Below are 135,695 nucleotides of genomic sequence, written 5' to 3' on the forward strand. Positions count from 1 at the left end.
TTTCTGCAGGCATAACACTTCTCTAATGTTATATCCATCAGGAATTTCCATCATCATGATGAAACAGCTCAAGAACCTTTGAGCCCTACACGAGTTTGATTAACTTAATTCCTGACAGATGTGCATGTAGTAAATCCCCATCTTACTACGGAGTATTACAAATCATTTATTCAGCAATTGTTCTCTCATTAGCAAACTTCTTCCTTCGTGGGATATAAACCCCCCGAGCAACAAAAGTATCTCCAACAGATGGTTGTTGGCAAATTTTCACTATTACTTTTGCTAGGTACCTTCAACTTGTAATAATTCATGGCAATGTCAGTCACTGTGTAATTTCTATATGAATGACTCACAGTACATAAGTACACAGATTAGTACGGAGTTTAATGCCCCTATGTTTTAAAACATGAATATTATGCAATTAAAGAATTGATTGAGCTTTACTAGCTCAGAGGGAAATGTAAGTTTAGCTTAAATGGAGTCTTAAACCTTGACACTTCTTGGCCTCAGGATTTTTCGGTAGTGCCCTGAATGTCCCATGATGGGAATTTCCTATTTTATTATGAGTTTTGGGGAGAGGAAAAAAAATGAAATGAGCAAGATGATCACCACCACCACCAAAAATACCCCATAACCCGCTAAAAAGTGCGTAAAATCCTCTTGGGATTTAAAAGTCCCTGTGGTCTCCATTAAATAGCCACTATGGGGAAGGCCATTCTGGCAGCCACGGAGCAGGCTGTGCTTCTGCAAACATTTTGGGAAGTGCTGGGTGGGCGGATATTCTCTCTCCCCCATGGGAAGATGTACTGGTTGCCTGTACCAGTCTCCAGCAGCACCTGCATGCAGGGCTGTGGGGTCAATCAGAGCTCTCCACTACCCGGCACCTCGCAGGAACAGAGCAGGCTCTGTCCCTCTGAGAGCTCCAACTGAGACAAAAGGCTTTGCTCTACATTGACCAGACAACAGATCATCCTAATAATGAAAATATACAATGAGGGTGGTGAGGCACTGGCACATGTTGCCAGGACAAGTTATGGATGACCCATCCGTGGCTGTGTTCATAGGCCAGGTTGGATGGGGCTTTGAGCAACCTGGATAGCGGAAGGTGTCCCTGCCCATGGCAGGGGGGTTGGAACTGGGTGTTCTTTATGGTCCCTTCCAACCCAAACCATTCTGTGATTCTGTGATATTTCTACTCAGGGCAAACTGTCTCATTCCACTCAGGTTAGCCTCAAGGAGCTGTGCCTGGTGGTCTCTGTGTGTGCATGAAAGGCAAATCTGGGTTTTGCCACAGCCTAGGGAGCCATGCCACACACCAGCCACAAGTGCAATAGGCTCCATGGGGGATTCATCCTGACATTTTAGGTACCATGGTCTGATGGTGCTGCCCTGGCCATGCGTGCGTGTGCAGGGTTGAACCCTCTGGATGGCACATGAGCCAGAGTGGGGCTGTTTTCATTGTTCAGTCGCATTTTGCATCCTTGTAGAAATTTTCAGAGTAAAACCCAAAGTCAGCTCAGATGTCAGGAGCGATTGCTGTGCAGGTACAGTCATTTATCTTCTCCAGCTCAGCCACTACTGAGAATAACCCCCACTGCAGCAAAATGCCTCTCACACACTGAAAAAACCTCAAACCCAGAAAGAACACACATTTTTACTAACCCAAAGAGAGAGAGAGAGAGAGAGAAAACCCAACAACAACAACAAAAAAAACCCACCAGACCTCACGGTGCTTTTATAATGTGAGCGAATCCCAAGAGGCGCTCACAACGCAGCCGGGTGCAGGCAGGGAGCGAGGCGACGCGGCTGCCGCCCCCCCAGCACCGGCCGGGAGGAAGAGGAGGAGGAATAGAGAAGGAGGAATAGAGGAGAAGGAGGGGAAGAAGGAGGAGGCACCTCCGCTCCCAGGTTAGAGCCCGGATTCCTCTTTGGGGCGTGTGCGTGTGAGCATCTCAGCCCCGCCGTCTGGGGACCGTCCCGTCCTGTCCCGCCGCTGTTGAGCGCCAGGGGAGTGGAGCCGGGCGGCGACCCCGTGGGGTGAGCGCAGGGCCAGGGGGCGCGGAAGGGAAGGCGGGGGATGGAGGTGCAGGGGGTCCCCGCTGCTGTCCCGGCCCGTTGCAGGGCACGGAGCCGTGTCCCGCAGCAGGGCAAACAGCGGGAGGGTGTGCGGGTCGCAGGGGTTCGGTGCTGGGTGTGTGTTCCCTCCTCCCCGCTTTGGATGGGATGGGATTTTTGGGGAAAGCCGGGATTTTTCCTCTCCTTGAATTCCTTCAGGTGTGCTCCTGTTCTGGTCCCAACCCGCGGGTTGCAAAGGTGCTGCTCTTTGCAAAGGGGAGCAGAGGTGCTCACCTCTGCACCCCCACCCCCACTGCTTTCTGGGCATTTTCTCAATGAAGCTCCTCATTTCGATGAATAAATGACCTCGCCGTCACCAGACAAGTTTGGGACCTTGTTTGTGTGACAGGGAATCTCCCCTCCTCCCTTTCTGGAATTGATTTGCAAGAAAAGCGCCCCAAAATAAGAGGAGCTGGTGACAAGAGCACAATGAGTCACAGCCGTTGTTGGGGCGCTCGCACCGAAATCACAAGAGGTGCATTTTTCCAAATGACTCGAGCTGTGTGGTACTGGGGGGAGGCAGGGAGCAGCGGACTGGCTTTCTGCTTTGCAATGAGGGCCGGCCCTATGAGTGCCACTCCTGTTATCAATAAGCTGCAAGTTTCATCTCTGTTCTTATTCCAAGGGAGAGGGCAAGAGCTCACGAAGCACTGTGGAAATGGCTTTTGTGGAGGCTGCGTTCCCGCCTGCCAACCTCACCTCCAGCAACCAGAGCAGCTGCAATGTGCACAACCACCACTTCTCTGCCAAAGTCACCTTCTCCCTCTTCTACACTGCCCTGCTGGTGTTCGGCGCCTGCGGGAACATCCTGGCCCTCTGCATCACCTTCCAGGGCAGGAAGAAGAAACTCAACTCCACCGACCTCTACCTAGTGAACCTGGCCCTCTCCGATGCTCTCTTCACCCTGGCACTGCCAGGCAGGATTGCCTACTATGTCCTGGAGTTTGACTGGCCATTTGGGGACTGGTTCTGCCGGGTCACAGCCTTTATTTTTTACATGAACACCTATGTGGGCATCTACTTCATGACCTGCGTAAGCGTGGACCGCTACATCGCCGTGGTGCGCACCAGGCACCCCGGCAGGATCCGCAAGATGAGCCGTGCCAGGGGTGTCTGCATCCTCATCTGGTCCTTGGTGTTCCTGCAGACAGCGCCGCTGCTCCTGCGGCCCATGACGCGGAGGATGGGGGACAAGTTGACGTGCATGGAGTACTTCAACTTTGAGGAGATTCCCAAGCTGCCCTACCTGCTCCTGGGGGCTTGCGTGATTGGATTTTTCCTGCCTGTGGGTATCATCTTGGTGTGCTATGTGAGGATCAACCTCAAACTCTGCCAGACAGCCAAGGAGAACCCTCTGACAGTGAAGAATGGGCACCACCGCAGGGCCTTCACCATCATCCTGGTGGTGCTGCTGGCTGTCCTTCTCTGCTTCAGTCCCTATCACCTCAACATTGTCCAGTTCATGGTCAAGAAGATCCTCTACCAGCCATCCTGCCGTGAACAGCAAGCCTTCAAGATGTCCCTGCAAGTCACTGTGGCGTTCATGAACCTCAACTGCTGCATCGACCCCATCATCTACTTCTTTGCCTTCCGGGGCTACAAGCGGAGGCTGCTCCGCATCTTCAGGAACAGCGGCTCAATGACCTCCTCCTCCACTGCCAAGACCCCCTCTGACAGCAACAGCCACAGCCAGCAACCTGGCTCCATCTCTGTCTAGCGGCACAACACCTCCCTTTCGCTCTGGCCTGCAGCTTATGAACCATCCCTGAGGGCAGGAGCTAGAGCTGGGCTGCAAGGACCAGCACCTCCAACAGGCTCCATCGCTCCCCTTCCTGAAGCCAGGGGCTCTCACAAAGCTAACCGAGCTGGGACACAGCCTTGCCTGGCTCCGCACGACTGGCTCTGTGCTCAGCACTGCGGGACCCACCATCCTGGAGAACAGAGTGGTCCATTTTAGTCCCATCTCCAGAGGAGGTAGCTTGTGCAATGGCAAACCCAGCTGGGGATTTCTCAGCACTGCACCATGCCACTCTCCCTCCCCTGTCTGCATTCCCTGTGAGGCTGGTGGCTGCTGGTGACCACCATGGCTGTCCTGCCTCCCTGCCCTGGAGCACTGGGGCAGCGTCCCCACAGGCCTTGGGGCAGCTGGCGCGGAGCACATGGACTCGGGGCATTTCAGGAAAAGGCTGGGATTTTATTTCCATGCAGAAAGTTGCCTGCAGCTCCTTACCCGCACTGACAAACAGCAGCTCCGCTCTCCTCTTGCTCAGCATCCCCACTCTTGTACCCAGGTGCTGCATGGGGTGAGCAGTAAAAGCAACCAGAAAAGCCCTTCCTCAGGGGAGGGTGTGAGGCTGTGAAGCTGCAGAGCTCCTGGGAGTGCTGCTGCCTGCATCTGCTGCTTGCGCGGCTGCTCCTTCTCCACTGCTGACAGCGCTGCAGTTGCCCTGGGACCCACTGACAGGAAGGGGATGCCGGTGCTGGGGCTGCAAATTCACTCTGGGGGCACTCGCTGCAGAAACCCTCCCACCCTTACTTGAAGGGAGCGGAGGAAAGGGAACAAGGAATAGCCTTACATGACCTTGACTGACCTTTGCTTGAACCTGTTGGCCTGACAATTCCGAGAGCCTTGCGAAGGGCAACTTACATGTTGCGTTCCTGTCCAGTTATGAGCCCGTGCGATGAGGAGGAAGTCATCAGGAGCAGGGACTTCCTAGGCTCTTTTCTGAAGTTGCGGGTCTATGATAAAATAAACACACGCAGGATTTCACAGTTCCTGGGAATTCTGCTCTTCTGGTTGAGGCTGGAAGGGACAGAAACATGCATCGAGACATGAAGAGGAACAAAGCCAGCAGCTTTATTTTGCTGAAAAGTAAACCTGAATGGACACTTTTGATTAATACAAATAACTCTCTCAGATAATAACCTTTCTTTATGCCTAGAAAGTTAGCAATAGTCATGTACAGCCCTTTCTCATTTTGAATGTGCACAAATGAGCTTTTGGATGATGGTGGTTTTACTTATGGTATGGGTAAGTGTAGCATCCTGAAGGCTGAATAAGAGGGATGCCTAAAATAATTCAGGTGGGAAAGGGACTCTGACAGGTCCTTTCAGAAAGCTGTCTGAGCCCTCCTCAGAGCAGGCCTGACCTCAGTGCTGGCCTGCAGAGAGCCTGTGTCCTGAAAAGCACAATGTATGAGGAAGAGTTAGTATGCAATAATCTGTCAATGGTCTGAACACCTTAAAGGAGCCTGGCTAGGCTGCTAGTTGCTGTACAGTTCTGCTGCCCTATTAATTTGTCAAAGAAGTGTTGGCTGCAAGGGACCTGTCTGCCTCACATCATCCAACAGCCTACTCCAAGCCAAACTGTGGCTGGCACGGTGTCAGGCTGGCCACGGCTTCATCTAGCCAAGGCTTGGAACCTCCATGCAAGGCGGCTCCCCCCCACCAAGGGGTGCTGCACTGCTCTCCGAATGGGAACATTTTCCCCACTGTCCAGTCTGAACCTCCCCATCCAGAGCTGGTGACTGTCACCTCAGATCACCTACTTGTGCTGGGCAGAGCTTGGCTCTGCCATCTTCACAGCTCAGAATTCCTGTGTGGCTGGTGGGGGCTGTCTGGAGAACAGTGGTACATAGCTATCGGTCTCAGAGAGCCTCCACATGAACACCAGAGCACGGGTCCACAGTGGTGGCCAACCCTCCTCACGACCACAGCACAGACATGTTTTGCCAGGCTGGAGCCTACAGCTGAGGCAAAGGCAAGTCTGTGAGGAAGCCTTCTCAGAAAAAGGTGGACTATAAACCTAGCCTTGTTTGCTCTTTATTGAGCTCTGGTTTTCTCCAAAGTATTTTAGTGGCAAAAGTATCCCCATGTTTCATCTTCTTGCTACCAGGAAGAACCTTTGGAAAAAGAAATAGGTGAATAGCTGCGTGTAGTGCTGCGTGTGACAGGTGGACCCAGCCTCCATCCTTTGGATTGATGCCAGCCAGGGGCCCTTTGCTGCTGAAAGTACCCACCCGGGGACAGCAGGCAGCTAGCTGGAGCCGAGGGGACACCCAAGTGGTGGAGAGGGAAGGGACTTGGGCAGAAGGGATCAGAAGGAGCCTGGGCAAAGGAGAACTGTCTACGGAAGGAATCCTGTGTCGCACCAGCTCCCCCAACTGGGGGTGCTGCCCAGCTACTTGAAAACGGAGCATTTCACTGAAGTGGAAGAGAAACCGTACAGAGCATTTTGTCTGGAGGCACAGTAACCCTTTCTGTACGCTTCATTCATCTGCCTGATCTGAGCTCCTTGCGCAATGTTGCTTCCTTTAACCAGCCGAGCAGCTACGGCCAGCACCTCGTGTGTTTCCTGCTCCTTGCTTTGTCCCACAGGTGAACCCTCTGAGAACCATTGATCCCCATTTCACTACCAGCTCCACTTGGCTGCCCCTCCTGCTCCCTCTCTGGAACCCCACGCTTGTGAAGCCCTCCCAGCTGCTGCCATGGGTCCGGGGGGACACACTACCATTGGCCTGAATGCAGCCTCCTTGGAGCTGCTGTGCAAAGAAGAGAGGGACAATGCTGGAAGAGGGAGCTGAAACCCTTCCTTGAGGTTAAAAATACGCGTGGAAACCTAAATAAAGATAGGCAGCTGGTGCTCCTTTTGCATGTCCACTGTGTTGCAGGAACATGGTGCATTTAGTAAGTAGGGTGGTTGTGAAATACATGGCAAGCACACGCCAGCACACTGAGATGCGGGATAGCTCTCTGTATAGAGCTGTAGCTGCACAGAATGGAGGTCTTTCTTGCTTCACCCTAGTCTGCAGACTATTGCCATGCTGTCTTCTGAGAAAACTGAATTTTTATCTAAGGGCAGTGAGTACACCTTCTGTGGTCACAAGACACTACCATACCTGTGTATATGGATTATACACATACACAGTGCAAACTGAGATTTTCTTTGCAAACTCATGCTGTGACCCCTGTAACTCAACCCTCCCCTGTGAGCCAAGCCCCTCTAACGCGGTGTATTACCCACGCGTATCAGTGTATTCCAAGTTTCTCCTGAACTTCTGCAAAAGGGCTCAGGCAATCGAATGGAGCAGAAAGGTGCCAGGACCTCTGCAGACAACCTGCCTGACAAGCTGCATCTTGATGGTAAATGAGCACCTCAAGCTCGACTAGCATTGCTTTTTCGCTTAGCAGCGGTTCCCAACTTCTAGGAGGGCACTGGGGAAAAACAGCTCCTGGTTGTAGTTACACATTACCTGTCAGTTACACATTAGCTCTCTGTGCTGTACAACACACCTCTTCAAGTCTGTGCTTTAAACTGTCCTCCACTGAAGCTATTGCACGTTGTGGCATCCACCTCTGTAAGCTAGTTAAAGAACATAATGTAAAAACGTACATATCTACTCAAAATAAAAGCTTCTGACCACCAAGTAACAAGCCCTGGTGATTGTTTGGGCCAGGCAATGTGGGCAACTTTTTCGTTTTAGAGGTGCATGTGTGCCTTTATCCTTCGCAAGCAAAGCAAACGCTGAGGACAAGCCTTGTGAAAGCACAAGCTCTTGATGTGCCTCCTTTACATGGCACACTGGTGTCCCTGGGAAGGTGGTGTGCTCTTATGGCCTGGGGATTTATAAATAACCTTCGGTGTGAAGAGCAGTGGGACCTGCGAGGAGCTGGGTCCTTTCTGGAGCAGGTGTCTCTGCCACTGGGACGGGGTGCCAGAAGAGGACTTTGGCAATAGAATGGAGTGCAGACCTGTCTTCTGCAGCCCACCCTCTGCTTTGCTCCTTTTCTTGAATTTCTCTGTTTTTTCTCAGTCCACCTCCCTCAAATCCCTTAAGTCCTCTCCTTTGCTAAACTTAAGTGACATCTATGATCCCTATTTATCTCTGATCAAAAGACCAAGTCCTGCTTTCAGTTTAGCCATGATCTGGGAATTTTTCACCTGTTTTTGAAGTATGTATATTCCTGCTTTCTCCAATGCTGCCATCCAGGTTTAGAGACAGTCCCCCACAAACATGTGTGAGCCCAGCTAACTTCTTGTTTCCTCTGAAACTCTCCTCTGGAAAAAATCAAATGACAAACAGCTGAACTACCAATTTGTTGAGATTCTCACCAGTGGCACCCATCCATCAGGCTGTACTGTTCCTCTGTTCCCATCATCTGCTTCTTGTCTTCTATTTGGACTGAAAACTATTGGTAGCACATACCCTCTCTGAGTTCAACTAGGTGTGGTCTTCCTAAAGTCAAAGCACCCCTTTATATATACACAGACGAGAAAGGTAACCCTACTAAAAATTAAACCAAACCCCGTATGTTTTAAGTCAGCATATATATATATATAATATGCATACATATAAATACATATAGTGTTTGTGTGTTTATGTGACTCTCGTAATGAAATAGTATCTATACTCATTTATATAAAATACTACTATGGCTACACTATTAAAGAATGATAATCTCATTTAGGTTTTTCTCAAGGAAGAACCCACACAAGACATTAATTGCACTTATGTATCAAAACCTCTATTAGTTCAAATGAATACTGTGCATTTATTTATCCAGAAAGAGATGCAGTTCCCCTACAACAGAGTTCTAGTTCTGAGTGTTTTCAAATCTGAGTGCCTTTGCAACTGCATATAGACTCCAAATACAGACTGTGTGAGATGGGTATCTTTTAACACAGACTTTTAATTTTCTTCAACAAACTCTTAGGTCCAGTTAATTTCATAAAAACAATACATGAATATTCTCACTTACTCTCTGCATATATATATATATGCATACACATATATGCATATACATATATACACACACACACACACACAAAAAGGAGAGCCTGTTGCTCTTTGCCCAGTACCTTGCAGTATGTTTTGCTTGCTTGCTTGTTCTGTTTCAGACAAAAACATCGAGACCTTTTTCTCCATCACATGTTCACAAAGGCAGCGACAAGCTCTAGACAGCACAGGCTGGTACCTGAACCAACCCCCTCAATCCCTGTGCTCACTAAGTAGAAGGCAACCTTTAACACTTGGCTTGAGAGACGAAAATGGTTTCGGTAGATACAGAGGCATCTAAGCAAAAAGTTAAGGCTTGAGAACCTGGTGGCTTATCAGGCAGATTCTATAACTACAAACCTCACTGTGGGTGTACTGTGAAATATCACACAACTGTCTAGGAAAGTCCCCAATAAATTTCTCCGATGTCTTAGAAGACAACAATCCCAGTCTAGCAGACAAATTTTAATAGTAGAAACTACTTTTATTTCAAAATACCAAATCCTGGCTTTACTAAAACCAGTGTGAATTTCCTAGAGACTGCAAATCCTCTCCATAAAAAGTATGCTGTATTCTCTGGATGCCTAAAAAATACCGTGTCACACACAAAATAGGAACTGTGCGATGAGATATTCAAAACGTATTGGACAAACACTGTGTGGGTTGTGAAGAACATGCTCTTTGTGTTCCCAGAAATGGTCCATGCAAGTTTCACCACTGTTTTCCTGCTCCAATGTGTGAACCTTTCTTCTATGACTCTTGCATGAAACAGGAACTGTGTTCAACAGCATCCGAGACCCCTCCTTTCACCACTTCTTTTTTTTTTTCTTAATTGGAAAGCACAACCCTGGAAGCATTTTGAGCACAAACTGCTGCCACAGATGTCAAGGGGAGTTTTCAACTGACATCACCAAGACCTGAATTTTACCACTTATGTTTGACCATGTTTTGTCAAATACCCAGCAAAACGGGGTTTTCCACACAACAGTGACATTTGAATACCCCTTGTACAGGTAACAGTAAGAAAGGATTTAGACTTGGAGAATATCCATGTAACGTGTCCCGGATGCCACTCAACACATTTCAAAATTCCAAGGAATAAATGCACTTTGTGCTTGTCCCTACAGCAGGGCAATGTCTGAAAGGGCACAGGTCACATTTAATTTACCCTGGGCTAGGTGGACCTTTATTTCCTACAAGGCAAAATTTGACTTCTACTAAAGTAATTCACTACTCTTTATTGCTACTTTGGATAAAATATTTGTGAAGGAAATAACCTTCAAAATTAAAACCTGTCCTTGTTTCGAAGCATTTAATTAGTCTGCATATACAAATTGTTGTAGGGCTTTTTTAACTTACATTTGGCCTTTGCTTTGTAAGAGCAGGTTTTCACAGTTCTCTGGATACAGAAATGTCCGCAGCATATACACATACAGAGCCACTCAGCTTCACACAAACAAAACCTTTCAACTGAAAAGCAGACCCTGCCCAAATAATGCAAGCATAGCAGCAAGCCAAACCCTGAAGGGAGTTGATCAAAACCCAGGAAAACACACAGTCATTGCAAAACCCCCTTATTTTACCCACTGGAAAATACTAAAAAATACATACAGCACACTGACCTTATTAAAAACTATGTCATGTGCCAAAAGCTGCACAAACTTTATGTCATTTCGGGATAAGTACTTGTATGCCTAAAGGGCTTTTTTCAGTTTTACCAGTCAATTAAAAGAGAAAAAGAAAGGCACCTCTCTCTCTTTCCCTAAGTCTTGTCCTGTAGTTTCCTGGTATATTTTCCAGGCCAAGTGAGACTGCAGATCTATACTTTAATACACATGTGTTCATTCTGATTTCTAAAACATCCTTCTCTCTTCTGTATTCTTTTACCTTCTCCCCTTTGTACATGCTGTCGCCTTCTGTTATGCTTCTGATGACCTGCATCTTATTCTAAATGTTTGTATTAAATATGCCTGTGTGTATATAAATAAACACATATACACACGATATACGAATACAAGTATATACAGAAACATATTAAATGCTTGAGATACATGTGTATACTGGTTTCATAGAGTCACAGTTTGGAATCTTGTATTACTTCAGCTTTTTTATAGAAATGTTCACCTCTCTCCACCCTGAAAGTCCTGAGGTGCTAATATTGAGCATTTCTCAGAGTCAAGCCAAGCAAGCTTGTTTATCACTCTAAAATTCTAAACCAATATTGTACTTTCTTGGCATATTTCTTGGCTGTTACCTTCTGTGTAAGCCTGAATCACCCTTAAGGTTAATATTCCAGTCTGTGATCAACATCAAGTTGCTTCAACAGTGAGGATTTGGCAAATGTAGGGTCATCCGCATCTTTGACAGTAGAAAACTAGAACTTTAAATAGAAAAGTTAGCATTTTATCATTTTCTTTTAAGACAGTGTGTGGCCAGCTCAAAAAATGAAACCAGCACATAGGGACACAGCATGCATCCATCGTTACCAAGTCCGTCTGAACTAGATATGGAAGACATTCAAATAATTTCAGTTCTGATCTTACTGTATCATTCAATTCATCTTTATTGCTTCCCATGAGTATCTTCTTCCTGACCTGTATCTGAATAGCAATTCACTCAGTCTGTAAAAGTTTAAATTTACAGCAGTCACTTACCAGACTTGCAACAAGCACATGAATTTTCTCTCATCCTACCTGTTTATTATGTGCTGAATGACAACTTTCATTTAAAAAGGAATTCAAGAAATAAAATATTACAGGCATTAATAAAACTTTCCAAAGAATGACATAATAGTCCCATAACCCTTTACTGAGTTGAAATTGTAATGACCTTCAAACCTCTTATTACTGTAGTCAAAAATCAAGTACTGTAAAATAACATGTAAGCCAGACAAATCAGACTGGTAAATGAAGAAAATATTATTTTCCTTGATAGGTAAATCTAGTTGTTGTGGTTGTTGGAGCTTCTTTTCCTAGTCATTAAGCCTGATAACATGTCTAACAAGGATTTACAAGAAAAAAACCACCTACTTTATTTCAAAAATAAATTTAGGTGATATCCAGTAATCATTAGAAACTAAAGTTACTTTGAAGAGCACAACCAGACTAGAAACCACCGAGTGACCTGAAGGCTTGGGAACAGTTCACGTCATTCATTAGCACTGCTTTGAATCATCAGTCACGCAGAGCCGGTTTCTCTTCTCTGACGCTCGTGCGGGGACGACCTTCGCGAGTCTGTCCAGCAGGTGGCTTTGATCCTCTTCCCGATGCGTACAAACCCTTCGAGGGAAGTTCCTTCACACGGAAAACCATCAGTGCTGCAGCAGAAAATTAGTGGCTACATTTAAGTCATTATTTGAAGCCCTCAGAGCTTCTAGAGCATCTCCCCTGGAAAATCCCATTTCCATAAGTCGCGCAACCTGGAAAAGAAGTAACATAAGACCACTTTAAAACCAGCTTTATTCACAACGCGTGTGCACTAGTCGTGTTAACAGTGTTAGAGATTGCTTTTCCATTGATAGGGCTGTTGAGCCTCTCCAGAGAATAAGCAAGCACGGCTATGCACTGTCACAAAGATGCATCTGGGACAGCATGCTTGAGAACACTGCCACAGAGATGACTGCTTTCTGATACTCCATTCAAAACCAACTGTTTGCCGGAAGTGCCACACTTGTATTTTCCTAGCTGGTCCAGTTTCGAAAGAAGAGTAAAACAGAAAGTATGGCACCACACATCACAACTACAATCTGACCTTGGGACTTGCTGCTCTTGGCAAGAACAGGACCTCAAGAATACAACAGTGTCTAAAATACAGAGCTTTATGGCAGATGCGGAAACCTGCCCAGATATCCTTAGCTCCACTTTCCTTCAAAATACCTACTTCTTCAGGGGCCACTAAAGAACTCAAAACTATTCATTCTAGGTGGTTTCTAAAATAAACCTTCTGAAAGCCCTAAAAGAGAGGCAAGAAGAACACTTAAATAGGTTCAGTTAAATTCTTGGAAGGATTCTACGTATTCTCAAAACAGCATAAGTCCATGACACTTGATGGAAGGATTACCTGGAAAAGGGCACATTAAGACAGAGATTTTGGTAATCAGTAACCACGTGTCCATCCTTCTTTATAGTATTGTGTACTTGACACCTCAGCTTTTTGCTCTGCGCTAACAGATATTCAAACTGCCACATGTAAAAAGCAATGTATGCAAAACCAAATTTAATTTATGGTTAAACTCCAATCTAAAGTAAACTTAAAAGCTACAGTTCTCAATTAAATATGACTGAAAGAATCTTCCCAGTGTGCAAGAGCAACGTGCGCTAGCATTCAAAATAATTTAAATGCCTTTTAAAATAAAGGCGCCATTAAAAGCAACCTCCCCTTCCTGTAGCACACTCCCAGAACTTTCAGCATTTTTAATCTTCCTTGCTTTGGTGGTTTACTGAGAAATATGCTACTGCCAAGTATGCCTGGAGGTGAGGGCCCTCCTTTTCTTAAACTAAATACACCATCACAAAACGTTTGAAAACTGCTGTCTTGCTTGTCAGAATATCAAATATCATACTGATCATTTTTCTGCCTTTCCCCCTTTTCCCCCCTTACAACCCAATGTCAGTTTCTCACTTTCTGGTAGAGAGAGAAATGAATTGTTACTTTCAACACCTCTGCAACCAGTTTAACTTCAAACTGGATTTCGTAACCTGTAACTAGTTTCTAAAGTCTCCTCTCTCTGATTTTTCATCTAAGATTGGGGTTTTTATGAGAAAAAGGGCAGGCAGTGGAAGAAAAGCTAACCACAGAAATGTATTTCAGAAGAAAGGTTTTTTTTACTGCAGTTGCCATGAATTCTAGCCTTAAGAAGCTCTGGATGGAGTTGTAATGGTCTAATTTACAGAAACATTCAGCCAGTATCAGGGAGAACAGATTGTAACAACAAAAAGCTCTTTTCATCTGAGTGTATTTTAACCACAGGAACTGAATCGACTCAAGGAAAAAGGTACTGCTAATGGTAATTTACGGTGCTAAAAACCTCACAATAAATGCAGAGATTTCTGTATGCACAAGCAATTGCAAATACTTGTAATTTTTAATCTGAGGAACAGAAGAAAACCTTGTATTTCTGCCACTGTAAGACACTTTGTGCAGTTATAAGGACAGTCCTGAGAAATCAAAGGTGCTTATATGCCGTATGAAGATAGGCTGAGAGAGTTGGGGCTGTTCAGCCTGGAGAAGAGAAGGCTGCGTGCAGACCTCATAGCAGCCTTCCAGTATCTGAAGGGGGCTATAGGGATGCTGGGGATGGACTCTTCATCAGGGACTGCAGTGACAGGACAAGGGGCAATGGGTTCAAACTTAAACAGGGGAAGTTTAGATTGGATATAAGGAAGAAAATCTTTACTGAGAGGGTGGTGAGGCACTGGAATGGGTTGCCCAGGGAGGTTGTGAGTGCTCCATCCTTGGCGGTGTTCAAGGCCAGGTTGGATGAGGCCTTGGGTGGCACGGTTTAGTGTGAGGTGTCCCTGCCCATGGCAGGGGGGTTGGAACTAGATGATCTTAAGGTCCTTTCCAACCCTAACTATTCTATGATTCTATGATTCTATATTACTTTTTTCTCTGCAGGGTAACTAGATAGCATTGCAAATGACAGCAATAAGGTGAGATTTACAACTTCAATGCATGAGAAAATGTAAGTGTATAGTGCTTTCACAAATCTGGGCATAAATGCTTTGGGTAAGAATCCAGCATAAGTCAGACTAATAGTTATTCCATTAGTTCCAGCCCAACAATAAAAGTTCCTATAATCAGATTTTGTCAATAAAACAAATAAACAAACCGAGGAAGGAAGGAGTTCTTTTGGTCCACCCCATACCTGGCACCGAGTAGGCTTTCAGCCCAGCCAAAACTAAGTTTCTGGGTTTTGTTTCAGGCATTCTTTAGTGTGTTCGTCTTTCCTTTTTTATTTCTGATATTTTTCTTTCCCCCATTTTGGATGTATGCCAATAGCTTTGCAGTCAAAACCAGTGCAGTTAAAGTTTTGAACATTCTGAACGTAATCTAACATTGAATCGAAACTAGAAATCAGATCATAGCAAAGATTTCTGTTTGGGACAAGCTCATTTTAAAGTAACTACAAATGACAGCACGGTGCTACCAAGTGTTGACTCATCTCCTTAAAAAAAAAGCGGTAAGGGGAAAGACAAATGCACCCTTGAAAACTACTCTTGCTCAAGGGTAGTACAGACCTTAGACTATAAAATGGCCAATGCAGCTAACTGCAGATAGGCTACAACCTGGAGAACTTGAGTGCATGCAATAAATCCTGAATACAGAAATAAAGCTAATCTTAAATTCTTTAATTTCCTAGTAAATCACCCTCTCTTTTGAGAATAAAACTATCTACAGAAGTCTAGAAGTCTAAATCTATACAGTAAGTCTAAATCTATACTTGACAGAAAAGACACAAACTTCTCTGTGGCATCAGTATGTAAAGTCAGTGAACCAAATTTCTGAGGGAAACATCCAAATTCTAGACCAAGTGTGCACTGCAGTCCACAGCTAGCATAAAATTCCTATTTCCAAAAAATGGAATTTCAATACGAATGAATTGGAAACCTAAGCTGGAGACCTGAGTGAAGGAAGTGTCTACAAGACAAATAATGACATCTATTTGCCATTCCTCCTTCTTTGAAACATTTCTTTTTAATTAGATTTGAACAGCCAACACTACTGAAACTGGCTTATCTTTAAATACAAAACCCAAGCAAGTTTTTTTTAAAAGCATAAACTCCCAAGCTGATCTGTAACTCTGATTTAAATAGTAATGGCAATTTCCTGCCTCTGTATTGTGACTGTTATCTGATACTCTGATTTGTGCTGCTTTAGAGAACATCTAAGGAACTGTCTCAACAGATAATAAAAAGTCAGTAGAGACAACCCCTAACCACGTTTTTAATGACATTTTATAATAGAAAAGCGTTTACCTGCTCTTCAGAAACCTCAGTAGGCGGAGGCGTGTCTTGTTCAGACGGGCGATGATCTTGATAATTTGCATTATGTCTATGTCGCAAAGGAGGAAACAGTCTATTCCAGTTAATCATCCCACCCTGAAACCAGACACTGGTGTCAGTCTTTGCAAAAAGAACTACAGGTATTTTAAAACAAAAAGATCATCCATCCCATATAATACAAAAGGTTTGAGTAAATATTTTAAACAACAAACACTGCTGCAGTCTCTTATGAAGTTATAATTGGGCCTGGTTACTGCTTTACTAGTTATTAGAAGTAATCACTGTAAATTAACAGGAGGAGGAAAGGCTGTTTCATACCAATTGTTAACAATTCGCTTTACTACGGCGCTAGCTTTCTGAGGCTAAAGGACCACCCTCTTTTCTGATAGGGATCTGCCTGGCAAGACATGCAACAGCAGGTCCTGCAAGTGCTCTGCAAGACTGTTGATGGAGTTAACCAGAGGAAAAGAGTGCAAGAAACAAGTGGTGGGAAAAAGCAAAAATGGATTCTCAGTGCATCAGCAAAACCACATCAGGAAACGCAGAACAATCCCAACCTTCAGGATATCTTGTGATTTCCATGCAAGTGATTACTCCTGTGACACCTACACTACTGTTTCAGACACACAGGCCACTTCACCTAACTTCTGTGTATTAAATACCATTGCAAAATCTGGCTGTATTCCAGTGCCAAAACATTTTGTAACTACACAGCAATAATACAAATACATAGGAGTAACGGACGTACCCTGTAAATCACAGAACTGAAACTTTCTTTTAACAACCAAGCTTCAAGTCTTGTAATAATAAGATGTTTAGAATATAAAGTACAAATACTAAAGTACAAGCTTTATAACTATCCCAAAATAATTAATCCTCATTTTATTAGCTTAAATAATTTTTTTTAATGGGACTTTGTACCACACCAAAACCACAGGGAAGAAAAGCAAACCCCAAATCTCTCTTTCCTGTACAATTAGTTAACACACCTTTTGCACTTTGGGTTGTCCCTTTTCCCCCTCCCCTGCTCCCCCTATTACTATGGAGAAGATCCCCCTCCCTTTCTGTATATATAGGACATGGACTTCCTTCCTCTAGTTGCTCTATTTTGGTTCTATAATGTTGTTTCTCAGAAGACCTTCCTGTTAAGAGAGTTTTTTCTTTTCTTCTCTCAGTGAGGGCTCTTCCTGCCTTTATGTACCCCTGGAGCATTACATGCTCTCTGTTCAATCACATCACCAGCAGCTAAACCTGTTCCTAGACCACATTTAAAAAAAAAAAAAAGGCAAAAAAAAGAGCAGCATTTATATAGTGTTCCTGCCCTCTCCTTTGTTTTCTTCCTTTCTCACTAGAGGAGACCCAACCAACCCAGGCACCACAGGGGGCACTGCAACAGCACGCTTAAAAGTATATGGGGAGTCACGAGATTTGAAACTCTAGCTTCTGAAGTGTTCCAGCCTCTCATATACCAGAGCACGTTTTTCCCTGTGAAGATGTGCAATAGCTAGGAGTCATCACTGGGTTTTAAGACATAGTTTCCACTGTTAGTAATTCTGAATTTCAAAAATGTTTATATCTCTACATGTCTATTTTGCATACTGTATAAAACATTTGCTTAAAAGTCATGAGGTTTTAACCAAAGGATTCTGTATAAGCCTTGCATTAACCAAACAGTGTAGTGTAGCAAAAAGGAGAATTGGTTTGTACTTTAAGCCCAGAGAAGGATCTTCTACTGACACCACTGCACTACTCTGTGGTCGTGGAAAATCACATGCCCTGTACTTCCCCATCTATAAGTTCCCCTAACTCAGAATTATGTTGAGTTTTAATTCATTAACTTTGGCTTTCTGAAAGTCTACAAAGTTTCATAGCTCAGCAATGCCGCTTTGCTTGGTTTTACTCTTTTGAAAAGACCTGAGAAGAAAATAATCCTTCCATGGGTCATTCGTATTAAACTGGTGAACCGAAAAATGCCAACAGGACTATGACATATTCTTTTGAAGCACATGAAGTCATACAGAATAATGTATATGGAATATAAAATCTACAATAAATGTATTAATTTAGCAGTATTCCAGTGTATCAGAAGATTGAAATAAATCTTTCCAGGTGTGCCCTCAGCTTCAATACGGAGCTGCCTATTCCAGTTTGATTTTGCATCCTGCCTGTCCTGTGCTGTTACCCAGCATTACAAAGAGACTTGTCTCTAAATTAACATACACATAATCTTTCAATTAAAAAAAATGCAAATTCCGTATAAAGGCAGCTATTTAGTTTTCAAGGTTTACAGCAGGTATCTTGATAAACTACAGCTGTGGACTGATGGACTCTGGAGAGTTCCATGTGAAGACTGTTCACCCCCTCCCAGAAATAACAGACTTGACAAATTAGATCAAAATAGCTGTGAAAAGCTCTTCTTCCATTGCCCTCAGAATATTTCAATTACCTTGGAGACTGAGACAAGCATAACCCATCAGTTCTTAACTATATTAACAAGGTAAGAATATCCAACATACAAAACAGTAAGTATTAAAGGCTGAAACTCTTAATGATATGTGAACATTGATGTTTAGGATTAATCCCAACATTATGGCCCACTTACCCGAGTATCACTTTACAAACTGGACCAAAACCAGGCACACCAGGGTTCTTTATCTCAACTGCAAGAAAATTGTTTACCCCCACAGTTATCTCTGATTACATGCTGGACATGCACGAAGTCAGGCTCAAAGGAGTAAAGATTCAGGGAACTGCAGCAGCAACTATGGGACTGTTGCCAATCCCACAGAGTAAAGGTAAGGAAAACTAGGAAGTGCAGCTAATGCCTCAGATCCACAGAAGATGGAGATCAAGGCTATGGAATTCCAGTGTGGACTGTGCAAACACTTCCAGACAACTTTAACTGTCACAGCACGAATACATGAAGATCTGTGACTTTTAAGTTGACCCAAACCAAAAAGCAAAAAAAAAATCTTAGTGTTGCAAATACCAGTTAAAAAATGTGCAGAGATTTCCAGATCAATACTCTGCCTTGCCTCACAGAAATTATTTTGCAGACCTCCCCTCCATAATTTTATGATGATTTCTGTACCACAGTGTTTTCTGACCATGCTAACACACTTACTCTGTGAGAAGTCAGTAAGATTTCACATGAAGATACCTATTCTGATTTATTTAATTGATGCCTCTAAACCATCTGAGAGTCCCTACTAAGGAATCAGCTACCAGTATTTATGCATTTCACAATATATTTGAATCCTGGCACTAGCACCCATCTCCTTACTCTCCACAGGAGCCTTTTCTCAGATAATGGAGCTCTCTGAAGTGGCATAAAACGAGCTAATAATTAAGTGGTAAGGACAATCAAGGGCCCAGTATGTAGGCTCCTTTCTTGAGCAGTACCTTCAGTAACAAGTGTCTGCCAGTCTAATCTATTTAATGGAATCCAGGCAGTTCTTCAGTGATTGTGGTTTGTCAGTTTCTTATGAAAAGAATTAAGTTTAATACTAAATGGTCTGGGAGCTGGGACTTAACGTGATTCAGAACTAGGTAAGAAGGATGCATCAAGCCTCTTATAGCCAGACCCAGTTTCCATATCTGACAGACTCTGGCTACCTTGCACCTAGATTATCTCAGGTGACATTCTTCGTTATCCTGAATCTTAGGTGCTGGGGGGCAGCAAGTGCAGGTGTTGCTCCAAGAGGAAAGGCAAGCTGAGAGCCAAGGATGATGGCAAGGCAAGCAGAGGCAGTGGCCTCACTGAAACGTGCTGTGTTCCCACAGGATCCAAATGAGAAGAGCAAAGCAGGTCCACCTGACGGTTACAATAGCCAGCCAAAAGTCTGGATCGCCAGGCAGCTGTAAGATCAAGCCTAGAACTTATGAGCAGGGAGGGAGATACACCGACTGGCACATATGTATCCACAAAGCTCATCAAAGATCAAGGGTGTTGATCTGAACTTAAAAGCTTAAAGCACAAGTCAAGAGGCTGAAGGTTGCATGCATTGGTCCCAGTGGACCGGTGGGATGCTATGAGGGACTTCTAGTCTCCATCGCCAGCTGTTTTCACGGCGTTAATCCAAAACTCTGTTTTTGGGAGTCCTGACTGCTGTGCTACTAGAGACAGATAAGCATTAAAAAATTCAGTCTACAGACTATCATTCTAAAAATACTTTGTACAAATTGGTGGCCAGGCCCTTATTTCTATCTGCAACATAGTCTTCCACATGTCATCAGGAAAAACACTTGACAAAGACTGATGCATACATTATTTGACTAGAAAGGTGACGGGGACACCTAAGAAAGGCCTATAAGCCCTTCCCCCTCCCTCACTTCTAGGTTGCAATTTCTGAACTAAAGAAAAATTCAGTTTCTTTTGGTTTAGCAGTGCAAAGAATGGGTGAACCAGTTGACTGTAAATTCTTTGTTACTGCCCCGTGGGAGACAAACATACCAGCAAAACCATTTTATTAGTCTTAGATAAATTGCTACTAGAAGTGGATTACAACACTGGTGACGTTGGAACTTCTGTTACAGGAAGACAACAAACCGGTTACAAGTTTAGGTGACCAAAGAATGAGATTTAAGAATAGTTTGGATTAAGGGAATGGGAAAATAGCAGCTCTTCATCACAGAAAAGGTTGTAAGGAAATGCCATATTGATGACCTATTCCTGAATAGCTGCCAGGGCTTTACGTACTGACGTTGGGCCTTGTGAGGTCACATCCTTGATGTCTTCCCTTTTTTTCAATAGTGTCTGGGACAATACATTTACAAGGAAAGGAGTATCCTCCTTTCCTACAGAGTAAGGAAGAGATATCCAGAGCTAGCAAATCTCTCTTGACTGTACAGCCTGCTAAAAGCCCAGTTATGCCATTTCTTTTCACTCTTTTTACTCTCCTTCCCCTCCAGGCAGCTCTAACCTGTTTCCCATATACATACCTGCCACGGCATATTTCGTATTATTCTTAGCCAAAGTTTGGTAATTAAAAATGTTGCATTATGTACAATTAACCAATACTCATTTAAGTAGCTGTCACATCTGCACATAGATTTTAATAGATTAATTTAAAAGGAAATGAAAGAAAATGCTTTGGAAAAGTCCTCTTGAAAGTGATGCATGTGGTTAAGATATTCTGATAATCTTATATCATGTATATGGTTAATGCCAACTTGTCATCTGTTTGCACAAACAGGAAGCACCTCCTGATATCTGTCCTGTTCACCCTTCTTAACATAACAACCGCAGAGAAAGAAAAATGAAAAAGGAAATTGCTTTGCATTTCATCTTTTAAAGTAACATTTTTATAGTTTGCTACTCTGCATAGGAGCCATCACTTGGCACAGACATATATAATGTCTTCTTTTATATCAATCTTCATTTTAAAAGATGACACATTTGCTTTCCAGACCTAATTTTTTCTACAAATGGTTGACTCCAAAATACATGTTAATGATATAAACAAATTAAAAACATAGCCATGAATGACATGATACTTGCTTCTCTGAACACTGCATAAGAAAGATCACTGGAAAAGGTGAAATTTCCAGTATGCTTATTCAAATGTTTAGCCTGCATCTTTCTGTGAGGATAAAACCCTTCTGTTAGTTTTTATTTTTGGTTTTGCTTTTGACTTTAATAACTTCATTTTCTTGAAAGGGGGTAGAAATCTAACAGTATTAGTGTTCTGACCATCGTCCTTAATGATGGAAAGAATTTTTCACCAAGGAAAGCACTCCAGCAATTTCTAATGATATTCCAATTTGCTTTGGAAATTTATCCTACAGACAAGTCTCCCTAGCCAAGAGGTTCTGCATCCAACTATTGGTTGCTGCATCCTGAATTTTGATGCCTGCATTGTCCCATAGGAGCTCATGTGTCACAAAGGTTCAGATATCCACATGTGGTCTTTTCTGAAGCCTGATCAGTATTTCCTTTGAATTCTAGGAGGAATACCTTCATCTGGCTTCTGAAGCTGCTTGAGAGACAATAGATGGATTTCAGCAAAGCACAATGCCTTCACGGTAACAGAAGCCAGAAATGTCAATGGGCAGGCACATCTGCTCCTTGGAGGCGAAGTGGGAATGGCTGTTTCTGCTACTGCATTCAAGGGAGGTGCAGCGAGATGTGAACACTTCCTTGTATACTCCTGCATGCCCAAGCTCTTGCCCTTGTCCACTCCTTGTCACACACAACAGGAAGGGGTGCCCATCTGACTCAGACACGTGACTGGCTGGCAGTAAGTGAAGAGCTGCATAGGTGCTCTCAAAAACTGGATACTGCAAGAGTCAACTACTTTTCATTTAACCTGTTACAGTAAGCGTAAACACCTATTCTGTACCAAACTGTCCATCACACTAACAGTGACTTTTGCATAATTCAGACAGAAAGTGATGGCTCACTATGCCAAAAAGAAAGAAAGATATTTCATATAAAGCAGAAGTTGGAAGATGGCATTTCCGAGCACTGATGTTATTCATTGGTCCAACATTAGGGAAGTGTTGAGCAGGACTCTCAGACTTTGTCTGCAATAATAAATGGGGATTTGAATCTTCTGTAGACAGCAGAGATGCGTCTTTAACCGCCTTTTCAAAGCACTTCCTTTTCTAAACTTCCCAGCTTCCCTTGCTTGTGTCAGCTGTTCTTCATCCAAACTGGACTCTTGCTGGTGCTGCGACATCACAGGCATGGTCACGGCTCCACCAGTTGAAAACATGCATCCATGACATCTTATTTGCAGTGGGGCTTGTCACTTCTTCACACAGAAATCTCAGGTATATATTGAAAAGTAGGTTCCCATTATTACAAATTAATCTTTATAACTGCCTTGTGAGAGGTAAAACTGTTGATCATAATCCCCAGCTGAGTTTTAAAGGAATGACATGACCTGAAGCTGTTCTTATATGTGGCATTCAACACCTTCTGAGTGAGACAACTGGGGTGGAGAAGTGTGCCAAATGCTGAAGGCAGGTCCACTAGCATAAACACAGAGTCTGTACGTGTGGAAATAACATTAGCACTGTTTCATTTTACACAAAACAGAGACAGTTCTAACCCTTACTACAGGGCTCTTTGGATGCTGACTGGTGACCGTGGACTGTTATTAAGGCATGAGGTTTAGACAGATGATCCTTCATTCACCTCTTGTGCACGGATCTTTTCAAAGAGTAATAAGGAATAAGTAGAGAAACAAAAAAGTGAGAAAGTAAGAAACAAAAGTTAGAAATCAGAGTTCCAAAATTGTTTTGACAAGCTAAGATAACAAACCAAATTCTCCAACATACCAGCAGAAACATATAGTTGAGTATATAAAGGGCTAGCCTGTGGTGAGGTAGAGGGAAAAAACAGATTAGCATTCCATTGGGATGTAAAGATTCAATTTCTGTCTTAGGTTATAAATAGGAGGGAATTCCATTTGGTGAGATCCCAAAGTCAACATACAAGGTGTCATACCTGCAATGCTAAATGGCAAAACTTCTGTATCTATTGTGCCTCTAAAGGTAGTGCACTAACAAACAATCAGTGAAACTTGGCTGCAGTTGTTATGCGCTAATAGCAGAGCTCCTGAATCCTAAGATGGACTACTTCCTATCTGACTTTCTTGTGTACTACATGTTATGGAAGATTACACTAGGATGAAATGGCCCATCAAGAGTCTCTCAGAGCAGACTGCAAGGACAACTGAGGCCCTGGAATCTAATAACTGATCACTCCCCAAACTGGATGCCTTATTTGCCCATGCTCAAAGCTAGAAATTAAGGAACAGGTACAGCTAAAAGGAAACTTGCATACTGCAAACAGAAATAGATCAGACAACAGAGAATTCATACTCTGGAAATGCTTGGGGAGATTTGTATGCCAGGGGCCTTTTTCTGAGGAACTGCCTCAAGTTAAATTGCCAGATGAAAAGAATATAGAACAAACATACTCTATTTCTCAAAAAATTACTTGCTCTGAAATAAAACAGTATTTTGCTTTAGGAAGTTGTCCAACCACCGTACCAACAACTGCTTCTCCAGGGAAATCGATTACAAATATTAAACCGAATTCAAAGGCTACAACTCAAAAGCTCAGTCAGACGGAAAGAGAATTTCATAATCCCAATCCAAGAAAAAGATGAGAGTTCAATGTGTGAGCAGGGTGCTTCCGAGGAGCAGGAGTTAAAGAGACAGCCCTGTGACTGCGATAAGTGGATGTTAATGAGACACATTCAGCTTATTCTAGTGGTCTACTAGTGTCTGTCAGCTTGTGGAATTGCCAGTTTCTGTGAAAAAGCCAGAAAAATAAAGTGGTTGCCTGTAGACGAAATTATCACAAACTGTTCATTACCTGGATCAGCACTCTGGAAATTCAACATTTTTAATTTCACACCTGGAATCCATGAAAAAAGTTATTCAGGAAAAGAAAACAAAAATATCCAAATAGCAGTAGGTTATTAACTGCTGCAAATACATTTTTGAAATGAAACAGTAAAAAAAACAGAGTTCACACATGCCAACATCAACACTATCTGCAGGCTTTATACTCATCAACCTCTAAGAGTAAAGCTCCTGTTTTTAATAAAAACAGCCTTGTTCTCCACACAAAGAAAACTTTATTAAACAATTACAGAGAATAATCCAGATTTGAAAATGCCAGAAGAGTGCCAAAAAGCAAAGGATGAATTAAAGACTCACTGAGGTCTGAAGGAGAAGATAATATTTTCTCTACAAAAATGGAAGTTGTCTATGATTTCAAAAAAGGCTTGAGGTGAGTCCACACAAGTACATCGGCAGGCAGAAGAAAGGAAGAATAAAGGAATCCTGAGTCTAGATTTAGCCACACTGATTATTACTGCAGCGTACATGTTTCATTCGTGGGCTGAAATAAACCCATAAATACTTACTAGTTAACAGAATTCTTTAAAAATATTATGCCAAATTTTGTGCACACACATCTGAGTCTGAGCTCAAAGAACTTTTTTATTCTACAGGTACCCTACGTGTAGCTGTCTTTGAAATCTATATAGCAAGGTTGCTAAAGGCAGTTTCTACTGAACAATGTCACAAAATACCGAAGTAGCCTTAGGTAACAGAGACTACTTGGAATGCAAACCTATTCAGAGAAGATGACTTCATGTAACTCTTCACTGAAAAATCTCACCCATTTATTCAGGTACAGTCTGGCAGATCACTTCCTGACAATGACACATACATCTGTGGAACAATACGATCAAGCTGCTTCCATCAAATGTTCTGGCTGTGAGAGCAAGAGTTTATCTGGACCCAGCAATGCATAGCGGTTGCAGAACGCCTTCACAGTTCAAAATCTCTGTTTGAAAGACTTGTTGTTTTACTTGAACTTATGAAGTTATTCAAGACTTTGTCAAAGTGGTACCTCAGGGCCAGTGGGAGAGCTAAAGAATATGCTCAGGTCTGGGTTTTTACACTTAAGAAAGCAGAAATGGACTGTCTGAGAGTATATTTTTTTCTACTCCTGTGAATGAGGATAACATTCCTGAGGAGGAATCCTTGAGCCAGGGAAGTCTTCATGTTAGTAATGTATTTTCTTCCAAGGTCAGGAGTTTAACACTTACGTATAACCAGAAGGTAAATCAGCAGTCTAGCCTCACATTCCTTAGTTGACAAAATGTGAAACTTGCACATTTCTCAGGATATGAGACTCCCCATAACAATAAAGACACTCAGTGTGCCTGCCCACAGACCATCTCTCCAGTGTCCCAGGAGAAAGGCATATAATGAATGAACAATTAGAGGAAGTCACATTGTTACAGAAGAAGTCTGGTCTTTGCAAGCTGTAGAATCCCATACAGAGATGCTGGGTGATACGAATCAAAGAAGAGTCTGGACTCACTGAAAAGTAATGGCAGCTGGAATAGAAGAACAAAAAGACAGGAGGGAACAAACGAAGTGGACGATAGGGCAGAAAAGAGGTAGTGAAATGAACGTTTTCATATATGGCTGTAGGCTTAGCACACAGTCTGGACCAACTTGGTGAAGCCCATTTCTAAGCCAAAAAACTTAAGAGAAACCAAGCAGCAGGCAATACAGTATCATTAACATGCTCAGCATGAATGAAGGAATAAATCCGCTGTGGATATAGAAAGCATTTTTTCAAGATGAAGGGACTGAGGTTCACACACCTGGGCACACGGATGAGTGCTCAAAGGAGAAGTGTTATTTTGTTGTCAACAGAAGGCATTGACCACCTTTTCTGCAACTTTCCACCACTTTCCCCATATCCATCTTTAGTGACAACAGTGTTGTCACTAAAGGCACGGATTCCTCCCTTACCTATTTACAAATTAGTTATCTGCTAGCCTTCCTCCTAGTTTCTCAATGGGAAGTGAAAGTTGACTCCCTGCTACCACACTGGTGCACAGATGGAGCAGTTGCTTCCCTTTTCCCATCAGGGCTTTCACTTGGGTTACAGAAAGATAAACTTCAGAAAAATGCTGGGAAATAGAAAAAGAACACAAATAGAAAAGTCAGAAGAGGAAGACAAAAATTTTCATTGCTATTACGATATTCAAAGGATAAAATAGTGTGCAAAGGCCTCAACTACATCTTGTCTGAATCAGAGAAAGGTGAGAGGCATCCATCCCTAAAATCCTATGAGCTTTGTGATGCATCAGCAAATGATTACTGGTGGTAAACATGACGGGAGAGAACTTCCCCTAAAGTGAAGAAAGATTTCGTACAGGAGCAAACACAAAGTATGGGAAACAATGGAGATGAGGAGGAAGAGATGATGAAAATGCGGGAGGAAAATGGCATAGTGAGGAATGATAATGTGAAAGTGATATGTAGGGAAAAAAGAGATCAGATAATGGGGGGGAGGGAATAGGATAAATCATTTAAATTAGGAAAGAGGATAGACAAGAGTGGGAAAGAAAAGAACTAAGAAACTGAATTTTTAAAAGCAGTAAAAAAATAAGCTGGTATTTTCTGACAGAATGAATACATATGGCACACTTTCTATTTATATATTATCTTCTGTTTCAAAAGGCACACAGAGGAGATGCTCAATAATCCTCCACCTATGGCAAGCTCATAATTTGTCAGGATTAACCGTGGAAGACAAAACAGAACAGAAAGTTTTGAATATGCACACTACCATCTGTTTAAGGGCTGTATCCACAACAACTAGAAACCAAGACAAAAATAAGTCACCGTGTAACCACACTCCCCTGAGAAACTAGCAACATGAGATATTTTTTTCAGTTTCTAACAACATACTTGAACACAGTAACACTGAACATTTGAGGGTTACAAGTAATGAAGTTGGTGGTTTATGTTCAAATTCTACCACATGCTCCTTGAAGAGAAGGTTGGGTGGAGACCTCATAGCAGCCTTCCAGTATCTGAAGGGGGCCTACAAGGATGCTGGGGATGGACTATTCATCAGGGACTGTAGTGACAGGGCAAAGGGTAACGGGTTAAAACTTAAACAGGGAAAGTTTAGATTGGATATAAGGAAGAAGTTGTGAATGCTCCATCCCTGGTGGTGTTCAAGGCCAGGTTGGACAGAGCTTTGGGTGACGTGGTTTAGTTTGAGGTGTCCCTGCCCATGGCAGGGGGGTTGGAACTAGATGATCTTAAGGTCCTTTCCAACCCTAACTATTCTATGATTCTATAAGTTATGGGTGTCTGGCAACCCAGCACTCATACACACAACTCTGTGCTTCAGGCCCCTTCAGACCAGATCAGAACATTTCAGCTACACAAAGACTGGGAAGGGTAAAGCTCAAAGAGTTGCCAGCAAAGATATTCTGGGGTAGTTTGGGGTTTTTTTGTCTTTTGGGTTTTTTTCTTGTAGGAAACATCCAAAGCGAATTGTGGTTTGGATAAAAAAGCTTAGCGAACAGCAAGGAAAAAAAAAAAAAAAAGAAAAGAAAAAAACCCCATAAAATCATTTATATCGCAGTATCTTGAAGGTACAGTAAAAACCTATGAGAAACATTTCCCTCTTGTTTCTTTCTGTGCTTCCCCCACCCCTCCCCTTTAACTTTTTTCCTTTTAATTTTTTAAAATGTTTACTCATTTTGTGTTGGCTTGTGTAACTTGTCAGGCTCACATTCTTCAGATTTTCTTGCACAGACTTGAAGAAAAAGCTTACTACATAAAGCATCTACTTAAGAAAGAGGCCTCCTTATGACCAGAAGAGAGTTTGCCACACTGTACTTACAAAAGAGCACCATTAAAACCATGTATCATTCTTGCGTTCTCCTTCCTTAATGCTACCAAATACAAACAGAAACTGCATTGTCTCTTTTCTCAGATGAACTTGAGTAAGAGGAACAGGCAGAGCACCTTCTCAAGGGACAGCTAAACAAAACTGTTGCACTATGGCATGCAGAGGGAAGTTAAAAGTTCACTTCATTCATCAAACAAAATGGAAAGCAGGAAAGAAAATGTTAATTTAGCTCACCTATACACATTAACCTACATACAGCATAGTGGGACTCCAGAAATCTACTCACCATTCTCTCAGAATAAAATTCAAAGCCATATTTGCTGGCTTTTATTATTTTCAGTTTCACAAAAAGAACTCCCTAACAAACTGATCTGCATTTTTATCAGCTTCACTCCCACAGGTAAAACTATAATCTAAATTCCATCTGTAAGGTGATCTGTTCAACTCCAGTCTTCAAATTATACCTTTCTAACACTGAAAAGTCTTAGAAATTTTTTATTTGCTGAAGTACAGCAACCCAAAAAAACAGGTTTTATTTTTTGTAAATATAATTCTGAGATGGAAATTGCCTGCTTTTCATTTTCACTGCTACATCTCAACACTTGTGAATTATGCTTTCTGTGATTTAGTTGATGGCCAGTAAATTATGTGAGCGAGTTGCTAAAAAAAAAGGCTGGTCAAAAGTCTTTGTGACACATCTTTTCTGAAGAGCCTCTCTGGAACATTCATACATTGATCCCATCGCCTTCTGAACACTGGCTTCAGAGATTAGCACTATCAGTTAACTACATGCTGCGCTCAAGTTAAAGACCAAACTCGAAAGTGTTTCAGCAACTTGTAAAGGGAAGCATCTTACTGATATTCAAATAATGTTCATTTATTTTGCTTAAACCCCTCCACCTCTAAGAATTCTATTTGAAGTCAAATATGAAAAAGTATTTTCCACTTTCATTGTTCCTAGCCTAAGAAAAGGAAGAGAAAAAAATGTTATCAACTCTTCTCTTATCATTTACTGTTCTGAACTTATTTACTGCTTTTTGCAATTAAAGGTGTATTATAAAGATTGTCCTCCATAACTAGAAATGGCTTCTTCCTCCTAACTGAAGAAACCTGACTGCAGTCCTTCCAGCAACTTGTAGTCCAACAGAAATGTTCAAGTATTGAGTAATTTCTAGTTCAATTCTTATGTTAAAACTTATTAACATTCTAATGGGAACAGAGAGAAGTAGATTATGATCTTTCTACCTGAGGAACAATTTCATCAGTTTAAAAAGTTAGGAAATCACGGAAAACGGAATTATGTTATCAGGGACCGGAAACAAAGATCCATACTCCAGTTGTTGGCTTTATGCCATCACACCTCTAATTCTGGCAACATTAACAGTTAACATAGCTATACCTACCTGCACTACAGTACTTCAAACACAAGAACCTGCGCATCAGGACAGAGCTGCGTTTCAGGCAGAGAAAACTCAGTGAAGACCTCAAATTGCTATGCTGTAATTAAATTATGAGCAATATATGTTCACATAAAGCTATGCAAGGCCTATGTTGTCTGCCAGGTTTGATAAAGTAGTAATACATACATTTAAGATACAGGAAAAAGTGAACTGAGACACCTTGTTTTACTGCAAAGTATGTGAATACCTGCATTTGCTGGTTTGACTAAAACAGAGAAAATAAAAGGCTCTGCTATTCTATTTAATAAGGAAATAAACCAAGGGCATTAAAAGTGGCAAAGTCAAAATAAACAGAAAGTTGGTGGACCTTTGTAGGAAAGTTAGAGAATTTAATGTCTGCACCTGCTTAAAAGATACAAGCCTTGATCAAAGTATGTCTGCAAACAAAGGAGTTCTGTAGACAATTTTCAACCTCTCTGACAAGGTTACTAACAGTACAAATATTCAGAAGAGTCAGGAGCATTTTGACTCCCTAACTTTCCTCAATGGCTCTTACTACAGACCACTGAAAGGCAATCACTTTACTTTTCAGCCTTTTTTCAGGTGAAAGAATGCCAGAAGTACCGATATCCTTACCGGATTGTCTAACATTATGCTTACATCTTGCGAAGCAGTTTTAACATACACATATAAAACACTAAAATGACTATGAGCAGTACAACAGTGTATGACAGACTGATGGAGGAGAATAAAGAGATACATTCTTTTTAAGAAAAAGGAACCACAAAAGACACATGAACCAAAAATGCATGTTTCCAATAACTTAGTGCAATCCTTACAGAATGTATATCAATACCTGCTGCTGCCTTTGCCTCCTCATTTGGGCAACTTGAGACATCATGATTTGACGATCCAGTAACTCCATTCTCTGCTGCCTCTGGATGTCAACTGTTGCTCCCATTCCCACACGAACTTCATTTGTTGGTTCCGCAGATGAGAAGATTGGTTCAAGAGTCCAAGAAAATATCTTTGCTACCCAGCTGGGCACACAAAGAATTCGATGAACTTTTAATATACTGCTATTGTAACAAATCCCAGAAACCTAAAATGAAAAATGAAATGTTAAAAAAACCCCAACAAAACAAAAACAACAACAACAAAAAAACCCATCACAAAACCAAAAACCTTAAATGCACCAAATTTACTTTGTATTTCGCTGCAGATAGCAGTTGGTCTTTCTGTTTCTAAAGCACTCATTATTGTGTTTACCCAGAGTTCTCACACAAGAATCAGAAAGAACAGGGGATTTCTTTACCTCCAACTTCCCCACAACTACAGACTATTACTTTTAAAAATCTGTGTACTGCACTGCCAGTGACTCAGAAAGCTGCTTCAGGTTTTTTGTTTGTTTCAGAACTTGAGCCCAAACCAAACAACCCTTTCTCAAAGAGGTCAAAATTCGAACAAAATTTTCATTTCTAGTAAAGGAACTTGTCAGGGTATGCTGCATGCTGACCTGAGAAGATTAAGGCTGCCCCTGAGGAGGCTGATGCATCGTAAACACTTCTTAAAAAAGCTGACCCCTTTTTGGCTGCTGCCCTCAGCACCCAAGTCTCCCATTCTAGTCAGAACAAAATCAAACCAGCAGATTTGAAGGTAAATCTAAGAGTATGCGCAGACTTCTTCCAAAAGGATCCCATCTACCTTCTAGGAGACAAAAAAATATTCAAACCCCAGTTCATTAAAAAATGACATCCAAAAAGCCAGTTTTTGTGATGCCCTTCTCCCACCTATAAAAAAAGTACCCATTTCCTGCGTTCACACTCACGCTTGCCTTGGGGCTTTATTTTATCTCAGATTGAGAAGAAGCAACAGAAAACCATGTGCCCCATAAATGATGTACAGTCCCCATTCAGCCATCATTTTAAATCCCATTACAAAGCCCTACCACTTGAGCCCAAAATGGTCCAGCAGGAAGGACAAAGCTCTTGCACAAACTCTCTGCATTCTCCTTTATGCCACGTTTCAGTATTTGTGACTATTTATTGTTCGTTATGCCACACGAATTATGCTATGACAACAGAGTGAAATGAACAGGAAGAGATATGAATCCCCCCCAAATCCGTAATCATACCTATGCAATGCAATTATGCTAGAACAAATGTAGAAACTCTACATGTGGGCTGCTGATTGGAATTTTTATCTCACTTTTGTATAAACATACCAAATGCATTGCTGCATATACAAAGAGAGCCAGTGTAGGAAAATTGTATTTTCTTTGGGAAGAGGACATTCTTTGGGAGGGGGATAGTTTTCAGATTATTTACAAGGTTATTGTTAATTATCCAGTGAGATAATTAGACTTCTAGGAAAAATACGTTCTGCTTTGGCAAACACTAATTTTCATTTTATTCTACTTTCATTTTATGACTGCTGTCAGTCATAAAGGTGTAAGACCAAACACAGGCTACCATTCTAAAATGGAGAGAACAGTTTTAAACTGCCCTTAACCCCCTCAATCTTTTCGTGCTATGAGGAAGGAGGTAAATAGGATAGGATAAGAGGAAGGCCACAAACTCTAGCATCATAGTGAAGGCTGCCTCTAACAGAAATTTTCTGTACTCAAAGAAAGGTCCTGACTGGACTCCAGAATGACAGGGCACTGGAACAGAAGCTGCTTTGTGACCTCAGAAATTCTTTCCTCAGCTCTAGTGAAACCGTTCCAGATGACTGTAAGCCCATGACAAAAACTTGTGCACATCAACTGGAAAATAAGAATTAAATTGCCAAAGAGTAAGAGGAAGAAAATTCCTATCACTTCTGCCATTTACCTACTTTTAGTATGTAGTACTTGAGGTATCTACCTAGCAAGAAGGTCCCTTGGAAGCTAACCAGTAGGTTCCAAGAGAGTTATGTAAATAGGTCCTTCACTCAAGAAAACCTAGCTTGTAGGGCTACCATACCGGGAATATAATTTTTTTGGAAGCAAGCATTACTGAACCAGGTTGCAAATATTACGTATAGATTTAATCTGATGCTTTCTTAGATGCAAAATGCACAAGCAGCACCAGAACTGACAAATTATCTTCCTCCCATCTTGTGTTGTTAAGCTGTGGAGCCAGATCTCCCCTTTGGTCCCACACTCCTGGTTGCATAGGTGTTAACCAGGCAGGGAAAACTGCCTGTTCCAAAACCAAAATACCTTGTCCAACATCACACCAGCATTCTCTCACTTCTTCCAAATGTCCCTCCCAGCTACTGATCTCTGCTCACTCTTATCAACTACCATACATTGTTGAGGTCTAATGATTTCAAGGCACCTTAAATCTTGAACGGATTCAAAAAGTCACAAGAACAAAACAAAGCAAGTGGTGATAGGAAAATCTACATCTCCCTGAATGTATGACAAATCTTGACACGTGTCTGAACACACTAACCACAAACAGAATCAGTCTCTTATCAACTCAAGATAGAAAATACAACAGATAGCAGCAGCATGTCTTTACTGTCAGTACTTTGGGACTTGTTTGCCTCAGAAGGGGAAGTGTACTGCATGCACTCACTAATAGCTGCATCAATAAAAGCATTCTTATATATTTTTAAGTGGAGACAGCTAGTCATAGCATCATAGAATCATGTAAGTTAGAAAAGACCCTTAAGATCATAAAGTCCGACCGTTAACGTAATGCTGCCAAGTCCACCACTAAACCATGTCCCGAAGCTCCGCATCTACACGTCTTTAAAATATCACCAGGGATGGTGACTCTGCCACTTCCCTGGGCAGCCTGTTCCAGTACTTGACAACCCTTTTGGGGAAGAAATTTTTCCTAATTTTCAATCTTAATCTCCCCTGGCACAACTTGAAGCCATTGCCTCTTGTCCTATTTGGACAATACGCCCACCTTGTTACAACCTCCTTTCAGGTGGCTGTAGAGAGCAAGTAATTCCAGAGTATTTGATCAGAAGAAAAGGCTTTATAAGGCTAAAAGTTCATGGACATTGCTAAAATGAAGAACAGCGCTTAGCATGGCATGTGAGTCACATGGCTCCCATCTGCCTTCCTAGCTTTACTGAGCTCACTGGAGTAGCATGCCTGGTTTATAGTCAATGTACCAGTTGCAGTGGGCTGTCTTCTCTCTCCTTCCTGCTCCTCAACAGCACACTTGTGTCTTGACCCCTCCTTGTCCTGCCTTAAACAGAAATTCACTGCATAACCTAAGCCTGTGCACTTCCGTCCTCACAAAGCAGGAAGCTGAAAAGTCTGACAATATAAAGGTCACAGTAAAATCTAAAATAAAAAGCACCTGGTGACAGAACAAGACAAAACTGTGGCATTAGCAGAAGTGCATCTTCTGTATCTTCTACTGCCAAGAAACTTACTTTGGACCAGTAATTGTTCAGAAAAATGGTGTGAGACAGCAATACTTCACAAGTATAAATGGATGGAAGGACAGCCTCACTGGTGAAGAGCACCAAGTATACATGGCAATCCACCTTCTTATCTCCACATAGAACCATACAATAGTTAGGGTTGGAAAGGACCTTAAGATCATCTAGTTTCAACTCCACACCACTTAGGATTTCAGTGCCACTCCTCTTCCTCTCTCTCCCTTGATTTCCTACTCCAATTATAAAACTATTAGATGGAAGTATATGAAACTTTAAATGCTGTGCTCAGTTATAAGAGATTTTCAAGAAGTTTCATTTAGAGAGGAAGAGATACCTATTTGCATATTTTCAATAACCGAGAATGAAGACACTTGTAGTTAAAATGTATCTCGTGACTCAGTCTGGTTTAGTGTCATACACTCATCTTAATGTCAAGTGTTTCCAAAGAACTTCCTCTTTGGTTGGTTCACATGCAGAACTTCACAGAATCACAGAATCCCGAGGGTTGGAAGGGACCTCAGAAGACCATCTAGTCCAACCCCCCTGCAAGAGCAGGGTAACCTAGAGTACGTCACACAGGAACTTGTCCAGCCGGGCCTTGAATATCTCCAACTTCATATATAATTTTAAAAAAACCCAAGCTTTGACAAAGTATAACATAACTTTTTTACACCTTTTTTTTTTTTTTTACAGACACGTAGTGAATTTCTAGTGTTTAAGAAAGTAAACAAACTTTGTTTATTCAATGAAGATAAAATGATCTCATGATATACCAATTTAGCACTGTACATCAATCAGATTAAAGGGGCTACTTCCCCATACAGATGAACCTCCAGAGTATTTTAGGCTCTGAAGAGTTACCACAGAAAGATGTTACAGTTGATTACATTGTTAAAATTGAGAATTATTGGCTGGCAACACAAAATATTATCATAATCTACAACCTCATCCACCATATTGTATGAGGCACAACGCTAAGCAGAGAAAATGGAGCACACTGGAAATAGGCACACGGCAGAAAAACTGTGCTTGCATTTTTTCAGTCTCTTAACTTACCTTACTAGTAGTAATCTTGGCTTACTACTGGTTCTTCACATGAAGTTTCTTATCCTCTTCCCTCCCCTGTATGAAGCCAAAAAATCCATCCCCTTCCCTCATATCCCTCTGAAGTTGTACATGTTTTAGAAAAAAGAAGCAGCTGTAGTTTCTCTTTTGCATTAGGTAAACCAAACATGGAAGCTCTCCAGTATTTTACATGACAAAGACAAATATGCTCCATTGCTGAAATATCTAAAATCACTGTACTTGATTAAAGCTGAAAAAGGAAATCAAATGGGGAAAACAGTAGACAGATTGGTGTAGACAACGATGTTGAAAATATTAATGGTTAGAACTTCTCTGCAAATACTCAATTTGTTTTGAGTAATTTAAGCGTATTAATCACATGTATTCAAGACTGCTATTTTTCAGAGAGCAACAAATTGAAAGCAAATAGCAGTATTCTTAAGGTGAAGTGATATTTTTATACCTATTTTATCTGCTTTATCCTTAGTATGTTTTGAATGCTATAAAACTAGAATCAAAACAAGGGGTTAAAGTTTGTGTCTAGATTCTGTATTTTACCTTGATTAGAGAAACACATTTCTCAAACCAAGACAGAACGTGTGAAAACCACCCACCAAATAAAACCATTACATATGTTATTTTCAACTTGTACTTATAACCTGCAATATAACACAACAGATTGTTATGCTTGAGTTTCCTTCGCGGAAACAGTCACTAAGAGTACAAAAAACCCTTTTGTATTAGTTAGCTTGACAGAAAGATAAGATGATAATAATGATAAACTAATTATCTTCTATTTCCTTCCAAGTTGACCAAACTCTTAAATTTCCCAGATACCTTGGATTTCTTTTTCCTTCAGGGTCCATCAATGCTATCTTCATTGGTCAGGTGCAATCCTTACCAGATCTCACACATTCTTTGTGTGCAAGCTGCCATTTCAGCACATATCTTCTTAACTTGTACTTGTGACCTAAGGATAGGTTCCCTCAGGTCTCTGCTAGAGTTCTGCAGGTGACTGTCATTACATTGTTAACCAAACCTCTTTACATAAAAGGTAATGATTGGATTTATCTGCCTCAACGTACACATCAGTAATTCAAAAGCCTACTTGCGAGCTGGTTGTTTAAAGTTGGTTTCAGAATTAACAGCAAGAAACAGGCACTGTTAAGATGCGACTCATCCTATGGCAGATTATCTCCAAAGTATAGACACAGCTGAATTACTCTCAAAGATTCCCTCTCTAAACATGGCAACAATGCAACCATGATGGTGTACATGTACAGGCTAGAAATACTTCATAGAAGCCATCTACCTATTACTGAACTGGTTGGCACAGTTGACAAGGTAGACCAAATTTTGGGCACAGAACCTTTCCTCAGATCTGAGGAAGAAACTGAAAATTTACGAGTAAAATACAAACGGGAAACTAAAATCTATAGTATCTTGGAAGCCATAGATTGAAATGAGAAAGTATCTTATATGACACATTATTACCCTCTCTCCTCCTTTCCCACTACTTTCTCCTTCTAGAATTGGAAATATCTGCATCTCCCTTGACCTGAAACAATTACAACTTCCTTCCACCTTAACATTCCCTCTATGCGATATGGATCAACCACTTTTCTCCTCAGATGCTTTAGCTGATGCAGGAGTAAATGTCATCTTAGTTGTAATGTGTTTACATGTAGCCATCTAGACATGAGCAAGGTGTTTAAGCATCCACCACAGATGGGGTTAAGTCAATACAGGCAGTAGAATGTAGAGACAATTAATCTCAAATTAAGTTACCTACAGTCACTCAGCTGAATATTGACCATTGCCTGCATAAAAATACATTAGTTTTGGGTAGGATACAGCCAAATTAACTAGGCTTAGCTAGTTTACATATGGATATCTGCACCTGCCCTAAGGTTAGGAGACAGGCAGACAATGCTTCTTTCTCATTCCCTAATCTCTGTTATTCTGTTGCTTTTCCATTTCTTATTTCAAGGTATGCACTTTACAGCCTATGTCCTGAGCTTCCTGCACTGCCAGCAGGACGAGGTAAGTGATCCTTCCACCTGTCTCAGCATTGGTGAGACTATACCCAGAGTACTGGATCCAGTTATGCACTCCCTAGCACAGGAAGGACATGGAGTTGCTGGAGCAAGTCCAACACAGGGCTATAAAGATGACTACACAGAGCAGCCCAGTGTATCTTGAGAACAACACCCATGAGGTGTTTAATAGGATTTCTTGATGGTGTCACAGATGTGGGGAAATGACACTGTAGCCCACTACACCACTGGTGCATATGCTCAGCCTTAGCTAATAGCAAGTGGCAGATCCAACTCCAACCAGGCACACTGAATTCAAACCCAAAGGTTCAAACACCAATTGCAGTCAAAGACAAGACACCAGCAAGAAAACTTTAAACAATCTATGTTCTCCCATTTGTTCACATTTTCCTAAAAATTCTCTCTTGCTACTGAAAATGATAAAAATGTGTTTTCCTTTGATTATCCAACGTTTTCACAAAACTAGACTTACATAAATAGGCAATGAGAAGGCTTCAATGTACCTATAAAACTATTTAAAGTTTAAAAAGAAATTGCTAGGGATACCCCATTTTGTGTCATTTTTTCAAGTCAGAAATGACTGTGAAGCAGTCTGTTACCAGGTATTTGGGTGAAAAGCTCAAGATGAAAGATAGCAGTGAGAGCTTTTTAAAATGCTATTATTGCATTAGATTTTAGTTTACACGACAACAATAGTCGTAACAGTAACACACCATTTCATTATTTCTTAACACTGTTTCATTTAAATCTCATACTTTTAAGTTTTGCCTTCACTATCACTTTTCATAATTCCAAATTGAAAAGAAGGAATTAAAAATAAGACTTCACTTACTGCAAATAATTGTCTTTATCTACCCTGAATTCCAATTTGAATATTGCTTGGCTATAAATCAACAGCATAAAAAGCAATTAATACATAACTTTCATATATTTTTTAAAATTATTTAAACTCAGTGGTATTAGACTAACTTTCTTCTGTGTCACCAACGCACTACCACAAGATATTTAACTAGATGTAAGTAGACTTATCTGAATCACCATATATAATTACAGAATGACAAAGAATTCAAAGAATATCATACTTTAACATCGACTAAAGATCTGCATATGACTAAACATGGATGACTGGAGGATGTCCAGACTAACTGGTGGATGAAGGATGCATGGAAGGACATGTTTGTGGATGTAATTACATTAGTCAAATGGAAATAGATTCTGTGACTTTCATGAAGTATCTGCATCTCTAATATGAAGTTTCCTAATTTTATGACATAAGCCCCATCCCCCCAATCATTAAACCAAATCTGGACTGTATGTAGCAAGTATTGTATATTCTTGGCAGAACACAATAAAGTAGCTTCATAAATTATGGGAGTGACAACATTACAGGTTACTGATTACATTAGATTTGTGAATTCCTTTACAGTCTGCTTCTTAAAGTCTCTCTTTTTTGTAAATGAGCATCATGTATTTAAACGGCACGTTCTACACAACATACCAGCAACTGAAATTACCAGGCCCATACCAACATACCAAATAATTGAGAGGTACTCTGGTTTTATGTAGAGAGTAAAGGAGTTGCCTTTAAGAGTGTACTCCTATGTTGATTCAAAATTAGAGACAATTTGAAAACAAGAAGCTCAAGGTGGTACAAGTCTGAGTTTGTCTACACCCTGCCTGGAATACACAGGGAAGTCTTAACAGCATTAGCAAAGATGAATAAGGGAATCAGCCTCAGTGCCACATTTTGTACCTAGAAAGTCAGATCCCAGATCCCACTTAGTCTAAGAGTGTTCATTACATGTTAAAATATGAATTGTGATTATTTAAATAAATCTAAACTCAGAACATGGTGAAGAGAAAGTGGAAACTGACAACAACTCAAACATCATGCTGGCATTACCAACTTTAATACTGACATAAGCAGAAGTGCAACAAAAGCTAAATTGCAGAACAGAATCATATACAGTCATATGAATGTCTAATTGATATTTAGAGCTAAAAATACACACAGTGAAATGTCTAACGGGCAATGAATGAGCTGACTTGGTGTTCATGCATTTACTCAGGCTTTTTGTACAAATACACGTGAATTACATTCCGAAAGATACAGTATGTTAGAAAATGTCAAGAGCAGTAAGAATTACAAAAATACATAGGCTGTTGGTATGATTTAGTTTGACAATCTATGTATTTCTGTAATTGTACATATACATATATATGGGGAAGAAATGTTTTACTGTAAGGGTGGTGAGACACTGGTACAGGTTGCCCAGAGAGATGCTGAATACTCCACCCCTGGAAACATTCAGGGTCAGGCTGGACTGGGCTGGACTGAGCAGCCTGGTGTAGCTGGGGAAGTCCTAGCTCATGGCACGTGAGGAGCTAGATGATCTTTAAAGGTCTTTTCCAACCCAAACTATCCTATGATCTGTATGTTATCAAGTACCTACACTTGTAGTGTTACAAGGTGCCTTTGTAGTGTTTCATATCCCTCTTCAGGTTATTTAATATACTGTGAAACTTCACTCCTTTACCAAGTTTTCTCAAAGGATGACAAACTATCATTTCTAACAGGAAAAGAGACTTCTCATTCACAAAAGTCTGACAGATATGCTGTGCAAAAAATGGCTGAAATTCGTAACACGAACTTCTTTCCACACTGTAGCAGTTACTACACAACTGTAAAGTGCAGCTCTCACTGCAGAAAAGGAAATGAGACTGAAAACACATCACTGTGTTTTTGACATGAATTAAGTCTCTGATGATGACTTAACTGATGCTGACTGAAGCAATATGAAAACTTCAAATGATAGAGAAAGCTCTATTTATTCCTATGGACTTATACCTATGTATAGCATACTATCAATCTGCAATTAAAAAAATAGGTCATTTATGAAGAAGAATCCTAAGAAAGTTGCATTATACAGCTGAATAGAACTGTACATTAAAAGGGTATTAAGATATGAATTGCATAATATATCATAAAAAATATTTGAGGCATTCTTTAGAAGTCTGTATCACAAAGTACACATACAGTTCATGCCACCAGGAAAGAGGGAGTTAAAATGCCTTTCCTTTTCTTCTTTCCTTTCCTCTCCTCTCTAATGAACACCTGTTCAAAAGGAAGGGCTATTAAAAGAGTCAGGAGAGTAACAGGAAGGGTACTGTGTTCAGAGGAAGTCACAGATCCTTAGGCAGGCACAGAGGCTTTGGCTGATCTCCACGAGAGAGAAATTTTGGCTTGTTAGCTGCACTGTTTTCACTGGTATTTATGGTACGACCAAACTGCTGAGCAGACTTCACTGTTTACTGCTCTGTCACTCCTGTTAGCTATACTGCAAACTCATAGAGTATTTTGGAACAGTCAGTGTAAATGGTAAGACAGCAAACTACTGAGTTATAGCAGCAATACATGACGCATTCACAGACATTTTCACTCTGAGCTCACTGCAGATTCAAATTAGTAGGTTCTAAATAGCAAGGGCACAATTTAAGTCCTTCTTCAGATTTCATCAACTTTTCTTTTGAAGCGGTGGCACTTTCACTGTTTGAAAGTAGACAGTCTTTTGGGCTAAGAAATCAGACCCTGAGCTCCTAATTTCTCAGTCTTTAGAATTTTAAAAGAAGCCGTCGTATCTAACAATCTGGAAGATTCAGTACAATCTGTTTTAGCACTAAGTGGCTTCCGTACTAAGAACAGCGTTGGGAAGGAAAAAGACAGACCACACTAACTTTATCTGACTGGTGTGAAGAAAGTGATTTCACACCCTGACTGCTGTTATCACAGTGAGAAACTGCTGTACTACAGATCTGCTAGGAGAACAGCAAAACATGAAAAATCCTCACAGCACGGTTGTTAAAAGCTGCTTTTGGGAATAAAAGCTTGAGACCTTTTGAAAATAAAAATAAATAAATAAATAAACAATAAGGTAAACATTTCTACCCTTTCCTAAATAGCCTCATTTATATTTGTGGGTCTCAAACTATAGCCATGGCAGCAAAACTAATTTTAGTGGGTCAGAGAGCAGTGGCACCCTGCAAATATCAACCAGCTCATTTTTTGTCTGTCAGTTTACCACCTGACAGACAGTGCTTTACACCTTTGGAAGCTAAAGACAAAAACCTTCTACTTACCATCACAAATAAAAAACATTACTCAGTAATTTCTATTCTTTATGAGTCTAAACATACTGCACTGATTATAAACATGGCAGAGTGTTTTAAGCAACTCATGATTTTTAAAATAGCAAAACTTACCAGTCCACTTAAGGCTAAAATCCAGATGTAGGAACCAGAGGTTAAGAGCTAGAAGACAAGAGCAGTGATTTAAAATTTTGATTTCACAAAGAACTACTCTGTTGCGATATTATATAGGCTATGTACTTATCATGACAATGGGAGAAGTCAAAGACATTTATCTTGGTGAAAATTCAGTTTAACACTAAAAAAGGATGTATTCCAGAAGTAGCAGAAGTGGAAAAAATCACAGGGATCCAACAATTGTTCTCCTTCTCCAGAACAATACATTTTATTTTCATATAGCATACTAAGTATAACAGGATGTCAGTTATAGGCTGCACAGAAAAACAAGTCTGAAAGATAGACTGATGCAAAGGAAATGACTCAGCAGCAACAGGAGAAGAGTTCCAAGCAGGGCAGACAGTGCAAGTGAAGCTCTCAGATGTGCAGTTATGGAGAAACTACGCATAAGCATTAAAATTAAAGAAATAAAGTTCTCACCCAGTGGCATATTTGTCAACACGAAATCACAGAAATAGGCTGGAGTGAATCCTGATGAGCCAACAGGGGAGCCCATTGTCTCTAGTAAAGTATGTGATTAATCACCCAGAGAAGGTTACTACTAACCAGAAAAATGGGCTGACAATTAGACTGATACTGGTTACTAAAATAGTTCTGCATGATGCAAATTGAATCATGAGAACACCTGCCCTCTAGACTTCTGACTACAGAAAGAGTGACTTGAGATAAGGGCACAGTTTACAAATGATTTTTCCCTTAGCCTCTGTGTGACGGCAGCAACCGTTGTACGTGCAGCAGAGAAACGTTACCTGTGGTGGAGGTGGTGTACGTATGAAAGCAAATGGCAAAGGAAATGATGGAGAAGAGCTCAGACAGTACCATGGCTTTCCCAAAGACTGGAATAATAGTGGTATTGATGTGTTTGAAAGAGATGAAAAAAGATTTATGAAAGATCAAGAAAAGAAGGTGCTGGCACAGAAGTTGAAGGAATCCAAAGGCTGAACAGCAAGAGGGATGAATGAAATGTACATATGAAGCACAACTCAATATTCTGAAACTGACCATTCATTCTAAAACACTCTCTACCAGACTTCACATAACTATGGTGCTTTCTGTTGCCAGTACTACAGCTATTTCTAAGTCCCTGGAATCTATAAAAATGAGTATACTTTCTCATAAGTTTGCACATCTCCTGTTTCATAATTCAGCATCTGATATGAGTGTCCATTCATTTCTAGGCTGCTGGAGTGGTGTTTTTTGAACAACTACTGCCTTTCTGTACCAATATAGTACCTATATTTTCCACTCATATTTAACATAATACTACATGATATCACTATGCTCTATGTTACACTATTATAAATTACCTGTCACAGGGTAATGACTGATAACACAAATAATATTAATTTATATAAAAGTGGAATTCAGCCAAAACCTGTATTATTTACTGATAGTTTTACTGTATTTTATAGCTTTGTTTGTTTCCTCAGACAAGAGGAAAATAAACAAAATTAAGAATATAAGCAAATTAGAAAGGTGAAAGACACATAAGCCTTAGCATCAGGTTCTGTTTTCATGTATTTTCATCTAGTTAATTTTATAAATTGTAGGACTGCCTATTATGTTTTCCTGCACAAGACAATGAAGACAGAAAGCAATGGAAGAACTGCTCACCACTTCAGTATGTAGAAATGCAACACATGTTCTTCAATACTTTAGTTGATGGGACAGTCACTAGCTAAACGTATGTGAAATTATACATGTGGAAGCATCAAAATTCAGACAGTAACATACAGAAATACAAACTACTACATTGGTAAGAACAATATGCAAGTACATACCGTACCTGTAAACCCAGTATGTAGACCAGTGTCTTGTTTGTGATGGAAAAGTAGCCTAATACTTGTGTTACCTGCACTCTTGGAATGGAGGAATAAAATGGTACAAACAGTGCAAATACAGGACCCAAGCTGCAAAAATAAAGATACAGATGGTTAATAAGAATGATACCAGCAACAGTAGTGTAGAGCAATCAACAGTAATTAATCCTAAGTGCATAATAATCAAAATGTAATACCACCCTGCAAAAAAAAGTTCTTCCTTAGGAACCAATGATTAGATAACTTGCAGCATTGAGAACAACAGATTTATTAGCAAATAAGAAGAACAGGTGACAAAAACTATCTGATTTCCAAATATTTACAACTGGAGGCAGCAGAGAAGGCAACAAATTTAGTCTAGTAGCAGACTGTTTCTATAAATTATAGCACACAAAAAGAACATCAGTGGTCTCCTGCATCAGATGAAACATCTTTAATTCAAATGTACAAATGGTAAGGATTATACCTTGCCCAAAAGGTTATGGAAATCACTTCAACTATGATATTAAGCTCCTATTATTTACCCAGGCTTAAGGTGTTAGAGGATTCCCAATAGATTGCAGTCTGTAAGATGGAAATTTCAACAGTTTGATTTAACTTTCCTTTGCCTGTGGCCCTACAAATAACTTTCTTGAGGTGCTCACCGTAATCACAGCACAAGATGCATATCAAGTTTTGAAACCATCACTGGAAGCAATTTCAGAGAATTTATGACTCAAGCACCTTTTAAAATTACCAGATACTTAGGTTGAAGTTGTGAACATAAACTAGTGCATTTCATCCATGTACTCAGATACAAAGCCTGTGTTCCTCAGGATAAAACACCCAGAAAATGAACCCATGTATTAAAGATGACAAGAAAGGCCACAGCAGAACCAATGGCAAAGGCATGGACGAGAGATTCTAGAAAAAAGATACTTCCTATGGTAGAGAAGGCAAAGGAAAAAAGGTCATTTTGGGTAGACACAACCTGCTCCACTGAGGGAGCTGCAGTGGTGGTGACCTCCAGGCAGCAAGCTGCAGGCTGAGGAGGCTATCAGCAAAGTGCATGTCTCCCCCAGCCAAATCCTTGCTGGTGGTTCCATGCTGTCTTGCGTCTGACAGGCGTGGGATGCCATACAGGGTGATTTTTTACTGCTCTCTAGCTTATCAAAACTTTCAAGAGTTGCAGTTTCCACAGGTCACAGTTTACATCAAAGGGATGTTATACTCAGTAGGTATTCTTCAAACTGCACAAATCAGACCCTAAATAATTTGATGTGTTCACTCAAAAATACACTTCCCTTCTGAAGGAACTACTGATAGGAGTAATACTGTGTGAAATGATGGTCTGAATATTAAGACTTACATTTCCTGAATAACTGCTAAATGCAACACCCACAGCTATGAAAAAACCCGCCCTTTCAAATATTATCTTTACGCATTTAATAAGCTATGGCTTAAGAGCATTTTGTTATCATTTTGCTACATATTTGAAGTTCAGCTTGCTGAAAAACTTCCTGTCTCAGATCTTAATGAAGTTTAATTATAGAAACATTTTTAGTACCATCTGTTTAACAACAGTCAGATGCACTTTAATGTATAGAAAATGCTAACTCAGGAACTACTAAAAAATATTCACTTTTGCACATAATCCTTCTACATAAACAATGTAATGTTTGTACGTCAAACATTATATATCTGCATAAACACACACAACGCTGTTAAAATTAAGTCAAATTATTTAAGTTGTGGGAGTCAATCGGCACAGCTATAAGCGTGCAACAGACAAAAATAATTCATCAGAAGTGCTTCCACTGTAGACAATATTCACTAAAGTAAACCAAGTTTTATAACTGAAGAGAGAAAAAAAGACAAAGAAAAAAGATATTTTCCCTTCTTAGAAAAGTAATTTTAAATTATTTCTTTCTATGCTTACCAAACAACCTGGAGGACTACCAAAATTGTAGCATGCTTTTCAGGTTTTATTCCTCCTGTGACAAATAGTGACTCAGACACAAAGCTTTCACATGCAAGACTGCACTCAATCATAAGACGGGAAAGTACAAAAAGGAATTTCCCATAATTACAAGTGCATTTTAAAAGGAGATTAGAGAATTTTGAAAGGTTCCTTATATGTTAATATTCACCACTAATGTCAACAGAGACCACAGAAAGAACCACCCCAGTCAGAAGAGTGATCTGTGCAATTCAAAATCCAGTGCCTGACACCACTCAGTGCCTGACAGTTTAGAGGAGCTAGAGGAAGCCTAGTGATGGACCTTTTCTCCTAAACTAGTAAATTTCTAGGCACATCAGATATGCCTCTAAAGTTACCGCTTTTTGGTTTTAGACAAGGTTCACATCTATTGTAAATAGGTATTACCCAAATACCCATTCAGGAATCTTTTTAAGAATGTCAAAACTAGTGCCCTTCAAAATGTTTTGTGAAACTCATTGGTACATGTGACTTCACTGTGTGAAAATTTATTCCAATTAATATGAAACTTTTGCCCACAACTTTCATTATATAATTCTGTACTTCTACTTTAAAATTTCAATTCATATTTTCTGTTGCCTTCAGAATTTTCTATGCATTACCCATGCCTTGTTTTCAAGTATCTATACGGAGATGCCGGTCTGTCAGAGAAGTTATCTATGTAACAATACTAGAATATGACTGACATAGTAAGGGACAACAAAAGGATGGCTAAGGAAAATGTGGACCCACTGCCTGGTGGAAAAAGGGACCTAGTGACAGAAGACATGAAAAAAACCAAAGTACTCGATGTGTTTTCCTACCTCAGTTTTCACTGGTTAGTTTTGCCCTCAGGCCTCCCAGGTCCCTGAGCTTCCTGTGGGACTGGAGCAACACCTACTGTAAAAGAAGACAGCTAGAAAGCTCTTGAGCCTACCTAGCCACAGAGGAGTAAACAGGACAGGATGGGATATATCTCAGGGCACTGAGGATGATGGCCAACATTGCTACTGAAGCATTGTGGTGGTCAGGGCAAGCTCCTGACGACTGGAAAAATGCAAATGTCACACCCATCTTCAAGGAGGGCAAGAAGAGGATTCTGGTAGTCACAAGTCTCATCTCTGTCCCTAGGAAAGTTATAGAACAAATCTCCTAGAAGTCACTGCCAGCCACATGATGGATAAGGTGATTGGTAACATCCTGTATGGATTTAGCTAGGGTGACTGGCACTGTGGGCAACAAATAGGAAGGCAGCGAATGCTGTAACTTGTGGACTTTAGGATGGCCTTTGACTCAGTCTCCCCTTGTATCCTTGGAAATAAAACTGGGGAGATATGGACTGGATAAACAGATCTGAAGGAAACTGGCTGCACTGCCAGACTCAAAGGGTTCTGACTAGCAGTACAGCAGCAGCCAGTTACTAGCAGCTCCCCTCAGGGATCTACACTCCGGCCAACACTACTTGTTGTCTTTATTAACGAGCTGGATGATGGGACAGCGTGCACTTGCAGCAAGTTGATGAATGATATCAAATTGGAGGGAGCAGGACCACATTCAGACGCTCCTTGATGAGCTGGAGAAATGGGCTGACAGACACCTTACAGAGTTCAACAAGAGCAACTGTGGAGTCTTCCACCTTGGTTGGAATAACCTTGTGCAGTAGTACAGGCTGGCTAGAAAACAAATTTGCAGACAAGGCCCTGGAGAATCCTTTGAATGTTAATCAGCAGTTCACCCTTGCAGGAAAGCTCAATTTTAAACAGGGCTGCACTACCAAAAGCATAGTTATCAGGCCAAAAGAAGTGACTGCTCAGCACTTCTGAGCCTGAACCTGAATCACTGCCCACTTTTGGGCTCTGTGCTTCAATAAAGACATTCAAGAGTGAGTCCAGCTGGGGTAATGATGGTCCAGTACTGTACTAGGTTGCCTGGAGCTAGAACATCTATCCTCAGAGACACACAGCCCCAGGTAACCTGTTCTTGTTGGACATGCTTTGAACCCAATGCTGAACTAGATGACCAACAGAGGTCCTGTCAAACCTAAGCCACTCTATTAGTCTGTGAATAATCGAAGCCTTCTTCCTGAAGCTCATAATCACTGGTGGGATTTCTTTTCCTGTATTTCACTAGGCAGGTACAAATATCCATCCATGTACTATAAATAAAAGGACTGGTTCTTAACTCTTTTAGCTATGTTAATTAATTGTTTGGTAACATAGATTCAATGCCTACAAGTGCAAAACATTCTTGTTGAAGGACTACTTCAAGTCCCTCTTTCCCTTAATTTCTTTCTTCTCCTCTTAATTTTTCCTTTCATTCCTTTTAGTCTTCTTCCCTCTACTTTCTCTCCTTTTCCAGAGACCTTCATCCTGGCCCTTTGTTCATTATACTATGAGAATATCAAGAACATACTTTCAAGAACCGTGATTAACTTCTACTAGAAAATTGAGATGCCTGTGTGCAAAGAAGGGTAATAAACACAAATATTTGCTGACTCTAAACTTAGTTCATGCCCACTTCATGTTTAGGAAGTTCATTTCAGTCATGTGGGTTAGAAAATAAAATGTTCAAACAAAACATAAAACTCTTAACACTAAAAGATTAAATTCTAGAGTTTGGATACTCTCTATGGACAGCAGTTTCATCCCAAATGTGTACTGTAATAGCAGGCTCTACAACAGTGCTATTCTCATTTCGAAGAGCATGTTGATTTTCAACATTTGCAATGACAAAGAAACACAGCAGACCAGATGGGAACATTCTACATCATGTGTAGTAATGATATTGGTTTTGATAGGGAAAAAAAAAACCTCAAATGTGAAGAAACAATAAGCTTGAAAAAATAAACCAGAGATGTAGAAACTACTGGCAGAGAAGAATGAATCAGGTCGAGTACTTCTTGTAAGAGAAACACGCTACTTAAAGTTTAGAAGGGTAAATATTAAATGCAGATTAAAATAAAACATTTTAACATTAGTAAATATATGCACCAAATACACAAAAAGTGGTTCTGAAATGTATGAACAAATGGGTAGAAAACTAAATGTTACTTCTGCAAAAATACCTGCTGCTGTCATTCAAAGTTCTGCGGGACTAAACTTGCAGAAATAGCCAGTTATTTGATTCAGGATGACTCACTACACTTACTAACTGCGGTGCTGTATTTTTTCTTCATTTAAGTTCTTCATAAAAACATTAACCTGACAAATTGACAACCACATGGTTTTCTGGCGACCAAAAATATCAGTTATAAAAGCAGCTGCACAAAATACGCAGCATGTAAACAGTGTGTTTGTAATTTAAGTTACAGAATTACTTCAGTGCTCTGAATTCCTACAGGCTCATTGGACACTCCCGTATTACACTTACGGTGCCAGCCTTCATTCTGAAAATGGTAAACATTCTCAATAACATTCCTTAAAATCAGTTAAATCCCCACAACATGATCACCCTTGATAGGTGGGATTCTCTGGTTGATGGAGCCCAGGACTAAAAGAAACCATCTACTGCACCCAACCCTTTCACTACACATGAGCAGGACACTCCGGTGCCCTGAAGCCTCTCAACAGCAGCAAAAGGACTATGGTACGTTACCCATATTAATGTATCTAACTGCCAATATTTCACAAGAATGCAGGAAGAAAGTGCAAAAAAACAAGACAGAACAAAGTTGTGCATCTTAGGGGAAAGCAAGCTTCCTCCTGTCCACGGATAACTCAGCAGAATTACTGCAACTTTGGGTTCACTAAAATGTGAGACCAACCAACCACTTTGCAATCACCTAATGAGTCAGACACCTACCTCTCCTACCAAAAAACTTTAGTTTTTAATACCAAGGCTATCCAACAATATATTCTGTAAACTGCTCAGCTCCATTGTAAACCAGTTTCAAGTTCCTATCCCTTCCCATTGGTGAGCTAATCCAGACCTTTCCTCTTCTGCTGCTAGAACCTTTCTTCCAATTTCAGTTTGAATTTATTCATCATTAATAAGATGCTAACATACGTAATCATTATTCTTTAGCTTTTTCTAAAAAGATTAATTAATCCTATCTCCCCTCAAACTCTGTTATGCAAAGCTTATGGCACTTGACCATTTCCACTCTACCAGCCTGCTGCAATATAAAACATGAAATTTCTTCAGTCAGGCATTCACAACATACTGCCTTCAGGCAAACAAGTACTGCAGACCATCAAAGAATCACTTAGCTTACAGCACTATGAAGATGATTTTTTCTTTTTAATTTTAGGCCTCTGTCCTTTATTTAATATATGATTAGCATGCTGCCATTTATGTGAAGGCTGAAGTATGGAGATACAGATGAAACCAATGGAGTGGTATAGGAATGGCTGGCCAAATCCTGGTCTACAAATGAGTAACAGTATCACAAGGACAACTATTTATCCTTAACTGGTAAGTTATTAACATTTAGTAGGTGTTACAGAGCTAGTTACCCATGCTTACCCACTGACAGTTGCTGTTCTGTATCAAATGCCTGCAGCAAGTGATTGATGGTGACAGCTTACCAGGGAGTTTTTTGCTTTCATGACTGATCATACTAACCAAACCAGAGAGGAGCTTTCACCTTTCTAAGAGGCAGGGGCTTCCAGTGAATCCCATACTTTGCTAAATCTGGCACAGAAACTAGAGCTAGGCAGAAGACATATGAAGGCATGAGGAAACATTGCAAGGACTTAGATGGTGGAGTATTTTGTTGAGGAGGTACAGTTCAAAAGCTGTATTGAAATTTTTAGTGTCCTAAATTAATCTGCGATTCGGTGCTTAATTTATTCTTCTTCATCCAGATTAATGTAATACATTTTATATGGCCTCTGCAGAGTTACCATGACTCGCTGGTGAGTCATTATTTACTGTTCCTCTAACTCAAGCTGCTTGAGAAATCATGCTTGTCCACAAAAAAAACAGACAGGATTCAGCTACAGGTTAGCTCTTGACACCTGACCTGTCTTCCAGAAAACCAAAGCAGCTTGTTTTGGAAGAAAAGGCAGTTTTGCAGTTAAGAAAGAGGCTGGCTGGATTGTGCTGCTTGATCCATAAACACCCTGTGTAATTCAAGAACTCAGCTAGGGTAGGGACTAAGTAAGCAGACAGAAAATACATCGTCACAGGCATCATAACATACTAGTCAAAATATTAACTGCACATCTCTGAAAGTAACAAATTAGTATATTAATTTACATGTTACTCTCCTTGCCTGCCAAAAGCAAAATAGTAAGCTTTTGTATACAAACAGTAAACCCAAACATGTATCACACCTGTTGATATACACCATTTCTTGATTTAAATGTTCAAATCAATCAAACAGATATTGGAGAAACAGCAGCTGTGTAAGAACAGAAAACAATTAGCCAGAAGAATAAAAAGTGAGTGAAACAATGCAACCTATATCACTAGCTTGAGCAATTAACATCACATCATGCTAGGCTGGATTGGTAGCTAATACATCAGTGTGACTCAAAGGGTATAGTCTAGTAATGTATCTTCATCAAAGGTAGGCAATATTTTATCGGATCAGAGCAGGAAACACATACTGGCATTATTTCATAAGGGTAAGACTATTTTGAAATAAACACTTCCTTTAATATGAAGCTGTGGTACTAATGTCAGCCACCCTTGAGCGAAGACTACTACATGCCTGCGTATCTCAAAATTCCCTATTTCTACTATGTTTTTTTGCTGGTGGACAAGGAACCACATTGCAGTACTGTTTCACGTGTGTATGAAGCAAGTTCCCTGTGCAATTAACCTTCAATCTGTCTTTAATTCTCATTACTTCATTTAAAGAGATTCTACTCTGTGATGAAGCTGAATAGTTAAAAACTAGTTCCAAAACAAGACAGGAAAAAGTCCAGAATAAGCCCAGTAAGTTCACTCAAAGGCTTTCTGAATCTGCTGTTAAAAAATAAATGCCCCATAAAAATTGAGGAGCTGAAATCTCTAGATTGAGCCCTTCAGATCCCTGGCATCTAAGGGGACTCAAGCCATGTCTGCCCCGGGAGCTCAGCACAAGAAAAATCAGTGTATAGGGCCAACCAAATGCTCCAAGTAGGCACAAGAGTAGCTCATAAGGCTCTACTTCATTCTGTATAGCAAAATCATTTTCCATAAGACAAGGTACATTTAGTAAAGTTTAGCTTTGTCATTAGATTTGCATTTAGGCTTTCTGATGAGATGGACACATTAGTCAAAGACACTATCTCTGCACACCTCCAACACTACAATATCAGCAAACACTTGTGCCGTGAACACAACCCTAACGTTTCCAAAGAGGCATTCCACCGTCTGCATGGGTTGGACATGCCAAAAATAACACCATCGTGACTACTTGCTGGTTCTTTAAAATCAGGCCACAAAATGAGGCCACTTCAAAGATAAAGTCCTTTGCAGTTATGAACTATCAGTATGAGTTTTTGGGGAAAATCCCAGGTAACTCTCAACCACAGCCTCTAACAGCAAGTGTCAGGACTTTCCCCTCTATCACTGATCTCCAAAACCCTCTTAACTGACACATAATTTAACTCTTAGATCAATGTCCTTTACTCAGAAACAAGGTTATTCCAAGTAACAACAGGTTACCTCACAGTTTGATATCCCATTCCTTCCTTATTCCCTAGCCTACCATTCTTATCAAGACCATTTTAGGGGAATGAGATTTGTGTTTAAAAAGCTTTTTAATGTATTTAGCTTTCATGTGTAGTATTATTATCCTTGTTCAAAATGCAATAAACAGCTTACAAAGGCACACGGCCTCATTAATCTCTGAAACCAACAGATTTCTTCAACTCCCTCATATATTTGTAAAGCACATTTCTGTAAAGTCTCATCATTATGATACTAAGTGTTGGTAATGTACATGGGCTGTACGAGACATCTGTTTTTACACAGCATCTCAGTATGCCTCAGTTCTGAGGTTTTCTTGTGCTGTGTCAGATCTAATCAGTAAGAAGCAGTTTTAAAGTGTGTAGTGATCATACATTCGTTTGCCACAAACTAAATTTAAGTTATTTTAAAATGCAAACAGCATATAAACAAAGTTTTTACTTGGGGACTTTAGTCCATAAACCTCTGGGTAAAGTCCCTTGTATGAAAGTCAGTAACGTGTAACTTCAGGGACAAGGCCGGAGGGCTGTTTCCAATTACTCTCTTTGAACAGACTAATTGTAAAAGGATTAAAAATAGCTGCTTTCACATCCCATAAAACTGTAGGCAGCAAATCAACACCAGCATACAAACAACGGGGGTTTTTTTAAGCACTTGAAAAAACCTACCCCTCCCACTAAAGAGATTCACGTAATCACTCTTGAAAACAATGTGCAAGGGCAAACTTTCACAGTCAAGCCATCCTGTTAATGCCCTCAGCTGCTCAGAGGATCCAAGAAGCTACAGATATGTAAGTACAGAAAAGAATTAACTTTAATTTTCAATTATTTTTTTTTTACTGAAGTATTTTAATGTGGTAAAAAGGATAAATGATCTTTGGATGGAAGAGGCAAAGCTTGTAGAAGAAAATCTGTAATATTTTACGTTCACATATTAACATGCTGCCAGTTAATTTTAATTTAAAGGATCCACTGACCCACAGCATCAACAAGTTATTTCAAGCCCTTTCTTATAATACAGCCTTTTGATGATCACAAGGAAACATTTGATACTGCACTGGCTTTTAGCAATAGAAATTTAAATTGTGCAGAAATAACTACTGTACAAGTACTAAGGGAAGTGCTGCAGTTCTTCAGTCATTCCCTGAACCTCAAGAATACTTTAATAGTAGGAGAGAGCCTTAAAACAAATCCATACTCTGACTGTTACTGCTTAGTTTCCTCTTTGTCTATGAAACAGCTTTTATTTTCAGCTCAAGAACTCCTCAGTCACTCTTATCTTGTCTAAACATTGCAACAAAATATTTTAAGAATTCAATGTTTTATGAGCCAATTCCTTTTACCTTCTGACATGCACTGCTTTCAAAGGTTTTTAGAAGGAATTCTTCTTCTGAATCATAATCACCAAGTATCTTTCTCCTTATTACTGATCCTCATGCCACAAACCTAAAGAAATATTACAAGTGATATGATATTTATACACCTTCCCAATTGAAAAGGATCAATTTTTCCTATTATACTGCCAAAACAGGATGGATGGTTCAACAGACAATAACTCAACTATCATTTATCTTAAAAACAGAGATGGCACGCATGCCTTTGGGTACAGAACACATTTTAAGTATGGAATAACATTTTCATGGCTCCTCCTGAAGATACAAGGGAGCTGAATACCTACTTGGCAAAGAGCTCAAATCTCATCCCTTTCTGTTTGAAAGACTGAGGACTACGTATACATGTGATGAATAATAAATTTAAGATACAGTTCTTAAGTTATAATCCCCAAAATTAAAGACTGTACCTGTACATGTTCCATCTCACCCAGAAAGGAAAATAGAAAAAAAAAAAAAAAACACCAAAAAACATGTAAGAGGTGTGCATGTTTTCCAGTATTAAAATGTAAATTGTTATCTGACCCCTTTTTCCTTCTGCTTGCAGAAATATAATTGGCAGTGGCTCAGGTTTTTATTTTGTTTATTTGCTGTATTTTAGGCTCCCTCCTTTTAACACTTAGTATACTTAGGCAAGTAAACTGAAGGGAGATTAATCTCCTCAGCATCAGCACAGCTCTTCACATTAACATGCATCTTTGGCAGAGATGATTTATGTCAGATAGCATGCTTTTCATAAAATGCAACACATTTGGAAAAAGAGATCAACAGATAAGAGCAAGATGTACATTTCAAACTACTTCCACTTCTTTAACCAGCTATGCAGCATTTCAATTCAACTTCCTCCATTTCACTTACTGTATTTTCTATTAGTCTTGAGTGCCAAATATAACCATCATAGAACTTTGCAAAATCTATAGCAATAGACAAAAGCAGGACCATAAAGATCCCACAGTGTTTGTATCTGCATATTCTGTTAAGCACTTAAAGAATATTATAATTCTTCACAGTCATCATTAAGACAATTTCATTCATGAAATGCATACTTGGGATTCTTTGACACATGGCTTAACAAACTTGCCTTTAGTATTCCAACATATTTGTGTCTATACCAATAATCATAGAATTATAGAATGGTTTGGGTTGGAAGGGACTCAGACTCAGAAAATGGATTGGTTTGGATTTGACCATTAAGATCATCTAGTTCCAAACCCCCTGCAGGGACACCTCCCACTAGACCGGGTTGCTCCAAGCCCCATTCAACCTGGCCTTGAACACTTGAAAGGAAGAGTAAAAGCACCTGAGCTCCTGCCTGGAAACCACCCCACCAAAATTAGCTGTGGGTTGTGACCCAAGGATTCGGTCTTAAGGTCACCAGGCCTACTCGTTGTCATTTAGGACAAAAAATTCAACAGCTTTTGAAAAAAAAAAAAAAGTAAATTAACATGATGCACTATGAGTGTTAAAGTATTAGAAAGAAACAGGAAGCTTTAGGACATGCCTGTCTCTTGCCTCAGCTTTTATTACACCACGTGTAGTTCCCAAGCTGCCAATACATACACATAGGTAAAGTTACCTTAGGTGTATCTTCTTTCTGTATTAACAAAGCATTCTACTATGCAACTTAGCATGCACACTTTTAAACATACATAACTTAGCTGAGTCAAGCTTTCTTCACAGAGAAAACACTCTACAACGAAGATGACTTCTATGGTAAATTAGAAATTCAAACAGTAAATATGATTGGTCAACAGAAAACAATAAGGTTTAGAGATTAAGGAAAAAATTAAACCTACATAACCACAGCACTGCATATTTCCCACCTTATGGACAATGGCTTTAAACTCTCTAAAACTTATACAGGGTACACCTATAGAGGACTCTAAATCCTCAGGTCAGGCATTGTAAGGAAAGGGAAATCCCTTTCCCGACTATTTCTTTTAAATAATTTACATTCTATACATATATAAACAGCATTATTCCCCAGTACTGTTTGTTAAAGAAATACTGTCCATCTCAAAGGGACTAAGCCATACTCTGTGTAGTCAGAAGAGATCTTTCTAATGATCTGATGTACCTTTCCAAGAATTTAATTAGTATCCCTCTCAAAATAGGTACTGGACAGATGGACCAAGGATTCATCTCTAAAGAATGAAAATTACGAAGAGAGACAGACAAATCACACATTAGATTACAAAACACAGTTGAGGCCTTCTATATGTTCCTTGTTCTGCTGAAAACAGATGGTGCTCCTTCAGCAAAAGCAGGAGATGAGAATAAGAAAACTCATTTATATCATACAGAGAGAGCTTTGTATCACTGCCTGAACATAATCCAAACCTGTGTAATCTAAAATGGCAACATTGCAATTGCTGGCTCATAGCCTAAGTCTATGCTTGCTAATAGTTATATGTATGTAATGTTACAATACTACATATAAAGCTCATCATACATGAGCACCAATATGAAGCAGGATTTTGGATTATGTAGTACTTCCAGACTGGAGTTACCACAAACACCTTTTGCAGTGGGGACTCTACTCTGAATTAGGCTCTTGTGTACTGCAGTATAAGGGAAAAAAAATGAATAATGCCAGTCAAACATTTTCACAGAAAACCAGTTTCCTAAATCAACTTCTTTTCCTTCTTTGATGAGATTACAGAATTGGCTTAGAAAGACACCTGCACAGATTTCAGACATGCTAGATTCTTTAAGCAGCTTAACATGGTACTGTGATTTTTCCCCTGAGTGGATATTTTTGGGTTGGAAAGGACTCAGATTCAGGCCCCTATTGCTGTGAAACACCAAGAAAGCACACAGGATAGATGAAAAGGTGCCTAAGTAACAAATCTGATAAGATAATTGGCTGAAGAAAACCTTTTTTTCCATTGGTGGTCAGAAAGCAGATACAATGCTAAGACTTGAAAATGGCAAGTGAGAGAACAATGCAGAACAAGCTTCACTGGTTGTAAGCCCAGGCATAACACTAAAATTAATTTAAACTCTCTGAGGCATAAGGTCTTCCCAGGTAGAAGCAGAGAGCAATGGCCATGCCAGTAGACTGGAGACATCCTAGGACACAGTAAATCTGAGAAGTACTCCAGGAGCACAGTGAACTAACTTCACAAGTTCCCAGTGCAATGCCATACAATTCTATTTTGATAACCAATCAACTGAGCAGAAAAAGCAGGTAGTGAGTAAGCTTCCAGGCACACTGATATGAAAAGGCATCTGGAACCCCATTTTGTGTGTGGGACTAAGGTGGGCTTAGAACAGACATCACAGCACTTGTGGTGAGACATTTGAAAAGTTCACCTTGAATTGCCAAACGCATGAGAGGAAAGTCTCAACAAAACTAGCAACTGCAAATTAATTTTAAAGAAATTCAAATCAGACACCCACATTTTTTAACAGAAAGGCTGACTGACCAAAACAGTACAAATGGCTAATACACTTTCTCTTCAGTTCTCCAACTCAAGACCAAACAGCATTTCAGAAAATATGCTTTAAATTAAAAGTTAGTAGAATCCATACACAAATAAATAAAACAACAACATAACTTGGATTATACAGGAGGTCAAATTAAATGAGTAAGTGACCTGTGTCTTATCATGCATTTGCAGATTCAGGAAACACGAAAACCTGAACAATCTTCTTTACAATACTGATATAAAGACAGGAATTTTAAATATTTCATGCCTTAAAATTTTGCATGTGCTTCTATGCCACAAACTGTGGAAATGTTTTCTAAATAATTAAATTGGTGAGGTAAATTAATTTCAAGTATGTATTTCAAAACATTATCATTAATAAACTCAGAAAGCCACTGGGGAGGGTTATTTAATCCAACAACCTAGAAAAGCAAACATTTTGGTATGGATTCTACGGGGCAGCTTCAATGGTTCATCTCAATTCGGGACAGTAAATGTCCATGTTTTCATAAGGTATTCAGGCACACAGCTCATTAAATCCAACTCCAGCTAGTCTGAGATTTGGAGTAATATGGAGGTAACAATCTCCATTTTTGTTCCAAGAATGCAAAACCCACAGAAAGGAGGCAAAATAGGCCTGCTGTTGCTTCTTCAGAAATATTCTGTGGAAGATGTCACATGCTGTCTATATAATAAGCTGATCACTAAGGACTGCTGCCAAGAAATAAACAGTAACCTAACACAAGGAATAGGATTAAAGAAAAATAATAATCTTGATAGACTTAACAGTGTAGACCCCTTTCAGGAAGAAGTTATTTTTTTTAATGCAGTCCTGCTCAAGATTGCCGAGAAAAGGTGAAATACCTGCTGAGCCGAATGGAATTCATCTAACGATAACAGCTCAGATATACAAAGAAGTTACCATAGCTTGGGTGGTGCGCATTAGGTTGTGAGTTGGTAGCAACTTTATTATTTGTTTGGGCCCCAAACTATGGCTGACTCCAACAGCAGGCGAAAGAGCCTGCTGGCATCCCCTGTCAAGGAGCACAGCTTAGCTGACATGCATGCTGCCCTGGAAGGCCTATGAGCTATGGTCTTCCAGCTTGCTTCTTATCTGTGGCCAATTTGTCCTGCCATGGAACTGCTTCCCATGTATATTCATGCTATCACTCTGGACAGACAAATTCAATCACATCTAAGACTGCTTCTCAATACAGCCATGGTTTTATGCAAGGGTGAATATCCTATTTTGAGCAACAACAAGTTCTAGGTTAATTTATTATGTTAAAGATCTGACTTCATAGTAACATGCATTCTACAAAATTCTATTCTTGATGTAAAAAATAGATATATATTTCACTTAAATTATGTAATTTTCCCTAAATAAGAGTTAAACGAATTTGTACAATAATAGATATTGTACATTTTACAAGCATTTATAGAAAGACCTATGAATGGCTGTGACAATTACGCACATTATCTATGGACCAAAACCATTAAAACTTTATGAAGAAAATAAAATTATGCAGTTATTATGCTGTAGCTAGTTACTGCAATAGACCTGTTTATCATAAATCTTAGATTATTTCTTCCTCACATATGTTTAAGTTTAATTTTACCTAAATTTCAAGGAAGAAATGAGTAGAAGATAAATGTCACGCTGGGAGTGTGAACAACTAATCAGAATCATTTAAATACGAGAAACAAACCAAAATACCTCACTGAGTTATCCAGGTGCCTACAGAAACCCACACCATTTTCTGCAAAAAAGCAGTTTGTTACACTTACGTAAAACAAGAGCCATCATACACACTTCTATAAGGGAAAAGCAAAATCAGGAGAAAAGTATACCGTAACTACCCTCAGGGAAATAACTACTGTATTAACCAATCATCAAACACACTAACACCAAGAAACTGAGAATGATGCAGAAATACCTAATATAAAATTACAGACATTCTTAAATCTGCACTAGGGCTGGGCTTGCTATTTACCAGCTTAATTCCATTATTCAAACCACAAAACTCCCACTTCAGATTTGACTTCCAACTCTGAATGCAGTTTTTCCACCTCTTGACACATGGTACATCCTTTATAGGCTTCTAAGAATCGGAACACCATACATCAGTCAGAAATCACCCATCTTTCCTACTGCCTGTGCAACCACAGCAAACACAGTCTTAATATACTCTCTGGATGCTAATTTCTTCCTTAAACGTATGTAATATAACTCACTTACATGCATTTATGCATTTTAATACACAACATCCACTATCTGCAGTTTTACTGTTTACAGAGGACCTTATTCAGCCCTACTAACCCAGCCAGAAGCCTGATCAGACTGGTTTATAATACTGCACGTGTTGGAGATACATAAACTGTGAACAACCTGAAATAAGCAGGACAATCTCCTCAAAACATGAAAGAAGATACTAAACTTACAATGCTTTCAAATAAAAGGATAATTAATACTTTCTAAAATGCCTAGCTTAAACCCCTTAAAATGGAGAGGTATTTTCCAGAAAGACTATTTTAAGGTACAACAGGCAATATTGTTACAGTTGTTTGTAAATGTCGTGTGTTGAAAGGCAGATCCTCAGAAATAACCTAGACATTTCAGTTAAAGGTACCAGGCAGACTTAAAACTCAGGTTACAACAGCTTTTATCTCCAGATAGTATTCTACATTAAAGCAGAAGCAATCTCGTTTTGACTGCAGTTTTGATACATAAATGGTGCCTAAAAGAGGCATCATTTTGCAGAACAGCGGCTAGAGAAATGCCTCAACCTTTCTGACATTTATACTTAGACTATGCAATTGTGAGGTAACAACACACCTAAGAAATATTTTGCATGGGAAGCACCATGCACAGGATGGGGTCCTTCCCATTTCTGAAATTCTGCTGGATCATTTTTAAGTCCCCTAAATCACTGACCCTCTGCATCTCTTCCACGCTACTTCTGACCGTGTAGGTTAAACAACTTCTAAAATCTACTAAATTGACAACGTCTAAAATATTTCAGTGGGTTGTCTCTCTTTTGCAGAACCACTGAAGAGTGACTGAAGTACTAGTCTTAAGAATTTATGTAACAATATTTGAATTAGCTTCCAAAAGCCAATTCTTAAAACTAGTATAAAACAAGCTGAATAATTATAATGCCAATAAAATAACAATGCTGAAAAAATTCATTTTCTCTAAACAAGTTAAACCGTGACAATGTGAATTTTTAAAAACAAAAAATCCCTAAAACCAAACTGAAACGTATTTAGAAGATTTTGTCTGCTTGTCTGACCCTTGGGAACTTCATATGACCCTTTGTCACATGGTTTCTTCAGACACCTTTTTCTCCTGAGAAAACAGTCTCTCACCCTCCTGACCATCTATAAACTTCACTTTCCAAATACATTACATCCCTGGTTTATTATTTTGCCTCCTGTCTGATTTTTTTCAAGAGAGGAGGAATTGGGATTAAAACAGAAGAGCCATCTTTTTCTTTGCCTGTTTTTGGAAGAAGGCTTGAAAAGTGAAGTTTCATTTCCATTTTCTCCAATCTTCCTTTTTGCAATAGAAGCTGGCCATTGTTATGCAGAATAAATTTATCTACATTTATGACAAAATTATCCCTTTTCTCTTTTTTTTCTCTTTTTATGTTAGGTCTACTGAGCTTCCTGGAACAACAGTAGTTACAGAAATGGACACTTTCACAGTTTCTCAGACAAGCAATTCCACTTGTGATTTATACGAGCACAAAGATACCGCACGGATACTACTGTCTGTCTTCTACAGCTCCATCTTAATTCTTGGGGTGCTTGGAAATGCCATTGCCCTCACTGTCATTTTTAAAAACAGAAAGAAGATCAACTCTACAACTCTCTATTCAACAAACCTTGTCTTCTCTGATCTCCTGTTCTGTATTGCCTTGCCCACAAGGATAGCCTACTACGCCCTGGGATTTCACTGGCCATTTGGAGAAGCATTATGTCGAATAACTGCTCTCTTGTTCTATGTCAACACCTACGCAGGTGTAAACTTTATGACATGTTTGAGCATTGACAGGTTTTTTGCTGTTGTCCACCCCTTCCGATACAAGATCAGAAGGATTAAATATGCCAAGGGCATTTGCGTCTTTATCTGGTTTCTTGTTTTTAGTCAAACTTTCCCATTACTGATACAACCCATGTCACAGGAAGAAAAAGAAAGGACTACGTGTATGGAATATCCAAACTTTGAAAAAATAGCACATCTACCATTTATACTTCTTGCTGCCTGTTTAGTAGGGTACCTTATTCCCCTGGGGATTATACTATTTTGTTACTCTCAGATTAGCTGCAAACTGTTTCAAACAGCCAAGGAAAATCCACTGACTGAAAAATCAGGGATAAACAAAAAAGCCATCAACACAATCATATTTGTAATTATAGTGTTCATCATCTGCTTTACCCCTTATCATGTTGCAATCATACAACACATGATTAAGAAGCTTCAGAAAGAACCCTCGTGCACCGAAAACAAAATTTTCCAGAAGTCACTCCATTATACCGTATTTCTGATGAATTTTAACTGCTGCCTAGATCCTTTCATCTATTTCTTTGCATGCAAAGGATACAAGAGAACTGTACTGAAAATACTGAGACGGCAAGTGAGTGTATCAATTTCAAGTGCTGTCAGGTCACACCACGAAGAAAGCTCACGTGACATGGGAGAAACGCAAATGATGGTACTTGCAAAATCTTCCAATGGAAAGCTACCTGAAAAATAAAGTCTGTACTGCAGCGGAGCAAGCTTAAAAAAACAGGGTAAAAACCACTATAAAAACTGTTAGTGCTCCCTGTACAGCAGCTGAAGTAAGATTCTGTTTCGCAGGAAGTCAGGAAATCAAGGAGTGACGCTGGACTGAGAAAGAATTGTCACAGGATAGCAGGGAAACTCAGTATTATAATTTCCTAGCTGTATCATTTTGACTGATCTCATTTTTTCCAGGAAACATGCACTCCTGTGAATGTTCAAATTCCATACTGCACATACGTATGCCTGGATGTTACTAACTTAAGCAAAGACTCAATTCACAGTTTGGGTGTCTGAAAATGGTTTAAACACAAACAGCTAACAATTCAGACTGACTACGACCAGATCACCTGCAAATTGCAAGAGCTCTACCTGAGCTCCACTTACAGCAATGGTTTTGTTACCCAAGCCACACAACCAAAGGAAACCAAACTTTGAGATAAAATGGACAATTTCTGTGTATGTTTGACTATTACAAATGCTTAATTTGGAGGTGACACTGATCTCCTAGTATTTGGAGCACTGTCTTACTGGACAATTTACACAGATAACATTCTCAGATGTAATACATGAAAAATTGATGAGCTGTTTGGTTTTCCCCAACACTGAATATCTCCCATATGTTAAATTACTCATCTTTGCAAGGTGTATTATCTTCTTACTCCTTTTCCTTAAGGAGAACATTTCTTTTAGCGTGTATTATAAAAAGTCTCTACTCTGGTTGTACATAAATTATTTATAAACACAAAAGATAAGTTAAAGCAAGAGACTGTACTATGAAAACTGGGCTGTTTCAGTTAAAAGAGCAGTGATACAGGGTTCTTCAGAACTTCTGCTCAAGTCAGACATAGACACAAGACAAATGCTTTAGAAACAGAAATAAATGTTCAGTTTAAGCCAACAAAAAGAAAATGAATGTGTTAATTCTGATGATGTGAGATGGCCACCTCTCAATAAATGAGAACAGCAGGGACTGGCTGGGAAAGAACAAGCTTTCTCATCATACCTTCATACAGCATATCTGGGATCCCTTTGGGCCACTGAAATTGGGCCAAGAAAGACACCAAATGCCTTAAACATATCCTGCTGGAATAGGCGCAATGCCAGTTGAGCATCCAGGATGCAAGCCCTGGGTTCCTGCTGTCGTGCCCTTCCGTCACGTCTCCGCTTCCTTCCCTACTTTATTGCTGGCCCTCAGTATTTTCTTTTGATTTCTATCTTTATTTAATACGCCTTCCCCTGCCAACACAACTTGGTAATTGCGCCATGAGGTTGTGATGGAAAAGGAAAATTAAAGAGTGCCTGGTAATTACTGCTAAAAGCTCTGCCAGATGTCAGAATAAATGTTATTTATTGCAGCTGTATCTCTCTGGCATTGACGCTGTACTGGAAGTCAAACAAACATAGTTACATTTGTCATCTTTGTGACTCCTTCCTTCCTCACGTGTTGACCTCCGCCTACCTGCAAACATGGAAGGGTCGTATCTGAACAGCAGCAAGGAAACATTCAATTAACAATTAGTTTCTTACAGAAAAGAAAATGCAAAAGACCCTGTATTTCATACCATTTTGTCAAAATTGAGTTTCTAGTTACAAAAGACACTATGCAGCTACAGGAAAACAATTTTTAACAGAAGTTAATTTTGTATGCTATATCAGTTCTGTTCTTGTTAGCTTTTTTAATAAACTATTTTTAAATATTATTTAAGAATTTGTTCCTATCAGACTAAGCAAATGATAACCTGATAAAGCCACAGATAGATCATTCATGAATACCTAGAAGCTGTAAAAATAAAAATATATGTATTATTAACATCACAACAGTACATGTTCATTTTATTTTACTAATGTCTGGGATTTTTTTTTAAATTTTTAGTATGTGTTTCCTCTAACTGTGATTATAAAACCTTAATGGCAAGAGGACTTTTTTACATATGTATTACAGCACCACATAATGAAGATATCTCTTCTAAGTGGAAACAAAGTGAAGATCCGTATTGAAAATCTTTCTCTCTCCCCATTTTCTCACATTAGAAATTCTGTTATTTTTAAACTTGGACATTCTTTCTAAATCACTTCAACATTCTCAAACATCTAACTTTACGTCAAAACACTGCTCTGCTCTAATAAGCTTTAGAGTGTTGGTCCAGTTGGGTTTGAGAAAGGCTATTTCTTCCCCTCCTTATTTCAGTATTTCTCAAATGCTGAAGAAACCAATAAAATAAAACCTTTAAAAGCTAAGCTAAGCTCCTGACAAGTGTCCTAAAGCCACAGACAGACAGACAGTGACAATTTATAGCTGTGGCAGCTGATGCTACTGCTTCCCCTCACTACTTGTCAGCACAGGCTGACAGCTCATGCACACTTGTATCAATGAGGAGACTCTTTTACTGTGTGCTTATCTGAAACTGCCCAAAGTAGCAGTGGTGGTTTCAGCTGGCCTAGGACACTGCACTGAAGTTGTTTAGACAGCACCTGTCCTGTTTCTTCTCCCAGCTGTGCTGTGGGGCTGGTGGCCATCAGGAGAGAGATGGTAACAAGCTGCTCTGTTGGAGCAAGGAAGAGCAGTAATACTGAAAACTTACAGCTGTTTTCAAACGTCTGGTTTACTTCCAGATGCCCTTATCCATTCATTCTGCTGGTACTCTTCCCCCAGTACTGTTTGTTGGAATAGTTTTACAATGGCAGTTACTTGTAATGGCACATACTAGGTCCCTCTCCTCCTCCATGCTGCACAGGCATGAATAAAGAGGGTAGTACACACATACCTGGTATCTCTTTTCCTCTCCACCACTGAATATATGTAATAGATGTGTTTGCCTTGGAAGACATGAGCATGCCATACCATGCAACATGTGCCTGAATCAGTATTAACTTTGCAGAAGAAAATGAGCTTTTGCTTTGGTAAAAGCTTTTGATACATTCTAGGAAATGCTCCCTTCTAAGTGAAAGGCTGGGAAATGCTCATACAGATCTGGACCTCTCTTCACTCTTTTCACATATAAATAAAGCAGCTGACAAGTAGCAGCCGTTTCAAATGGCTTTATCATTATGAGGATCTGACTAAAGTTCTTTGGAGAAACTGGATCTCTATTTGGAAGGTGAAGTCCAGTCAGGATCTTAAAAAACTGTGTTCATGATGAAACAATAGAATACCTTCACTCCAAAGTTCAGAGTGCAGGGCTAGGGCAGGTACTAAGAAGAATCCAACTAAACTATGTGTCCACTGCTTATCTCTCTCTCAAATCCTATCTGGCAGGGAATGTGACAGAGCACATAGAAATAAAAATTATGATGGTGGCCAAATGGTCGATTTTGGCTGCCTCTGTCCAAATCCAGAAAAGAAAGTTGTATAGACAGCTGCTGTCGAACACACAACCAAGTGAAGGTACATTGTGTGAACGATCAAAAACATGCATTTTCAGCAAAAGAGCATTTTCTGCCTTCACGGTTTTTTTTTGATGCGAATGCAAAACTAAGGACTACTACTGCAAGTGCTCAGATGGGTTCCCTCAGCCGTCTTGGGCTCAAAGATATTGAAGCCTACCTGAAAGCGGTAACATGTTACCACAAATAGCAGGATTCCTGAAGGCAGTTAATGGCTTAAACCATCCTTCCAATCTCTTAAACCAGCAGGATCATTAGTATAAAGAAAAAAATTGAGGGGTTTGTATTTTTAAAACAGATGTTGCATTGAAGACTAACATTGTTCTGAAACTCAAAAGTTTTCAGGTAAGCAGGGAATGAATAGACTCCAAGGGAAAAATCAGACAGACTGCAACATAAGAAAATAAATAGGGTGCAGCTCAAAAGAAAGAGAAGCTTTGCCTTACATGACCAGTTTTGGAGAAACTGAAAAGCAGCAATGTACTCTGTCCCTTCTATGTCCATGTCTGTAGTACAGAGCAGAGGAAGAACTCAAAAAAAACTAAGGTTTGTATCTTAGCAATATCCCACTGTGCTGGCACAACACAAAGTCAATGGACATAAAGAATCACTAGAAAAACATCAAATAAATCCGAGTGAATTATTTCCTAATACATTCTTGGCCAAGTTGCAGGCTAAGGCTATGGAACAAAACAAACTCAGGCAAGCTGCAATCCTTTTCTGAATTAAAACAGCTTGTGTAGTAAACGGTCATACATATTTCCTCAATTTTTTTCCCCTCAGAATACTCTCTTGGCTTCCTGCAATGTCTAACTTCAGACTTCCTGAGGCAGATGCCTCATGTCTGCACATGACAGTCCTCAATCAATTTGTCTTCCATCAGCCCATGTGGTCCCTTTTTGAACTCAAATAAAATGTCTGTGCCTGCAGCACCTTGCAGTAAGAAATGCCACAGACTAACTACTCATGGTGTCTGCAGGCATTTTCTTTAGCTTGTGACACCTGCTAGTTTCATTTGAAATCCCCTGCTTCTTGTACTAGAAATGAGTGAACACAGCAACTGCCCATTTACTCTGTCCACATCACTCGTGATTTTACACACCTGCATCAAATCCCTTCAAGTCATCTAGTCTCTTCTCCTATGAACAATTAGATCAAAGCTGTTCACCACTTCATCCAAATTACAGAGGAAGGAAAGAATGCAAGTACAAAGAAAGAATGGAAATCCAACTGTGATCGAGCTGGGTTGCAGAGCAGAAAAAGGTATCTCTATACACAGGGAGATCAACAGCATACTGATCTACTTTTGCTACCACAGGAGCATACAGCTAAGTCTCAAAACTAGGATCTTGCCCCATGACTGCCAAATTTGCATAAGCTCACTCAGATGCATTAAATGAAGAAGAACAGGATCTCAGTGGGCTCCAAAAATGAGCTCACAGGAACGTCATGAAGTTCAGCAAGCCAAATGCAAAGTCCTGCATCAAAGATGGAATAACCCCACATAACCATGCAGACTGGGTACCACCTGGTTAAAAAGAAGGCTGGCAAAAAAATCCAGGCTCCTGGTGGACAACAAGTTAGAGAGGAGTCAGTGTGACCTCATGGCCAAACATACACAGGACCATGTTCAAAAGAACGCTGAGGGAAGCAATCTTTTCCCTCCGCTTGTGGCATCATACCAGGAGTCCTGTACCCAGTTTTGGGCTTCCCAGTATAAGAAAGATACTGACACACTGGAACGAGTTCAGCAGAGGACCACCAAAAATGATGATGGGATTACAGGAGGAGAGGCTAAGAGAGGTAAGCTGGTTCAGCCTGTAGAGGGAAGACTGAGGAGTTGTTACTGCTGTCTTCAACAGCCTACTGGGGAGGCATACAGAAAAGATGGCAACACCCAGTAACAGGCACAAGTTGCAGCAAGGAACAATTAAACATCAGGAAGCATTTTTTCATCATGAGCTTAGTCAGACATCGGCAAGGCTGCACAGAAAGCCCGCGAAATCTCTATCCTTAGAGATGCTTAAAATTTGGCTGGACACAGCCCTGATTAAATTGGCACTACCAGGGTTGGCCAACACGATCTTCAGAGGCTCCTTTCAATCTGCATCCTTCTACAATTAACAAATTTGGTCAAAACTTGTTAGACAAGAAGCAACATGAAACTCATGGGCCTTGCAGAAAAGTTAGCAAATTATGTAACTTCAAAATCTTCTAGTATATTGCTCTATTTAAGCCCTTATCAAAATGCTGTCATTAGCATCCTCCTAAAATAAAGAAAGGTCAAGACACGGCCTGTATTTCTTTCCAAAAAGCTGAATTCATTTTTCCTCACTGCAAAAATATGAGTTTATCCTCTTCCTCTTTTCTTTTCCTCAGTTGTGACAGATGTTGTACAAAGGGCTAAACTAAAAAAGCAAGTTTTGAACCTGTTCTGAAGGCAGCAACATTTGTGGTTATCCTAGCCCCTCCAGAAAAGTATACACTGTCTTATACCATGCACCACCAGAGCTGTGTTCCTCCCTCTAATAAGCTAGGCTTAGCAATTTCATCCTTCCTGTGGCATGTAACTTTCGAGGGAAGTTGTGGTCAGTTAACAGAAGACACTCCAAGGCAGCCTACTTTAAATATAGCGATGCTGAAAACTGATTATTCTCAACTTACTAGCCTACAAAGCAGCCAGATAGTGTTTTATCAGCAGCTGCTGCTATGAAGGGGCTAAGAACTTGGTGAAACCTTAATATCACAGCTTCTAAGTGTGGAAAGTTACACCAATTCTGTCTAGAAGTAATAATGTCAGATTATTGTCCCCTGTTGGACAGGAAGAGATGAAGCACCCCTGCCAGCTGCACGCGTGAGGCATTTTTGACAAAAAGAAACAGCTGAAGAATCCTGACAAGTTACCAGACTATAAAAGCAACTCCGGGACAATTCTCTTTTTTTGCTCTTTAAAAAATAAATACACGGTCTTCACAATGCCAGCTATTCAAAACATCCCAAACACCCATCAGAACCTTAGCCCCTCTTTCACTCAGATGGGGGCAAACCAACTCTTTTAAATGTGTCAGGGCTAGCTACTAGGACGGATACATAATAATGTTACTGATGCTAAAAGAAGGATAGAGAGCAAAGCTTCACATCCATATCCCCAAAAATTAATAAAATCTCACGATCTCTCCTAGTTGCTTTGTTCCAGACAAAAATCGACACAAATGATCAGACAGAACACCTGTAAAGAGGCCTGCAAGAAGATAACACGCTGTATGTCAGTATAAAAAGTGTGACCTGGAAGAAAATATTTCAGGTCTGTGGAGAGAAAAAAAATACAAACAACCAAGTCATCTGAAATTAGTGACATAACAGATTGTATTGTATTAATTTCACTAAATGAAGGATCTTTCCTCTTTAACTCTTAACTCACAAGCTAGAGCAAAAGCTCTAAGAAAAGAAAAAGAAAAAATGAAAAAAGAAAATGAGGAAAAAAGTAAAAAAAGAAAAAAAAGTAGTATTTGTCTTTAATTGGTTCTTCTAAAACTGAGCAACCTTTATTACATCTTCTGTCAAAATAGCTGTGATTAGCAGTGTATAAAGATGGAGCTTGAATTCTGAATTACTTCTCAGAAATTTGATTCTAATGCTCTTTCACAGGGTGCCACTTTCTAGTCACCATCAAAAACAGGAAACAAGTGTACCTCACTGACCACAGACACATTGGTGGAAGAAGGTTTTGCTACTCTCTTTTCATAGTTTTATCCAACTTGAGAGGTCTAAGCAAGTAAGAAACATGATTTACACTCCATATAACCTGACAATATAACTCGACTGCTCACAACAGGGCTCTTCCACACACAGGTGGATGACAGCTGTGGCCAAGTGGGAGGGGAAGAATGCCAGGACATACCAGGAAGACACACAAAGAACTGCAGAGCACTCGAGAACTATAAAAAAAATTTTACCTTAGTTATGTGACCTTCGCTTAGACCAGCAATACTACTTTTATCAATGAGAAATCATAAAATCAGGAGTACTTTGAACCAAAATGTTTGCAGTTGCGTAAATAACCTTATCAATAATGATGTTTACCTACTGTAGTAGCCAGTGATGGATGACTACTCTGTGAATAGTGATTAAGAAACCACTAACTAATGTGTGCCTCTGTAGTACAGATACTGAATGATACTTAAGCAAAGCGTATCTAATGAACAGTATAATTAATCAACGTATGCATTATCTAATCAATAGTATAATTAATCAATGTATGCACAATCAATACATAATTACTCTGGGTAATAAATGCACATTCAATCTTAAGTATATGTATAGCGTATTGTCTCATTCATGCGAATTATTATATGCAACAGTTCTTGGACTGTAGCTGTATTAGAGAGATAAGAAAGTGTGTTGTCCAAGAGTCTTGATTTGGTCAGTGACTGACAAATCTGTACTGTGAGCAAGACCCTGGAGGAATACAACTCATCTCAGAGCAGGTGAACCTCACCACGGATGGGATCTTATTTTAAAAAGTATATTACTGCACATAAAAATAGTGTCTGTTTTTATTTTTAGAAGTTTTGTAGAAATATAAAAGATAGCCATCAATTTATCTTTCCTCATGTTTCAATTTTATTTGTAAAAGTTCACAATGTTGTTTCAAAGTAACTCACAGTGGAATGACCTTCCCCCCACGCCAACTTAACCCAACTTTCATTATCATTTCTGTTTCCTCACACGTAAGAATAATGGGAAATGTCCCATCAAAGCACATTTCTCTCCATTACCAATTCTGATAGACAAATACTAAATCACTCAGAGAGATGCAATGTCTCAAAATAATATGCCTATTGTGGAGTTTCTTCATAACAATTACTGCTTCTTCTAATAGCCCTTGTTTAAAATTATCCAGTACAGAAACCCAATTACAGCTCATTTATCTTTAAAAGGAGTTAAGACAGCTAGCAATATTTAGCCAAGTTGGCAAAGACACATGTAATGTTTTCCTCCACAAGCTGCTTACAGAATACTGACAGCAGAGATTAATCCTGCTGCAGGGCAGACCAGTTGCTGTCCCCAAAAATAAAAACACATTTCCAATATGAATAATTAGATTTAGTTCACAAATCTCTAATAATGACATGCTTTGTACTTTCCACTTAATAAAAGCAATTAAAAACATTGAGCGTGAAAGCGGTGACAGACTGCAATTACAAATGCCATTCAGCACTCTGAATCTGAAAGGGGCAGCTCATCTCAGGGAAGCCCCTTCAAAGGTATACCATCTTGCTTTCAGATAGATTTTACCGCTGGTAACTATTTTTGGCAAATTACCTCCTATTGCTTTCGTCCTCTTAAATAGTTACCAACTGTGTTATTTTTTGTGTCTGCATGTATGCCTATCTGAGAGGTGTGACTGCAGACAGACTTCACATCCCAACTGCAATACAGAGGTAAGTATTCAAATTATTGTGAAAATAGAGCATTGTCCTATTTCAAAAACACCCTCAAAATCCTCAGCAAATCATGATACCAGTTAAGAAACAGCTGATTACCCATTTGTTATTATAGTCTGATGTCTCAGATGACACAGCTTTGTATACAGGGCAGAGCTTGGGACTGTTCTTACAGTTACTAAATTCAGGGCTTGGTGTGATAAAACTGTGGACAACCCCAGGTAAGAGCTTATGGTCTCCTGCCCCATCCTCCCCCTTCCTCTAGCAAAGGCTACCAACTCTACAGAATGCATGTTTTAACCTCAAGCACCCAAACCTGGGCTGAAGCAATCAACTGTGAATCCTGTGGTACAGAGGGATGAAAGAAGAAAGCCCCTTCCACCTGTATGTTCCCATTGCTTTCCTCACTTTGGTGTTGGCATCCATCCACCCTGAAGTGAGCAGGTTTAGAAACTTAAGCCAGTGGGAAGTGATTCCTGCAAAAATATATACATATGTATACATGTTTTAAATATTATTTTATCTTGCTATAACCACTGCCTGTAGGAAGTCAGATGACTTGCACTGCAAGTGGTAGATAGGAAAGTATAGGCTGGGGCCAAGCACTTGCTCTGCAAACAGCAGCCTGTGCTTGAATTGGCTCAGCCCTGCTATAAAATCGCACCTTCAGCAGGTGAAACAAAGCCACATGTGTTTATTCTTGTTGCCCTTTATGTAAGGCTGTGGTAGAGGAGTGGAGAACACAGCTGGGGAAGCCATATCTACGTTTTGAACTAGCATAGCTCTTTTCATCAGCAAAACACAAGTCAGAGCCCTCAGTTCGGAGTACGGGTGCCTCAAGCTCCTTACACTGATGAAGCATCACTTTGCATTTATTAGGATTATTTTTTTATCTACCATTATTTGGTCTCTCCTGCCCCACATATTAAGATCTTTATAGTTCCCTCAAGATTTAGATTAGACATTAGGAAGAAGTTTTTTACTGTGATGGTGGTGAGGTACAAGAACAGGTTGCCCAGAGAAATCGTGCCTGCCTCATCCCTGGCTGTGTTCAAGGCCAGATTGGATGGGTCTTTGAGAAACCCGGACTAGTGGAATGTGTCCCTGCCCATGGCAGGAGATTAGAACTAGATGAGCTTTAAGGGCCCTTCCAACCCAAACCATTCCATGATTAATTCCAAGAATCTCAATACACTACGTCTCATTTTCCAATCCTATCCCTCCTTTTTTTTTTTTCCCCCACAATCACTACTATATTAAGCAGAAATTATTTTATTTGAGTTTACTGATGCACATATTTGACCTAAGATCTTTCTGAGATTGGATAAATCGTAACAGTCTGGAAGTGCATCATGTAAGCACTTAAGGGCAAAGACTTTTAGTTTAAGAATACCTGTAAAGTAGACTGTCTGCTCCCCTTGTTGGTTGAACATTGTGTGGAAGGAGTGAAGCACACCCTGTCTCTTCCATCTGCCCATCTCACAACACAAGGGGTTAAGAACAAGATGATGGAGGTATGCATATAGATAGCACTTCCCAAGCTCCAGTTATAAGCACACAGTCCTTCTTTTCCTTTGAATGGATGAACACTCCAAAGAATGTTCATCCTTTGTATGAACATTCACTGGGATTACTGCAAACACCTCTCTCAACTGCAGCCCAAAGAAGTTACTTGGAAGAATGAACACAGTGCTCAGGATAAGAGATGGGACTGCACAACAGCTACTGCAAATGCTGTTTCAGGCCTGTAGCCAAAGCACCACTTTCACTAAGGTGTAAATAAAACTCCAGTTTTTATTTCTGCAGTGGAAACATTCCTCAATGAGCCCATTGTGGACAATACGGATTATGCCTTTACGCCCAGCTCCCTTCCCTCACAGCCCGCTGTTCACCCTGCCAGTCTGTACAGAGACAGCTACTGCACTGAAGAAACAAGAAACATTCCTGAATGACCTTTATAAATGTAAAAAAAAGAAAGTGTACTTGATGTCCAAGAGGTACAGGGATGCCCCAGCTCTAGAAATATGAGAGATTAGATGAAACACCAGCAGGCTGATTTTCTGACAAGTGAGGTAGGAATCTAGGATGAATTCTGAGGAGAACCCTAAAAAGAGAAGAGGGAAAGCACAAGATATTACAAGAAGATGTTTCACCCACATGGACCTGAATCTTTCACACTTCTGGCAGAGCACACAGCTATCAAAACACTATCTTAATCAAAAGCTGGAAAGAGCTGGTGACCACTGGCTCAAAGAGCCATACTGTGAGGAAAGACAACACCAAATTAACATCCCATTGTGGAAAACGATCATTAACTGAAGGCAAAACAAACAAACAAAACCGGCTGTCTCATCAAGCCATTGATAAAACTCACAGTAACGAGTAAGAGCCAGAAAACCTCTCCACAAAAAAAGAGTTTATTGCTGAGTATCCCCCCACCATCACTTATTTTCTTAAGTGTACACACAAGCAAACACATTAACAAAATGAACAAAGTTTTAAAACACAGGAAGGTATTTTGCCTCACACCACAGAGAAAATCAGTTCACTTAAGAACTGCCAGAGAGTAAGTGTTTCTTCTCAACTGATGTTTTTTCTCTCTGGGTTTCTTACCAGGTTTTACTGGATGTGCTTTACCAGTCCTAAAAGCTATGCCCAGTTTGGAACACAATGACAAAAAGCAAAGAAGCAGATGTGGGATGACTGCATTGTTAGCTGACATAGTCTTGAATGAAAGCTGACTCTCAAATGGAGTGGTGCCATCACAACTAACCCATCTGCATCCTGACCAAACTCTCCGTATCGACAGAAAACTGGAAGAGGTGGCCTCATGTCTGACTGGCTCCGGAACTGAGGAAAACATTTTCAAAAATAGCTCTCGGAAATCATCTCAGGTTTCCTGCTCATGACACACCTGACTTAAGCACTCAAAATCCCATTCAGTAATTTGCCAATATGTAAAGTTCCACCACATGACTAACATCCCTAACCAAAGCAAGAGGGTGATGTGTCACTCTTCATGTCTGCATAATACACCATGGTACTGTCAGCTGTCACTGTCTGCATAAGTTGAACCTTGATGGACAAAAGAATCACCTAGCCCACACAGTCTGGTACACAGACAAGGAAACTCAAGGTCTCTGTCCCTCCAAAGGTATCAGAGAAGGTTCGTGGCTCAGGTAATAGAAATCTGTAGCTACAAACCTGGTAACACTTGAAGACAAAAGGCTATAATCCTGTGGGTGCATGTCTTACCACCACTGTACACTCTCTCAAACTATGCCTAAGTGCAAGGTGAGCAGTGAGCAAAGCATCATGCATGGGCATACTGCCAAGCATCTCACTGAAGCAACTTCACAAGTCCAGAGGGACATGGGGGCATACATCCCAGCCTGGATGAAGCGCTTTCTAAGCCTGGACGGGTATAGCCTGGAAACAATCAAACTCATGTTTCTATGAGGGTCAGCTGATCCTTTTACAGTCTTCAAGAATCTAAAGAGTAGGGAGCTGCCTAGCAGTTGTTAAGGATCTTGACACTTTATCTGGTAAGCTGCCATTTGCAAGACACTCTACAGAACCAAGCAAATGGGCAACTTCATTTAAGACGGGTGCTTACTTCAAGAGGCCCTTGAGACACACATAACTTCAGAAGTAGAACCTTATACTCAGAATGGTCCAATTTGTAATGGGGATTGGCTTTTACTCTGTATCGAATAAATACATTTTCATTCTGCCAACTTCTTGCCTTGATACAGTTGATACATTTGATCACTAGTCATCCAGGAACCAGATATGTTGTGAGCCTAAAATGAATAATAATATTATTATAAAATGAATATAATATTGAATATATATAATATTATTGTTAAATGAATAATAATATTCATATTCAAAGAGTTATGATTTCAATTGGTTTTGAACACCATTAGTTTCATAGCCATTCCTACTTCATATGAGAAATACTTTCTTCACAAGGTGAGCACATCCTACCTGAACTTACAGCTCCTAGAACTTCACCTATTTCATGTTTCGGCTGTAAAGGAAGCGAAGAGAGAGGCACAGCATAGCATCAGCCCCACAGAACATTTTTGAATTTGAACAGAACAGAATTTGCATGGACAAGTTTGGCTATGTGATAACTGTTTGTGCTGGGGACGGGTGGGCACCACAGGCAAATAACGGCTTCAGCTTTTCCTACCAACTTCTGACACCTGATCCTCCACTGTGCTATGAGTTTCCACATTCCCTAACAAAAACCCTGCTTCTCTCCACCCTCATGCTCCCACATATGTAGCACATCACCCAGTCCACACTTAAGCAACTCAAGGGCACTCTTCATTATGTGATGGGTTGCAGAGGGTCTTCACTCCCAGCTCCCTGCTGACTAAAGCGTTAAATGATGATCTTTTATTAGGATCTGTATTTCACATAAAGCTCAGCCAGAACACAGCCAAAGGATGGCAATTTATGATGACCCAGGATGCAAAGTACCTAAGCTATTTTTGACTCATTTATTATGACCTATTTTCATGGTAGAAACCGTAAGTTGGTACTAACTACCAAAACGTGACTCGTATCTGCTGTTCAAGATTTTGAGTGCAATTCTGTAGAAGTCTAGTAATTGGCTACCCCTTGGTCCTCTTCTACAGTAAATATAATACACTATTTTTTCACTGAGCCATTTTTAAAGTACTTCTGAATTCCCAGTAAATAATAATAAAAAGATTTCTACTCATAACTTACCTCATTATAATTAGTATATTGTAATGGACACCACAGCATGTCTTCAAAGGCTAAAGACTAGTAAAAAGAGCATTTAATGTTCATCTTATTCATACAGTTTGGTTTACTTCATAATACTTGAAAAATTAAAATGCTTCCCACAATCTTTTTTTTCAAGACACCATTCTCCTTTTGATTCATGGCTGTAACTCTTCTTTTCCCAAAGCAGCTCTCGAAGTATTCTGAGGCCTGAATCGCTCGGAGGAAATTGTTTAGCTTGTTCATGACAAAACAGAAACAAAATAGAAAAGCTGTAGCAGAGAAGTGATTTCTTTGCAAAAATACTTCCCCATTAAGACCACCATATAACCCTTTTTCACAACTACAGAGCAAGGTGTCTGAAGCAAAGTGATGACTAAACAAAATGAGAGTATTCGGTAAGCATAAAAGAAAAGAGGAAATTTTAAAAGAAGGTCAACCAAAGAAACTTGTTATTCTGAAAAGTCCTTTAACTCTGAAAAAGAGGCATTCTAGTTTCTTAACTCTTCACTGAAGCAACCATGTTAACTTTTTTTCTAACTATACGCACTGTCTTCTGTCTCATGCATATTTGTTTTTTAAAGTTTCAATCAGTGCCTACTCAGAAAACCACTGAACTTACTGAATCAACTTCTGTCCATTACTTTTGTAAATCAAGAGGAGTTTCTTTAAAGCATCAGTCACTGCAAGACCTCCTTTGTGAAGTTACTCCATTACCCTCCTTCTCTTTGGCCTGGCAGAGCAATCGTACACTCTTTATTTTGCAAAAAGACACGACAGAAACAGTACCTCCTCACTCTGTGAGTATCTCCAACTGCTTCAAAAAATTACCCATCCATTTTTCTTCCTTTTTCCTCTACCCCAATCAAATAATTAAGCCTCAAGCTCACAGGCCCTTGTTCTCATGGGAGACTTCAACCACCCTGACATCTGTTGGAGGGACGGTACGGACCAGCACAAGCAATCCAGGAGGTTCCTCGATTGTGTGGAAGACAACTTTCTTCTGCAAGTAATAGAGGAGCCGACAAGGAGAGGTGCCGTGCTTGACCTCGTGCTCACCAACAGGGAAGGGCTGGTTGGAAATGTGACGCTCCAGGGCAGCCTTGGTTGCAGCAACCACGAGATGGTCGAATTCGAGATCCTCAGGACACTGAGAAGAGCATGCAGCAAGCTCACTGCCCTGGACTTCAAGAGAGCAGACTTTGGCCTCTTCAGGAGCCTGCTTAGTAAGGTTCCATGGGACACAGCCCTAGAGGGCAGGGGGGCCCAAGACTCTTGGTTGTTATTCAAGGAGCTGGCGAATGAAGTTGCTAAGCCACTGGCCATCGTATTTGAAAAATCATGGCAGTCAGGTGAAGTTCCCGACGACTGGAAAAAGGGAAATATAACCCCCATTTTCAAGAAGGGGAAAATGGATGACCCGGGGAATTACAGACCAGTCAGTCTCACCTCTGTGCCTGGCAAAATCTTGGAGCAGACTCTCCTGGAAGGCATGCTAAGGCACATGAAAAACAAGGAGGTGCTTCGTGACAGCCAGCATGGCTTCACTAAGGGGAAATCCTGCCTGACCAATTTGGTGGCCTTCTATGATGGGGCTACGAAACTGATGGACAGGGGCAGAGCAGTTGACGTCATCTATCTGGACTTGTGCAAAGCATTCGACACTGTCCCACATGACATCCTTGTCTCTAAATTGGAGAGACATCAATTTGATGGGTGGACCACTCGGTGGATAAAGAACTGGCTGGATGGCTGCACACAAAGAGTTGTGGTCAATGGCTCGATGTCCGGCTGGAGACCGGTAACGAGTGGTGTCCCTCAGGGATCGGTGTTGGGACCGGTCTTGTTCAACATCTTTGTCGGTGACATGGACAGTGAGATTGAGTGCGCTCTCAGCAAGTTTGCCGATGACACCAAGCTGTGTGGTTCGCTTGATACGCCGGAGGGAAGGGATGCCATCCAGAGGGACCTCGACACGCTTGTGAGGTGGGCTGATGCCAACCGTATGGAGTTTAACCATGACAAGTGCAAGGTCCTACACCTGGGTCAGAGCAATCCCAGGCACAGCTACAGGTTGGGCAGAGAAGAGATTCAGAGCAGCCCTGCAGAGAAGGACTTGGGGGTGTTGGTCAATGAAAAAATGAACATGAGCTGGCAGTGTGCGCTCACAGCCCAGAAAGCCAACCGTATCCTGGGCTGCATCAAAAGGAGCGTGACCAGCAGGTCAAAGGAGGTGATCCTGCCCCTCTACTCTGCTCTCGTGAGACCTCACTTGGAGTATTGTGTGCAGTTCTGGTGTCCTCAACATAAAAAGGACATGGAACTGTTGGAACAAGTCCAGAGGAGGGCCACGAGGATGATCAGGGGACTGGAGCACCTCCCGTATGAAGATAGGCTGAGAAAGTTGGGGCTGTTCAGCCTGGAGAAGAGGAGGCTGCGTGGAGACCTCATATCAGCCTTCCAGTATCTGAAGGGGGCCTACAAGGATGCTGGAGAGGAACTCTTCATCAGGGACTGTAGTGACAGGACAAGGGGTAACGGGTTCAAACTTAAACAGGGGAAGTTTAGATTGGATCTAAGGAAGAAATTCTTTACTGAGAGGGTGGTGAGGCACTGGAATGGGTTGCCCAGGGAGGTTGTGAATGCTCCATCCTTGGCAGTGTTCAAGGCCAGGTTGGATGAGGCCTTGGGTGACATGGTTTAGTGTGGGGTGTTCCTGCCCATGGCAGGTGGGTTGGAACTAGATGATCTTAAGGTCCTTTCCAACCCTAACTATTCTTTGATTCTATGATTCTATGAGGAGAAGGAAGAGAGGTAGAGCATCACTGGAATGGAGGCAGTTCATTCCGTGATGGAGAGGGACATTTTATCCATCATATGAAAGGATATCAGATCCTTACAATAAAAATGCTGTAGAATCCATGCTCATAGCAGAACTTCTACAGATAGGAGACAACTGATGCTTCTAGGATGTAATGACTAGTTAGAGATTGTTTTTCTTCAGATCACCGCCGACAGCAACCCAATTTGGAAACAATAGCCAAAACTCATTTGTACAGAATTGTCTGGTACAGACATCTACAATTAGATGCAGGATTTCCTTTTAAATTGCAAAGGGACTTCCACATCCCTGTCTTCCTTTACTATGGCTGAAACAAGGAACAAACAAGGTTTTCCTACTTCCCGAAGGAGGAAGAGAAGGGCAAAAAACACAAGCTGCCAATAAAGGCAGAAAGAAAACCTAACTTTCTTAGAGTTGATCACCCCCACGTAGACTGAAAATAACTCTCAAGGGTCAACTATTAAGCTAAAAAGGAGGCCCCCTATTCCCACATAGGAAAGAAGGCATTGCTTATTTTCATGAAATAATTCAATCATAAAACTTTTAGAACACAAACACACACTTCTTCAGAAAAATGAAGTGCTGCGGTGAGAAAATTGTTGATATCGTGTCTTATTTTGATAGAGGCATACCAGACAAATAAAACAACAAAACTGGGAGGTAAGTAGCTTTTAAAACACCGGGTTGCTTAGTTTTAATTTTAGATTTTATCCTTGTATTATATCATAAAGCCAGAAGAATGGTAAATGTTGCCTCCAGTCCTTTTCCTCTTTCCCCCACTAGGTGTCTTCTAATTCTTCACTTTCTCAGGATAAATTCAGGCTATACACAGTAAGGAAGTCTTTGCTTACAACTCATTCTCAAACTGTATCTTATTTTTCGAAAAGAAACACAAGGAGAGACCTTTCTAAAATGCAACTCCTTGAGTAACACCAGAATTCTCAGTTCTACAACCCTATGAATGATCAAAGCTGCCACGCCATATGGTACCTCCCTTCCATAGGGGAGTCCAAGCGGTTTTCACTCTTCATAATCAGTTTTCCTGCACAACTGGAAGTGCAGGTGTATAAAGGAATGAGGCCACTATATCCATTTTCTGCTGTTCCAAAGATCTGTTGCTATGCTAGCTAAAGATCTGTAGATGGCAGCGTTGATGCAGTAATTAATCTTCAACACAACAGGTCAAAACACATTTCACAAAACTGTTTCTTATCAGAAGCTAAGCCCAATTTTCAAATGTCAGAAATCTTAGCACCAGGCAGTAGAAGCATTGGGCCAGGAACTGTCGGGCAGCAAAGAGAAGCCATATCCAGGATCACTACTAAAAAATACTACATCAAGCACTCACCCAGTAACTGTATAGGTTAACCCAGTTTAGGCCCCATCATCTTTAAATAAACTACATCATCTAAACAGTAATGAACACTGAGCCACAGGCTGCTGGTATAGTTCTTCTGGTTACCTACATATGCTGTCAAATTAGAAAGAAGGCATACAGAGATGTCCAGCATTCTGCTGCCTTTAGTGCCCTTTCTTTCTCTACTATACCTTGTTCAAAACAAATTGTACACTCCCTCCCATTTCTGCTGTTTGAGTAAGTGCTATGGATTTGGTGGCCCCTATCACCACACACCACAGAGCTCAGTTACAAGCAAATAAAAGCAATGTCCCAGATGTTCTAGGACAAAAATTAAACACAATGACAGGCAGCATGCTTTGGAGGCAAAGGATGAAAGAGAATATGAGAAAAGGATGGCAGAGGATACAAGATACATAAGCCCCAGCTCAGTTTCACTGGCCCATCCTCTTTTAAAGCCCTCTTTACCAGCACGGTGCCTGCATAAGGAAGACTGCTGCTTAAATTATTGAACTTCAAATCTACGCTCTGGTTGATTTTGCTAGGCTTCTTGATGTGATAAAGCTCAGGGTTTTCAGCTCATTTCCTTTAAAGTGCATGTGTCTGTGTGTAAAACACATCTTTCTTGTGGCTGAATAGTTGGTCAGAAAGTATACAGTCCTTTGAGAGGACTCAGCTCCGTACAGTCAGTTTCTCTAACACAATCTACCCATAGCCAGCTCTGCTGTCTTCTTTTGCCAGCTCACAGAATCAGCTGGCCTTATCCCAGCTTCAGGTGCACTAAGCATACTCACACCCAAATTCTCCTCGCATTCCCTCCAAGGACAGTGCTAAGTCTACACAGCAAGAAACCCTGCCCTGCAGAGTTCCTAACCAATCAGATTCACTGCTGTGTGGCTGGAACTGAGCTGCTTTGTCCCCGTCTGGATTATGCCAGCCCTTTACCACCCTGAATGCTTCCTCTCCTGTCAGCTCAGTTCCAGTGCAGTACACCAAGCTTCACAACTTCAACACATTACGTGTTTGCTAATCTACGCCAGAGACGGTTGGCACAGGCTGAACAACATTAGAAAACTGTCACTTCATAGAAGCAAGCTACCTGCCAGGGCTGGGCAGCACGCACAGCAACACAACACACACCAAGGTACCCTTGAGTTTGAAGGACAGCACTTTCTCTAATTCAAATGCTTGCACAGCTCACTCTCATTTCAGGTACTTTTGATTAAACACTTCACTGGCACACTAAAGCACATGTAGCAATCTTTAATTATTTCATTTCTGGTTACATATACTCAAGCCAGTAACTAAGCAGAAGTTGTTCAAACGCCTCAATTCCAGAGAAGTGGAAATGGTTTTCCCTACTTCTGCACTTGACTTCATCAAAAGAATCTGAGTACAAGCAGCTCCCAGTAAAGACATTTCTCTTGAAATATTAACTCTATCCCTGGGAGGCATACCAAGTTTCAGACTAGTACTCCTACACACCTGAGACTTTTAAGAGCAGTTTAATAGGAAAAATATCACGTACCACATACTCTGTAAGGAAAGAGTATTTGAAAAAGCTCTCTTAGAGACTTCCAAACTGGAACAACTAACTCATTGCATAGCTCCTGATATTGCATACAGATTTAAAACAAGAAAAGAAAAAGACTGAGTATTCAAACAGGTTTCAAACAACCATGAAATATTTGTCATGAGAAATCTGCAGGTTTGGTGAAAGTAAAGCTGCTTCCCAACATAGCATTAACACAGACACAGCATTTTAAGAAGTCTACCGAAGGCAGTGTGGGTTCATCAACAAGCATGGAGCTGTGTTGGTATTTGCCATGAGCTAATATTAGATACATACATTCTGAGATTGCTGCTGTGTAACAAACCACTGCCTCTAGTCCAGTATCCCACTCTCAGACATCTTAGAGGTGCAACTTTCATCTCAACTAATTTTTGACGTATTGCTTTTTTCCAAAGGCTGATGCTGCTGAACAGATGAACTGCAGGCCAGACACACTGTATATTTTTAGGGTATTTAGTGACAGACGGTGGGTCTGACTGTGCAAGAGAAGGAGGTGGAGTGAAAAAAAAAAAAGAGAAGCATGGAATGTCAATTTCAGTACTGATTTTTCCTTTAAAAGAAAAAAATCAGGAACTCCTTCCTCAAACCATACTGAATTCTAACCAAATACAGATGAGAAAGCAAAATGTGACAGTGATTAGGACATGTCAGGCCTAGCTAACTGGGCAGTAATTCTCTTAAACTGCTCTGTTTCCCATTCCTTCAGCTCTGCTGCACATAGCATTCACACTCACTCTATATTCACACACACACACACGCTATATTCAATAGGTTGAGGAGTGGGAGAGGAGGGACAGCTATGCCATAACACAGCCTCTGAGTAACACACAAGTGGCAAAACTGGAAACAATTCCAGTAAGTTTATGAATTCAGCGCCATGGCAACTTTTAACCTATTTAAACTACTATTAAGTCTATTCTTAAACCTTCTTTACGGTACAACACAATATGGGAATAAAAAATGAAGCACAATTTCATCAAGGTTGAGAACAGTAACCCAAAACCGCATGTGAACTCACCCACAACAGCAAGCTGGTAAGTTAAACAAACTGGCACACAGGAGAGTTGCTTCCTGTACCACTGGCGCACTGGACTGTGCAAAAGGCTTCAGCTCTTTCTTTTCAATAGGTTCAAAACATCGAAATTTCAAAAAGAGAAAGAGAACACAAGCTCAAGCCTGCTTCTTACCAAACTGAAGCCAAGGGTGATCCTTCTCCCCTCTCAGTGCAGAATTTCTCTGAATCAGCTGGACAAAGCTTATGTTAATGGTAGAGGGACAGGCAAAACAGACTTTTCTGTATGAAAGTAAGACCCATGAGTAAGTTACTCCTGCAAACCAACAGCACGAAGACAATCCTTTCAGTGCTGCACTTTCACATTGTTGCAAGTGATCGAGCTCATTATTCTAAGGTTTACTGCCAGATAGTGAAGGCACCACAATACACCACATGTGCACCCTGCCTTATCCTCAGACATGAAGTACAACTCCTGAAAAATGGCTTTAGCACAACACAACACAAATAGAATTATCTTCTTTACTCCAGAAACTTCAAAATAGGGAAAAAAGACCCTGGAGGGAACTGAGCACTTATTTCAGTAAAAGCTGGAGCAGTGGAAGTACTCACCCATCTGACAGAAACCAATGCAAGACACTCATCTCTAGCTGATAAAACAGTACAGAAGCAGAAGAAAACAAAAATAGAGTCAGGTGCTTCCTACACCAGAAACTGAAGCAAGAGGGTAACGTGGCACAGCAGAGCGGCCCACTGCCTCTCACAAATCACATGTACTGCAACTTTTCACTTCGGTGTTCACATCCATATGTTTATTACCCTGCAGCTGCAACCAGCCTGAGCTGCAGGAGGAGCACACACTGCTGGTGGTGCAAACATGCATTTTCAGAACACTGCTGCCAGACAGACCTGCTCCTCCACACTCAGGGGGAGCCTTCTAGCCTCTCAGCAGCAGAGCAGTTTGGCAGCCTCCTCTCTGCCAGGCTGACTTGTGAAAAGCCTGAGTGAAAACAGAACTCAGAATGACATACACGTTAGGACAAACCAGCTGGATGGCTAACCTGCCAGTAAACTCAACAGAGCTGCTGCTATCCACCTGTGCAAACTGTTGAGCTGCAAGTGTGACTTGATTCCAGTTGCCCTCCTGAGGCACATCCTCCCTTCTAGGGTTAAGGCGTCAGTCACCCTCTTCGGACAAGATGAGACACAGATAAAATGTTACCCTTCTGATCCTCCCCCAAGAAGTCTGCAAGCCAAGAGGCAGTTTGCAGCATGCAGCTTTTCTCAGTCTCAACATCTGCCTGGTTTCCATCCAAATCCAGCATTACTTTTGTACTCCCTCTTTAGCTAACGGAGACACTGGCTATCTACTTGCTTGTGTCGGTACGTTTATAACACAGTTCATGTTGGAAGCAACCTCCAGGCTTCTGCACATTATTTTTCTCAAAATACAGTACTCTTGCCTAGAAGAGGTCAAAAACCTAGTTATTGTCTTCCAGGAGCCACACGCTCTTTTTTAAACCCTTTAAAAATATGTATGTCACTGAATTTCAATATGCTTTCACTAAACTTGAAAACAGTATGAGTGACTCATCCTGCTGAAGCATGCTCCAGAGTTGTTTTGCTAATGATAAAGCCACTTAAGAGTTTTCAACACTGGTTACTCCTTAATCCTAAAATATTAAGTCCTTTTCAATAGACTTATGGTCTGGGTAGGATTTGCAGCTCATTCCATTTAAGGGGATTTGAATGATTAAAAAAATACTAAGTTTGGTATTAGTTTCCCTAAAAGGAAAGACCAAATATATAAAGATATTACTAATCTACTCACTGAAAACCATACCCAGGTCCTTCCCTATGATTACTTCACCCATCACACTGACCTATGCAAATAACCTACACACTACCACAAACTCACTCAGCTGAGATAAATTATACAACGCCAGCAGAGAGGGTATTTTTCCCAAAAGCCGTCTTTAGCAGTAAGTGAAGATCACCTACCTACCTTACTTTTACAGTAACAAACCTGATCCCAGCTACATCTGAACTGCAGGACTTTGTTGCTCCTGGCAAATTCTTGACTGCATGCCTGGAGGAGAGTGAAACATTACTGTTCCCTTCCTCAGCACACATCTCTCTGGTTCATTTGGGAGGAAAAAAAGGAGGGCACAAAGTTGCCAAACTCTCTGTTATTGTGCTTCAATATCCCAAAGACTGCCAGTCAGAGACCTGGAGCTAGCAAGTGCTCTACAGGGAATACAGAATGATCTCCTTCTCAGAAAGGCTCTTTCAAATGTTGGATTTATGTTTTGAGTTAACAAAGAGAAAATGTAGGAAATCACTCTCCTTTACCTATTAGCCTTTGTGAATACTCTCATCCCACCAAAGATGTCTGTTGCAGTGACACAGTTCAGAGGTTTTTCTCCATTTTAACAAAGGCTAAAACCTTTCTTCATACTGCATTTTTCTGCAAAGCTCTTAAACAGGCATGTTATTATTTTAGACAGCAAGTAACACAGAGAAACATTGCTTTTGTATTAGTAAGATATGGTAAATATAAGCATAAATGAAGCTGTGTATTCAAGTGAATCAAACTTCTCATTTCAAATGTAGCGAGTTTCTGCCACTTTCAGGCTGACTACTATCCAAGGCAATAAAAGTAAAATGGGGATTTCCACAAAACACAGACTATGCTCTACAGAAATTACATTTACATTGTGCTGATTAGAAACTTCTGCATAACTAAGATGCACATTCTTGCTGATACGTTTGCATGTAAATATTAACCAAAAATATGCTTTCATTACACCACAAACATTTAAAAACGTATTTTAAAAAAGATGCATGGTACAACAGCCCAGCTTGATCACGCTGGAAATATTACAAAAGCTTGCTTGTTGAAAGGTACTAGATACATCAGTCCACAGACACCACACGTATGTGAAATACTAACTTTTAAGTATGACCAATAAAAGAGCTTAGAACTGGCTAGACTACGTCATTGTTTCCTGCCTGTGAAGAGGACCTATTTTAGCTAAGTGAAGCTGAGCAGAGAAGAGGAAGTCTAAACCTACAGATTTGGGACTAGGAAAGGAGGATCTCTGAAGAAACTCTGTAGTGCACACAAGGTCAGTAACAATCCCTTATCCTATGCTAACAAAGTGACTTGGATGTTTATGTACGTTGCTAAGATGTACTTCTTTCTTCAGAAGCTGAACACAGGCATTAATTCTAGAACTTAGGAGATGATATTTAATTCTTTAAGGCACTTTCAAAGTATCAGCATTCTATCAACATTTGAAGCAAAACCACTGCATTTGGAAAAGCACAGTACCATAAATACTGTTGCTTAGGATTTTAGAAATAAATTTTAAAATATACAATAACTAAAAGCATTGGTACCACTACGTTATCTCTGAAGGAAAGATGTTTGTTTTCATTAAACTAAAACTAGGAGAAGATCTTTCTGCTTGGTCTCTCTGTTCTTCACTGAAAGTCATTTCTTCCTCAGGGAAATGTGAGCAAATATGAGGGCCAGCCAAAGCAAAAAAAGGGGACTGGGAACAGAGATACACACACAATACTTTAAACAGAGTCACCACTGCCTAACTTGCAGTATGAGTCTGGAGGAAAATATTTAATTCTGGTTTTCTTCTGAAAGCCTTGGTTCTCATACACAGCACCTAGATGGGCTTCACAATCCACATTAGACATTCAGGACCTCAGCTACCATTAAAAAATTAAAACATATTGATAAAACATACAGACAAACATCAGAATTTCATTCAGAATTAGCACAGACATCCAGAAAACAGTTACTCCAGGGGCTCTTCAGCAAGTGCTTTAATCAATACCCGTAAGTAAGTGTTTCCATTATGAAAAACAGCAAATAGGGCAAAACTGTCCACTGAGAGACACTCAAAGATTTACTTGGGCTGACCTGCAATATATCAGCCTGAACTCCATGCAAACAAGTACTGATGAAAAAGCAGGATATTTGCATCCATGTATAAACGCAGACAGGTGACAACACACTTTAAAAAATCTCATTATTTCTTAGCTACATAAATGTCAAACTTTAGATTCTTAAAAACTAAAATCTTGAAGAAATACTTAATTGTAAAACTGAGATGCATTTAAACCTTCATAGTTTGGAAGCAACATCTTCACCAACTAAACAAAAAAATCCCCTTTTTGTTACAGTCAGCCATTCTTTGATATATCTCAAAACTGGCATAAACTTGAAATAACCATCAAACAAGGCATGGAACAACAGATTTTCCTGATAGAAGTTCATGCCAGATTCAGCTTCCCCTCTTCCCATCAACACTGGCCTGTTGGTTGTTCAGAAACAGGATCTGATCAGAAACAACTTCAGTAAATACAAGTCCAAAGGAGAGAAGAACAAAAACAAAACCAAAATCCGTGCTGTTTATTAACATTCATCCATAAAAAGTGAATCCTTCTACCTATCCTATACATGGCTACTCAATTCACCTGCTAAATCAGTCAGGATCTTGAGATAGGTAATCATGCACTGTGTTATACACAATCACTGGCAAGAGAGAAAAACAGAGCAAAAGATAAAAAAACACTTAAAATGGATGTGTGTGTGCGTGTTAAGCAATATTTGGACAATTTTACGCAACAGTAATGGAAGTGGGGCAGCATGCCAGGCAATATTTCAACTGTGCTATAAGCATGGGATACAAAATTTTCTTTCAAGCATATGCCATCTACCTTTCAATGAGGTCTGCTATTGCTCTTTAATTCTTTTACATTTATTGTTCTTCACACAACGAGGTATTTTAGAGGCATTCGTGCAGATGCCCTCCAAATGTTTTCTTTGTCAGTATTATATGCATACCTTTTCCCATACAAAACAAATTCTGTTACCTTTCCTAGAGACATCATCTGATCAGAAAACAAAACTTTTTGTTTTGTACAGCTAAAAAAAAAATAAATCTTTGAGATGAAAGTTCAGGGTTAGGTACTTGTATGCATTATTTTTTATATACACCTGTAAACTGGGGGACTGTAAGAAAATCAGAAGTCCAAACATTGTATTACGAGGCAAAAGCTAACCTGCAGAAAGATGTAATAGATCATACTGTATTTAGCTACTCCATGGATAGTCTTCTCAAAAGCAGCTGATGATTGCCAGTGTCAAACCAGCACGCTACATTAATAAACACTGGCTCAATCCCCTACATATTCCTGTATCACTGAAAAAAGTACCTGATAACATTAAAGTGAAAGCATAAACAATAAGCTTTTGGGTTTTTTTAATACACTGTCAACTTTTGGGGATAGAACACACAGGAATTGTGCACTCTTCTGCTCTTGAGAACAGTTTTGGTGCCTGATACATATACACGACTTACATGGCTGTCTGTCACAAGTGGGAAGATAAGACAAACAACTAACTCTTTTTCTCCTCTTCACGAAGCTGCCACAGGGCTGGGTAAAAGGCCAAACAAGAGGAACCCTTCCATGCAAGGTCATGAAACTGTGACCACAGGAAGAGCCAGGAAAGTGAGGGGGTGTAGGTTAACCAAGGCACCCATGCAAACACCAGGTAAGGTCTGCCATCCTCAAATGGCTCCAGAGTAAACCAGGGGATGATCTCTTTCAGTTCTCATCACCTGAGTCTGCATAATGACATTTCAGATGTCCAACTCCAACAATCATGAAGATGAGAGAAGGAACACAACTGTGCTTTGGAGCAGCTGGCTACCAGCCAGCAACTTATCCCCCCCAACAAATACAGTTCACACAGGGCATGGTCAGAGCCTGCACCACTTCCCATCCTTTTACTTTTTTAAATCTATCAATGAATCTATTTAAATCTATCAATATATTAATCTTAGTCACATGTCAGGTGGTTGGTTCTGATGACATGGGATTAAATACTCTATTAGAAGTGACGTAGCTATTAAGATAGCTTTTTAGTGTCTTTTATGAGCAACAGCATGCACCTATTCTTTTGGGAGCTAAGTAGCTCCTGCACAGATAAAATGCAAAGTCAGTACTTCACTTTGCATATCCAAATGTCATGCTCTCTTATTTCTTTCCATAACTAGCTTTAGTCTTTAATTTTTCAACAGGGACAAGTTGAAGAAATACTTTCTTTAGAAAACAGCTCTCTTATCTCAATTACAGCTGTTTCAATCTAATCATCACTTACCAAAGCATACTTAAAGTAGCTAATCAATTTTGACTTTTTGACTCCTTATATAAGAAATATTTTAAGTAATTAAAATATTTCATTAAAACTACCATATGAATACTATTTCTCTTCCTTCAGAGCACAATAATGTATTTGTAGTCAGAAAACACAACAAAGCTAGCACATTTTCACAGCTAAAGAATACAACCTCATCACTAAACCCCATCCCACAACAATCTTCTTTGTTTTTAAAGAAAGCTTTTATTTGACTGAGAATAACTCTTCATATTTTTACCTATTTGTAGGGTATTTATGGAGGGCAACAACTATTCCTAAATTCAACTGAAATATGAAGCCTGGAAATCACCACCCTGAAGAATACAGGATTGCATCACTGGTCTTCTACAGTTTTGTATTCATAGTGGGATTGTTGGTGAATGCCACTGCACTATGGGTTTTCAGCTGCACTACCAAGAAGAGAACAACTATAACTGTATATATGATGAACGTGGCATTACTTGACATAATTTTTATATTTTCCTTGCCTTTTCGGATAATCTACCATGGGAAAGAAATGTGGCCTTTTGGGAATACATTCTGTCGAATTATCAGCGCTTTCACTATATTTTATCCAGCCATTGCTCTGTGGTTACTCACTTTTATAAGTGTAGACAGATTTATGGCTATTGTCCAGCCCAAACATGTCAAAGAACTAAAAAACACAAAAAAAGCCATGCTAGCTTGCACTGGAATCTGGGTAATGACCCTCGCAACGACATCCCCATTGCTGTTTTTACAGTCTGATCCAGACAAACACTTTAATTTCACCACCTGCATGAAATCGCTGGATATCATCCATTTAAAGGAAGTAAATACATTGAACTTTACTCGCTTGATTTTTTTCTTTTTGATTCCCTTGTTTATCATGATAGTGTGTTACCTAGTCATTATTTACAATTTCATTCGCGGCAAGACTTCCAAACTGAAGCCTAAGGCAAAAGAGAGATCTATAAGAATTATAGTAACTCTGATTGCTCAAGTACTCATCTGCTTTGTACCCTTCCACATTTGCTTTGCCTTCCTGATGTTGCAACATGAAAGTACAACTTACAACCCCTGGGCAGCCTTCACCACCTTCCTCATGAATCTCAGTACGTGCTTGGACATTATATTGTACTATATTGTTTCTAAACAATTTCAGGCAAGAGTCATCAGTGTAATCCTTTATCGCAATTACCTTCGCAGTGTGCGCAGGAAAAGTTTTCGAACTGGAAGTGTAAGATCACTCAGTAATATGAACAGTGAAATGATATAAAAAGAGATTAAAAAAAAGTTGGGGACTTTTATAATGTGAACAAGTGATTCTATTTCTGAATTGTAACATTTTGACTACACTGAAGAATGTTCTATTGCCAGAAGTAACAGATAAATTTGTTGCAACTTTTTATATTTGCTCAACTTCTTTTGTAAATCTGAAATGAATTAAAATCTTGTATAAGCGTTAAACTTTCCAACGCTTTTGTCATCTCAAAAGACTGTGAATATTGCCAGACATAACTATAATAAAGCAGACAACACTGAAGAATTATGATGCAACACATATTTAATTTTTTATATTTGCACAACCAAATGCTCCTGAAACTACTGTATATGCCACACTGCTAAAATTAGCTGCATTCTCTCTAGACCAGTGTTAGCATGACTTAAAGAGAAGCAGCCTGTTCCTGAAGGACTGCACTCCACGGAAGGGACCTACAGAGCTGACTACAGCCCCCATTCCCCACCCCCTTGTGCTGCTGGCAGGAAGGAGGTAGCGAAATCATGAGTGAAGTTGAGGCCAGGAAGAAGGAAGGGTTGGGTGAAGATGTTTTAAGATTTGGTTTTATTTCTAATTACCCTACTCTGATTTGATTGGTAATGAATTAAACTGATTTCATCAAGTCAAGCCTGTTTTGCCTGTAAGGGTAACTGGTGAGTGATCTCTCCCTGTTCTTATCCCAATGCACAAGCCTCTTGTTACGTTTTCTCTCCCCAGTCCAGCTGAGGAGGGCAGTGATAGAGTGACTTTGGTGGGCACCTGGCATCCAGCCAGTGTAAACTCACCACAAAGAGACATACTAAAAACATAGAAAGAAAAGCATCTAATATGGTGTTTAATATTAAAACTCTCACTCCAAGAGCTTTTATTATTACCTCAGAGTGTGCAACACATGGCAACTCAAGTCTGTATGAAGCTCTACAGTTCTACAGTAACATGGACATCTTTTATTAAGGCAGAAATCTCAAATCTAGGTTATGCAAAACTGAACCACTAAACACCTTAAAGCTTTAAAAACTTCACATGCAAACACTAAATGGAATAATAACATGCTCTAGTACTCCATTTTTGGAAAACATACAAACTACCGGTATGAAATGCATACAATTGCGTATGTATTTAAAAGTGAACATAAAGATATGAATTACAGTTGTGCTTTGTGATTTAAGAAAGAACAAAGCATCAACTCTATTCCAGTTTTCAGATTTACAGAACTGAACAAAACCAAATACTGCAATAAGTTGTGCAGTGCAAGCCCAGTCATGCTTCAATCATGCTGACAGTGGAAACGGGGCTAGGAGAATGAAAAATTAATCATTATACAAATAAATTATAAGTTAATTAATCACAGATCACAACTGGGAAACAAATGTTTGAACACATAATAGCTGCACCAAGAAACTTTACACTGTCTTCAGAAGAGGATAAAATTTAATTGAAAGGGGTGCATGAAGAAAGTGGTTTGGGTTTTTTTTCATTAAAAATTGTGCAAAATAATCCCTTGAAACTATATCTAAAATAATCAATACATTAGGAGCTACTTACAAACCAGAAGGCAAGCTGTTGATGGTGATGCCAAATATATACTGAGTGATTTCTACAAGAAGAAGATCAAACAAAGCTGAGAGCATCCAAGCACCCAGTAAAAAGGACTGGAAAGAAAAAAGTTTAATTATAATTAACTCCAAAGTTTGAAAATAATGTCTCTCTAGATAAAAGAAAACCCAAGAAAACCACTACACTAGTTCCTATAAGACAAAATATTTAGCACAACATAATTCCAGATCTATGTCTAGATACCAAAATGAAGAATTAAAATTTGTTATCAAAATTAAATTCCATGGGTCTGACAACTTTCAACTGATAACAGCTGCAAACCTTGATTAGGATAATACATTGACTGGAAGATACATCAATATAAATTTATGGAAGCCAAATACTCTTTAAAGCCCTTTAACATATATTTCTATACAAAATGTTAGTAATAAACTGCAATATTAACCCAAGACTGCAAGATTCTAAACAGTGTAGAAAACAATTTGTTTAAAACCAAAATTAAATAACTGTAACTTACTGAAAATTTTCTGCTCCCATATCTTCTCTCAAATATTCTAAAGTTGTAAATGAGCAGACTGCTGCAGAATGTGTCTTTCAAATCAAGACATATAGTTCTCCCACATACAAGTCTCCAAATCTAAAAGGTTAAAGATCATGATGTTAAGTCTCTCTTCCTTCAAAAAAATTCTTTACAGAATCTGTGCTCAGAGAGAATATAATACTGAAATCAGGTAAGAGAAATGCAGCGCATTTAAGGAGGGAAATAAAAAAGAGTAGCATGTTATAGAATTCAAGAAGTCTGTTTAAAATATTTTCAAGGAAGAGATTTACCTGTTGAAAATAAATCTACAATTCAAATGAAGTCAAATACATTTATATGTCCATATTTTACATTTACAAATCAAAACGGAAATCACAACCCTAGTAAACTGCAGAATTACAGAACAAAAAATATTTTTGAAACAGCCTCCAGACATCAACTAGTCTAGAGTACTGCTATAAGCAGGTCTAATTAGATCAGCTTGCTTGGGGCCATGTCAAGCTGAGTCTTGAACACCTACAAGGACGGAGATTCCAGAACCTCTCTGGGCAACCTGTGCCAACATTTGATCACCCCATGGTTTAAAAAGCTAAAACAAATCTAACATCTAGGTAGAATTTCCCATATTCCACTTTGTGTCCACTACCTCTTGTACTGCCCCAGAGCACCTCCAAGCAGAGTCTGGCTCCAGCTTTTCTAGAGCTTATAATCAGCTACTTGTAGACAGCAAGAAGGTGCCTCCTCTTTGCCTTCTTTTCTTGAGGTTGGGCAGACCCACTTCTCTCAGACTCCCCTTGTATGTCACACGCTCCAACCTTCTGACTCTCTTGGTGGACCCGCTCCAGTGTGTTCATATCTTTCTTGTACTGAGGATCCCACAACCGGCACTTGTGAGACCACATCTAAAGCACTGTGTGTATAGTACGCTACTGGCACACTTCCACTAATAGAGTCCAGGAGATGGTTGGCCTCTTTGGCTGCAAGAGCACACCACTGACTTCTGTTATGCACCAAGATCCACAGGTCCTTCTCTGCAGAGCTACTACCCAAACACTTGTTCTCCCTAGCCTGCACTGTTGCAGCCTGGGGTTGTTCCATCACTGAAGCAGGGACTTTCCCGTTCAAGAAGTTCCCATCAGCTCATTTCTTGGGCTTGCCAAGGTCTCTGTGAATAGCAGCCCTGCCTTCCAACATACTGACTATTTCCATGTATTCTGGATCACACACAAACTTAAAGTGCACTTCATCCCATCATCCAGGTCACTAATGAAGACATTAAATAGCACTGGTCTCAGTATTGATCTCTGAGGGGCCCTCCCCTGATTAATACCTGCCAAATGGACTTTGCACTAATGATCGTAACTCCATTGAGTCTAGCCACTCTTCCACTCATCTTGTTGTCCAATTACTCAATCTGGTTTTGACTACGTCCATAACTTCTCTGGGAAAACTGTTCCTCTGTTCCATCAGTCTTACACTACAGTAAGACTGTATGCCTGTAGTACCACTCCTATCTCATGAGCTAATACACCACATCGCAGTGACCCCAGTGAGATCATAGCCCTGTAATGACATATGACCTTTAATTCCTCATATCTGTTCCCTATGTAGTATGCATCAGCATACAGTCACACTGATTTCTCAGAAAATGTATGGGACTGTTCCACACAATGCTGTCCCATAGGCACTTCCCTATTTACATGCATACACTTGAAGTAGATCCTTTTCAGTCCGGTTTTGTCAATTACAAGAGCGCTTCTGTCCACATCACCCTGTACCTTTTGCTGGCTAACTTAATCCACTACGTCCTCATTTGACTGTGGGTTGTCATCTCTCTCCTGTCTTGTTCCTGTCTTAAAGTTCTCACCAGGCTGGCCTGCCTGTTAGCAGAGATGCATTTGTCCCACTTGGTCAAGTGGATCCCATCACCTCCAAGTAGTCCTCAACCCTCAGAGAGGGTCCAAGGGGCACAACACCCCAAGCCCTGCTGCCAACACCAGCTGTGCAACCAATTCTGACCCACAAGATCTGTCCCTTTCACTTAGTTGGCTGCTCCCAGTCATCTTCGTGTCCTGCATGTGTTGAGAAATGGTTTCTAAAAAGATTCGCCCCATGACCTTCCTAGGGACCAAGGTAAGGCTGACTGGCTTGATGTCACCTGGATCCTCCTTTCTGCCCTTCCCAAAGATGGGTATGATGTTTGCCTTTCTCCAGCCATCAGGTACCTCTACCAATTGCCATGGCCTTTCAAAGATGCTGGAGAAGGGTCTCACAATTAAATTTACAGCTCCTTTGGCACCCTCAGAGGTAACACATCTGGTCTATTAACTTATGCATGTATAGTTGGGTTAAGAGATCCCTAACTCTAATCCCTAAGGCTTCTAAACTTAATCACTCTTTACTTTAGCCAGCTTAAAAAAATATATAGGTCTAATGTAATCGATCTTCACTTTACACAGAGCATCTTCACTGCTCTTCAGGGTCCCTTTATGGAAACAAAGATCTTTTCATTTTGGACAGCCCATATTTTGCCTTCCAAATCAAATGTACTCTTCTTCAACTACATGCTTTATTTCCAATGCTCTCTAACAGTTTTAACTAGTGTTAATATGTAATATCCAAACTGTCTGTTCAGCCCCTGAAAAAAAAAATCCATTCAACTAAATTCATCCCTGTAAATGAATTTATTCTAAATAAATTTTTTTTGAAGTGTTTTCATTTAAATATTAGCATCAGACAGGAGTTAACTGATCTGCTCTCTCTGATCTCAGAGGTACACAATTATATAGTATACAGCTTACTCCAAAGGCTATGACAGTATACAAAACAACAACTTCAAGAAAGAAAACATCCAAACCCACAAATTCCCCAGAGCACCACAATAAAAGTACCACAGCTTCTACAGAAATTCACAAATGTTTATGCTTAAAACACAGTAAAGACAGTTTATTTGAATAAAGCACAGCTACTGCTGGCTTTCAGCAGATCAAACAAATGGAGAGGACTTTTCTAAGGAACAATTGCAAACCAAACAAATAAGCAAACAAACCCCAAACCCACTAGATTTCCATTTTAAATTTTGAATAGTTTCTCAGACTTTCTCCTCCTCCCAAAACACTTGGCTGTAACATTTTTAAAAGGCAAGATATTAATTTATGTATTCCTCCTGCACAGCATTAGCAAGACACTTGGAAAATATCATCAGTGCTCTTCCAGAGTTGTAATATATGTTATTTTAACAAAGCTATTGTTCTTGACAAGAAAAATCACAGACAGTGCAAGAGCAAAGTGTATCACTTTTAAGGCTTACAGGCTACAGTTGGCATCCTCAAAGACATTAAGTTGACTACATACTTATTTTTTAATGTAACTGTAAAACATATGGAGTAAGATAACTAGAGGCATTTGTTGACCTCTCTGCTGAGCAGTAGATTGCCATTTCCAAAGCTGAAAAAAACCCACAAAAAACAACAAATCCCCACAAAACTTATCTAATCACTTCTAAGTGCATTATTTTGACAGTTACAATTTCAGGATTCCTAACAGCTGAGAACAAAACTATACAAAATGCACTACCTAGAAGATAAAGGATATCAGTTTGAAGTAGGAATGAGCAAGAAATACCTAGCAAGATAATTAATTCAGCAGATAACTGAGCATAAGGAGCATGACAAACTCTCCCATCGTTTGGAATCATCGAATTAGAAGCAGCAGTTCTATTCAACAGGCAAATTTTAGTTTCCCATAGCTCGCTACAACAGAAGTTAAAGTTACAGCCAATGTTGTTAAAATAAATCTTATAGAATCAGACTACCTGATCACTCTTCAGCCTCAAAATCAAAGCATAATAAGATATTGACATTCATATCAAAATACTTTTATTATTACACAGCTGAAATCACCATTCACAGCAAGCTTCCAAATGCCAGTGGCTGGAAGGAAAAACAATACAAATCAATCATTTCCCAGACAGAAAAAAGAAGTGAAAAGCTATGTTGATTGTTTTGGATCACTTTTTCTCACTTCTTCTGAAAAGCAGCATACTTGGGTGAAATTATAGAAAGTTAAGAACAAGCTGTTCTACAACAGTGAAAAAAGGGAAAGAACCAGAGGAGAAACAGAGTGAGGAAGGGGGAATCACATAGAAGAGCACAGTTTGCAGTTTCTTTCCACACAAAATGAACTCTTACCTGAAAATCCTCTTTTATAGCTTGTAGGTTATATGCAAAGAACTTCTGATAATGTTGGAAGAGCAGAGTCAATAGAATTGAGATGGCACTTGGGACTAGTAACAGACTCTTCGACAAAGGTGCCTTATCTTAAAGACAAAAACCAACCAAACAAAAAAGCCATTTAGAGAAAAGTCTCTCACATTTAAAAAGTAACATATTTAAACAGATGATTGAAAAATATAATAGCAGTGGTATCACCTGGACTTCTTATCTCAACAGCTTCTCAAGGTCTCAAAAACTTATAGGAAAAACACACCCACCAAAGGAAGTCTTTAGTATTTATAATAATATTTAGTATATTAATGACAGTTGAATATTAATCAGATATTTTGATTTCAACATTCTGTCATGAAATTAATTGTTTGGCTAGAATTAAACCTAAGCTCTCTGCCTATAGAGGTCACACCCTCCTATGCAGCCCTCCTAAGGCCCAATCATGTTTCGGGAAATAAAACAATCCCTTCTTTTCAAGAGCAAAATATACACACACATCTAGTAAAAATAAATACCTTTATTTCCTTCTTTGCATCAGGGGTTAAGATTAGCTTTTTTTTTCTAGAGGCTGTGAAAATCACCTGAACAGGAATAACGTGAACAAATGTCCTGAACAAACTGACTTTCCCTTCACCACACTTGGATCCACCATTCAAGGAAACATATCTAAGTTAATGTATATGATATTCATCTTCCTTCCATTCATTCATTCCAATTATTAATAAAGAAATTAATAAAATCAGGACATCTGTGAAATCAGAACTTCTTTTCCCCTAGTGAATGACTTTCAGAAAGGACACTCTGAAGAAAGCAGCAGAGAACAGAGACATCTACAGCATGCATTTACTAAAAACTGCCAAGTGGAATACCCAGCAGGAGTGTAAACTGTTGGTGCAGTTGACACAACAAAAACAAACTCCCGCCCAACAGTTCAAGCCAATACAGGAACTCTGAAATATTATTCCTTCTATGACTTTTCTCCTTTTCACACACTCAACCTGAATTGCATTTACTTCTTTCCCACACATTCCAGTTACAGCATGGAATCTACTGATTTTCAGACATTTTTTTCAGGGTATTATGAAATCCATAGCTCTGCTGTCACTGTTCTTGGATAACAAAAGGAGCAGTAAGACTACTTTAAAAGTACTAATGGGAAGTAAAAAGCAGACCAGAGGAAGATCAAAACTGCATTTAAAAAGTGTAATATAGGGAACATTTAGTACCTAGCCAGATATATTGAGTACCACAAATGATTTCATCCACATCTGCTGCACATTTGAAGAATTAACTGCTAGAATAGGAAGATGGTAATAGGCACGAAAGCCAAGATTTTAATAATGGCACAATCCCACTCAAAAATACAGTTCTTACTACAGAATTTAAGCATGATCCTCATCCAACTACCAACCAATGACATCAAGAGCAGCTTTGATGGGCACTGCTAGCTGTTCTCAGCTCACACCACCCTGAAGTCTGCACTCTTCTGATGTTCTGATGATTATATGAAGAAAACATCCCTTCCTACATGAATCCTAACATAAACTTGTACTTAAAACTTTTCTTTCAGTCCATAACCATATATTTGAGTTCATTATTTACAGACTCACCTTACTACATTTAGGTAATTAATGCCTTGCAGAACTATCCTTTTCCAGAAATTAGGCAGTCACCTGGATTGACATAGGTTGCTGTTACTCTGACAACCATAAGCTCTACTTTTATGATTGGATTTTTTGTGAAAGACATACCAAGAAGGCAGAAAGTCTGGCTGATTTTTCTTTTAATGCAAGCAAACTATCCACCTTTCAATTTAATATCTTTCTTTGGATATTTTTTCATTCAAAAAAAAAAAAAGATCTATAGTCTTTAGATGTAAATTTTCTAAATTATTCATTCTTCTGATTTAAAGGGATGCTTCAGAAAAGTCTGAAGCCATCAGAGTACTGTAGAACACTGGAGTTAAAAATAAGCTAGAGCTGCCTGAAAGTTCCTGTGCACACGATGCACACACATATTCACTGGAAATGTCAGGAGATGCTCCCTAAGTTAACCAAACTCAGTTAAATTAACATTCCTTCATGTGAAAAGGTCAGTTTTATAACCAGACTACAACAGATATTTGAAAGTACAGACAAAATCAGACCATTAGTAGCAGTCACCACAGTAGATATTTCTGAGCCAAAGTTTTATCAAACTTGTTATTTTACTATCGAATTCATTTCTGTTATTTCATGAGTTTAAATACATTTTTTACAAGAAGACATTAATCCTATAATACTTTTCACATGAGGATCACATTACCACAAAAAATATGACAAGCAAATCACTAGATTTCCATCTGTGACTATTTCTATTCAGGTTTGATATTTAGATTTTACTGTAATTTTCATATCATTATTTTTACATTACAGGTGATACTTGAAATACATTATCTTGTCAAGTTCATTCCTAATTTGAATGCATTCAAAAATAACCAACCAACAGAACCTAATCTGTTTTCTCCACATTTTTATTATGAACCTCCTTTTAGCTTTCAGCTTAGATGCTTCAAACCTTGTTATAGAGGAAAAGTACTTATTTTTAAGCATGTTATCAAGTGAAAAACCACAGAAGTAACTAACTCATTAATGTGACAGTCACCCCCGGAGAATATCACATGAGTAACGGAAACTTCTACTCTCAAGTTTCTCAATGTGTCATCATGGTTGATGACTTTATCCAGTAAACTTGAGAAAAATAAACTCTTCCAGAGAAATAATGTACCTTCTGAAACGTTTCTTTCCAAGCGTTTCACTGTACAATGTAGTAGCATGCTTTACCCCTCTACAGCATATAGATCCTTAGCAAGGGCTGCTGTGAGGTCACCAGTGAAGAAGCAACCCTCCCACTGCTGTGGAATCCCTCAACCAATAAGACCAAAAATTACTAACAATCCCAAATATCGCATAGTCGCACATTCTGACATTCAAGCGAAATTCCTTACTTGGAACACGAAGGTAGTATCTAGAAAGAAAAATTCTAGTCCAATGGATTTGCAACTGTGTGCAGGATGGAAATGTGCACTACAACCTACTACACTGCACTGCTACTACTACAACCTACTACTGCACTACTACAACCATTGCCTGCTGGCAGCAGCAATATAAAATGTGCACAAGGAGGGCCTCTATACCACATAAAGAAAACAGAATGAAAGGATAAACTCTCATTTTGACCCTGAAGAGTTAAAATATATAAAGTACTATCTTCAGACCTTGGAATAAATTTGCAAAGTACTCCTTAAGCGGCAATTCTTTCAAAGAACAGGCAGAAATAGCACTGGTGCTGCAATACACATAGTCGAGCTTCCATCCTTAGATGAAAGATGAACAAGAGAAATTATGTAATAACCAGCTGAATGTGCCCATGCTGTGATGAAGGCCAACAAACTAGCTTTCACTACAGATCTTTGCTTCCCCTGGTGCAACAGAATTTTCCCCAAAATTGCCCTCATAAATTCACAGGCAAGTGTCCCAACCACTTTGTGCTACCACTGCACAATGGGAAGCTGGTCCTAAAATGTGACAAGAATGAGAAAAACACCTTGAAGTCATAGAATCACAGAATGGTTCGGGTTGAAATGGACCTCAATGATCGTCTAGTTCCAAACCCCGTGCCACAGGCAGGGACACCTTCCACAAGACCAGGTTGCTCAAAGCCCCCTTCAACCTGGCTCCACATTCCACCCCTGAACTCATTACAAAGCCGATAAATTCAAGGGAAGATGGCTTTAAACTGAAAGAGGGTAGATTTGGATTAGCTATTAGGTAGAAGTTCTTGCTGTGAAGGTGCTGAGACACTGTGACAAGCTGCACACAGATGCTCTGGCTGTCCCATCCCTGAAAGTGTTCAAGGCCAGGTTGGAGGGGGCTTTGAGCAACACGGCCTAGTGAAAGGTGTCCCTGTCCACGGGGTTGGAGCTAGATGATCTTTAAGGTCCCAAGTAATTTTATGATTCTTCCACAACCTACTACTATTCTGGCTGCCAGTACCACTTTCAAAGTGCAGAATGCTAAGGAAAGAATGTGTCCATTTGTCACAAATAGAGGGGGAGGCTTACAGTAAACTGCTCAGGCAGTTGCAGCTTCAGAATCTACCACTGCACTAGTGAGAAGAATATGAAAGTTGTGGTAGCAGCAAGAGCTACAGTTTTTGAAATTATTTCCTGTTCCTTGCCTGCTCACCATTCACAGGTGAAGAAAGACAGCAGATGAACATATCAAAACAGGCAGCCAGACCAAGCTACTGTTTCAGAAGGGCTTTTCAGGCCGTAACTTCAAACCCTGGATGGTTATTCCAGGCCTGAGACTCAAGTGTTGACTTGGGAGAGGACCCTGTTGCCAAAGCCATCTGATGAGCAGTAGCTGAAAAGCTCAAATTAGTTCAGTACATTTTTTGTGGGGATCCCTACTGAGCTTATAGCACAGCTGCAGAAAAAACATGCTGTGCAACAGCTTTTTTTTAACATTGTCATCTGCATGCTTCCCAAAACCAGCTGCTATGAGGCAGATACACCACTTTCATACATTCAATAACCTGCTGGGGGCTACTGCTACAATGGCATGAAACATGCATGAACCATTTTTAATGCTGATACACAAGATCTGTGAGTCTTTAAAGCCACAAATGATGCACATCTGAATGCACAGTACTTCCCAAATGCACTAACGGAATGTGTGTTTTAGGTGGCTGTCTCTCTTGCATGAAGCCATCATGCAGATATTCACCTACTGCATTCCAAGATCTGCCCAAGAACCTGCAGCAGGTTCACCAGCTGACAGTGACGTTTCAAAATGACATTTCAAAACAGATTCTTGCTTACTATTTTCACTTCAGATGCAAGTTTGCTACAGATTAAATGGCAGCATGAAAACCTCCTCCTTGGAAATCTTGCTTGTCCTTTACTGTAATGGTTGATGAAACCAGATATGCAAATTGGAAATTAGTGCTTCCAGTGTGTGCTTTTGGGAGATTGGAGCCATCTTACTAGACCTGAGGAGTAAGAGCTTGTCTGTATTATAACCACATGCTGAGTCCTGAACAGTAGCCAAGAACAAATGACAGCATGCCATGGAGGGAGGATGGTAAGAAATACGGACACACGTAATACTGCTTGAGGAATCTGGAAGACAGCAGAAGACTGTATGCTGACGGTAGGATGGAATTTTACCACATTATGCTTTTATAAAGTTTGCTCAATTCACTGTAATTGGAACTAGATGATCTTAAGGTCCTTTGCAACCCTGATTATTCTATGACATGATTGCACCCTTTGGGAAAAACATGCAATACAAGAGGACCCTGCAAAAGCAGTTAAATTCCTGCTTCCTGAAAATCTTACATAAAGTATTCTGGGTCAGGAAAGCAGCTCTTGCCCCTGGTCTAGGCATAGACACAGGAAGGGGACCCTGTGTTCAGATTGTCACTTCATAGTATACTCTAGTGGTTAACCATCATGATGCCAGCACGTGAATACAGTATCACCGCAGGACCAGTTTTTTATCAAATGCTTATAAACTTACTCAGAAGCTAAGAGGTGAATAATGTTAGTATATATATCAAGAGAATTGATACAGAAACCAACTATTATCATGCTTTAAATCTTTTTTTAAAAGGTGCTGGTAAGCTGTCAAAGCAGTTTCCTATACATTTACTGTTTAGAAACCTGCTGGGTTTAGCCTAGGTCACAAACTACAGAAGAATGAGGAGCTACAAAAATAAAAGGGAAGGGAAAAAAAAGGAAGAAATTTTTTGTTTCTAAGAGGAACATCTGAAAAGAAATAGAAAGTGAAACAAGTTGAAGTTAACAAGTACACCCACCTGGCTGAGCAGCCTTTTTTTCCTCCCAACCACAGAGCATATTACCATACTACTATTAGTATACACTGCCAGGAATATCAGGTATGGCTACACCACACCACCACATGGAGATCCCCAACACTCACTTGAAATGAGCTAGCTCTGCAACAGCAGCACAATAGCCACATTTTTGTGGCGTTCAATGCATGGCTAATTGAACTGATGTGGCTATGCTGCTCCCAGGACTCAAGCAAATATTTAGAACCAGGCTGCACTGTGGCATGCTATGTACAAGCTAATTTGTTCTGCCATACAGTACTGTTCTATTGTTATGCACAGAGGTCTAATATATTCAATACAGACTCGGTTTCTCCTCCAGTCGTACCACAAAGCATAAGCTTACATCGTTTTATTATTTTCCTGAGGTCCACACACAGCACAGTTCAGTCTTTCAGGTTATGCAAGCAGAGAAGCACAGTGTTCCCTTCTTGCCTTGGGGATCTGTAACAAATTCCTAGCACTGCACTACAAGGTTCACACAAAGGTGGAAGTGTAAGTTGCATTAGCAGAAATGCCTGCACTCAAGTTCAAAGGACTCTACTCCATACTACTACAAGAAGTAGCTTGTGTGTAGTAGGCAAAGTAGTCAAATTATTTTCCAGATGTAGCAAGTGGCTTTAAAACATGGACTCAGATTTTACCATAATAATGACTAGCTCTAACAGGCTTTCCTAAGGTACTTGTGCAGTATTGCACGTAGCATGAAGAATACTGGGAGGGGATATTACAATGTCTGCAGAAAAGTTAGGTGTTGGTCTTACAGGCTTAAGTTGTTGGAAAGGCCTTGGTGTCCTACAACAAAAAGCTTTCTGTGTATCATTGCTCCTGAGTGAAAAAGCATCAAATACAGCTAAGCAGTATTACAGTAAATCAGCCAGCCACCCCAGTGTCAGTCTTCCTGCACTCACGCTAGCCTTAGCAGAACCACTGAAGTGTTTCAGCAGCCTTCTTCATAGGACTTGGGTTGCTGGCAGACTGCAACACAAGAAACCACTCTGGGCCCAGCACCACAGCCTACCTCTCAAGTCCTTCCTTCCCTTAAGGCAGGGGCTGCAGCATGCTTCCTGAACATGCTGAAATGTTGTTTCACTAGCCAACTCAACCAGGCTAGCGTTTTGCTAAGTCATTTGAGTATGCCTATGCTGTGCTTCCTACTACCCAGAGTAATCGGCCTTATTTTTGCCACGGCATATCAGCTCCTCCAATATTCCAGATCACAGAAACAGTTTCCTTAACAAGGGCAAACTGTCTTTGTCCTTTTAAATGTATTCTTCCTTGTTTCCCCAACTTCCATATCTCATAGTTGTAACCTGTATCAGATATGTATATTTTTATATCTCTTCATCCAAAATTGTGTGTGTCATGTCCTGAGTAGGTGTGTTATCAACTCCCGACACAGTTATCATCTGCTACTCCTGATACTCCCTGCCTGGAATGCAGCATGTCACTCCTACCAAAGGACCTATTTGTCTGAACTGGCTCATATTCACCCAAGGTTGGACTGTTGCTGGAGGGGGTTGGCTCTATCCACATCTCGTATAACATCACTTTTCAAAAACCTCTCTGCCTATGAATGTGATTTTAAAGAGTATCAAATAGAAGAAGTAGGACAGAGGATTTATACCAGGACTATCCAACTAGGATCTGAAATACTAGAGAAACACTTCATTTAAGAACTCAACTGCAGCGCCCAAAGTCATGAAACATCTCCTTAAAAGGCACATGGACAAGGTCAAGGACTTTGCTACTCAGGTCCAGCTATTCCAGAATTGCTTACAAGAAAGTCTAATTTAAATAGAAGCAATCAAACATATGAGACCCAGGGGCAGAACTGAACATGGACGCACATGTACCCATCCCTGAAGCAACATCATGAACTGCTTCATTAACTGCCTAAACCACCGGATTCTGCACATCAGTGACTGAATCCTACAAACCTGCTGCTACTGCAACAGATGCTTCAGCTACAGAGGTAGAAACAAAAGTCTGAGGGCACATCTCACACTGCCAGAGGGTGCATTAGATGAGCATATGTCACTGCCACCTAAAACTGTGCCTCTACTAAAGTTTGTCAGTGCACTTGAACCAGCCAAGTCTTAGTGTGAAAAATCACTGTAGGTCAACAGGTAAGTACAATAAGAGTGACAGGACAAGGGGTAATGGCTTTAAATTGAAAAAGGGTAGATTTAGATTAGATATTGGGGAAAAAATCTTCACTGTAAGGGTGGCGAGACACTGGAACAGGCTGCCCAGAGCAGCTGGGGATGTCGCTTCCCTGGAAGTGTTCAAGGCCAGGTTGGATGTGGCTTTGCACAACCTGGTCTAGTGGAAGGTGTTCCCATCGCAGGCGGGTTGAAACAAGATGATCTCTGAGAGCCCCTTCCAACCCAAACCATTCTGTGATTCTATGAGGAAAAAAAGTTAAAACATTTACTTTTTGCAAAATGGCATCTTGTCTAGTTTATTCTCCTAGCACAAATATGATTCTTATGACTGCAATTTTCCACTCATCCTTCTGATGGACCTATTTTGGAAAAACTTTTCAATACTGACTGTCACTTTCCACCCATTCAGCCAAACAAGGTTATTTTCCTTCTTTCTCATAGAATTATATAGACATATGCCACCAAAAGGGTGTTGTTCTATAGTACCTATTGTTGGGGTGAAAAAATGAAAAAAATCAGGAACTGTGAATCAAGTATAGTGCTAGCATCTGCAAAAATACTCCCCCCTCTTTAGATGTCTTATAGAGAATACAGCTACAACTGATACTCCTTCTGAAATGCCAGCTCTATTCATCCCTAGTCAGAGGTGCTTTCACACTCAGTTTTGGACTTCTGCATGAAGCACGCAGTTAGTAAGCAAAGTTTTGACTTATCGTTTGTCCCAGCCTGCTCTGAGGGCTGTAGAGCCAAAGTCAACAGCACAGCTGGTTCGGTTCTTCATCACCATCTCTAAAAGTGGCAGATTCTTTGTCCTGCAAGCAAGCTCAGAAGCAACCCTCCAAGCTTGCCAGGTTTATTCAGGTAGCACTGGAATATGAAATGATTTACATGTGGTGAATGTAAACCTAAAGTTCAACAGAGCTAGGAACGCATTTGTCCTTAAACCTGTCTCATCAATAAACTGGTTTAAACAATGATTTTCTTTTCACATTAAAAAAAAAAAAGAGTTATATCTCTCTGATATGTACCTAGCCATGAACAGCTGTATCTATATATGTAGATACATTTACACACACACACAGAGCTCTTTTAACACTGAGAGTTATTTCTCCTGTCCGATACATTCCTAGACACATAGATCAGAATCTGTGTAGACACATACATATACCCACACATACATGGCAGCAAGGTGGTCCTGGGACCACTATGTTCAGGCACAGCCCCTTGAATCACAGAATCATGGAATCAATTAGGTTGGAAAAAACCTTTAAGATCATCAAGACCAACCTTTACTCCAGCACTGCCAAGTCCAGCACTAAACCATGTCACTGAGGGCCTCATCTACACGGTTTTTGAACACTTCCAGGGACGGTGATTCCACCACTGCCCTGGGCAGCCTGCTCCAGTGCCTGACCACCCTCTCGGTGAGGAAATTCTTCCTAATATCTAATCTAAACCTCCCCTGGCGCAGCTTGAAGCCGTTATCTCTTGTCCTATCACTTGTTACTTGGGAGAAGAGACCGACCCCCACTTCTTGCCACCAGCCGGCAGGACCACGGAGCGCTGCCCATAAAGCCGAGCACTCAGACGGCTCCTTCTAGTGGGACACGAGGTAAACCCCGAGTTTAAAAGTGAAACCGAGGGCAGGCGGCCTATGACGGGAAGGAGGAGAGGCTCCTCCGGGGGAGCCGGCAGCACCGCGCCCAAACTGGGCGCCCCCTCCCCACCGCCCCGGCAGCTCGACCCCGTCCCCGGCGGAGGGGGCCGGGCCGCCCGCCGCGGGGGAGACGCCGACACACCCCTCACCGCCTCCCTCCCCCAGCTCCGTCCTCCCCGGTACTCACAGAGCCCGTTAGAGCCGGTGCTGGTGAACATGGCGGCGAGGCCAGGCCCAGCCTGGCTCAGCCGCGGCCGGCGCCGCTGGCGGAACCCCCAGAGGCCGGGCAGATCCCGAGGAACCGCACCGGGACGGGGACGGCGGCCGCGAGAGGACAAACGCAGCAGTCAGGCGAGCGGACGGCGCCCCCTGCCGGGCCCGCCGGGAGGGGCTTCGCCGTCCTCCCGTCGCCTCGTCGCCCCGGCGCCCGCCAGCCCGCCCGCTCGGCGAGCCCGCTGTCACCTCACCTCAGCGCCGCATGAGGTGAGGTGACAGCAAAGCCTATAGGAGCCCATGCAGAGTGAATATATTCCATTAATTAAGTGGAGGTAAGGCTGGGGCAGCTCCTGTGTGCCAGTCCCTGAGGCGGAGGGAAGGGTGCTTCAAAGCTGACGTGTAGCTGGGCAGGGATAAAGCATGCTTTAGTCGACATGTATCATAGGTAATTGCTTCTATCCCTATAAATACGGTTTAAATGTGAAATTTGTAGGTGCCTAAGGGAAGGCTGACTCTTCACGCTGTGGAAAACTGTGGTACTCGAGGCTCACCCTAATTTTGGGAGTCCATGAGTTAAGTGGCTGCTTAGGAGCTGTGAGTGAATTCTCATTATGGCTAACGGGAATGTGGTCAATAATAGACAGTAGAGTCTGCAGAGTTTTACATATGACCATAAAATCCTAGAATCGTTTGGGTTGGAAGGGACCTTAAAGATAATTCAGTTCCAACCTCCCTTCCATGGTCAGGGACACCTTCCACCACCAGACCAGGTTGCTCCAAGCCCCATCCAACCTGGCCTTGAACACTGCCAGGGATGGGGCAGCCACAGCTTCTCTGCGCAACCTGTGCCAGTGCCTCACCACCCTCATGGTGAAGAATTTCCTCCTAATATATAATCTAAATCTCCTCTTTTTCAGTTTAAAGCCATTCCCCCTTGTCCTGTCACTCACTACAAGCCCTCATAAAAAATCTCTCTCCAGATTTCTTGTAGGCCCCTTTTAAGCACTGGAAGGCTGCTCTAAGGTCACCCCTGAGCCTTTTTAAGCCCACCTTTTTCAGGCTGTTTTCATAGGAGACGTGTCGCAGCCCTCTGACCATTTTCATGGCTGCCTCTGGACTCACGCCAACAGGTCCACATCCCCCTTGTGTTGGAGTCCCAGAGCTGAATGCAGCACTGCAGGTAGGGTCTCACGAGAGCACAGGGGGAGAATTACCTCTCTCAACCTGCTGGTCATGCTCATTTTGATGCAACCCAGCATACGGTTGGCTTTCTGGGCTACATCAAAAGGTCAAATGATCAAATGAAGGTGTCTATGATGAAATTAATTGCTCCCTAGGCTCCACCTACTGTATTGAACCAATCACCACCAGCTATGATGGTACGTTAGACGCCTAGCTCTCTACCAGTGTGGTAGACACCTAATACAAAGTGAGGCAAATTCCCAGTTTCATACAGATGTGGTATAATAAGACTGAAATTATTCTGACACCAAATTTTAATGACACTTTCAAGTCCATGTGGAAATCAGTTTATTGAAATAAGTCATGCTAGGCATTTAAAAGGCGATGATGGTTTACTCTGCATCACAGATGTGGAGATCAGGAAGAAGCAGGATGAGGTCTGTGTGCTATATTTGTGCACTTGACAGAACTGAGGGCCTCAAAGTAACATTTAGCTTACTGCAGGTACAAGATTGGGAGCAAATGTCACTCTGGAACTGGAAAATGTGACTTGTCAGCAGGGTAACAAGTTCTAAACAGACACTCAATAGCAAAAAAATTTTATGAAAGTCATAAATTTCCTAGATTCCATAATTTTTTTAATATACCACAAAAAATAAAATGCCTTTTAATATTTACATTCAAATCCAACTATTACATAGCACTTGTAAATGTGAAGATCCTGAATCTTTGTAACCAAAATCTCTTAACACTTCCAAAGGGACATAAGAAGACCGTATGCTTGGGTCTGCAAAGGCTTCAGCAAAGTTTAGTATGTCAGTATGTAATTTTAAAATGTCCAGCTCCCAGCACTGATTTCAGATTTGTGTCACTCACTTGTTTTCCCTGAACACAGCCCGCAGTCAGGCAGGTAGGAATGGGATTCACAGTCACCTCACAGACACCTAAACTTTCTAGAAGGGAGAACCAAAGAGATGGTGCATTGGAAATCCTGACTCTGTCCCAAGCTGAGGTTTTTAGTCAGCAAAGAATCTCAATTGGATTCACAGCACAAAACCCATCACGTACCATACCTTGTGCCTTTGGCTACAAACAACTGGCTTACTCTTTGCTGTTAAAGCACAGCTGGAAGAAGTGATTTGCTACAAAAATTCTTTCTTTCAAATGCAAATAGCTCTGGCTGCTGTTGTTACACATGCAAACTCTGTCTTGCCAGTATGCTGAATGTGCATAACTGTACATGTCACTGAGAACCCTCATTTCTAAGGAAAGGGAAGGTAAATAATGAGGTGCAAAGCTTGTGTAAGCTTGCTCAGTGTGAAACCTCATTGGGAAAAGCTTGGGTGCCTCCTGAAGCATTAGGATTAATTAATCACCATTTTGACTCACCTCCATTTAAAATAATTAAGCCTTTTTGTGGATCTGGCTTTCATATAGGTGAGGATAAAACCTGAAAAGTTTTTCAGCATTTCCTGCATAATAGGCTTAGGATTGCTGGTTTAGTGCTGAAGGTAAAGCTTGCTTTTATTTCTTTTCACAGTCACACAGAAAAGAGTGACAGAACAATCATTAATTTAGAGGTTTAGAGTCCTGATAACCAAGGCCTAGTGTTCTTGTTTTAAAAGCTCAGTTTGGAAGATTTCCCTCGATTGATGTCCTACAAAGTAATCGCATTAGAGGGATTCTCCTCTGTAATGCTGAGCTCTGGAATTGGATTGAAGTCAGAACCTCTGAACATACTGGAGATTTATGCATGTATTCTGCTGAATAAGGAGGCATTCAGGCAAACATTTAAGATCTTTTTTGAAAGTAGCTTTGTGGACTTGTTATCACTGGCAGATACAGCAAAATCAAATGAGTAGCAATAGTTGGCAAGATTCTCCAAACAACCTACCAAATTACTTGCAGATTTGTCAATACTGCTGGGACACAAGGAGCTGACTCTGAATTCATTTGCCAATATATCACTTAAGTCTACAAATATCTTACAGAGTCTATGAAACACCTAATGGTATCTTTTGTTTAAAAAAAAGATTAAATCAGTTTTTCTGGGATTAGATCAGGTGAGATGCACTATGTGTTTCTGAGAAAACTACATGCCCCATGCTGCTGATCATGATTTCCCATACTGATTGAATGGTAGAAGAAAAGCAGATTTTGCCCTCAGATACAGTGACAAGCAAAGAGGTTTTTATATCCCAACACCATCAGCATCAACTGGTAGCCTATCATAAGTATTACACAAATGATTTGCATTATTTAAATATACAGTGTTTGTCCACCTTGGAGTTAAATAAAATCATCAGTCCTTATGCTTGCCTTGGAACATATCCCAGAATAGGAATGCTAGCACTTATCTACTAATCCACTCAGAACAAGCTTAGAAGGCTTTGACACTGCTCAAATGTCAGCTTAAATATCTCCATTTGTTTATTACATCTAGTTAATGGGGTCAGTTTGGTATGTTCAAAATAGAGTTATCTAAACTTCCTGCTCAAAAGAAAATCCCAGGAGACTGGAATTTATATTTCTCACTATTTTCTAACATGAGTAGATTGCTTTCTTCTCTGAACTTGAGATGGTTTTGAACCAACTCTTAATTACTAATTAATCTCGAAATCAGGTGCTCCCCTGACATATTGGATGAAGGAGAGCAGCAGAGTAAACCAGGGTGGAAATATAACACATCGCTCGAGAATTTTCTGGCTTAACTCTGTGCAGGTTAATGATTCTGCAAGTTAATGGCAGGTGGTCTGCTCTTTGATGTCTTGAGGTTTCCATGGGATTCACAATAGTACCTGCAGTTACTACAGTTACCTGAAATATTAGCAGATACCTGAAAAGAGGTTAATGTTAAGCTTAATGATTTCAGTAACTTCTCCCTACAGTTTCCAACCCTTGTCTTCAGTTACAGAAGACTGTGAGGAAGAAAGCCATGCACCATACATGCTCTACAGAGGAGACTCTGTGGCAGTGCGGCTTGCTGATAGCAGCTTGCTGGGGAACAGGAGGAAGGGCAGGAGGTAGAGATTCACTGGGCTGAAATCAGACCGATTGGTTCTGTGCCTTTCCAAAATTAGACAGTTTCTCTCACTCCCCCAGAAGTGAATAAAGCTTCATACTGCAGCAGACCTGCTGTCCTCTTAAGCTGCAGTGGGCTCATTTATTACAGACTTGTTTAATTTTTTACTGCAGCTGGGACATACAGAACATTTTCTAGATTAGTTCTTTCCATATGGACTCAGTAGGCTTAAAGTTAATGTAAGGAGCAATGGCATGGCTAAAGGAGGAACTTTTAGACATTTCGTAGAGTTCTAAAGAGTGTGCAAAGGAAGGTAATCTAGTGGGAAAAATGGCAAGAGTACTGGGATTTATCTGGATTTTTTTCAGTTGATTTTGCATCACACTATTATAAAAAATATGAAGAGTGCTCAAACGTTTTCCATTTGTTACAGTTCTAGCCATTTCAATGAGATTTTTTGCAGAACTTTAAACTGCATGATAAACCTGAGCTCCATGTCAATGTCTAGTAATACAGATATGTGAATAACTATTGCTTCAATAACTCAAGTCACCAGCTGGTGGCCACCAACAGCCACCAGCTCACACTCTGCATCTCCATTTGTCTCCATTTTGTCCCAGCAAGTCATCTGCCACCTTTTGGATTCATGCCATGCCCCTCAAATGTAGGGGAGAGGAGAACAATAGTGAGGTGCATCCAGCATAGATGCATGGAGGAAGCACAAGAAAAGTGCTTGCCTGGACCTATGGGGCAAACTTGCTTTCTTCACATTGTGTCTTAGTTGAAAATGCTCAGAGGGCTGGAGCACCTCTCCCATGAAGACAGGCTGAGTGAGTTGGGGTTTTTCAGCCTGGAGAAGAGAAGGCTCCAGGGAGACCTTAGAGCAGCTTCAGTACCTAAAAGGGGTCTACAAGAAATCTGGCGAGGGACTTTCTACAAGGGTAGGTAGTGACAGGACAAGGTGGAATGGATTCAAGCTGAAAGAAGGTAGATTTAGATTAGCTACTAGGAAGAAATTCTTTACTGTGAGGGTGGTGAGACACTGGAACAAGTTGCTCAGAGAAGTGGCGGCTGGAATTGTTCAAGGTCAGGTTGGATGGGGCTTTGAGCAACCTGGTCTAGTGGAAGGTGTTCCCATGGCAGGGGGTTGGAACTAGATGATCTTTAAGATCCCTTCCAACCCAAACCATTTTGAGATTCTATGATTTGTGGGCTGAACATGCACACTGACAGTTTTACACTGGAAGTCTTAACTATCACTTCTCTTTAAACAGTCGACCATGTAATCTTAAGCACTGACACCACATGCACCCACATTTTGGCATCTCTGTGTTCAGGGGTGGCATGTAACATGTGATTAGCAGCTTTGCCTCTAAATACTTGTAAACACTCCCTTAAAGCTGTCCTTCTTAAATTCTGTGTCACAGAAGCCAGGCTATTTATTTCAATGAAGGTTGAGACCATGTGGAATACAAGAGTGTACATGGTAGCGTAATCAGAAACTGGATCCTAATGCAAACGTATTAGGGAGACAAGTTTAAGACAGGCAAATTGATTCTGATGTTTCTTAATTGTTGATTTTTATCTCAGGTTTTATGTTTAATGTTCTGTGTTTGTGTTCCATTTGACTTTAGGTGAGACCTCATTCTTGTGAATTAAAAGTACACTGGCTGAGCAGCTGTCACTGGATTTTAGAAAACTCATCTGAAGGGCATTAATTTACTACAAGGTAAATTGCAAAACATCAGAAAGCATTATTAAAATGATGAGATTTAAACATAGTGCTCAGAATACTCAATTAAGGAATCCATTAGGAGGGAAAGATATTATGGGTAGCATTGCATAATGCAACATACTTTGCACATCTGTACTCTTTTATGTTCATTAGACATCAAGCATTAGCCATCTATTTCAGACTGAATTTATGTCAAAGAGTACCCTTGTGATCCAGAATATATGATGAATTACCCACGATAACTTTCAGAGACAGCAGAAAACTTAAGTCTTTAAGAAGCAGAAAACAAGTTGCATTATTCCGTACAGGTATGGCTGTGCTGAAATTGCCTGTCTGGAAAAACAGATTTTAGAAGATATTTATAGGGGTATTCAAGGGATTTTTTTCTCCCTAATACCTATCCATATTTCTCAGAGCTCCTCCTCCTCTTGCTTCACAGCCCTGTTGTATTCCTATCTGTGTATGTCCACACAGTGCAAAGGTTATTAAACGCCCATATTTACACTCGGAGGCAAATCTGTGTTTAAGGCAGTACGTGGCCACCCACACCATGATGTTATCAGGCCTGTAGCATAACACTGCTTAGAGAAAAGGAAAAAAAAAAAAAAAAAGATGGAGCTTTAATCAGTTCTTCTCCCCAAATGTCATTATCTTCTTTGATTTAAATTCAAGCGTGAAGGAGTAGTCTCGTCTTTTTTTTCCCTCACTCTAATTACCCATACCAGAGGATGTTTGTGTTCATATAATTTTACTGAAATACAATGATCCTGCAGAGGAACCTGCAAAAAAGTTAAAGTATGTTCACCCCAGAAACATACTTGAGTGATATTTGCAATAGAAGCATGTATGCCTCCAGGAAATAAGCATTCCCAGTGTTGCTGTTTTTCCTCCATAAATGTTAGTAACGGCAAAGTTAGGTGCCAAAAATATGTATCATATGAAAGTGTAAAATTTTGCCCAGTTGTGACCTTTACATTGCCATCAGAAAACTGCTTTTCATTATCAGAAAGAGGAACTATTGTAAAAAAAAAATAAATCAGTGTATTAATAAATCACATTTAAATACAGCAGAGCTATCAGAAACACAAAAAGTATAGCTTATTGCAATTAATCTTGATCCTGTGCTGCATTTTTCCCATGTGGGCCATTTTCTGTCTACAAGCACCTGCTGGAGGCATTTCTAAACAGGAGGATTATATCTAGTCTAAAACAGAAATATGAAACTAATTAAAAGCAAAAGCCGGCATTCTTACTGTTCCTTTAGCTCCCTACTCTGCATGAAGGAAGTATTTATTGTTTTTCTTGCTGAGCACAATTTAGTATAGTTTAATATTGTTTTAAAATACTTACAGTACTTTATAAATTGTGGTTGGGGGCACTACAAAAATCTGTGTTCATGGAGCTGGTTGTAGCAGAAATTGCCACCTGAAATCTGTGGCAAAGAAATCTTCCCTGTCATGAAGATGATGTTCTGTACCTGCCCTCGACTGCTATTTTGGCTTCCTCGCCTCACCCAGGAGGTGGGATGGTGCCATTTTCTGGTTAGCCAGCATAACAGCAAGGGTGGATTTACACTGAGCTCTCAGGGGAAACTTGCCTGGGGTGTTACACCAGAGAAACAAGAGCCAGTGTTTTGTGCCACTGTAATTATTGAAGCAAACCCCAAAATGCCTGAATAAAGAAGCTTCTGGGGGACTTTCCATGCTGCCTTCAGCCTGGACAGGCCAGCCTGGGCTCCATGCCCTCATGATCTCAGGTGGCTTGGTGGTTTCTCTCTAACAAATATGGCTGCACCCAGGAGAAGTGAGACAGTAAGTGGGAATTCATTGGGAGAGGAGGAACTGGAAGGCCTTATTTGAAGGGGTGTGTAAACCACCACAATAATCTTTTCTATTGTCACACACACATGCTGGAGCTCTTGCCACAGACTTTTCCAGGGCAGGGGCAACCGGCTGCACCAGGCATCTGGAGACCAGTGACCTCTTACCTGCTTATATGCTGATCTGGCAGTTGTGCTAAAGGTTGTGTTAAGGCCATTTTTGGCACTCAAGTCAAGAAATAATGATGGAATACTAAATCAGCTCATGCTAAAACTCAAGTTTATTAACTTGTCCCTAAGTTAGCAAGCTTTTTTAAGTGGGAGGAAAATAAGTGAAGTCAATAAGCTCCTTCGTACATACAAGATAGGCATTTGCAGCAGCATTTGTTCCTTAAATACATGTGTGGTCTCTGTGTACATATAGTTGTAAGTATATATTTACAACACAAGTCATGTTACACGTGTCAAAAAAGTATTAGTACAAGTATCAGTTTAATTCATGAATACTGGACAGGATATTTGGACAGAGCAACCTGGTCTAGTGGAAGGTGCCCCTGCCCGTGGTGAGGGGTTGGAACTAGATGAGCTTTAAGGTCCCTTCCAACCAAAACCATTCTACGATTTTATGTCACTACTGTTGATTAATTTTATATGTGAATGTATATTGAGAAGAAAGTATTTTCAGCCATTTTTCTAAGGGTTTGATTACAGATTTCAGTGTGGTTAGTGCTTCCACAACAGCATGGTTGGGGTCACGTTAACAAATCATTTGAACATATTATCCAGTCAGTATGAGTGAGAACTTCATATGTTTGCATATACAGGAGAAGCAGCTTGCAAGCTGAATGCAGCGTCAGTGATCTTCCTGCAACACATACATTTGGGGGCAAAAACAAGCCTAGGCTGCATTTCAATGTCATACAAACCCCAGAAACTATTTTTATCTGCAGGTTGCTGTGTAAAGAAATAGACAATATGTCCAGGAAAAGCACCAATCTGTGGCTTAGGTATCTGCATTTGATGCAACACTTGAGATGTGTCAGTACATTACACTGTAAAACAGGAAAGAAAAACACTCCCACTGAAATAGAGCGTGTCAGCCTCAGTTGATTTATGGCCTGATTCAAAGTGCCCTGAATTCAACAGCACGAGTCCTGCTGTGTTTTCAGCAGGGTTTGGCTCAGATGGGTGCACTTTAAACTTCCAAACCACAGTCAGTACAGCAGTGAGATAGGCCAGATGGAAAGTGCCCGTCACAGCCGGGATGATTCAGGGAACAGATGGGCTCTGCAGCCCTCCTTGTTTTGAGAGGGGAGCGGGAGGACACATAGCTGATGTTGGGTGGGAGGCCGCTGCTGCTCTGAGTGGGTGGTGAAGGCATGAAAGAAGATATCAAGGCAAGGAGAAAAAGAGAGAGGAAGGGAGTGGTCCGAGGGGAAGGCTGGGTGGAATGTGCGGAATTAGCACGGGGTGGAGCAAGAGACAGGGGAAAAACAGAGGCACGCTTGGAGTTATACAACTTGGCAGGTCTTAAACCTGACACTGACAGAGGAGGAATCCATAAAAAGCTCTAAGGAGGAGATGTGGCAAGGGGATTGACAAGAAAGGTAACACCAATGGGATAGAGCACAGGTGATCTGTGCGTGGTAGAATGAGGACATAAAAAAAAAAGAAAAAATAAAAGATAATGAGATAGAGAAAAAGAGTAAAAGGAGAGTTGCTGAACTATCCTGAAGAATTCTGTTTGCCTTGTATGTTGTATCCATAGAGTTTCTTTTTCTGTAAGGAAAATGAAAGGATTTTCTGAGCTGCACTGTTTCAGGTCTAGCATGTCCTGGATATACTAGTCCACGTGTTCCACACAAGAGGTGCAAAAAGTGGCTTAACTCTATAAAATCCAAATGTTATAGGACCGTCTTGGGGGGAGGGGGCAACACACAGCAAAACCCTCCAAGTGATGTGCAGGTAAATAACTTTTCTTGGGGGATGCTTGTCAATAAATAGTGCTTGAGCAAAAATATTGCACATAAGGAACCACAATACAGACAATCCGTAATCTGTGAGCTAAACTAAGGAAGTGCTGGGAAGCAGCTAAAGAGGTTGGGGTAATCTCCAGAGGAAAAAAAATAACACAGATAAAAAAGTAATTTTGTCTAATATTGGTGCTTCTATCATGGAAACTGCTCGATGGAAACCTGAACTGATCATCAGGTGGCTATTTCATAGTAGTCAGAAGTAATGACACATGCAAACAAGCCCCATTAGCAGTTTTGGAGTACAAGAATGAGCCCTTGCCTGCTACCAACTGAAAATGGGAAGGAATCTAACTGTGCTGTGTTGGAACAAATCCCAGTAGAATTTAAACTTGATCATATAGACTTTGAAGTAAAATTTGATGGCTCACTAGTGTTTTGGTGATTACTACAAGCACTCTTCAGGAAGTTTCAAAGTTGTTTGCAAGTGAGAAGCTAATGCCTTCTAAATCCGGGGAGTACACAACCTGGCTTCTCCCTTCCCTGAAAGAAGCTCGAGGAAGAAAACCAGTAAATGGATCATTTCATTCACTGACATTGTGTAACCACCTATGGTAAGTATTTAGGGTGAGGCCTGAGAAATACTTTATCGAGATGGAAAATTGTAAAAGGTGTGTGTCTTTCATCACGTATTTCTTCAGTTTGTCCTGCTGATATAGTAGCAACCAAGATGATCTTCTCAGACATAGCCATAATTAACAAAGTATTGGCCTGGATTCACGATAAGAATGTTTCAGACCTTTAAGAACAGAACTGAGATCCAAATGGGTAGTAGATTACTTACTGCTGAAAGAAGACCTTCAAGGATTTAATTAATGTGTGGAAAAAAATCAGGTAACTTTCACAGTGGGCAGAGGGAAAGGTGGAGCTGCAGGATTCTCTCTTTTCCTGGGCTGTCACATCCAGCAGGAAAGCTGAATTCATGAGAACCAACAGACAATGCTGTCAAAATCCAGGCACTAAAGCTGTCTTGGCTAGACTGCAGCAATTATGAACCCTCTGTCAGCACCCTGTCTGGCTTTCCCACGGGTCCAAGGAATGAAGGAGATTTGAATACATTTACAAATAACAATTTAGTCAAGCCAGAAAAAAAAAGTATGTTTGAAAGGAACTCTAGATTTAAGCCTGTCTATTTGAGGCCATGATTAAACCACAGATGTTCCTGTCTCCTACAAAGCTTTATGAACCAATAACTGTACCCTCTTAAATCACAGTGTACAAATGAGCGTCTGGTCTTTTATTCACAGTATGATAAAAGAAGGGGTAGTCTGTCTGACAAATCACTTACGTGCCTAGGAATATTTGCTGACATATGTACTGCTTTCATAACCAAACTGTCTCCTGACCCAGCAAGGGATTATTTTGCCTCTTTCTTACGTGACAGTGCTCAAAATTTGATGGATTGATTCCACATATTTCCACTGCCCAAGCATGAGGAAGTTGGCTCCTTCTATGGCTCTGCCACAGTTTCTTTGCACAGGTATCTAGTCTTTCCATCAGCCATGCTGCTTCATGGGAAGAGAGAAGCCTAAATTATGCGGACTCAAGAATGAAAATGCAGGTGCAGCCTCATACGCTCATACCACTTGGACGCACACAACTCTATGGGATCCGGATGGGATCCACCCAAGGGTACTGAGGGATCTAGTGGAAGTGCTCACTGAGCCACTTTCCATCGCTTACCATCAGCCCTGGCTAAATGGCGAGGTCCCAGCTGACTTTAAATTGGCAAATGTGATGCCCATTTACAAGAAGGGCTGGAAGGAGGATCCAGGGAACTCCAGGCTTGTCAGTCTGACCTCAGTGCTGGGGAAGGTTATGGAGCAGATCATCTTGAGTGCCATCATAGGACATGTACAGAACAACCAGGTGATCAGTCACAGTCAGCATGGGTTTATGAAAGGCAGGTGCTCCTTGACTGACCTGATCTTCTATGACTGTGATCTACTTAGTGGATAAGGGTAGGAAGGCTCTACATAGTGATGTGGACAGGCTGCATAAATGGGCAGAGGCCAACAGTATGAGGCTCAACAAGGCTCAGTGGTGGGTCCTGTGCTTGGACCGCAACAACCCCATGCAACGCTATAGGCTTGGGGAAGAGTGGCTGGAAAGCTGACCAGTGGAAAAGGACCTGGGCATGCTGATTGATGGAACTGAGCATGAGGCAGCTTGTGCTCAGGCAGCCAAGAAGGCCAACAGAATCCTGGCCTGCATCAGCAATAGCGTAGCCAGCAGGATTGTGGAAATGATCATCACCCTGTACTTGGCACTGGTGAGGCTGAACCTCAAATACTGTGTTCAGTTCTGGGCCCCTCGCTACAAGAGAGACATTGAGGTGCTGGAGTGGGTCCAGAAAAGGGCAATAAAGCTGCTGAAGGGTCTGGAGCACAAGTCTGATGAGGAACAGCTGAGGGAACTGGGGTGTTTAGTCTGGAGAAAAGGAGGCTCAGAGGAGACCTTACCACCCTCTACAAATACCTGAAAGGAGGTTGTTGCAAGGTGCGGGTCAGTCTCATCCCCAAGTATGAAGGAATAGGACAAGAAGAAACAGTCTTAAGTTGTGCCAGAGGAGGTTTAGATTGGCTATGAGGAAAAATGTCTTCCTCAAAAGGGTTGTCAAGCATTGGAACAGGCTGCCCAGGGAAGTGATAGTCACCATCCCTGGAGGTACTGTGTTGATGTGGCACTGAGGGACACAGTTTAGTGGTGGACTTGACAGTGCTGGGTTAACTGTTGAACTCAATGAGCTTAAAGGTCTTTTACAACCTAAATGATTCTATGAGTCTATGCTGTGCGACAAAAGTGCCAGGGATCAAATGCCTCATACGCTCTCTTCCTATGTCAAGTGACCTTTCCTTAAGGCTTATCTATACACAGAAAGTCTTGTGCAATAGGTGTGAGACACAATTAGAGTTTTATAGCTACTTATTACCTACTGTCTGTGTGGACTTTCCTATTTGCAAGAAAAGCTATCTCGAGGTGTAGCATAACCCAGCTCAGAATAACTTGTGCACATAAAACACCAGAAAGAGACTCTCACTTGGTACATAGGATCTTTTTAGCACTTGTTTTTTCAGGCTTTTCCTTTATGTAAACATGTTTGGTGGAATTTTTCATAACCTGTGCTCACCAACCAGCAATATTTATTTCTCTCAGACACTTGTGATCAGTCCTAACTAGAATGTATGCTAGAGCAGTAGATAAATAGTCTCAAACACATGATCTATAATCTCACTAGATCACTCATAAACGAAGAAAGAGCTATACAGGGATTGAGAAAAAATAAATTCAAGAGTGACTGAATCAAGATCATGATGTCCATTTTAGGAAGGATTTTGAGGTCTTACGTTAACCAAAGATTGGGTATTCGCCCAGATAAAAAAAAAAAGGGGGGGGGATCAATTCTGCTCACTGTTTCAAAGGACTCTTCCTTAAGAGGAGAAACAGTGCACAAACCGCAGGCAGCAGGTTTTTTAAGCCTCAAAACCCAGGTGCCAGGAAAAATGCCCTGTATGAAGGGGAATGGAAGCCTAACAAGGAAGTATGTTGGGCATTATGCTAACACATCAGCTCCTAGGTAGTGCTGTGGTATTAACAAGAATTACAGAGAAAAGGAAAGTTGGGCTGTGTGAAGACATGGGTGCTGACTGGTGCCATCTTACAGCCACAAGTGATAAAAAGAAACTGACGGACATCCAGGCATCTCTGCTCTGATCACAAAAACATGCTGGGAATAAGGCAGTGACGGTAAGAAGGCTGCTCTCCAGTGCAGGTTTATAAGTGGGAATGAAAAGTCCTCTAGCTGGGGCTTTGTCTAGGTGGTTCAGGGAGCTAAAGTACTCATTCACCTACTCCATTACTTTCACTGATACTACCCCCTTGAGAAGCCTGGCCTTATATGAGAGAGATGCTAAGGTGCTGTACTGCTCAGCTATTTCCTCTTTCTCACACAGCTCCACACACCCCTGACCAGTGAATGTAGTGCTCAGAAGGGACTATTTCTGCACACCAGGTCAACAGCTTGGATGGCTATATGGGAATTTCTCCTTGTCTGTAAACCCCATGACAAGGTTATGTGCTGACTTATTTCCTTTGTATTTGACCATTCCTTGTTCGGACAAGTACTCAAAAATTATGCAAAGGGGAAGGTTTTATTCTTCTTTCACATTCCTGTGAAATGAGAGTAAAATTATATATATACACACATGCATGTATATACACATATATATTTTACTCATCATGACTGATAGCCCTGGAGCATGGAATTATTTGTCTGGAGTACATGTACGAGCAAGCTGGTAGTGTGTGTTTCAGTAACTGCCTTTGCCAGTGTGCCTCAGCACTGGAGAGACTGCAAGATGAAAAGGTAACCCAGGTGTATTACAGCATCCTACAATTCTATTATGAGACTTACTATACTTTGTGATCTTCTAACCCCAGAGACTGAAATCCAAGTATTTCCTAAGAATCCCTGTTTTGATTTTTCCAAAGGAAAAGCTTTGAGGCCTTGACACTGTAAAGAAAGATTTTAAAAACATGATGCAAGTTTGCCACTTAATTATCTGTGGAGGCTGACTCCTGTGTTTTGGGAAACGCAATTTGCAGCATCATGTAGAGCCACCTCTGCCCTACTTCACCTATGCAACCACTTCTACCAAAAACCCAATTGTAAAGCATTACTGCTCTTCTTTTGTAATAAGCTCTGCTCTCTGATCCAGACTAGCTATGCAATGGATAGAGCAATGGTCCTGTTGTGCTTTCTTGAACTTCTTGAGCAAGACTACTGGTGATCTTAAAGCACAGAGAGCCAATATGGTGCTTCTCTGGGGAGATCAGGAGTCAGGGGCAGCAGGCTAGAAAGTGATTAACTTTGGGAAGTGGACTGCACTTGTATACATTCAGAATAGTTGAAAGTGTACAAAAACTGTTTGCTCAGACTTTATGTTCACATCTGTAGGTATTCTGGGGAGTATCATCTAGCATTGTCTTGGTGTGCACAGCTGACATGCCTCTTGTTGTTTGCCCCTTCTTCAACAGGGGTAGAAAGGCAAGAATACTTAGAAACAGTGAAGCAATTCAGATTGAATAAAATGTCAAAAGGATGAGGTATTTTTAAACAAACCCCGCAACCCCAGGTGATAAAATACTGCATGACTGGAATGGAGAGCAGAATTGATCAATGACAAGGGAAATCAAACTATACAGCAAATCTAACAAAATTGGAGAAAGGTTTCTGCAATGTGTAAGCAAGATTGCTTTCAGCACAGCCGTTCTCTCTCCACCTGTCAAAACAGATTTCAGAGTCAGAAGTCACAAGTTTCGTGGTTATGAGTTACAGGAAAAATTGATGCAGATCCTTAGATGGATTAAGTTAATCTAGCTCTATCCATTCATTCCCTTGAACCCAAATCAGTTTGTTGCAGCTGAGGATCTGGCTTCTTCCTCCTCCACAACTGAGCACAGATACAGCTTCCTTTTACCACTTTATATAAAAGCATCTTGTAAAACGTGTGAGCTTCTTTTTACTGTGTTAAAGTTCATTTTGTTTAAGCATGCAGTTCTCTTGCCTGAACACAAATAATATGCGCAGCTATAATTTTCTTTGTGACTAATTTGCTTTCATAGTTGTGGCTGATTAAATAGCTTTGCCTTACTTGGTTGGCAGAGAGGTAAGCGCCTTTAAATATATTTAAATGTAATTGGGCTTTGATTTTTTTTTGTCTAGCCTTGTTAAAAGCATAGTTAACACCTTTCTTGGAGCTTACTTCATGAACACACAAACGGAAAACTTCTCTGAGCTGTTTTGTAAAGCACAGCTAATTAATGCAGTTAAGTACAACTGAGTTAAGTAGGAGAATCACAGCTCGTAAATAAAGATAAGAAAATGATAAGAGGTGTGACTGATATGTGTGTAATTACCTGCTTGGGAGGCAGCCTGATCTGGAAGAACCAGAAGAGATTTGGGAGGCAGGAAATCCTGTGTTGCAATCCTCATTCCACCCATGATTCCTGCTGCTGCAGGGGAGTTGTCCTGCCTCTCCTTCCCCAAATGGCAGTCACTCAATGAAAGAGTGACGTACGGATTTATTAATAGAATAGGCAAAGCATCAGAAACACTTAAAGTGTGATTTTGGTACCTGTGAATATCACACAGAACAGATATTGTCCCAAATTAAAATTTTCTTGCACTGTTCTCCATATCTTGTTCAGAAGTGAGGAAATAGAGACTTATCACTTCTCAGTAGTTGCTTCTTGAAACAAATCTGATTTTTGCTACTTAAGAGTTCTTTGGATTACACAGCAGATTGTTAGAAGGGAGTTATCACAGTAAGGTGCATGACCCTGAAGAGAGTGCTGCCACAGGGCTGCCGTTAGCACAGAATCAAGATTTTGTTTCTCCTTCAGCCTGGAATAAGAAATCAGTGTCAATCCTAAAAAAAAAACCAACAACCACAAAAAAGGGTCAGTTATTGACAATTAATAACAATAAATCTGATGTCGTAGCTCCACATAATTCAGAATTGTACTCAAAAGCAATGTTTAGAAAAGGATCTCAAGTCCTGTTTTGTAACAACTTACTCCTACAATAGGCAGAGGAAACAAAATCTGAAGATGGGGAAATCCGAGAGGAAGTAAACTGGGGGTTGAGTCACCACTGTATCCTTGCAGTCAGAGGGCAGATGTAAAATCCTGAAATGCGCACAATCTGCTTCAGTGAGCGTTGCCGATCCCGATCCAGATGATTTAGACAGACAGTGGAGATTCTAGTCATCCCGATATTCAAATCCCCCTCTGTGTGAGTCTCCTTCCAAACACAGCTGGAACATCCATGTTTTCCCATGTGACACAGCAACTGCCAAATTGTAATACAGGCTTGTTTATATGGTCTCACTTAGTAAGATATAAGCTGTACATTTGAACTTATTTACCCACCTTGAAACTGCACAAATCACCTTTCTAACCTGTTCCAGTTTAGCATGGGTCTGGTGAGAGGATTCCTGCACGAGTTCCTTCCAGGTTATTGCCACCAAGGCACAGGCTTTTAGGGCACAGAAAGAGGAGCAAACCCATTTCAGGATCCTCCTAGCATAGTCTGTAAATCCTTTCTCTTTTCAGTATATTTAATTCAAGAAAGATTCTTACCTCCACTCAATTAATGTAATTAATTTAGGCCAAGTCTCCTCCCATACATGCTAGACCATGGCATCGTGGCTTCTCTTGCCTCTATACATCTGTAACATCCATTCACAAAGAAGCCTTGAATTTCCTGTTGGGGTGGATAACTACACCTCAGAAACAAATAAGCTGACCTCTTTCATACTTTTCTGTTCTGAGTCATCGTTGAGCGAAAAAAAAACACTATTGTGAAGAACAGAAACTAAGAATATATCTGAGGAGGACAGTTGAGCTGCACCTTGGTCCACTAGTGCTGAAAATGTCAGGAAATGCAGAGGATAAGCAGGGATGGTTTTGACCTTCATCTGGAAAGAGAAATCAGAGAGGTGCCAGTAAAATGTCAGGCTAATGAAAAGTATTTTGTGTTGTTTTGTTCCAAAATTTATTTTGCCTGGGTTCCTGGAAGATAATGACTATAACAATACTACAACTGCAGCAAAATGGAAACCAGCCATGTCCTAGCTTTGTTTCTGCCAAGGAGCTGAAGCACTTAATGCCTTTGATGCTGTTTCATGAAACCAGACAGATGAATCATGAAAGAGTAGTACAGAATGTGAAAATGCAAAAATGAATTGAATCATAAAGAAAGCTGTTCTCATCAGAAGGTAGGCAAAGTGAGTAAAACACTTGGATGAGGCAAGACTCTTTGGATCAAGAACATACGATTGGAAAGCTGGAAGACTTGGCTTAAATGTTAACAAAACAACTAGAATCTGTGAAACAGAGGAAGTTACCTAGCCCAGCTGGAAAGTACAAGAGGAAGGACAATAGCCTTGCAGAAGTGCCAACAGAGATTTCAGAGCTCTCCAACAGAAAAGCCCAGAAGCAGGAAGACAAGAACGGCTCAAATTTTAAATACTCTGGAAAAATAAAGCAATATTAAGGAGCTGTACACATTGTAATAAACAACATGAGCCAATACAATGTCTGGCATTGGGATGGTGGTGTAAAATCTGCACAGGATTACATCACTCTGCAAAAGCTTGCCAGCAGTAGCAGGTTGCTCACAGCAGGCTCTGAGGGATGACAGCAGCCCTGCCAGCTCAGAGGAATGCTTTGTACAGGCATGGACTGCACAGCACACCAGGGGAACAAATGAGTGAGCGAAGCAAGGAGGGAAAGAAGGAAGCATTGTTCGCAGAACAAATGGGATATTTGCGCTCAGGTGTGCAAGCCAACCTGATGCCAAAGGCCACTGGCACTCAGGAAAATCTCCAGCAGTAAAAGGCTGGCAAAGCAAAATTCTGCCTAGCTTAGCTGAGCATTAGTAACAGGGGCACTGTCTTCAGGAGAGTGATCTGGCAGAGACTGGGGCAGGACTATGGGATAGTTGCAGGGAATCTGAAGTCCCTCACTGTGAAACAAGGACTGCACACGCTGAAAGGCTTTAGGCCGGAGACTTAACAGCGTGTCTTTTGTTCTTTGCTGTTTGCTCTGTCTCTAGGTGAGCTGGGAGCTGAGCTAGTTGAAGGGAAATGTTCAGAGTCACCTTAGTAAGACTCTGGCCACGGATTCCTGGAGAGAAGCATTTAACACAACCCGCTGCAGGTGGCATTGCAAGCATCTGCGAAGCTGGGGGTGGGCAAGAGGGCTGGTATCCAGGAACTGAATCCAAAACCGGTACAAATACAGGATTACCTCTGGCAAGAGCAGAATGCATACAAACCTGCCATGAGAAAGGTGCCTTTGTCAAGGTGTGTGAGGCTACAGAAACAAAACCCAGGCCCTCAGTGTGTGACTGACTGGCCAGGGCTGGGATTGCTGTGGACTTTGCAGGACCCCACGTAGTAGTAGCTACTACTTTCATTGTAGCTGGCCACTCGTGGGGACTGTCAGCAAGCAGCTTCTGCACGTAAATGGATAAACTGTACACAGGCCATACCTCCACTATGGTATTTGCATTGCACATCCAAGCTGTGCAGGTGCTGCACTGTGGCCACACTGGCTCTCCATTCTACTGCACTCAGTTGTCCAGGCTTGGTCTTCATGCATGCTGTGTAGACAATCCACGTAAGATACAAGGCCTTCACTACAATGCCTCTAGGCTCCAAAATCTTTATGAGAGACATGAGTGCAAAGCTCAGCTCACACCATGCTTTTGGTGGTGAAAAATAAGAGGTTTTCATCTAGTTCTGGAATTTTCACTTTCTAGTGAAAGTCAAGGCTTGTCCCTTGGGAAGTGTAATACTGTGAGGGGCTGTGAAAACTCAACAGATGCCACTCAGCCCACACCATGCCACCTTTCACTAGTTCTGGACTTTCTTTGGGAGCCTAAAGTATGTTAGTGGAATGAATTTCAACAAAGGCTGCCTTTCTGGTAACTATTATGTTGTCTTGGAGGACAGAGAAGATCCCGGGTCTCATGACAGCATTTGAGTATGCAGTCTTTGCAATATTTCACTCAATCCAGCGTATCCCCATTTTCAGCTGTATTGAAGTTCCACTCCCATCCACATCTTGACTTATTTTCCTACACTTTGCCTCACTCCAGAAAAATAGACTTCAAGTATATTCTGTAAGGGCTTTCAGTTGAGACAGAAGAAAAACAATTCAAGGCTATTATAATATATTTTATTATTTTAAACATATTACATTAAATAGTCAAAAATATTATAATTTGGTACCATTCCCAGAAGGAGAGAAGGGGAAGCTTTAAGAGGTTATCCATGATAACCTAATGCTAAGCTGAGGCATTTTATGGCAGAGACTCCAGGAGCACAAGGCAGAACTCCATGTGTCCTTCCAGGTTTTGCCACCAGCCTGAAGTTGTAAAGCAGGTGTGAGGACTTTTGACACCTACTTACCAGACATTAGTCCTTAGCAAAGACTCTCAGGTCAGAAGCCAGTGCTGCTTTGGGAACATCTCACAGTCATTACTTGGCTATGTTATTCAGGGACAAACCATTAGATAACTGCCTTACCACCAGGAACAGAACATTTCTGTTAACGTTTCCTCTTAATGGAGAAAAAAGTAGCGGTAACATTTTGAGAAATGACACCCACACAAAGATGACAACCCCCATTTCTTTGCCAGTGCCACAGATTCCTGCAGCTATGGGATCCTTTACTGTAGGGGATGCCAAATGATAATTCAGTCTGCTCCATGTACTGGTATTGTTCAGGGTGGGAGCGCAAGCCCCAGCTAACACTGTCAGCAAGTTCACGTGCACCCCAAGAATGGAATCTGTGTGGAGAGTTTTTGAGAAACCCACAGTTGTTGCAAGAAAAATAAAATAACTTTTTCCTGACCACATCTGGATACAGATTTTTCCTGACCACATCTGGATACAGATGTGGTCAGCCTGGTTCTGTCCTACGTTGCCTGAAACAAAATGATTTGTCCCATGAAGCGCTGTTTAAACTCATGCTATCCTAAGTACAATAGCAAACATTCTGAAACAGAGTTATTTTCATTTCTGTGACATGCCCTTGGACTCAGCTGCTGACAGAGTCAAGGACCTGACACCAGCCTGAAGGTGGGCTTTTTCTTTTCTCTTTTTACTATTTTAGTCACCTCCAAGTATCTGAGCTGCAAGCCAAAGCAGATGTGATTATCTCAGCTGTCACTGGGATGGAAGTGGCATTGTAAATCGATAGGATTCAGACCACAGAGCACTTTAAAGATCCAATTCCAACACGCTGATATACAAATAGTGACAAATAGGAAACCACTGCAGCCTTTCAAGCATCAATACAAAGCTTTCAGAGGGACTACCACCATTGTCAGCTATTTCATTCATACCTCTGAGTAGCATCTTACATAGTGTGCTGCAAAAACTCCTCAAAGCTGCATGTTCAGCTTTAATGAAAAAAGGAAATGGTAGGCAGAAATAAAGTAATTGAACTGCCACAGTTATGGCAACCCTAAGAGCAGCTGAATCAATGTGAAAAGCATATTATGGGTGACTTACAAATGGAAGAATGTTACTGAGAAGGGCAAGGTTAGAAAATCACCATCAAAACTAGATGTAAAGGTGTAAGCAAAGACTCAGTCAGCCTGAAAGAAACTATCTTCACAGAGTTAAGCATATACTTAATTGGACTTCAAAAGCAGCTTACACTTAAACTGTTTTCCAGTATTGAGTAGTAGTTGTTCTTATCAAAGCAGGTGCTCTCTGACATTTTGTGTCAGCATCCTTTGTACATAAAGCAATCTGTCTATGGAAACCAGGTTTGTTTTTTTTTTTACGAAATCATACGGCATTTGATTTGTAGAACAATTAAATAAAACATACATTTTGCTTATCTTTGTATATTTATAGCTGACTGGTACCGACAGCACATAATCTAAGACAGTGCCTGAATGGCTAACTAATTTTATATTTGCAGACATAGTATCGTTAAGTGAAATTGATTCTGCTAGAATTCTAATACCCTAACTTTGCATTTTTTATGATTCTTACTATATTTTCCAATAAATATTTTCATTTCAAGGGGGATTTTCAGGGAGAAAGATGCTTCTTGGTGTGAGTACAGCTGGCAACACTTTTTTCACTGATTTGCTAGACTTCTCTGGATGTCCTATGACATTTGATTTATTTATGTAATAGCTTATAGGAATTTATTTTTACACATTCTGTTCAAAACTGTAAGTTTAAGTCCCACTAAATTTTTTAGAATCAGAACTAGTTATGAATAGAGATAAGTCACTCTCTGACAATTCCACTGAAAGATTATCAGCAACAAGCCATATTATATAAACTCCCAAGTTTCATTTTACCAGTTGAATAATTGAAGCCCATGTAATATACTTCAGAGCCTAGTGTTACTGAACTGTATAAAATCTGTTAAGAATCCACAGAATTCTATCAGTACAAATACTACCATAGATAATTTTCCTTCCTTTTTTCCCTCTCCTTTTAAAAAGTATATCAAATACAGACATCTGATCTAAGGACCTCCAAAGACTTGGCAATGGTGTTTTGTACATGTGCATTTCTAAGATAGAAGAAAGTTTATTCCATTCTACATCTCTGAATGAAGAGTACAGTAAAATGCATTTGGAAGTGCCAAAGGAAATTACTACTTGAGAAGAGCCCTGGTCAGGGTCAGCCTAGTGGTCAGGGAGCTGACCACTAGGTTTCCTTAGCTTCTTTGGCTGCCAGAACAAAACACTCTTTTGAGAGGAAAGACACAGGCTCCGTTTTCTAGAACACCTGCTTATTCTACTTCTTAAATCAGTTATTCACTCTTTTCAGTCTAAACCAGTATAGACTTGTGGGAAGGGGAACAGTTAATTTTTGAAGGAGAAGGTGACACAGGGCAGTGGTTTTTCACAGGCCTGATTAAAACAAAAGTGTATTATTTTCTTTTGATGAATCTGCTTTTTTAAGCTTATAGTTATAAGCACTATACCCATTTACTTTGGTTCACTGCAGCTTTATAACATCCCGTGTGATACACTTTAAAAAATGGACTAAATTCAGATTTCGGGTTCATTTTAAGAGCAAGTAAAATGTTTGGATTGCAAAACCTGCCTTTCTGTAGGCTGCATGAATTTCCGTGCTAGCAGCTTCCAGGAAACTCTTGGGTTACAATTACAAGAAGTCAAAACTGCAGCAGCAGAATTGTTAACTGGAAGTCAGAATTTCCTTTCCACCATTCCTCTTCTGTTTGGCCCTAACAGGCCAGCTTAAATACTTTGTTTCTTTTATTTTTCTATTACATTATTTTGGTATTTTTGTGGCTTTTTTTCCTTTCTGATCCTAACCTCTAATTCTTTGTTCTTTGGTCTGTTTTTTTTACCTTATACTGGATTATCTACTTAGAGCAGCATTTTCTAGCAACCCTTCCCAGTTATAGGACTCTCTCCTTTAAATTTATCATGGATGCGTCCAATTCTTAAAACAGGTTAAAGACATTTTTTTTTGTGTTCTTTTCCAGGCTTCCTAGTTACGTGGTCAGTAATCCAAAGAAGAATGTAAGCCGGGAAGTCTGTGATAAGAACAATAAAAACAGCGTTTGCTCCAAGGAGCAAAACTGAAGCAGACTTCACAAACTACAGGAAGAGAAGGAAAGAAGGTAATGTGTGTATTCAGTTGGACACAGGGATTTTTCTTAAAATAATAATTTAGACAAGTAACTGTGTATGGAGATAACTAAAGCATAACAGAAAACCTGGAGAAAGAAATGGAAATGTGATTTAATAAGGCTCAGCAAGCAGCGCGTCTAGGGATGATACTGCAAGACAGATGGTATCCCGAACAGATCTGTGCTCTGCAAACTCAGATGACCCCATTTCTTTAGATTACCATGCAAGGAGATGACCCTGAAAAAGTGAGAAAGTACAGGGCTGGAATGCTGGCTGAGTGAGCCCCAGGGACAGAAGACAGTTTGATCCTAGCTGTCTGTTATTTGAACACAGATCTGAAAGAAGATAAGGACAAAGACCCGCTTTTCACTGCCCAACGTATTATAGATGTCTTTGCAAAATAAATGGAAAGCTTGTTGAAAGCAGTAGCAATTACATTTAGTCGGATTTTACTCACTGTTATTTTAGGATTGAGCAACCATGCTGAGAAATGAAAACAGAAGTTACGTCAGAAGAAATGACACATAAGGCTTTATGTTTACTTACTTATTTTTATATGTGTAAAACCTAAAAATAACATATATGTTTATATGGTTGTTTGTATAGGAAATGTGAGGTTTACAGACCATTTGCCACTGCTGTAGCCACTGGAATGTGCCAGCAAATCTGTGTCCCTGTGTCTCCTTACAGCTGCTTTTTATATTTGGAGTATAAACATTGTTAGCTTCTGAAGGATTTATCAGTTTAGAGGACAGCTGTGGAGTGTTTAGGAGAGGACCTAAGGACAACATAGGTCCAAAATAGATGTGTGTTTGGCTACTCCATCTTCTGACATGTGAGATACTTCTACAGAGAAAAGACTTCCAAGAAAGTAGACAGAGCCTTCCAGGGATCTCCTGCAATTACTTCCTCACTCTACACCACAGGCTTTGAAGGCTTTTTTCTGTGAATTTTTCTTGTCTAACAGAAAAAAGAAGATAATATGTGAATGGATGAATGGATGGAATATCTATGATTAAAAAAACATTCAAAACATTCCAGGAGGCACACTTCTTCCATGAGAAAAAAGCCACATGAAAATTCCATGAAAAGTCACATTGCTTAATAAGCCCCTGGAAGGCTCTTAAGACATTAGAGTTGCTACAGCTAATACCACACAGAACAGCATAGCTGCAGCTTGCAAATAGACAAAACCCTGATCATTTTGTTGACAATTTATTTTGTTCACACATGCAGTTAAAATTAAATGTCTGGTAGACAGAAGAATAACATCTAAGCGATGGAAAACCTCTGTAGCAAGCAAGAGGAGTTCTGAATGTAAATTTATTTTCCGTTTGTGTATTTTATTTTTTTTTTACACAACATAAATACGTACAAAACAGTACATAAGGAAAACCCAGGATATCATGCCTAAAATGACCTTTTTCCCCCTTTGTCCTTACAGAGGAAGGCTGACAAATGCTCATCAGCTTCCCATCCATCATGTTTCATAGGAAAATAGGAAACAGTAGGCATCTTAAGCTGGTCTGTATGGATTCATACACAGGGATCCTTCTCCAACACTGTTGTGCTTAACAGCTAAGAAAATTCCAACTGCCCTTCTAAGAAATCTGAGTTTTATCTGAGGGCACATTCGTCATATCTGAAAGTTTTAAAATAAATGTCAAAGTCTGTTGTATAGTCCAGGATCAATTATGAAGTATTTATTTCTTGGAAAGATGTCTGACTTTTGCCCTTTCATTCTGTACTAGTCACAATCATTTCAGCATTCTGTTTTACAATTTTCTTATTTACAGCACATCCACAAATTCACTCTTGCAGCTGTTCCTCATGTGATTATTTCTAGTAGTTGCATTGTGGTTACCCATATGAATAAGGCTTATTGTTGTGGTATACCATCACAGGCTACAAATATGCAAAAATTATAAAGGGGCAGGAAACTTTCAAACCCTTTAAATAATTTCTTCTGGGTTTGGACAGGCATTCTTTTTGGGTTTGCCTGGACTTTTGTTTTGTTTCATTTTGTTTAAAGATTGCCCTGCAGCTATTTAAAAAAGTTTAAAAACTGCTACCACCGATTTACTTTAAGTCAGTTAATCGCAGGAGAGCAGGCAGTTTCAAAATCTGCCAAACCCTTAGCCAGTAGAAATTAGCAATTATGCAGTTATTTTTATTAGCTGCATATTGCATAAAGATGTAAGCATCTGTACTTATTATATTGTATAGATTATCTCATGACAGTATATGACATACATTTGTGGCAGTGTTACTGCTATGATTATTTTCAGTGACAGCCAGATGAACTGGCAAGGAAGAAAGCATAGTAGCCAAGTCGAATATTTTTGAGTATATATTTATTCTGGAGAAACAAGCTCCTAAATACATGACTGCAATGGATACCAGACAAGCATGCACTATAAAAAAGAAATATTCTGTTTTCCTTTTCTTGTCAACAGCACATAGCAACAACTGTTTCCTAGTACCAGCAAAGACCTCTGCTCCATCAGTTACTCTGCCATGGAGGTTAGAACTATGAGCTTTTGGACTCACATACAGTGTAAACAATCACCACTTGATTGCTTTGCTGAATACAGCTCATATCCTATTACTTATTTCCCAGCTCGTGTCTTGGAACTGACTCTAAACTAAATCTAAAACAAGGAACACTTACCCAAATTCTTTGTGTATGAAGAAGTTACCTACTCAGATGAAAAATGTGAGCTATGCCAAGTTAAGGGAATGAGCAGACAAGTCAATAATGAGGGATTTGTAGTCTACGTTGCATTACAGTGTCGGCAGGAGACCTTTTCAGTACTTTCATGTGCTAGGGGGTTATGAGCCATTCTCTCCATGCTGCTCTTAGTTTCAAGTGGCTGTAGAGTCACAGATACAACCACTGCAAGAAATGTGTTACTGGCTTGTGTAGTAAGGGATAATAATAAATATTGTACTTGAACATTGAAGGACTGAAGTACCAGAATAATTCTGTGCTTTTAATGGGAACATCTTTGACAACATCAAGAAAGACTGATTACAGATAAGAAATCCAGGAATCAGCATATGGTCTGGCTTAGCAAGAAATCTCTATCACTACTGAGCAGAAAAATCCTCTTCTAAAGGCTACAACAACCCTTATGCTGATAATAAAAGAAAGATGTGTCCCATGGTATGCACTTAAGCAGCTGCTAGTGGTCATGACATGAAGCATCTCTTAAGAGTACACAGCAGTTCAGTGAAAGCTGTGGAAACAAACATTTTAAATTGTAGAAGTTAAACTCTAAAATCATTCAATAATCTGAGTAAATACGTACAAAACCTTGTGCATCCATTTTTCTTTTGTTAAATGTAGCCTTCATTACCTCAGTTTAACACAAACTGGCTAAACTGAGTTTAGACAAACGTAAATAATCTAAACCACAATCAGGGCAGCCACTCTGCATCAATTTACTATCACGTTTAAAAATCACACAATTGTTGTACTCCATTGAAAACAGAAGAAAATGATGTGGCATTCTGCTCATATTACATGACCAACTTCCTAAAAGATGTTACTAATATTCAGTGTTAGTTATAAGAATTTACCCATGAAGAAGCAATATTTTTCCAGAAGCCTGAATGAAACTGATTAATTGACTGATAAACTGAAAGAAGTGTCATAATTGTCTTATGAGTCAGTGGAAAAAGCAGGAAGCGAATTATTCTGCATCCTCCCAAACTTGCATAGGAATTTATTTAAAGGGAATTACAGTTACCCTAGTTGGAGTTTAGCCAGGGCGTGAGAGGTAACACCCCTTCTGCTTGTAAGACCAAAAAAAAAACCAAAACAAAAAAGCTGTATTTATGCCATGCCTCAGTGCAGAAAAAGATTTAGTTGCTTATATTAATTCTGCAATACCTCTGCTGAACCTAAGAAGTATAAATAGAAGAATGAGCTTTTAGAATTGCAGATGAATGGGTAGAAAGACCACAGAGCATTTACCTGGTCCTTCCTCAAGTTTCTATTGGCAAGGTTGCAATAATTAAGCCTAAAACAGTTACACTGAAACTGATGACATCATGCCTCAGAGCAGGTAGTGCATGGAGTTTTATGAATAGTGACATGCTGGAAGTTACTGAGAAACTTCCACTAGATCCTCCTGCCCTTCCCAGATTTCCAGGTAAGGAATAAAATAATTTCCATTTATGAGCCAGAGATACATACACATGTGTGCTCTTACTTACTAATATAATCAAAAGAAACAAGATTGAAGTAATTTACGGTCTATCCGCTCAATGGAAATACACATTTCCTCTAAATAGACAGTTTCAGGTATTTAAATTTAAAATGAATAAAAGACACCACCTGCTAAAAAGTTATGTCACCTTAAGAGTGCATAGTATGGATTTCATGGGGTATATCACGGTGGTATAATCAAACCAATCTGTAAATGTTTGCATATTCCTGTACATAAACTTTGGCATACTGTTATATTCCACTGGGAAAATAATAAATAAATAAAAAGAACTAAAAGCTGCTATTCAGAAATATCTGTGTGCACTGTTTGCATAATATTAGGAAGGATAGATTATCTGTGTCTGGGAAAAAGTCAGTCTTGGCCAGATGCAGAAAAAACATTCCATTATTCCTTTCAGGCATTGGGGGAATTTTAAAAGGGATCTCAAATAAACCTACTTCAGCTCATCAGTGAATGCGTTAGTATGCTTGAAGATGCTAAGCAAGCCATCCATTCATTTGGTTTTTAAAATTATACAGAACTAGTAGCTCCTTTTACATTAAAATGCCGATAGAATGTTATCAAAAGGTAGCTTTTTATGCTTCTGCCTTTCAGAGTGCAAAAAAAGGAATGCACCTTATCTGGATTTTAAGATCCAGTTCCAAACTGTTTATTATCTGTAAAACCTCCATACTGTCTGTGTATCTAATGCTTAGTGAGCACTTCCCAGCCTCCTCTATTCTTTTAGTGCTTATTCCAGCCACATCATTTGTTATGATTTGGTGGCCGTTGCTCACCTGCTCTTCTCTTCACTGAACAGATTTGCAGGCCAGAGAGGTTATGATGATCACCTAGCTTGACCTCCATAGCAACATCACCCAAGAAATTTTATAACAGGAATTTGCTTTGAGTCCCTAATTTGAGGGATGACTTGGAGCACAAGATTTAGATATATTGAATCCTAATCTAGAATTTGGGAGGAAAGAATTCAGTGGGTCCTCACGGATATTATACCAAACAACTCCTCCTGTGTCTAAAATAAAAGAATCTTGTGCTTATTTTAAATTAGTATAATTGTAGCTGCAAGTTAGTTGTTCTCACTGTCACCTCACCTGATAGATATACAAATGCCTGTAGCATGGGAAACAAACAAGAGGAATTAGAGATGTGTGCACGACTATGGGAGTATGATACAGTAGGCATCACAGAAACATGGTGGGATGGCTCCTACAACTGGAGTGTTGGAATGGAAGGTTACAGACTCTTTAAAAAAGACAGGCCTGACAGGCGGGGAGGGGGAGTTGCTATTTATGTTAGGGATAGGCTGGAGAGTATGGAACTCTGTCTGGGGACGGGTGAGAGGTCGACAGAGAGTTTGTGGGTCAGGGTTAAAGGGAGAACACCTATGGGGGACATAACTGTGGGGATCTGTTACAGACCGCCTGATCAAGAGGAATCTGTGGATGAAGTGCTCTATAGGCAGATAGGAACAGCCTCACGCTCACAGGCCCTTGTTCTCATGGGAGACTTCAACCACTCTGACATCTGTTGGAGTGAAGGTACAGCCCAGAACAAGTAATCCAGGAGGTTCCTCGATTGTGTGGAAGACAACTTCCTTTTGCAAGTAATAGAGGAGCCGACAAGGAGAGGTGCCGTGCTTGACCTCGTGCTCACCAACAGGGAAGGGCTGGTTGGAAATGTGAAGCTCCAGGGCAGCCTTGGTTGCAGCGACCACGAGATGGTCGAATTCGAGATCCTTGGGACAGTGAGAAGAGCGCGCAGCAAGCTCACTGCCCTGGACTTCAAGAGAGCAGACTTTGGCCTCTTCAGGAGCCTGCTTAGTAGGGTTCCATGGGACACAGCCCTAGAGGGCAGGGGGGCCCAAGACTCTTGGTTGTTATTCAAGGATCACCTGCTCCAAGCTCAGGAGTGTTGCTTCCCAACTAGAAGGAAGTGCAGCAAGAGGGCCAGGAGACCTCCTTGGATGGATAAGGAGCTGCTCAGGAAAATTCAAAGGAGTAAAGAGGCTTATAGAAGGTGAAAGCAGGGACAGGCGGCCTAGGAAGAATACAGGGATGTTGTCCAGGAAGCTAGGGACCAGGTTAGGAAACTAAGGCCCAGTTAGAATTGAACTTGGCTAGGGATGTTAAGGATAACAGGAAGGGATTCTATAGGTACGTAGTGAATAAAAGACAGACTAGGGACAACGTAGGCCCCCTCCGGAAGATATCGGAAGAACTGGGTACCCGGGATTTGGAGAAGGCTGAGGTTCTTAATGACTTCTTTGCCTCGGTCTTCACTGGCAAAGTCTCTGACCACACCACCCAAGTCTTGGAAGGTGGGCACAGGGACTGTGAGAATGAAGACCCTGGGCCCACTCTAGGAGAGGATCTGGTTCGAGACTATCTTAAAAACCTAAACGTGCACAAGTCCATGGGACCTGACGAAATCCATCCGTGGGTCCTGAAAGGAGCTGGTGAATGAAGTTGCTGAGCCACTGTCCATCATATTTGAAAAATCGTGGCAGTCAGGTGAAGTTCCCGACGACTGGAAGACGGGAAATATAACCCCCAATTTCAAGAAGGGGAAAATGGATGACCCGGGGAATTACAGACCAGTCAGTCTCACCTCCGTGCCTGGCAAAATCTTGGAGCAGATTCTCCTGGAAGGCATGCTAAGGCACATGAAAAACAGCAAGGCGGTTGGTGACAGCCAGCATGGCTTCACTAAGGGGAAATCCTGCCTGACCAATTTGGTGGCCTTCTATGATGGGGCTACGAAACTGATGGACAGGGGCAGAGCAGTTGACGTCATCTACTAGGACTTGTGCAAAGCATTCAACACTGTCCCACATGACATCCTTGTCTCTAAATTGGAGAGACATCAATTTGATGGGTGGACCACTCGGTGGATAAAGAACTGGCTGGATGGCTGCACACAAAGAGTTGTGGTCAATGGCTCGATGTCCGGCTGGAGACCAGTAACGAGTGGTGTCCCTCAGGGATTGGTGTTGGGACCGGTCTT

At 40.5% G+C, this 135,695-nt stretch overlaps 4 protein-coding genes across 5 annotated transcripts; 3 read left to right on the forward strand and 1 right to left on the reverse strand.

Moving 5' to 3' along the window:
* Positions 1 to 2,773: 2,773 nt before the first annotated feature.
* Positions 2,774 to 3,832, forward strand: LOC308219235 (G-protein coupled receptor 183-like; the record flags this gene model as incomplete). Its single annotated transcript, XM_080613863.1, has 1 exon — positions 2,774 to 3,832. One exon carries the CDS (start codon positions 2,774 to 2,776, stop codon positions 3,830 to 3,832), a length of 1,059 nt encoding a protein of 352 aa, XP_080469989.1.
* Positions 3,833 to 11,589: 7,757 nt separating this feature from the next.
* On the reverse strand, positions 11,590 to 105,553 carry UBAC2 (UBA domain containing 2). 2 transcript variants are annotated; one of them, XM_080613172.1, is made up of 9 exons: positions 105,431 to 105,553; positions 95,485 to 95,612; positions 91,271 to 91,390; positions 90,742 to 90,848; positions 43,112 to 43,235; positions 41,263 to 41,310; positions 30,348 to 30,593; positions 15,869 to 15,991; positions 11,590 to 12,309 (listed from the first exon to the last, which is right to left on the reverse strand). In XM_080613172.1, exons 1-9 carry the CDS (start codon positions 105,459 to 105,461, stop codon positions 12,202 to 12,204), a joined length of 1,035 nt encoding a protein of 344 aa, XP_080469298.1. In that variant the 5' UTR covers positions 105,462 to 105,553; the 3' UTR covers positions 11,590 to 12,201. The 2 variants fall into 2 exon arrangements, with proteins under 2 accessions (XP_080469298.1, XP_080469299.1); XM_080613173.1 differs by lacking the exons at positions 11,590 to 12,309; positions 15,869 to 15,991 and adding an exon at positions 22,919 to 23,051.
* LOC308219104 (G-protein coupled receptor 183-like) lies at positions 52,451 to 61,304 on the forward strand (the record flags this gene model as incomplete). Its single annotated transcript, XM_080613658.1, has 2 exons — positions 52,451 to 52,513; positions 60,200 to 61,304. The coding sequence occupies exons 1-2, from the start codon at positions 52,473 to 52,475 to the stop codon at positions 61,302 to 61,304; spliced, it is 1,146 nt and encodes a 381-aa protein (XP_080469784.1). The 5' UTR covers positions 52,451 to 52,472.
* Positions 87,156 to 89,193, forward strand: GPR18 (G protein-coupled receptor 18; the record flags this gene model as incomplete). Its single annotated transcript, XM_080614244.1, has 2 exons — positions 87,156 to 87,287; positions 88,184 to 89,193. Exon 2 carries the CDS (start codon positions 88,228 to 88,230, stop codon positions 89,191 to 89,193), a length of 966 nt encoding a protein of 321 aa, XP_080470370.1. The 5' UTR covers positions 87,156 to 87,287; positions 88,184 to 88,227.
* Positions 105,554 to 135,695: the final 30,142 nt, after the last annotated feature.

The sequence above is a fragment of the Psittacula echo genome (genome assembly GCF_963264785.1).
Source record: "Psittacula echo genome assembly, chromosome: 3".
Lineage (NCBI taxonomy): Eukaryota > Metazoa > Chordata > Aves > Psittaciformes > Psittacidae > Psittacula > Psittacula echo.

Coding starts and splice junctions, on each gene's coding strand:
- UBAC2 (XM_080613172.1), bottom strand. CDS start 105,461: ATGTTCACCAGCACCGGCTCTAACGGGCTCT. Junction 30,594..41,262: donor TTTTAGCCTTAAGTGGACTG/GTAAGTTTTGCT, acceptor TTTTCATTTTAG/GTTTCTGGGATTTGTTACAA. Junction 15,992..30,347: donor GGAGGCAAAGGCAGCAGCAG/GTATTGATATAC, acceptor GTCTGGTTTCAG/GGTGGGATGATTAACTGGAA.